At 44.7% G+C, this 142224-nt stretch overlaps 4 protein-coding genes across 10 annotated transcripts; 1 reads left to right on the top strand and 3 right to left on the bottom strand.

Moving 5' to 3' along the window:
- Nucleotides 1-2210: 2210 nt before the first annotated feature.
- Nucleotides 2211-8697, top strand: GRN (granulin precursor). 2 transcript variants are annotated; one of them, XM_066263454.1, is made up of 14 exons: nt 2237-2293; nt 3749-3900; nt 4747-4891; nt 5011-5133; nt 5241-5325; nt 5815-5927; nt 6022-6157; nt 6251-6345; nt 6576-6702; nt 6955-7052; nt 7143-7388; nt 7606-7836; nt 7923-8153; nt 8249-8697. In XM_066263454.1, exons 3-14 carry the CDS (start codon nt 4754-4756, stop codon nt 8384-8386), a joined length of 1761 nt encoding a protein of 586 aa, XP_066119551.1. In that variant the 5' UTR covers nt 2237-2293; nt 3749-3900; nt 4747-4753; the 3' UTR covers nt 8387-8697. The 2 variants fall into 2 exon arrangements, with proteins under 2 accessions (XP_066119550.1, XP_066119551.1); XM_066263453.1 differs by lacking the exon at nt 3749-3900 and having other exon boundaries at nt 2211-2293.
- Nucleotides 8698-8810: 113 nt separating this feature from the next.
- FAM171A2 (family with sequence similarity 171 member A2) lies at nt 8811-18468 on the bottom strand. 3 transcript variants are annotated; one of them, XM_066263452.1, is made up of 9 exons: nt 18200-18435; nt 17340-17374; nt 14667-14894; nt 14345-14437; nt 12092-12250; nt 11835-12014; nt 11625-11741; nt 11374-11500; nt 8811-10790 (listed from the first exon to the last, which is right to left on the bottom strand). In XM_066263452.1, exons 3-9 carry the CDS (start codon nt 14809-14811, stop codon nt 9308-9310), a joined length of 2304 nt encoding a protein of 767 aa, XP_066119549.1. In that variant the 5' UTR covers nt 14812-14894; nt 17340-17374; nt 18200-18435; the 3' UTR covers nt 8811-9307. The 3 variants fall into 3 exon arrangements, with proteins under 3 accessions (XP_066119549.1, XP_066119547.1, XP_066119548.1); XM_066263450.1 differs by lacking the exon at nt 17340-17374 and having other exon boundaries at nt 18200-18468; XM_066263451.1 differs by lacking the exon at nt 17340-17374 and having other exon boundaries at nt 11374-11479; nt 18200-18468.
- Nucleotides 18469-22809: 4341 nt separating this feature from the next.
- ITGA2B (integrin subunit alpha 2b) lies at nt 22810-38528 on the bottom strand. The gene is made up of 30 exons (XM_066263449.1): nt 38288-38528; nt 35985-36106; nt 35799-35896; nt 35518-35686; nt 35226-35275; nt 35104-35149; nt 34881-35009; nt 34498-34545; nt 34316-34359; nt 34117-34173; nt 33926-33978; nt 33526-33737; nt 30070-30252; nt 29776-29821; nt 29589-29693; nt 29451-29506; nt 29206-29357; nt 28935-29060; nt 28491-28558; nt 28191-28338; nt 27228-27320; nt 26875-26954; nt 26528-26608; nt 26308-26404; nt 26053-26205; nt 25845-25970; nt 24709-24822; nt 24311-24412; nt 23983-24099; nt 22810-23041 (listed from the first exon to the last, which is right to left on the bottom strand). Exons 1-30 carry the CDS (start codon nt 38473-38475, stop codon nt 22982-22984), a joined length of 3123 nt encoding a protein of 1040 aa, XP_066119546.1. The 5' UTR covers nt 38476-38528; the 3' UTR covers nt 22810-22981.
- A 6776-nt stretch (nt 38529-45304) lies between these two features.
- Nucleotides 45305-137251, bottom strand: GPATCH8 (G-patch domain containing 8). 4 transcript variants are annotated; one of them, XM_066263445.1, is made up of 10 exons: nt 137165-137251; nt 110652-110726; nt 101551-101623; nt 82162-82229; nt 81069-81155; nt 71254-71397; nt 67461-67497; nt 57221-57270; nt 55940-56070; nt 45305-51425 (listed from the first exon to the last, which is right to left on the bottom strand). In XM_066263445.1, the coding sequence occupies exons 1-10, from the start codon at nt 137207-137209 to the stop codon at nt 47549-47551; spliced, it is 4587 nt and encodes a 1528-aa protein (XP_066119542.1). In that variant the 5' UTR covers nt 137210-137251; the 3' UTR covers nt 45305-47548. The 4 variants fall into 4 exon arrangements, with proteins under 4 accessions (XP_066119542.1, XP_066119544.1, XP_066119545.1 ...); XM_066263447.1 differs by lacking the exon at nt 137165-137251 and adding an exon at nt 104478-104495 and having other exon boundaries at nt 110652-110727; XM_066263448.1 differs by lacking the exon at nt 137165-137251 and adding an exon at nt 84159-84203 and having other exon boundaries at nt 110652-110705.
- Between the last annotated feature and the right edge of the window lie 4973 nt (nt 137252-142224).

Here is a 142224-nt window from a genome sequence, read left to right as displayed (position 1 = left end):
GAGGGGTATGTGCCTTCCCAAGCAGATGTGGCAGTGTTCGAAGCAGATTATTTTTTAAATTTAAACATAAAGAAAAAAAAAAAATGAGAGGATTTCTCAACCTCAACACTACTGACATTGGGGGCAGAATAATTTTTGCTGGGGGCATCTGTCCTGTGCTTTGTAGGATATTTACAAGCATCCTGGCCTCTGCCCACTAGATGCCAATAGCATTTCCACCCAGTTGTGACAACCCAGAATGTCTCCATACACTGCCAAATGTCCCTGGTGGGCAAATTATCCCTTTAAGAATTTTGTGATACAGCCCTGCCCAGACAGCTCTGTTGGCTAGAATGTAGTCCTGAAGTGTAGTTTGCCAGTTCAATCCCTGCTCAGAACATATACAGAAACATATCTATGTTCCCTCTCCCTTTCTCTCTAAAATTAATAAATAAGAAAAACAATTAAAAAAAAGAATTTTGTGATACAATCATCCCTCAGTATCAGTGCTGGAATTGGTTTCAGAACCCCCCACAGATACCAAAATTCATGGATGCTCAAAGCCCTTATATTAAACGGTGTAGTGTTTGTATGTAATCTATGCACAGCCTCCTATATACTTGAAATCATCTCTGATTACTTATAATACCTAATACAATGTAAATGCCATGTAAACAGTTGTTACACTGTATTGTTTAGAGAATAATAAGAAAAAGTCTGTATATGTTTGCAACCATTATAGGCCAAACTATATAGTACATGTCAGCAACAATGTAACATTTTTTCAAATATTTTTGATCTGCAGTTGGTTGAACACATGAAATATGGAACTGACATGCTGGGTGGATTTGTTTCAGTCACTCTGGTTTTCTTTTTTTTTCTTCTGATTCTGTGTAGTTGTGATTAATAGGTTCCTTTATTGATTTTCCTAACATTTTATTGAAATTGTGTATGTGTGTGTGCATGTGCATGCTTCATCGATAGAAGCAAAAGCTGTATGTACCCTCTTGCCTCAGGACACACAGGAAGGTAAATATGCACAAATGTCACCAGTGTGCTGTCTAGTCCCAATCCTCAGGAGAAGCCTTCTCCACTGTCTGGACCCTCACTAGTTCCAGGCACAGCACCACTGCCACACAGTTCCTCAATCCTGCCACTCCCTCCTTACCCAGACTTGGATTTGTCCCCTACCCCCGACTCACCTTCGGCGCAAGTTCTTTGCTTAAGCTGAAGCTGTCTCCACTCCTTCCTCCATTCCAGCCCCAGGCTTTCTCTGGGCCTCTCCTCCCTCCTGGTGCATCTTTCATCACCCCTCTCTTCCTAGGCCAGGCTCTTTGGCACTGAACAGCCCGGCTAGTATTGTTGGCTACTCTGTCCTGTGTAGTACATTTTTCTACCTTCACCAGCCATGTCAATTCCTGGGAGGCAATGCCATCTGAAACTACAAAGCCACTTCTACTATGCACCCATCCCCCTGCCTGGCCTTGTACCAGGCACCCAGCAACAGCTCCGTAAGTCCCATTACATTGAACTTGGCATTCAATCCTTGCCCAAGGCTGCCTTTTCTATCTGGTTTCCTAATGCTCTTTCCAACACCTCCTGTCTAACCACTTATACAACTTCTCCCACCTGCGTTAAAATCCTCCCAGACTCAGCTCAAAAAGGTAAACCTAAGGTGCAATTAAATCTCTTCTTCCCGCCTAGAGCTAACTCTACTACCTTTTCCCTGCACCCAACCATGCACTTGGCACACAATCATGTACCTTAAATTAGATGGAATCTGGTCTTTCTTCCTTCGCCACCCATCCCGATGTGAGTGAGCAGCTTGAGGAAAAGGCTTGAGGACTGTTTATCCCTGCCCTCACAACTCTCCTTCAATCCCAAAGTTTAATCTGAGTTTGTTGAATAGGAAAAAAAACACCCCAAAACCCAAGACGCTCTTGAAGGCGCACTCTAAGGGGCAGATCCTTTGCCTGTCAATGTCTCCAGACAGCCGCAGCCGCACCTCCGGCAAACTACCACGCGCCCGCAGGAGGCAAGGAGCAAGCCCCGGCATCCATCACATGATTCTCCAATCACATGATCCTTAGAAATGGGGGGGTAGGGAGAGAGACTCAGGGAGGGAGGAGAGTAAATTGAATAGAAACCTACAGCATTCCAGATGGCCCCGCCTCTACGTCAAGTAGCCAACCGGAGCGCGACAGCCCGTACACCTGGCCAATAGAAACTGAGGTGGGTGGGCCATCGCGCTGCCAGGCCCAGGTCAGAGAGCTGCAGGGTAGCTGCTATTCAGCGATCGTACAGCCGGACGCAGGTAAGGGGGTCAGCAGCACAGATCTCTCGCTTTCTCCATCTGAAGGCCCCGGCCATGGGGCTGTGGGGACATGAGGTTGCTCCGGGGGTTTATTTAGGAGGCAAGAGAGGACTCGCTTAGAGAATCTTCTTCAGGGTTTGCGATGCACTGGATAGAGTTTTATGAAGGGTGGGAATAAACAGAATGGCAGTGACCCCCATTAGAAGGGGCACTCTGCGTCTACCTTCTAGCGTCCCCGGAAGCTGCAGCCCTTTCCCCCAAAGCAGGGACCAACCACTCTGTTTTTGATCCGGCTCCGCCCCCCGCCTGGTGGTGGTTGTGGTGGTAGGTAGGTAGGAGAGGTGCCCGTCCTGGTTCCAGAGCTGAGAGGGCTGGAGGTGGGACTTGAGACCCTGGCCTCTTCAAAGGACTTGGGAATGGTTGTGTCTGGCTGTCCCTTACTTCCTCTCTTGCAGGGTGGGACAAGCAAACTTCCGCCTCTCCTGGCCACTCTTTTTTTCCTGCTCACTGGCCTCGCAGTTGGGTTGGTTCGCATTTTAGGAATCTTTTGCTCCCGACACTCATAGTTGGGGGGGGGGTGCCACCTAGTGGAAGATGACAGAGCTGGGGTCTTAACGAGGCTCCTGTCCACCCTCTCTGTTATGGCAGTGTGGATGGGGTGGAGTGAGAGAGGGCCCCCCCTCAAAACCCTCCTGAGCAATTGGGCCCCACCACCCCATCCCTGGTCCTGAGTGTATATGTGCTTGCATGCATACTCATAGAGGCGTACACTATGTTTCCTCACCTCAGGATACCCAAGAAGGAAAATAAACATAAATAAATCACTAGGATGCAAACAACCTGAGATCTGTACAGTCAGGCACCCCTCTGGCCTCAGCCAAGCAGTGGGTGGGGCCAGCTCTGGCTGCCTTGCCTGGGAGCTGTGGGTGTGGAGGAAAGAGTGATAAGGGGCTGAGGCCTTCTTCATCCTTACCTGGCTAGGAGATGGTCTCCTGGGAATGCCCTTTGAGGTGTGGAGGGGACACTGAGACAGGGAGCAACTCTGAGTCCCTCACAATAACTGATGGCAATTCTAGGACTAGGACCCAAGTGCAGTATCCAGGCAGCTTCTGTTCTCCGGGTTTCTGTCCTGCCTTGTCCACCTGCCCAGGAAATGCTTCTGTCCCCCTCCTCTGCTTGGACCCTCCTGGGGTCTGTGGTCTTTTCCCAGGCACTGTCTGTGGAATGAACCCAGGTACAATATGCTCTGGAGCCATCAAAGCCTGTATCTCTATGACTTGATACATACTATGGGTGTGTTACTCAAAGCTCTCTGAGCCTCAGTTTCCTCCTTTGAAAAGTAAGGGTAGTAATTACTACTTTGAATAGTGGTTGCAAAGAAGAAAGAAAATAATGTAGGCTGTTGAATCTGGCTCCCAAGAGGCTCAGCAAACATTACTGTTTTTGCCCTTCTAGGCAGGGTAACATCCCCTGGGCCTGCCCCATTGAGCTAGTGGGGTCAGCTGATCTTGAGGGGAAAGCTGTTTAGGAAGTAAGAGGCAGCGCATTACCCCCTCTTGGACCGGATTGAGGCTGGTTCCCTGTGCTGACTCCAGAGCTGCAGCGGGGTAGGCTCTTGTGGTTTCTCTTATGTGCACTGGGTTTTGGCTCCCAGATAGCGAGAGAGAGGCAGGGGTAAGTGGGTGGTGTCTGGGGAGTCTGAACGGTACTGGTGGTGTTGGAGGCCCTTAGAACACAGTGTCTCAAAGGCTGACCTAGCCCATGTGTCCCTTCCCCTTGGTGAGGAGGGGACAGTCAGTGAGCAGGTGGTGGCTTGCCTCTAGGGAGGGCAGCCCAGACTCCACTGACCACTTTACTTCCCTTTTCTCAACTTTCTCAACCCTGTGGTTTCCCGTGTCGTCATGTGACATACCTTCTCCCACCAACAGGCCTTAGCAGTGTGCAGGTGTGAGCACAGATCAAGCGAGGAGGCAGTAGCGGGGCTAGCTGGGGAAGTGGAACCCTGGCTTTTCTTCAGAGGAGGACCCCCTCCTTGCCCTCCAGCCACGCCCTCCCATGGCTACTGATGCCTCCCCCACGCCCCAGAGGTGGCCCCTGTTTCCACAGATCAGACCCACAAAACCCACAAATCTTCTTCCTCTCACATGACCACATCTCTGCCCACTCACCCACAGAGACTCAGGTTGGGACACAGATTCACACACACTCCTGCCAGCATTCATGTTCATGGGTGTAGCTCATGGGTGTATACATGTTAGTGTACATGTGACACACACACCCAGGACACATGTAGGAAGCTGAATCTCAGGCCCTCATCCTGCTTCCTCTTTGGAGGAGTTGTGTGGGGGGCTCCGGTAGTCCCGGACCCGGGCCTGGGCCTGGGGGAGACTGGCCCTAGAATCAGGGTGGCATGGACTTGAGCTAGTTGCCAAATGCCTCTTAATATTTTGCAGGTAGACCATGTGGCCCCTGGTGAGCTTGGTGGCCTTAGTGACAGGGCTGGTGGCTGGAACGCAGTGCCCAGATGGTCAGCTTTGCCCTGTGGCCTGCTGCTTGGACCCAGGAGGAGCCACCTACAGCTGCTGCAATCCCATTCCAGTGAGTGCCCTCAGCCCTGGCAGGAGCTGGCAGCTGAGATGTACCAAGGGTCATCTTGGATGGGCCAGAGGAAGGGGCCAAACTCTGTACCTTTGATTTATCCTCTCCTCTCTCCCTAGGACAAGCCCACAGTGCTGAGCAGGCATCTGGGAAGACCCTGCCAAATCGATGCCCACTGTTCTCCTGGCTACTCCTGCCTCCTCACTGTCTCAGGGACCTCAAGCTGCTGCCCATTCCCAGAGGTGAGGGTACCATTAGCTCAATGGAGGGGTCTGTGTTTACATGTTTCCTGCACTCCTCCACCACCAGGTAAAAGGGCCTAGTCAATGCAGGTGTTTCTGTTCCACAGGCCGTGTCATGTGCGGATGGCCGCCACTGCTGCCCACGGGGCTTCCACTGCAGTGTCGACGGGCAGTCCTGTTTCCGAAGATCAGGTGCAATAAGGGTGGAGGTGGAGGGCACGCAGATGGGCAGCATGTGGAGCTTGAGCACCCAGGAGTCTAGCTGGCTGGGAGTAATCAAAGCTAGACCCTGATCCCTGCTCTCGTGCCCTCATTCATGTGGCATCTATACTAAGCAGCCCTCCTGCTGTGGACAGAGGGGCAGCACTGGGGTTAGGAGGGTAGGAGAGAATACACGACCCCTGGCCTGGGGCCAGGCATTGCCAGGGTGGAGAGGGGCCAAGCTGGGTTGCTTTAATGCCAACCCAGTCAACGGATTCCCCTGGCCTGTGCCATATTGCCTAGGCAAGTCCTGGCTTTGGGAGAAAGGTTTAAGAGTGCCTGAGAGAACACAGCCCTAGTGCCAGCCCCCCACTCTTCTGTCACTGGGTCTGCAGGGCCTGCTGCCCGCAGCTCCTTGAGTGATTGGGGCAATGACCTTCTCTGACTGGGTGGTGGAATCTTGGGTCATCCTATCAACAGATACCAACTCCCCGGGCGCTGTCCAGTGCCCTGACAGCCAGTTCGAGTGCCCTAACTCCTCCACATGCTGCGCTACGCTTGATGGCTCCTGGGGATGTTGCCCCATGCCCCAGGTACGGGTTTGGGAAGATGGCGGGTGGGGGAGCAGCAGAGGCAAAGTGAGGGGCTGGAGGGGGCAAAGACAGAGTAAGGGCCCTCTCTTCTCAGGCTTCTTGCTGTGAAGACAAGGTACACTGCTGCCCCTATGGTACCTCCTGTGATCTGGTTCATGCCCGCTGCCTCACGGCCACGGGCACTCACCCCTTGGCAAAGAAGATCCCCGCCCGAAGGACTGATAGAGCAGGTGAGGAGGTGGGAGAACATTGGGGTTGGGGTTGGGAGTGAGGAGAGGTCTTGCCTGGCTTCTAGCGGCCCCTCACTCCTCTCTCCCCTCCAGGGGTCATGTGCCCAGATGGACAGTCCGAGTGCCCGGATGGTTCTACCTGCTGTGAGCTGACTAGTGGGAAGTATGGCTGCTGCCCAATGCCTAATGTGAGTGAGGGGCCACAGCCAGCTGGGCTACTTTCCCACACCCACCTAACCTGGACACCTACCTCGAAGGGACTCCAGGGGAGTGAGACAGGCTGACCTGTTGCTGGGAGTCTGGCTGCTGAGGACTTATGCTACCCCCTAGTGGGGTATTGGGGCAGTGCCAGCTGTCAGCCTGCTCTCTGCTCAGTGGAGACTGGAAGTCACAAAGACACACCCCTGCTTCCACCCAGGCCATCTGCTGCTCCGACCACCTGCACTGCTGCCCTCAGGACACCGTGTGTGACCTGGTCCTGAGTAAGTGCCTTTCAAAGGAGAACGCTACTATGGACCTTCTCACCAAGCTGCCAGCACACACAGGTACCAGAAGCAGGCCACAGCCTACTGCCCCTACATGCTGAGGAGGAGCCCCCCGCCCCGGGCTATTCCAGGAACACATGGGGGCCGGGCAGGTACAGCCCCCTTTTCTCCACATTGAGCTTCACCTTAGGATCACTGCCAGGGGTGGCCCTCCATGCTCAACATCTGGTTCCACCTTTGGAGCAGGCAAAGGGTAGGCACCCCAGAGGGTCCCCAGTGCCACTGCTGACCTGTCCTCTTTGCCTAACTCAGTGCAGGAGGTAAAATGTGACATGGAGATGAGCTGCCCAGATGATTACACCTGCTGCCGCCTAGCGACGGGGGCATGGGGCTGCTGCCCTTTTGACCAGGTACCCAGGCGTGGTAGGTGGGCTGGGCTGAGCAGAGGGTGGCAGCCAGCTAGGCCCCTGTGCCTACTGTCCCCTCTCTATCCATCCTAGGCTGTGTGCTGTGAGGACCATGTACACTGCTGCCCAGCTGGGTTTAAGTGTGACTCACAGAAGGGTACCTGTGAACAGGAAGCCCATCAGCTGCCCTGGATGGAGCAGTCCCCAGCTCACCTCAGCCTGCCAGACCCCCAGGCCATGGAGAGTGATGTCCCCTGTGATAATGTCACCAGCTGCCCCTCCTCTAGTACCTGCTGTCAACTCACGTCTGGAGAGTGGGGTTGCTGTCCCGTCCCAGAGGTGCATGGGTAGGGTGATATCATGGGGGGGAGCAGTGCTTTGGCCTGGGCAGGTGGCCAGACTCTTGTTACCTTGCTCTTCCGCTCTTTGCCTAGCCCAGTGGCATACCAGCTCTCAGATTTTATTCCCAGCTGGGGAGTAGGTAGGGACTCTGCTCCATCCACATGGTGTAGCTTCCTAGACCAACCAGCCTTTCTGCCCCCCCCCCCCCCCACAGGCTGTCTGCTGCCCGGACCACCTGTACTGTTGCCCCCAGGGCTACACGTGCTTGACTGAGGGGCAGTGTCAAAAGGGAAACAAGGTGGTGGCTGGACTGGAGAAGATGCCTGCCCATCAGACTTCCTTGTCCCAACCCAAAGACCTGGGCTGTGACAACACTAGCTGCCCAGTTGGGCAGACCTGCTGCCCAAGCCTGAGTAAGGGCTGGGCCTGCTGCCAGTTACCCCATGTGAGTGCCCACCTGCCTACCCCTGGAGAGGGGAGCTGATTCCCAGGGGAGAGGGGGACAAGAGCATAATGCCACTGTCACCCCAGGCCGTGTGCTGTGAGGACCGCCAGCATTGTTGCCCGACTGGGTACACCTGCAATGTGAAGGCCCGAACCTGTGAGAAGGAGGTGGATTCTGCCCACCATGCTGCCCGGCTGACCCTCCGCCCTCATGTGGGTGTGGGGAATGTGGAGTGTGGGGAAGGGCACTTCTGTCATGACAACCAGACTTGCTGCCGAGATAGGCAGGAGAGTTGGGCCTGCTGTCCGTATCGCCAGGTCGGTGCCACCCCCTTCCCTGGGGCTGGGTGTGGGCCTGGGCCTGGGCCAGGTCCTGTTTCGTCTAACTCTCATATCCTCCTCTGACCATCCAGGGCACCTGTTGCGCAGATAAGCGTCACTGCTGTCCTACTGGCTTCCGCTGTGGGGCCAAGGGCACCAAGTGTTTACGCAGGAAACCCCTGCGCTGGGACATTCCTTTGAGGAACCCAGGCCCAAGACAGCTGCTGTGAGGAAGAACTGAGGACCGAGGACACATAGCACTTGGGACCCTGCTCAGAGAGTACCCACTGCTCAGGCCTCCTAGCACCACTCCCTCACCAAATTTTCCTAGATTCCCCCCATTCTGAGTCCCCTGTCACTGAGGTGGGGCCTCAATCTAAGGCCTTCCCTATCAGATGGGGGGTTGTGGCAAAAGCCACATTACAAGCTGCCATCCCCTCCCCCAATTTCTGTGGACCCTGTGGCCAGGTGCTCTTCCCTACCCACAGGTGTGTATGTGTGTGTGTATGTGTGTGTGCTGCAATAAAGTTTGTACACTTTCTTAACAGTGTCTGATTTGGCTACCCTGCCTGCCCTCCCCACGGGACCCCTGAGCAAGAGCCCCATCCAGTACCCACATTCCCACAACTCCAGAGACACAGTTAATTTCACCAGTTTTATATTTGCTGCTGCCCACAGTGATTCCCATCACATTAACCTGTTCCCCAGAGCCGCCCCAGCCACCAGCCCTGTGACTTGATAACCCAAAGGCAGGCTAGGCAGCAAGCAGCACCCCTCCCCTCCCAGGGGTCCACAGAATGCCCCTCCCTTTCTGGCCCTCACACTAGCAGCTGAGGCCTGGTTGCCCTTCCTGCTTTCCCACAATAGAACTTTCTATGTACAGCCACGTTTATACAGGCACTGCTTCCCCCCACCCAGCCCTTCTCCCCAGCACCTCCCAATGGGGGTTTGGACCCCTCCCACCGCCCTCTTGGAGGCGGACATGGGGTCCCTTCCAAGACATTACCCAGCACATGCCACAGGACAGTTCTGCAGGCCCCTGGACACCTTTCAAAGCCTAGGGCTAAAAGCTAGTGCCCGGCAACCCCCTGGGGCGCGCACCCTGGGCATGGGCCCAGGCGGATGGGGCGGTGCCAGGCCCGGAAGAGGCCCTATTTGACGTTGAATACCATCAGCGGCCGCTCCTCCCGCCGCTGCCAAGGGCTCTTCTTGTCCCCGGCCTCATCACCCACCTCAACCCCCAGTTCGTCCTCTGGGCTGGTGAGCGAGTCGCGACGCAGCTCGCTGGCGCTGCTGCGGGAACTGTCCCCACGGCTGCGGCCTCGACCCCGTGGTACCGTGGCCGCCCGGCCCTCGGGCGCCACCACTTCGTCCAGCAGCGGTGTAAGCGAGTTGTCCTCAGGGGAGCAGAGGCCCGTGCGGCTCTCGCTGCTGCTCGGCTCCGTGTCCTCGCTGAGAGCCAGGCGCGGGGGCGCGGGCGGGGGCGGCGGCGGCGGCGGCGGGGCGGCCGTCGGGGCGCGCTCCCGCTCTTCGCGTAAGGGCCGCCGGCGCGCAGGCCGCGCCTCGTGCACGTCGACGCCCGAGTCCAGGCTGGCATCGGTGCTCCGGCCGCTGCCGCCGCCGCCGCCCGCCTGCAGGTCGATGTAGGAGTGGCGCACCTGCGAGTTGGAGCGCCCGTCCAGGGACACGAACCAGGCGCGAGGGTGCGGCTTCACGCCCAGTTCGAGCAGCTTCTTCTCGGTCAGCGCCTGCAGCTCCCCGTTGAGCTGTGCCATCGTGGACTCGTTGAACAGCACCGGGATGGTGACCGAACCGCTGACCGGCGCTGAGCGCCCGCCACCCCAGCTCTCGCCGCCGCCGCCCCCGCTGCCGTCGCCTCCCGCGCCCGAGTGGCCCTGCATCAGCGGGCGCTGGGGGTCAGGCTGCGGAAAAGGGCGCGCTGGGCCGGGGGTCGTGCCCTCTGGCGGGATAGGCTCATCGGATGCCCCCGCGGCTCCCGTCTCGCCGCCCAGGCGCACGTAGTGCGCGGGGATCACGAGGGTTGGCATGACGTTGCGGTAGACACTGTCCTTGAGGTGGTCGATGGAGCCGCAGAAGATGAGCTGCCCGGCCTGGCTGAGCGACGGCGGCCGTGCCAGCTGGTCCACCGACTGAGAGAGCAAGAAGTCGGGGGTCTTGCTCTCGGCCGCCCCCTTGTGGCCCAGGTAGTGCTCGAAGGGCGGCGGCGGTGAGGGCGGCTCGGGCAGGAAGGCAGTGGCCCCAGAGGGCCCCCGCCGGTACTCCTCTAGGCCTGGCTCCAGCCCACAAGGCCCCTCAATGGAGCGGGCGCCCTTCAGCCCAGCGCCCTCGCCCCCGCGGGCACCGGCAGGCTCTGTGGCTGGACGGCAGGCAGAACGCGGCTTCACACGGAAGAAGTCATCCCGGGACGCGGCCAAGTCGCGGGAGCTGGAGAAGGCGGAGTGGAGGGGGCCTGGAGGTGGAGCCTCGGGGTCCCCCGACGGGGCGGGCTCCAGGGGTCCCCCACAGATGAGGTGTAACTGGGACATCGAGGTGGCCTGGTCTCGTTTGTTGCCGTCAGAGGGAACGGAGAGCTGCAGTTTGCGGTGCTGTTGCCTCGGCTTCAGGCAGCGCCTCCTGGAGAGGAGGAGGCAGACAGGGACCCTTAGGAAAGGGTAAAGCCAGAGCAGTTTCCTGACCCTCACAGGTTCAGGAGGAGGTATTGACACAGTTGGAGGGGTCAGGACAATGCCTGCGGCTCAAAAAACAAAACAAACAAAAACCTCTTGGGAGAGGTTTTGTAAAGAGCTTGCATGTGGGAGGTCCAGCCAGCGCATTGGCTGTGCAGGCTGGGTCCCGTCTGGGGTAAATTGCACGCTTCGCATGTAGGAGGTGCAGTGAGAACTTGGGGAGCATGCCTAAGCCAACCAGGGCTTGAGGACCCCTGGATGCGAGCTGGGCTGGTAGGAGCAGCTGCAGGTTGTCTCACGAGGGGCACGGCCTGCAGGTTCTGCCTCCTCTCTCCCACTTTTCTCAAGCCACCAGTCTTTCAGTTTTTGCCAAGTCAATGTGCATATGCCCTGATTTCTTGTAAGCACCTTGAGGATCAGGCTCTACTTTCTTGCATTTTGGGGGCCTGAATGCCCAACACAAAGCCAGGCCTAGAGCAGGCCTCCGTCTGCATGGGATGAGAGAAGGTGGGGATCTGGGCAGCACTCACCGGCAATAGTAGATGAGCAGACACAGCAGAATGAGCACCAGCAGGGCCAGGGCTGCCAGGATGGTGAGCAGGAAGATGGTATGGTAGGTGCCGATATCCTGGATGCCTGATGTGATGGTGACAAGCCCTGTGCCAGGTAAGGGCTTAGTGTTCCAGGTGTGGATGCCCTTCCTGCCTTTTGGAAGGAGTCCACACTCCCAGCCTACCTTCTCCCACTACCCGGTCATCCCGTCCCACACACACACTCTCACCAGCTGTGGGGGAGGCCATGGCAGCTGCCCAGTACCCCAGCTGAGGGGAGACGAAGGTCCAGTAGAGCTGCCGACCTTCCTTCCGGATCACACCGGTGCCATTGCGTACCCACAACCCTGGGAGAGGCAGTGGTTGCATCAGACTCAATGTCCTGCCATCTAAGTCTCTATGCCCAAACTCCAGCCCAGGCAACCTCCTGAGGCACTCACCACTCTTGGGGTCAAAACGCCAGGCTGGAATGCTGGTGCCCACAGCAAGGGCACGAGGCTCTGAGGGCACAGGCAGGGACAGATGAATGGGGCCTGAGAGTGGCACCTCTGTTCCATTGCCTGTCAGCAGGTGCACGCTGACTGCAGCCAGGGGCATCAGCTCCAGCCAGGAACCATTTCCTGGGGAAAAGGGACACAGGGCTGAGGGCTGAATCCTTGGTGGGGGGCATCCCTTCCACGCCTGGCACCCAGCATACCTGAGCTGGAGGCCTCAGTGCCCAGGAAGGCAGGGAAAGCCCTCATTTCCTGCTGGGTGCTGGCAGGTGTAAGTGAGGCCCAGAGCTGGCTGTACGAGGAGCTGACAGGCAGGCGGGCAGCCCGCCGCTGAAACTGCACCCAGGGCTGGGAGCGGGTACCTGGATGGAGAGAGGAGGGGCTGCAGTGGCCTGGCCAGGAACAAGGTTGCCCAGGAACTGGAGAAGGAAGCAAGTCTCTAAGGAGAGGGGGAGCCATTGGGTCAGGTTACTTGGAGACTAGTGAGGACAGTGACTTGGGGGAGAACTGGGCAGTCACAAGATGTTAATTTGGAAGGGACACGGACCAGAAATCTCCTAGTCCTGGGTGTGTGACCCTGAGCAAGTTACTTGCTCTCTGAAACAGTTTCCTTACTAATCTATGAAGTGATGAGGTTCAGGTCCTCGAACAAGTACTGTCTACTGTGTGATAGGCACTGTGTTAGGTGCTGGGGTTAGAAAAATGAGTAAGATACAATTCATAATTCCCTGGCTTCAAGATCACAGTCTAATGTGGTATGGTCTATCAGGGTGTCCATTAGAACTTTCTTCTGTGATAGATAGAAATGTTCTATATCTGTCATGCCCATTACGGTACCCACCAGACACACATGGCTATTAAATACTTAAAATGTGGCTAGTGTAGTGTGACTGAGGAAATAGATTTATTTTGAATTTTTAATGAATTTTAAATTTATTTAAAATTAAATAGCTAAATGTGGCTAGTAGCTACTGTTACAGCTTAGGCTATGTGTGCGCTTGTGTGTGTATCTGCCTGTCTTGGGGTGGAGACAACATAAAACAGAATTCTGATACAATATGGTAATAGCTAACATTTGTTAAGCTTTGATATACTAGGTACTATTCTAAGCCAGTTACCTATATTAAAACCCCTGTAATCGGCTCAACAGTCCTGACATAGGTACTTTTATCATCAATCCCATTTTATAGATGCAGAAATGGAGGTGGGAGAAGTTCAGTAACTTGCCCAAGATCCTGGTCCTGGAGCCTGACTGAAGCCCAGACAGTCTGGTGTCTGGAGACATTCTGCCACCCATCATTCCATCCTGCCTCGTTGTTACAATAGCAGGATGCAAAGGCAGTTTTGCCCTCTCAGCTTGGGAAGGCCCTTTGGCACCTTGCAGGGTAAGTAAGAACCAGGAATGCAAGTGGAGAGGGACTTCTAGGAGGAAGGTTCAGGATCAGAGAGATGATGATGAGCAAATAAGTAATTTGGAGACAAGGGCTCAAGCTAAAAATATAAATTGAGGAGGGGCTTCTCTTACTCTATAACCTACTGTGGCTCCCTAGTACTACCTAGGTGGAGTCTCCCCTTCGCCAAGTTTCATCAGCCAGTCTGCACCAGGTGCCCCTCCTGCACAGCCAGACCAGGAGCATTTCCTGAAAAATTCCTATCCCCCTCTGCCCCTGTATCTGGAAGACGCCCCCAGGCTGTCCTCTCCAGTGAAGGTGTCTTTGCTCCCTCTTCAACTCCCAAGCCCATGTAGTTCCACAGCTCCCTTCACCAAAATTTCTCATCCTGCAGCACTCACAGGATAGGGTTTTCTCAATATTGTATGCAGCTGCCCTCTTACTCCACTGCCCCGCCTGCTCTATAATTACTTCAGGGATTGTGTGTCTTCCTGCTTGTCTGTGAACTCCACAAGGCGGGAAGCATGTCTTTTTTTCCTTACCCTTGTTCCCAGCATCAGACACAGTGCCTGGCACAGCCTAGGTGCTGCGGTAAGTCTTAATTGGATGAGACTGAGAGCTTGGGTACACCAGGGCCACTATAAGATTGCCCCAGACCTTGCACTCCATCGGGGTTCAATACCTTGGAATAACCCTCTCATGGTGTTCTAACATGGCCAGGCTCCCAGTAGGATGAGAAGACCCCCTAAAGGTAAAGGTGGCAGGGAGTGGGGATTCTAATGGTAGGAGTAGAGGGAGAATAGAAACCACGAGAAGCCCCAGTAACAATAAACATTTATTGACCACCTTCTTTACTATTTTCTGCATGCTTGATAATATTTGATCCTTGCCTCAATTTGATGATGCGGATACTATCAATATCCACATCTTATAGATGAACAATCTGAGGCTCGGAGGCTAAGTGACTTGCCAAAGGGTACCCAGCTAGTATGGCAGAGCAGAGCTCTCTATACCCAGGTCGGGGGGAGGAAGAGGAGCTGGGAGGTGGGTAGAGGGGAGCCTTACCAGGAGAACCCAAGAGGATGTGCACCAGGTCCTCATAGAGGATGAGGGTGGCCGGCCGCTCAGGGAGCAGGTAGAGGCTGACTGACGCATACACTGTGGGAGGGGTGGCCTGTCAGCTCCAGAGAAAGCCCTTGCCCACCCCCAGATAGGGCACTCCCTCCATCCGAAACCTAGTGACTTCATCCTCCTTCAGTCCCCTCTGCATACCCCAGCCCAGGCAGCAGCTGCTGGAAAGCCTACCCCCTCCACCCCGGAGCACTATTTTGGGAAGGGGTTGATGGGGTCAGCTGCTGTTCCCCCCTCCACCTGCCCCTGCACTCACAGGGCAGCTTGTCAACACGCCAGGGCACGGAGTTGGTGAGGAAGCCAGGGCGGGCAGCAGTGACCAGCACCCAGGTGCCCAAGCGGTAACTGAGGGGCAGTGTGGCCACGCCTTCTGAGTCTGTGGTGCCAGTGGCTAGCAGCATTCGATTTCCAAACACATCCACCGAGGCCCGGGCCAAAGGCACCAGCTCCCCGCTCACATACACCTGCACCTTGATCAGGATCTCTGTGGGCAAGATGGGGTGAGGAGAGTGAGGAGGAGGGAGAGGGGAAGAGAGAAGTAGGGGGAGCTCCAAGATCAACGGAGGGGGCTGTGGGTTGGGAGCAACTCTGGGGCCAGGGCTAGACAAGATATAAAAGCCAGCATTTACAGAGCCCTCAATTAAACTTCATTTCACATCAGCCTAGAGGTAGGTGGTACTATTACCATATTTCATCAAGACATTTTCCACATTTTTACATTTCTGAACTCAGGCTATGCCTATGATGATGTCATAATTATAATTGGCAGCATTTTTTCCCCTTTCTTACTGGTGCATGAAATAATGATGCATTTCCAGTCGATGATGCATTTGACTTGATAAAACATGCTCTTAGACCATTTTACAGATAAAGAAATTGAGGCTCAAAGAATTTATATACTGGCAGTGCAGTTAAGTGAGAGATCTAGGATCTAAACCTGGAAATCGACCTCTAAACCCAAATTCTTTTTTTTTTTAGACCCAACTTCTTAACCACTGGACCTTATGGGGCTGATGTCAGAGAGGAGAGGGAAGGGAGGCCTGAGAAAGAATGAGTAAGTGGAGGGAGAACCAGGGGCTACAAGTGGAGAGGAGAGAAGTCAAGGTTCAGCCATTTGAAAGAAAGGATGGGGCACTAGGTCAGAGTTTGGGTTCTCAGGAAAAAACTAAGAAGGGGAAACTAGGGAATTGGTCATTCCCATCATTCATCCTTTTCCCAGAATACTTTGCACAAACCTGTTTCTCTTCAGATTTAGGGATTCACCCCAACCTGGAAGCCCAAACAAGTACCTCCTGACCCCTCCTCCTCACATGTGTACTGCTGGCCCCCTCCCAGCTGGTCAGCTACAGGCAGTCACCATGGCAACGCCCTCATTCCTCCCAAGAGATGGGCAGGGAGCTGAGGCCCTGGTAAGGGAAAGAGACCTGGGGGGAGGGGGCAGTGACCCAGGCCCAAAGGAAACTGGTGTGAAGGGGACTGGGAAGGGGAGTCCAAGTCCTTTGCTTTCCTACTTTGCCCCTAGCCCATGGATGGTCTAGCTGGCATGGGCCTGTAGGTGTCCTGATCTCAGATGGGGTGATGAGAGGGAGGAACCCAGGCCTAGAGTTGTTCTCATGGATTCCCCAGAAGCCTCTTTGATCCAGAGCACCATCTACCCCTTCCCACGAGAGCATGTCTCTTTCCTACCTTGCTGCTAATAATGGGGAGGAGGTGTCATACTTGGAAAGGTACAGAAACCTGAGTGTGGGCCCCAGGAGTCAGGTGGGGAGTGGGCTGGGTGCTGGACACAAAACTAAAGGAGTCTAGGTACAGAGGCAAGAGCCAAAGCTTAGGGGGCTGAGGGTCGCAGGGCATGGGAAGGTCAGGGTGCCTAAAGGGTGAAGCCTAACACTTAACAGTGACAGGTGTCTTATCTCAGGCTTCCAACCCCAGGGCCAGCGCCATGCCTGCCCCTGGCACCCCATCCAGCTGTTCCTGAACCCACCACCCTCTCCTCTCCCAGGCCAAAGCCCAACTCTGCAGGGTGGATGCACACATTTGACTCTTTCCTGCTTTCTGGTACTGCCAGGAACTGGCAGCCTTCCCTCCAAGCCCCGGTAGGAATTCTGAGAAGCTAGAGGAGCCTGGCTACTCCCTACCCTCACCCCAGGCTAGGAGCAGCTGGGAAGAGGGAACCCAGGAGTGTGCATTGTGGTTATTTGAGGAAATGTATTGGGTTGAAAGGCCAGGTCCACAGAAAAGGAAAGAGCCCAGGGAACAAAACAGGGGTGAGCAGGTAAGGCCTAAAGGAGGCATCAGTGCCAAACTGAGGGTGAGGGGGCAGGTGCCTAGTAGATAGCCTTTCCCCTTCCCCTCAACTGGGCTTCCAGCCAGCAGTCTGGGAGAGCCTTGATCCTGGCTCTATTCCAGCTAATTCCCTGGGTCCCCTCCCCTCGGGTGGCAGGACTTGAGAAAGGCTTTCTGAGAAACTAGGGCCCATTGGTAGCCATCAAAGCTCCTCTTGTCCCCCAGAGTACCGGGAAGACTGAGGCCAGAGGAGATCCTTCCCCATTCCCCAAAACCTGACATTCCATCCAGTATCCGCTTCTCCTGGCTTCAGTCCTGCCTCATTCCAGGAGGAAATCCGACCCCCTCCCTTCATCCGGACCTACTTCCCTCATCCAGATGCCCCCACCCTGCTTTTCCTGCCAGCTCCTTGGTGGGAAGGCAAGGAGTGGAGAGCACCCGTCAGGTTCTGACAGGGAGGGGGCCCAGAGGTGGGAGAGGGGAGAGCAGCAGCAAGGGTGATGGGGGCAGGAGGCTAGAAGAGGGTGCAGGGCTGGAGTGAGTGGAGTACCCTCAGAACCCAAGCTATAGAGGGAGTCATGGTCTAGCTCTCCCACCCTCTCCCGCAGCAGGAGCGGACCCCACCCCCACCTCACACACCCACCTGGGCCTGGTGAGGCGCTGGGAGGGTCTCCTCCACTGCGATGGAAAGGTGAGATGAGGAGGGGGTGATCTGGGAGCGGACTGGGGACAGGAGTGGCCGGAGGCCTGCTGGACGGGACCCAGGCACCTGCCCTCCCAGCCGGCACTGCCCACAGCCAGCTAGCCTGCTCAGCATGGCTCCACCATCAAAGCCCTGCCATGCGCTTTAAGCTGGGAATCACAATGTACCCCGTTTTCAGAGCCACCCCCGACTGCAGCCCCTTCTCCTTCATGGGCTGAGCAGCGTTTCTTTGGTGCACCCCAAAATCCGAACCTGGGGGTCCGGCTACGGGTTGTCAGGCTCTAAGGCGAAGAACCCCATTCGAACAGTCAAGCCGCCTACAGCCTCACCCACTCCCCCTTCTCCCCTCCCCCCATCGAACCTAGCTCTAGGCGCCCAGCCCCCGTTCGGGCCCAGGGTGGCAGCCGATGTCTACGCCCCCACCCAGCCGGGGTCTGGAGCGAGGAACCCGCAGGGGGCTGCGGAGGGGGCGCCCGCCCCAGTCCGCCCCTGGGCGGGTGTCTTCGGTAGACAATGGCTCAGGCAGCAGCGCCTTGCTGACCAGGAGGGAGAAAAACAAGGCAGGAGGGGGGCGGCGGCGCAGAGCCTGGGGACCCCCGCCCTCCCTATTGTGTCTTCCCGAGACCCTCTCCCCGGTGGTCCTCCTCTCCCCGGTAAGCGCCGAACCCAGGTCGTCTGTCTCCCCCACCCAAATCCAGGGAATAGAATAGCCCCCAATTCACGAGCGCCGCCGAGAGGGGGCTGGCGGGCGGGGTTCCGATGGGGGTGGGGGGCGTCGGGCCCTCTTGGAAGAGACTCACCCTGCGGGCTGGGGGACTCCGGGGGCGACTTGCCGGGAGCCCGGGAGGCGCCGCCGAGCAGCAGTCCCAACAGCGGTAGTAGCCGCGCAAGGACGCTGGGGCCACTCGGCGGCGGCATCGCGGGGCTCGGCCCGGCCCTAGCGGCCCATGGCGCCCGCCCGGCCCCGCTCGGCCGCCCCGCTCAGCCCCAGCTCTGCGCCGCGCCGCGCCGTTCCGGCTCCCGCTCTGGCTGCGGCGGCAGCTCAGCGCGATTGTCTCCGCCCGGAGCCGCCGCCAGCTCCCCCTGCAGGCGGCGCCCCACCCTGCGGGCCTCCGGGCACCGCCCCCTCACCGCCTCTTCACCATCCCGCTCCGCCCGCCACCCGCGGGCCCCGTCTGAGCTCAGCCCACCCTGCGGCCACCATCCTGAGGCTCCCAGACCCAGAGCTGCAAGGGAGTGTAGGGAACACGGTCCAATCGCAAGGGTACTTGGGAGCTCCAGGGTCCCCGAAATTTGGTGCAAAAAATTTTGGGGGGGTCGGGTGGGAGAGAATGAATAGCTATTGCTTGCAACACACTCAAAGAGGTTGGTACCGTCATGAATGTCTCCAAAAGTTAAGAACTGCCCTGCATTACTGCTCTCCTCTCTCCACACATTAGTTCAATGCTGGGGAGATAAGGGGCAGTGCCTTGGTAATGTCCTGGTTCTTGTCTAGTTCCTGCCTCTTACTAAGCCGTGAGCAAGTTACTTAGCCTTCCTTTATTTATTTATTTTTGTTGTTGTTGAGAGAGAGAGAGAGAGAGAGAGAGACTGGAGAAGTGAGACGCATCAACTCGTAGTACTGTAGTTGCTTTCCGTATGTGCCTTGACCAGGCAAGCCCAAGTTTTCGAACCTGCGACCTCAGCGTTCCAGGTCAACGGCTTTATCCACTGCGCCACCACAGGTCAGGCAGCTTTCCTTTAAAGTGAAAATTGTAATCTCTACCTCGTGGGCTTGTTGTAAAGATTAAGTGAGAAAATTATGTAAAGGGTCTAGAACATGCCTGAGCAGGTGCTAAGATCCATTGATGGGCTATCGCAATGATTAGGAAGTTGTAGAGGTAGAAACAGCCTGTTTCTCCCACTGGGAATCACTGCTTGGTCCCACCAGTTCTGGTTCATGAATGACAGTCTGAGGCTTTTCCTTCTTCCTCAGCCACTGAACCCCACATTTGAAGATAGCTATTGGCCTGCCCTCTAGCCCCAGCCAAGCTCTCTTTCCTTCCAGTGTCTGGGTGGCCAAATCCTCATCTCATCTGGTATCCCTCTCCAGGTTCTTTCTGATTTGTTACCTTTTCTTTCTCAAAATGTGGTGTCCTGGAGGGGGTTGGATACCTATGGCAAGGACTTAAGGAACGCGGGCTTCTCTCCTGGTTGGGTCCTCTGAAGTAAGAGGATCTTGTTTTGAGATTGTGGACAAAACCACCAATTTCTTTTTCTTTCTTTCTTTCTTTCTTTCTTTCTTTCTTTCTTTCTTTCTTTCTTTCTTTTCTTTCTTTCTTTCTTCTTTCTTTCTCTCCTTTCTTTCTCTCTCTCTCTCTCTCTCCTTCCTTCCTTCCTTCCGTCCTTCCTTCCTTCCCTCCCTATTTTCCTATTTTTTCTCCCTTCCCTTCCCTTTCCTCCTCTCCCCTCCCCTTCCCTCCCCTTCCCTCTTCTTTCTTTCCTTCTATCCTTTCCTCCTCTGTCTCATAAATTTCCATCTAACCAGATTTCCCAGTCCTGTTCTTATATAACCAAAATTTTGGAACCTCAACACAGGATTTAGCACTCATCCCTGATGAATTTCATCTTGTTGGTTACAACCCAATTTTACAATCTGTCCAGGCTGCCTTGAATCTGCTTCAGTCACCCATAATATTGGAGCTCTCTTTCAGCTAGCAGCCATCTGCAGGGTGAAGGGACTCATGACAGGTCAAGCAGCCCAGGGCTGGGATGGAGCTTTGGAACACCCTCATAGAGATTTATCACCATTTTTCAGTTTTCGGGTGGTGGTGCAGTGGATAGCATGTTGGCCTGGGATGCTGAGGACCCAGGTTTGAAATCCTGAGGTTGCTGGCTTGAGCACAGGCTCACCACTTGAACGTGGGGTCACCAGCTTGAGCATGGGACCATAATCATGACCTCATGGTTGCTGGCTTGAGCAAGGGGTCACTGGCTCTGCTGGATCCACCCCTGCCATGCCCCGTCAAGGCACGTATGAAAAAGCAATCAATGAACAATTAAGGTGCTACAACTATGAGTTGATGCTTCTCATCTCTTTCCCTTCCTATCGATCTGTCCCTGTCTGTCTCTCTCTCTACAAAAAAAAAAAAAAAAAGTTCAGTTTTCAGTCCAAATCTCTATCATCTAGCTCACATTTCTGTCTTGTGTATAAGAACAAATGCCAAATGCTTTGCTGGAGCAAGATAAAATGGAGCAAGATAAATTGTCTGGGACCATCCAATTGCAATGGCAGAGCGGGGGGGGGGGGATTTGGCTGGTATTCAAGAATCACAGGTTAATCTTTTCCTAAATATTTACAGTCACCCAACTAAGAACCTGTTCTGGAACTTGCCATGCATGGATGTCAAATTGTTCTGTTTTGTTCAGAATTGACCTTCTCCCCTTTGGGTAGCAGCTCTTGTGAGGTAAGCCAGTCATAATGGCTTCCCCCAACACTTAGCATCAAGTCCAAAGTCATCCCCTTGGCCACAAGTGCTGCCTGTCTGCCCCCACCCTGACTTCACCTCCTGGACTCCTCATCTGCCTCCAGCTGACGGACCCGCTTGCTTTTGCTGGAACATACAAAGGCCTGCTCCCACTTCAGGGCCTTTACGCTGGCTGCTTTTTCTGCCCAGAACACTTTATTTCCCTACAGCTGCCTGGCTCATTCATTCATTTCTTTGCTCACCCCATCAGAGGCCTTTCCTGACCACTCTGCCTAAGATGTCAGCCTGTTCCCAACACCCACATAATTCCATCACTAGCTCCTTACCTTTTTTATGCCCATCACTAACCACCACTAATAGACATTTATTTATTTTTGTACTCTTTACCCTGGTTGGATGTAAGTTCCATGGAGGCAGGGACTTTTTTTGTTGTTGTTTTCTGTTCCATCCAAGCATTGGAATGGTACCAGGGACATGGTAAATGCTCAATAAATATTTATTGAACACAGGAACCACCAAATCTCTCAGGACCCCCCCCCCCCCCACTGCCACTATCTTCTCACTCCAATCTCAGTGGGGAGAGAATTGTCTTCCACCTTAGTCCTGCTGGGAGCTCCCTGCCTGGTGCCCTCTGTCCTAACTGAAGACTCTTCTCCTTGGTGAGAAGGAATAGAAGGAACAGTCGCACCTCGCTAACACTGCCTTCCTCAGGATGAGGGCTTAGTTGGCCTCCCTCTGAACACAGCTTTAAAGGCCTTTTTTTTTTTTTTTTTAAAGTGAGAGAAGGGGAGATAGTGAGACTGACTCCCGAATGCGCTCCAACCAGGATCCACTTGGCAACCCCACATGGGATTGATGCTCAGACCAACCAAGCCACTGGCTGTGAGAGGGGAAGAGGGAGAAGGGAGAGGTGGAGAGGAAGAGAAGCAGATGGTCACTTCTCATGTGTGCCCTACCCAGGGATCGAACCTGGGACATTCATACACCGGCCAATGCTCTATCCACCGGTTGGCCTTGAACCAACTGGTTGAGTCTTTTTTTATTTTTCTTTTTTTACAGAGACAGAGAGTGAGTTAGAGAGAGGGATAGACAGGGACAGACAGACAGGAACAGAGAGAGATGAGAAGCATCAATCATTAGTTTTTCATTGCGCGTTGCAACACCTTAGTTGTTCATTGATTGCTTTCTCATATGTGCCTTGACCACAGGCCTTCAGCGGACTGAATAACCCCTTGCTGGAGCCAGCAACCTTGGGTTCAAGCTGGTAGGATTTTTGCTCAAACCAGATGAGCCCACGCTCAAGCTGGCGACCTTGGGGTCTCGAACCTGGGTCCTCTGCATCCCAGTCCGACGCTCTATCCACTGCACCACTGCCTGGTCAGGCTCTTTTTTTCTTTAATGGGAGTGGGGAGAATGTGTTTTCTTTTCTTTTTTTTTCTTTTTTCTTTTATTTTATTTATTCATTTTTAGAGAGGAGAGAGAGAGGGAGAGAAAGACAGAGAGAGAAGGGGGGAGGAGCTGTAAGCATCAACTCCCATATGTGCCTTGACCAGGCAAGCCCAGGGTTTCGAACCGGCGACCTCAGCATTTCCAGGTCGACGCTTTATCCACTGCGCCACTACAGGTCAGGCTGTGTTCTTTTCTTGATGTTTATCTCTTCAAAACCATAAAAAAATACTGTTTAAAGCTGCCCACCAGGGACCCTGCCTTCTTCTCTGCCCCCCCACAAGCCATCCTCAGACAATTCTCCCTCCTCTAGTCTCACCTAGAGGCTCTGTCCCCTTTCTCCCTTGTCTATCCACCCCCACTTTCTACTCCCTGACATTCCCCAAAGACAGTAATTTGCACACTGAACTCTGGCAGAGATGGTCTCTGCTCACATTCCCACCAGCCCCAGATCCCCACTCCTCCTCTGACCCAAGTGGAAGCAGCTCTCTGGGGGTTGGGGCTCAACCTTTTTATTTGGCAGCAGGAAAGGGGGTAGTCCAGCTCTGATGGAAGGGGGAGGACACCAGGAGGCCTCTATGGAACAGCTCCAACCCATGGGTGACCAGCGTTGGGGCAGAGCGAGCATCACACCCAGCCTTCCTGCTGGGAGAGGGCATGGCTGCACCATCACTCCTCCTCCTCTTCTTCTTCCTCTAGGGGTGGCCGATTCCGCTTGAAAAAGCCAACCTGGGGGTGCACAGGGGCCAGGGACAGGTTACAAAGATCCTTAGGCCCAGAGCAGCATTGGAAGAAGTAATTATGCTAGAAACCAGCCAGCCATGAGGTCTTCTCCTGGACCAGCGCAAAACACGGACCCCACTCTGTGCACAAATAAAGGCCTTTCCCCAGATAGAAATAATACATGCAAAAAAAAAAAATGGTTTGCTTTTCCTTCCCTGAATTTTCCTTTCTTTTTTTAAAAAAATACTTTATTTATTTTAGAGAAGAGAGAACGAGAAAGAGGGAGGAGAGGGGAGGAGCAGGAAGCATCAACCCCCATATGTGTCTTGACCAAGCAAACCCAGGGTTTCCAACGGCAACCTCAGCGTTCCAGGTTAATGCTTATATCCACTGCACCACTAGGCCTTCCCTGAATTTTTCTTAACTACTGATGGTTATCTCTCTATATGACTCAAGTGCATGATAATACATATTTGACTATTTTAAGTCTAATATGGGGCTTCTCCTAAACGCACAATGCTTCCCAGGGCTTGGGCACCTGAGCGAATGTGAGACCAGCCCACTTGTTCTCCAGGCACAAAGGAGAAAGTGACCCACCAGGGGCTCATACAGAGTAGGGAGCAGGGCTGGATCAGACCTGGGTCTCCCGCCCCCATCAGTCCCAGCAAAAGCAGAGCAGGGAGGAGGTGAACTCTGTCCTCTACACCAGCAAGGGAGTTCCTGAAAGCGGGGCTCAGTCCCTGTGACTCTTCCTTTCAGGGGTCTAAAGGACTTAGAATTCCAGGTGCCACCTCTTCCAGTGGTCTGTACCTAGAAGAGGTCCTCTGGAGAATGAGTCTAGCAGTAGAGTTGTAAATCAAATGCGCTCCAGGTCACTGACTTGGGCCATGTCTTTCCCTACCTCCCTGTGAGAGTGGGCAGGACCCCACCCTCCCTTCAGGCCTCACCTTCCACATGGCCAGGACCAGGAGTGTAAGCGACAGCAGGCCACCCAGCACGCCTACCAGCACCCACCAGATCGGAATGTCCCTTTCCTCTGTGGCCCGAAGCAGCTGTGTCTGGACCTGAGGACAAACCCGTGCATGCCCTCAGTAACCTTCACACTTGTCTTTCCCCAAAACTCAAACTTGTGGAGTGGTGACACCCAGTCAAGCCACCTACCTGTCTCACCCTTCAGACCCAGGGAGGCCCCGCCCCCATCCTGCTGGACACAGACATAAATGACCAGTGGGTCAGGCAGGACTCATCTCTTTGACAACATTCTTCCATACTCACCAGAGCTTCCCCACTGGGCAGGCTTAGGGCGGGCACCGCGTAGGGAAGGGAGGAGACATTGAACCAAGCATGCGACTGCAGCACAAATTGATCCAGTGGCCTCTGGATGGGGGTAGGGGGGTGGGAAACCATTCACACAGGGCCTATTGGTCGCAAGGGTCCCAGCCCCAGACTCTCCTTTGGGGAGCCTGCTCCTGGCCTAATCCCGTCCCCTCCAAAGTAAACTCCCCCCACCTAATAAAGAATTAGTTAATTAAAAAAGAAAAACAAAACAAAACACTAAATCTGGCCTTCCCTCTCTTCCCGCTCGCCAAAGCCCCGCCTCTCCCCCCAGCACACTCTGGCCTCGCCTCCAGAAGGCCCCGCCCCCGGGTCCTGCCCATTACGTCACGCCCCACCTGGCGGAGACTGGGCAGCCACAGGAAGGCCTGCACAGTGACCATGGCCCGCTGCCCGCGCGCCATCTCCCGCAGCTCACACTGTACTACAGTACAGGGCGCCGAGTCGCAGCTCTGAGGGGATACGTTATTAGTGCCCAACACTTCGTGACCCATCACCCCCTCACCCCAAGGACCCAACAGAGAGAAAGACTGGGGGAAGACACGGGAGGGAGGGTGTCAGTAAGGGAGCTTCGGTCTCCCCCTCAGAAAGGGCCTCAGATCTAAGCTTCAGACGTTATCCTTAAACGAGGTTGTTCGCACACTCCCAGACATCCAGGGAGGAGGCTGGAAGAAGTGGCCCATCATACAATGTTCAATATCCAGGATTTTTGAAACCCTGCTTTGGCATTTATTCCTTAATGTACTGGGAACCTTAAAAAATGCAAGTGCTGGCCTGACCTGTAGTGGCACAGTGGATAAAGTGTCGACCTGGAAATGCTGAGGTCGCCGGTTCGAAACCCTGGGCTTGCCTGGTCAAGGCACATATGGGAGTTGATGCTTCCAGCTCCTCCCCTCTGTCTCTCCTCTCTCTCTCTCTCTCTCTGTCTCTCCCTCTCCTCTCTAAAATGAATAAAAAAAAAAAAAAAATGCAAGTGCTTGCCTGACCAGGCGGTGGCGCAGTGGATAGAGCATCGGACTGGGATGCAGAGGACCCAGGTCCCCAGCTCTAGCGCGGGCTCATCTGGTTTGAGCAAAGCTCACCAGCTTGGACCCAAGGCTGCTGGCTCGAGCAAGGGGTTACTCGGTCTGCTGTAGCCCCACGGTCAAGGCACATATGAGAAAGCAATCAATGAACACCTAAGGTGTCGCAATGCGCAATGAAAAACTAATGATTGATGCTTTTCATCTCTCCATTCCTGTCTGTCTGTCCCTCTCTATCCCTCTCTGTCTCAGTAAAAAAAAAAAAAAAAAAAGCAAGTGTTCCCCCACCCCACCCCAGACGCAAGACCAGCACAATCCTTTATACTCACTTGGCCCAAAGTGACAACCAGAGGCCCACATCACTCTTTTGGCCCCTCTCCCTGCCTCCCATCGTCTCTGCCCCTTGGGCCCCAGGGAGGAGATTCCATCTAGAGACCACAGAGCCCGCTCACCACAAGAACTGGATCCTGAAGCCTTGATGGCTGCTTGGGCCCTGACAGGAACGCCTGCCTGCGCTCCCGCTTGTGATGGGATGGGTAAACGGCGGACGGGGTGGGGGTGGGCAGCCCCCAGTGCAGCTGGGGAGGCAGAGAAGCTGTCAGGTTCCACCCTCTGCCCACCCCCCTGCTCTCCCAGGGTGGCCCACACCCAGGCTCTCACCTTGAGGGGGTTGGGAGAGGGCTGTGGGGAGCACTGAAGCCCCCCCTGAAGCTGTATATCCAGGATGTAGAGCAGGTCAGAGGGCTGGGACTGGCCAGGGAGGTGGAGGCTGAGGTGGAGGCCACTTACAGTACCAGGGCCATTGTTGTGGAGCTGGTGGGGGCGGGGGTGGCAGGATATTAGGTGGCTCAGCACCTGGCCTGTAGCTCCTGGGACCCTTCTACCCCGGCATGGGCTGCAGAGGCTCCACCCTACCTCATAGGTGTGCTCCACTTTAGGGCCCCAGCTGTCCGAGCTGTTCTCCCTGTCGCTTTCTTCTGCGGCCACCACCAGGAAGGCTGGAAAGGAGCTCCTGCAGGGGCCGGAGCCCCCAAGTTAAGCTTGATCCTCTGACTGGCCTGTGGGAGTTCCCCCAGGACCCCTTGAACCTTAGGGCTCTGCCTGACATCTCCCTTGTCCACCCCCAGCCTCTCACCCTCGAAGCTCCACGTGGGCCTCAGCCCGGACTGGCACGTCCAGCAGCACAGTCTCACTGTTTGGATTCTGGCTGTTCTTGCTGGAGGGGAGAGGAGGGGATGAGAAGAAGGTCAGGGACACCAGCCCCAGCCCAGTGAACATCGACTTTCTGGGGGCCGGGCCAGACTTTCAGAATGCTCAGGAGGAGCTACTCCACACACAGCGTGCCACACAATAGCCTGACCTGAGAAAGGGCTTCTTCCTGAGCTCCAAAGCTCAGAGAGTCTGAAGAGCCAGCCTCCCAGAGGACCCTTCTGCGTGGAAGGCACCTGAATGTGTTTGTGTCAGGGGCTCCCAGCCCAGTACCTCCGGATCTGCAGCCAGAACGACACATGCTCCCCAGCCTCTTCCAGGTTCTCCACACTCACCAACATGGTGACCCCTATCTGAGAGACCAAGAGGGCCAAAGTCACTGTCCAAGTGCCCACTCTGGACACTGAATGTGGCCTCCAGTCCTCATCCTCTAAGGTCACCATTATTATCTTTGTTTTACTCAGAAGCCCACCCAGAGAGGGAGTCACTCACCCAGGAACACATATGTAGGGAGTGTGAGGACCAGGATTCCAGCCCAGGGCTGACTCCCAACCCAGCCTCTAAACCCCAGCTGACCCTTAGACCCTGGTAGAGGAGGCCTAACACACAAGACTCAGCGGCCTCACCCGGGCATTCCTCTTCATGGGGTTGCCCAGCTCACACAGCACCAACTTGGTCTCATTCTCCTTCTTCTGGTTACAGATAAGCCTCTCAAAGCCCTTTGAGGAGGTAGTTTCAAAAAAGAAGATGGTTACAGCCTGACCTGTGGTGGTAGAGTGGATGGAGCATCAACCTGGAACATGGAGGTTGCCAGTTCGAAACCCTGGGCTTGCCTGGTCAAGGCACATATGAGAAGCAACTATGAGCTGATGGTTACAGAGCAGCCCATGTGTATTTAAATTCCTTGGAAAGTCTGGAAAAGACTTCTGTGCCAGGGTGGGATGAAGGCTTCTTGCGGTGAGAATTCAAGGGACTGTCACTCTAACACCTTATTATATTTTACTTTATTTTATTTTTATTTATTATTATTATTTTTTACAGAGACAGAATCAGAGGGAGGGACAGACAGACAGGAAGGGAGAGAGATGAGAAGCATCAATTCCTTGTTGTGGCACTCTAGTTGTTCATTGATTGCTTCTCCTATGTGCCTTGACAGGGAAGCAGGAGGCTCCAGCTGAGCCAGTGACCTCTTGCTCAAGCCAGCAACCTTGGACTCAAGCCAGCGACCTTGGGCTTCAAGCCAGCCACTCTGGGGTCATGTCTATGATCCCGTGCTCAAGCCAGCGACCCTGCGCTCAAGCTGGATGAACCCACGCTCAAGAGGGCAAACTCGAGGTTTCAAACCTGGGTCCTCAGCATCCCAGGCCAACACTCTATCCACTGCACCACCACCTGGTCAGGCAGACAATCCACCAAATATTAACAAAGATTTCTGTTAACAGTTAGTCCCTGAGCATTTTTGACTTGGGTTTTATAATAAAGTTCTTGAATTTTGGGCCATTAGCAAGTACTCTTCTTCCAAAAAAGAAGCACAGCTTTTACAGCAAAGCATAAGAGAAGTGCAGGCACTCAGGTTGGGGGGACCTCACCTCGATGTTGCTGAGGGCCCGCATGTAGTGGGCACCCGGGGGCAGGTGCACGACCAGCTCAGCCTCGTAGGCTCCCTCCCCCTCATTGGCTGCGTCCATCTTTAGCTCCAACACATTGTCGGCTCCAATCAGGAGTGGAGAGCCCTGCCTGTGGAGAGGATAGAGGAAGAGACCAAGTCTAGGCCCAGGGCCTGGCAGGAGGAAAGGGGCTGAGGACAGCATATTGGTGTATGGCACCCCAGGTGGGGAAGCGGTGTCATCGGCTGACTGGGCAGGGGAGGGTAGAGGGGGAGGTCTCACACGCTGGCAGTGAGTTGAAGCTGGGGCACACACAGGTCATCTTCCCCACAGTCCAGGATGATGCGGGTCTACAGGGACACATCAGGGTATGTGGGTAAGGTAGGGGCATGTGAAGTTTGGGAATTAGAAGACCTGAGAATGAAAGGGCTGTGGAGATACCAGGGATTTGGCGTTTGCAGCTGGGTTTAGCAAATGTCATGGTTTAGACGGTGACATTAGGGTTCATAGATTTATATCTGAGGTTAGAGGTGATATTGACATTTGAGGTTTATATTAGTGCTTAGGGGACACTGAAGTTTGGGGGTTTTCATTACGGTATAGTGACACCAGAGATTAGAGGTGTCAAAAAGGTTTTGGGGTTCATATTATGACTTGTACACTAACTCTAGCCCTGACTTTCTGGCAGGGTTCCTTCACCCCCTTGCTTGCCCTGCACCCCCTCACCTGCTCCTGGACATGGGTGTCTCCATGCAGCACAAGAGCAGGGGCTAGTCCGTCCTTCTCAGGCTGCAGGGATACATCGATGCTGAGCACGATGGGGCTCAGCTTGTCCCGGAAGTCAGCTTCGTCCTAGGGAGTGGACAAGAATCAGGCCATTCTGCTACTATGCACCCTGCCATTGATCACCCCTGGACTCACGGCACCCAGCCCACACCCCAGGGCTGGATGAAGAAGCTTGCACACCCAGCCCTGCCCATCTCCACCCTGGACGTACACGGAGGAAGGCTGTGGTGCTGTGGCAAATGGGGCTGTGCCTCCCCCCCAGGTCTAGGTGCAGGGTGGTGCCCGCCTGTTGAGAATTCAGTAGAAGCACCCGCCGGCCCTGGCGAGGCTTCTGCCGGTCCAGCTGCAGCTCAGCATTTAGGCCTGACAGGGCAAGCAAGGAGGGTCAGGATCTCCCGGGCCAGCCTCCAGGGGAGCCCAGGCTCACCTCCCTCCAGTCCCCACCATGTCACTCACGCAGAGTCTGAGGAATATTGTGCCCAGTGGCTTCTACACACATCTGGATGTTAAAGCTGCAAAGATATGAGGGAGGCTCAGGGGTTAGGGTCCCTGAGGTCCCAGATCCGGTCAGGCCCATGCCTTCTGACTCCTCACCAGCTCACTGGAGTCTTGGTGTGGGGCAGGACACAATCCTTCACAGCAGGATTCAGCGAATCTTGTACCAGCAGCTGGACAGTGGCCATTACCACCGGCTGAGCTCTGGTGGGATGGGGGAGGCTTGCCATTGTGGCCCCTCCTGGCCTGGTCTCCTCCCCATCTCACCCCTGGAGCTAGTGCTCACCTGTATACAACCACCTTGTCAGCCCCGTATGCTCCCACCAATAGATCTATAGATATTGGGAGGTGTTTGGAATTGGTAATTAGAGAGTGCATGAGGTCCTCACCTTCCCAGGGGTTCCCAAACCACTTTTCCAGTTGGAGGTGTGATCTGGCCCTCCCTGGCATCCCACCCCAACAGACAGGTCAGAGCTCTCAGTGGTGCACCAGGTCAGGCACAGCCCCTGGCTGTGCCTCTTAGCATCTCCAGGTAATACTCTAGAGCCCCTCTTGTTTAGCTAGAAGCAGCCCAGGTCACCTGGGTATCCATTGTCATCAATGTCTGTGGCACCTCGCAGGGAGAAGCCAAAAGCAGAGCCGGTGGGGAAGGGGCTGTCCAGGACCTGGGAAGGTCGGGAACTAAGCCCCTCACTCTGACCCAGGAACACCTGCACTTGGCCCCGACCACTGGGGCCCCCGTAGGGGGCAGCCACTGCAACATCTGGAAGGAACAACAGAAAGAAAGTGGCTCTTTGTTTTCTAATCTTTCTAGGTGGCCCTGTAAAACTTTCAGGAGCTCCTATGCTGGGCAGACCCCAGGGGACCAGGAAATGGATGCAAAGGTCTGGGTCAAGGAAGCAGCAGCAGTCTTTGAGGAGTTTACAACTGGGTCAGAAAGAGACCCATTAAGTAGGGTTATACTAAAAACAGTAACAGCCCTCACTATCTGATTACATTTGACCGTAAAAATTAAGCATCATTATTCCAAATTTATTTTATTTATATGTTTAAAGTTTTTAAATTTGATTTTAGAGAGAGAAGGACGGTGAGAGAGCAAGAGAAAGAGAGAGAGATTTGTTGTTCCACTTATTTATGCATTCATTGGTTGATTCTGTGTGTGTGTGTGTGTGTGTGTGTGTGTGTGTGTGTGACAGAGACAGACAGAGAGGGACAGATAGGAACAAACAGGGAGGGAGAGAGATGAGAAGCATTAATTCTTTGTTGCAGCACCCTAGCTGTTCATTGATTGCTTTCTCATATGTGCCTTGACCATGGAGCTACAGCAGACTGAGTGACCCTTTGCTCAAGCCAGCGACCATGGGCTCAGCTGGTAAGCCTCGCTTAAACCATATGAGCCCGCCCTCTAGCCGTGACCTCTGGGTTTCAAACTTGGGTCCTCCTCGTCTCAGTCCCATGCTCTATCCACTGCGCCACCATCTGCTCAGGCTCATTGTTTGATTTTTGTATGTGCCCTGACGGGAGATTGAATCTGCAACCTTGGCATATGGGGATGATGCTCTAATTAACTGAGCTAATTAGCCAGGGCTCATTATTCCCATTTTCTCAAGAAAACTGAGTCCCAGAAGATTAAGTAACCAAGACATATTAAATACTGCCCCCGCCACCCCCTTATCACTAATAACTTTTAAGATCACTCTTGAAAATTTATGCCCTGGTCAGATGGCTTGGTGTCCCAAAGCGCCGAGGTTGTAGGTTTGATCCCTGGTCAGGCACATACAAGAATAGATCAATATTTCTGTCTGTCTCTCTCCCTTCCTCTGTCTCTAAAATCAATCAATAAATTCTTTTAAAAAAGAAAATTTGTTATTCATCATAATCTTATTAATTTGTAAGAATTTGCTGCATGTGATTAGAATCAAGATCTTTGATCTATATGTTGCAACTATTTTTCTTTGGCTTCTGTGTATTTTTTTTTTCTTTTAAAAACCTTTATTGATTTTTCTGAGTGAGTTACCCAGAATTTATCCAAATCAACCACTCTGACCATAATTGTGTCCCCAGCCTCTGGGCCTCCACTCTCTCCTGACGTTTGGTTTCCTCATCTCTTCACGACCAGTCAGTCAGCCCTGCCATATCCTCAGCCTACTTGTCCTACTGCCAGTTTGCGGCAAGCCTGGCCAGACCTCACCAGGCTAGCTAGCACCATGAGTACCTGACCTCCAGTCTTCACTAGGCGCCGCCCAGCAGTCTTGTGGGGTGGGGCTGGGTTTGCTCAGCTCTGTCTTCCAGTCTGCTCAGCACTATTGCAAACATTCACCATTCTGTCAAGCTTGCAGGCCTTCACTTTCTCCACAAAAAGAAGCAGCCCAACTGTTTTGTTATAATTCTATACCCACTTTTCCTCCTTTTTCCTATCTGACCTTGGAATCGGCATCCCTCCTTTACCCTGCCTCTGGGCTTAGCTTCTGCCCCCACCTTGCATCCCCAAAGCATCAAAGGGACCCTTCATCTCACTCCCCGCCCCTAACTTCCCAACAAGATCTTTTTTCTTACATTCAACTTATGTCATATTCTTTGAAATTAAAATGACCTTCCCTTGACCCTCATCTCTCAGTAATCATCTTTTCTCTTTCACAAGCCGGTTGGAAGAGCCATCTATATTGGCTGCGTCCAAGTCTTCACTTCCATTCATATCTTGCCCCGTGGCATCTGGCTTCTGTCCCTATCCAGCCCTGAATTGGCTCTTTTTTTTTTTTTTTTTGGCAGAGACAGAGAGAGGGACAGAGAGACAGGAAGGGAGAGAGATGAGAAACTTCAATTCTTCATTGTGACACCTTAGTTGTTCATTGATTGCTTTCTCATATGTGCCTTGACTGTGGGGCTACAGCAGACCGAGTGACCTCTTGCTCCAGCCAGCGACCTTAGGCTAAAGCTGGTGAGCTTTGCTCAAACCAGATGAGCCCACGCTCAAGCTGGCAACCTCGGAGTCTCGAACTTGGGTCGTCTGCATCCCAGTCCGATGCTCTATCCACTGCGCCACCGCCTGGTCAGGCCTGACTTGGTTCTTGTTGCTGTCACCAATGACCTCCTTCTTGTTAAAGACCATGGATACTTGTTTAGCCCCATCTAATTGTCCCTTTCTGAAACATCTGGAGCCACTGACCTCCTTCCTTCTGTCTAGAGCATTCTTCCTTTGAGTTTGTGCCATCAGATCTCCTGTTTTCTCTCCTATTCCTGTGGACAGTCCTCTGACCCCTTTCCAGATTTGTTCCTCTGGGAGTCCCCTAATGCTTTTGCTCCTCAGGGCTCTGTCCTGGGCCTCTCCTCACTTTATATCCCTTATCTAGCCTCCCCTCTTCCACTCAGACCTCTCTGACATACCTCCCTAATGTCAGAAAGTCATTCAATCATTCAATATCAAACAGATCCAGAGCTGAACTTCTAATATCCCCGTGTTGCCTCCCCAGACCAGCCGCCTAGCCTGAGTTCCAGGCAGTGCAGGGCGCCACCACCCGCCCAACTCCTCCGTCACCCACCCAGCTCTTCTTCCTGGACCAATGCAAACAAATTGGTTTCCTTTAACTCTCTCTGTTTAAAGCTCATCCTGGATCCGCCTGACCAGGTGGTGGCGCAGTGAATAGAGCATCAGACGGGGATGCGGAGGATCCAGGTTCAAGATCCCGAGGTCACCAGCTTGAGCATGGGTTTATCTGGTTTGAGCAAGGCCCACCAGCTTGAGCCCAAGGTCGCTGGTTCGAGCTAGGGGTTACTTGGTCTGCTGGAGCCCCCTGGTCAAGGCACATATGAGAAAGTAATCAGTGAACAACTAAGGAGCTGCAACGAAGAATTGATGCTTCTCATCTCTCTCCCTTCCTGTTTGTTGGTCCCTATCTGTCCCTCTCTCTGACTCCCTGTCTCTGTTAAAAAAAAAAAAAAAGCTCCTCCCGTATCCTGCTGTCCTCAGGTCAAATCCATGGTCTTTATTGTGGCTGTTAACCCCTCTGCAGCAGGTGGGGTTCCCCTCCCCCCTTACCATTGTAGCCATCCCGGTTGAGGTCGCCCAGAGGCGCGATGGCTGAGCCAAATCGCCCGTAGAGTTGTGTGCCAGTCAGCAGGAGGCTGGGGCTGCCCAGCGCGTGGGAGCCGCGAGGCTGCAGGAACAAGTACACACGCCCCACCTCGGCCAGCTTGCGGTCAGCGCGGCTCTCCATGAACAGCGGCGCGCCCACCAGCAGGTCGTGCCTCCTGCAGGCCGGATGCGCGGTTACGTGGGCTGGGCTGGCGGGGTGCTGCGTCCCAAGGCTACATCTAGCCATTCAGGCCCTCCCGCTCCCTTCGACGGTCAACGGGAGCGGGGGCTAGTAAAGGACACAGTCCACGCCTCTGGTAACTGGGGACTCAACTAGGCAGGGTTAGGGCGCTCCCTTCCTCACCCGTCCCCGTTGACATCAGTGACGGCCACTGAGTGCCCGAAATACGAAGCCACCTGCAGGAAGACAAGGCACACCTTAATTCCCGCCCCGAGAACCCCCACCCGCTCTTAGACACCGCCCCCTACACCCAGCGGAATATTCCAGGGTCCCAATCCCCAGCCTCTACCATCCCCATAGGAACCGGCTGGTACCTGCTCTCCATGCAGCCGGTGCAGCCGAGTCCGGAAGTTCGAGTGCAAAATTTCCACCTGCGCGGACAACGCGCATGAGCGCGTCCTTCTTGCTCCCCAAAGGCAGGCTCCCGCCCCGGGTGGAAAGGAGGGGTTGGTCAGAGTCAGGAGTAGGGCCAGGGACTTCAGGATGCCGAACGGCGGGGGAGGTGGTACTTACGGCTCCCAAGGTCCAGCTCCAGGTGGGGGCACCGAAAACATACTCTGGGGGGAGCCGGGCCCAGAGAATGAGTCTCCTCGAACACCCCTGCCTCCTGCCCATCATTCTGCACCCAGAGGCGATTTCGGTGCAGGTCTTGGAGGTGCTCCTTCCCAACCCCTGCCTCTAAATGGATATCTTGCCTGTAGTGTTGAGATTCCCGTCGAACTCGCCAACGGCCACCGAATATCCTGAAGACAGAGCGCGAATTAGTCTTTCTGTGAGGGCGAAGCGGGGAGGGGCAGAGGGCGAAGGAGGAGGGGACTCAGATATCACCCGGGTTAAACCCTGCATTATGCAGATGGCAAAACGAACGCCATCGAGAGGCCAAGACCTGCGGGAAAGGAGAGGGTGGAGCATGTGGGAGTTGGTCAGTCTGCCGGGAAAGGTGCGGGAGCAGAGGATGGCGGCGCCCTGAGCCCTGGGGCTGGCCAGGGGCAGCGGGCACGGGGCCGCTCCGGCAGGAGGCGGTGGTGGACGGTGTGATAGCGTGCTGGGGTGTCTCTTAGAGAGGACCTAGGGTTACCCCTGTAGCTGTCGAAGTACTCTGGATTGCTGGAGTCGAAGGTCAGGCGTTGGCTGCGCACGTGCCAGAGGAGTGTGCCCGGGCGGTAATTGGAGAAGATATCTGCTATTGGTGCCCGCGCCAGGAGACCTGGGTGCGAGGGGCAGTTGGTGTGGAGGCCCAGACTCCTTGGATCTCCCCAGGCCGACAAAGAGTGGAGGGAGATGTACTGATGGGCACGTACCTACGAAGAAATAGCCGCCAGGGGCCCCAAGCACCAGCTCTCCGGCCTGAAAAGGAAGCCCTGGAGGTGAGACAGAGCCCTGTCTGGGAGCCGCCCTCACCACGCTTGGACTCGCTACTTGCCTGAGTGACTGCAGAGCTGAAGCCCACTTCGCAGTAGCGCTTGTCTTCCACTAGAGGAGGCAAGAGGGAGGGTCAGCGAAGGGGCGGGTCAGAAAGCGCGCACTGAGCCGGTGGCGCGGCATTGGATCAGCGCCGTAGCGGGGTGGAGGTGGGGGTTGAGGGGGTTGCAAGGAACCGGGCAGTAGGGCTGCGGGGTCCGAAGCAGGGTCAGAGGGCGCTGGGAGAAGGTTCAGAATAAAGGTTGAGCTAGTGGCCGCAAGTGTGGGGGGCCAAAACGGAGAGCGGAGCTCACAATACATATTTTTCGCGTAATCCGGGCTCATGGTGTTGGCCCGACAAGGTGAGAACTCGGCGCGATGGCGGGTGTTCTGGAGCTTAGCCAAGAAGCAGCCACCTACGGGCGTCTTCTCAGCCTCTGTGGACTCTTCTAGGACGTTCCAGTGCTGCCAGGGGGCGCAGGCCTGAAGGAGGGCACAGGACAGTGGGGAAGAAGCAGGACTCGGGTTTCCATCCACCCTCCCCCAACATGTCCCTATCCCCCAGCTACTTCCTGTCCCATCCGGTGGTGCCCACCACAACGTTGTCACTCCAGCTGACGACCGACGCCCCCAGTCCTTGCCCGGCCTTGAAGGTTTGGAAAGTCTGGTAGCCTACTTTTCGGGTCTCATCATCTGGAGGGCACAAGAAGAGCTGGGGCGTTGAAGTCCGGCTTCCGCGCTCCCTGTAGCCCCTCCCTTTCCCTCTTTGCCTGGAACTCACTAAGGTCGAAGGGCAGAGAGGAGCACTGGCTGCCATTAGCCTTCCAGGGACACAGGAACACGCCGCCCGTTTCCTCTTGACTGCGGCCCAGGGTCCGGGGGGCGCCCACCAGGATGGCCAAGCTGCGTCGGAAAGCTGCGTGACCACGCGCGGATTCCGGGGTACCCTATGCCCCAGTGCCTACGCTGGGAGCACCACCCTGAAGGGCAGTGTGCTTTGGGGCACACTAGATCATATTTCCTCGAAGACTCTTTAATGACCATAGAGGCCACCGCCTTTTCATTTTATGGCCCGTGAAACCTACGTCTAGTGAGGGTAAAATAACATGCTCAAAAAAACCCTAGCGAGCCTGACCTGTGGTGGCACAGCGGATAAAGCGTCGACCTGGAAATGCTGAGGTCGCTGGTTTGAAACCCTGGGCTTGCCTAGTCAAGGCACATATGGGAGTTGATGCTTCCAGCTCCTCCCCCCCCTTCTCTCTCTCTGTCTCTCCTCTCTCTCTCTCTCTCTCTCTCTCTCTCTCTCTCTCTCTCCCCCTCTCCTCTCTAAAAATGAATAAATAATAATAATTTAAAAATTAAAAAAAAACCCTAACGAGTTAAGAGGAAGGCTGGAACTATAATCGTTTAGTTTGATATAAATAGGAGGGGTTTGATACTCTTACTGAAAAAGACCTTCTAAGCTCTGTACTCATCTACACTCCCTATCCTCCCCTCCCCCAAAGCCAGGGTTTACATGATTCCTAGCACGTTAAAACTGTTACCAGATACCTTCTTGAGAGTTAATTTTAATGAAGAATTAGGGAAGCTAGTGGGCACTGCTAAAGTGGGGGATAAGGTGCTTATATTGCTGAGGACCCTAGAAGATCTAGGTTCAAACCACAGCTCTGCCATCTGTAAGTTGGGGACAATACCTATTACTCAATGCCATCAGGATAAGTAAATGAAGTAAACACGTGAGGGACATTCAGCATGGCACCAGCCGAGTAATTCATAACAAGTGCTCAAAAAATGCCATATGTATATATAGCCTGACCAGGCAGTGGCGCAGTGGATAGAGCGTGGGACTGGGACGTGGAAGACCCAGGTTCCAAACCCCAAGATTGCCAGCTTGAGCGGGTTCTCATCTGACTAGAGCACAGGTTCATCAGCTTGAGCGCGGGGTCGCTGGCTTGAGCATGACATCATAGACATGACCCCATGGTTGCTGGCTTGAGCCTAAAAATTGCTGGCTTGGGCACATATGAGAAAGCAATCTATGAACAACTAAGGTGTCACAACAAAGAATTGATGCTTCTCATCTCTCTCCCTTCCTGTCTGTCCCTATCTGTCTCTCTCTCTCTCTCTCTCTCTCTGTCACACACAAAAAATGCCATAATATATATATATATATATATATATATATATATATATATATATATATATTTAGCATACAAGGTGTTTGTTAAGTAATGCTCATGAGGAGGGGAAAAAAGCAAGAGTGGCTAGAGGAATCAAGCTGAGATTCAAGTCCAGTGACAGCTGTGGGCTACACAAACACCCCGGGAACCCTGGAGTGAGGGTTCTTCAGAACTTCCCAGCTGAGGTGAGAGGGTCAGACCTACACCTCTCCTCCGTCCACACTCCTCATAGATCAATCAGTTGTAGGTCACATTGGGAAGTGGACTTGACTTTGGGGGATGTGGCTGTCTTCAGCAGAGGAAATTCATTCACCACGGGGTTGATACTTGAATGCTCCCTGCCACTGCTGCTTCCCAAAGCTGGGTAGCATAGTGTCTACCACAGTATGTAACTAGCTCAGCGTAGTTACTATAAAGAGGAGCCAGAACTCTAATCTGGGCAGTCTGATCTCACAGCCTGATTAATCCTAACCACTAATGCTCTATTACTTCTTTTCAAATATCTATAACTTTGGTGGGGATAAGGGGAATGGAGTAGAAAACCAAGGTGAGTAATTTTATAGTTTTGTAAGTCAATTTAAGACATGCAGTCCTCTCTGTATTTTGAGGGGATGAGAGTGGAGTGGGATGATACAACTGATCTATGGGGGAAAAAAAGGTATCAACTTTTGTTTTGCCTTTGTTTTTGCTGTAGTTTCAGTGACCATCTTCCTATCGGTTCCCCTCTCTGATCCTCTCACCTGAGCAGGCCCCTTCCCAGTATTCCTAACAAGAACTCAGCCCAAACAGACACTAGAAGTCACTCTGCTCAACCACTATCACAAACAGGGAACTTGAGGTCCACAGAAGCAGTAATGGTGGCAGAATCCTCTTTCCCAACACCCAAACTTCCCTTAGGGCTCACCTCCCACGGCTGTCCTTGTAGAATTCCAAAGCAAACCCAAAGTGGCTGCCATTGGGGCCTGTGTAGAAGGTGGGCCTCAGTGGGTCCAGGTTCAAGGCCCAGGTTGCAGGAGCAGTACCAGGTCCCAAGAGCATCCGCATCCAATCCAGAAGCCAGAGGGCCTGTAGTGGGCACAAAGCTCTGGCCATCTTCCTTCTCCCACAGCCTCCTTGGCAGGAATGGGCTAACTCCTTCCTCTTCTTTTTAGTTCACACCACAGGAAGTCTTTTCTTATCAAACTTGAACCCACTTACTGAGCAGTAGGCAGAACAAAAGGCCATGGTCCCTAGACCCTTATGGCTTCTAGGATTGCCAGGAAGGGAAGGGGGTGAGGCCGTCCTGGAGGTGGATGCTTATGGCTGAAAGCCATGACTCCTCCCTTTTCCTGAGAGTAGTTGATCACCACTTCTTGTTGGTTCTGTCTCTCAACTACGGCTCTTGAATCTTCACAGCCTTTCCACTACCACCATGCTAGTGTAAGCCATCCTAGCTTTCTGCTTGGGTTAGTTAAAACCGTGAACTACCTGGTCCGTACACCTCCACTCTAGCCCGTGGTTCTATAGCTCCTCTTCTTCCCACACAGCTGCCTGCACCACTGTGGTACACTGTGACTCAGTCAGAGGTGGGGGAAGGAGTGAGGAAGCTGCTGTCTCCTGATAAGACCTGGGCTGCTGTATCCTTTTGGATAAGGCACCTATCCACTTCCTCCTTTTAAGGACCTTGGGCAGCTTCAGTCAGTCATATTGGCACAGCAGCTTCCGTATTCTTCCTCTATCAGAGGCCACGTCTTGATGTGGTCACAGCAGTGCAGGCAGGGCTGGGGAAGGCGTGGTGAATGGATCTTGGTTGAAGGAGAAAGGAGGTGGGAACAGAGTGAAGTTAGTTCAGGGTATTCTGGCTCTTGGATTTTGCAATTATGCACCAGCAGTTCAGTTGAAAGCAGCCCTCACTCCATCTTGGGTGAGAGTTCTTTTCCAATCATCAAGAATTGGTTCTAGTGGGTTCATTGCCAAGGGGAAGCCTCCGCTGACTCTCCAGGCTGGCATCCTGGAGTTAACACACCGTTTAGTCATAGCCTGTTCACTGGATTGTGCCCATGAATCCCTGGAGATAAAGGTTCCTTTCTGCAGCCTCGGGCCTAGCCGAGAGCCCAACACGTAATAGGTATTGCTGAAAGACCAAATAGAAATGTGCACGGAGCATGGAAGATGCAAACATAGGGTCCCATAGCGGAAAGAGAAGGAATAGTTTTAAGCAGAAAGGCAAGGTGATTTTCTATGATGAGAGGAGTGCCAAGTCTTACTGACACTGCATGCCTTCCCCCAAAAACAGGTTCTCAGGAAGGAAATTCGAGATCTGCAAGGGGCACAGGAACATAGCCACATCTTCCTTTTGCTTTATATTTTCTGATCAAGCTTAACCATCTTATCCTGCCCAAACTCTGTGCCATCCTGGACTCCTTCAGCTCCTCCCTTCCCCTAATTCACCACCTCAGCACAGAGCTCAAAACCCTACCCCTTAGCCTGACCAGGCGGTGGCGCAGTGAATAGAGCGTCGGACTGGGATGCGGAGGACCCAGGTTCGAGACCCCGAGGTCACCAGCTTGAGCGCGGGCTCATCTGGTTTGAGCAAAAAGCTCGCCAACTTGGACCCAAGGTCGCTGGCTCGAGCAAGGGGTTACTCGGTCTGCTGAAGGCTGGCGGTCAAGGCACATATGAGAAAGCAATCAATGAACAACTAAGGTGTTGCAACGAGAAACTGATGATTGATACTTCTCATCTCTCTCTGTTCCTGTCTGTCCCTATCTATCCCTCTGACTCTCTGTCCCTGTAAAAAAAAAAAAAAAAAAAAAAATCCTACCCTTTATTAGGTTAGAAGCTCTTTGTACTGTAGCCCAAGACTTCTTCACTGCTGATTTCCGAGTGCCAGGATCTGTATGTAGTGCATCTATTAGAATACTTAACTCAGTCTTTTTTTTATATAATTTTTTAACATTTCATGTGCTTTTATTTATTTATTTTTAATTATTTTTATTTATTTATTTATTCATTTTAGAGAAGATAGAGAGATATAGAGAAAGAGAGAGAAGCGGGGAGGAGCAGGAAGCATCAACTCCCATATGTGCCTTGACCAGGCAAGCCCAGGGTTCTGAACCAGCGACCTCAGCATTCCAGATCAACGCTTGATCCACTGCGCCACCACAGGTCAGTCTTATACTTACCTCCCACCTTCCCATTGTCAACCGTGGTATTGTAATTACTTGGCATATACTATGTAGCCCCAAATTAACTCACATTTCACTGAAGATTTTAATAAGTGCTTATTCTGTTCAAGGGTCTTTAAAAAAGTTAGTCCAGAGGGAGTTAAAACATGAAAATGTAACTGCAGCAAATAGTAAAGGACGCCTTGAAAAGGGTAGATATTATGTCTAGCTGAAATCATTTATATCATGTACTTCTCGTAACAGCCCTATTAAATAGGTACCATTGTGCCCATCTCATAAATGCCAAAACTGGCAGTTTTTAGGTAAACTGACTAAGTTTACATAGTCAATGGGTGGATTTAGACAAGTTTGTGCTTAATGTTACTAACCATTACACTATGTTGCCTTTTCTCAGAGAATGAAGGGGTTTTACACACTCTGTTTAAGCAAAGAAAGGCAGAAGAACACCAAGGTCAATTACAGGGAAGGGCAAGTGGTCGACTCAGGATAGAGTGGACTGGTGCATGTAGAATGGAAGGCTGAGGTCAAATAACGGGAGGTCCTTGGATGCCTTATATGGAATGTGAACTTTAATCTTTAATGTCAGAGAATAAGAGATACATTGATTTATTGTGCTTTAAGTTGGACAATTACACTGGCTGCCTGTGGCTAGAAGGAACTGGAAAAGGCAGGACTTAGTGGGAAGATCAGATGGAGAGCAACTGCAATCTTCTTGGTTAAAGGTGATGAGGCCTAAAACAGGATACTGGTGGCAGAAGAGAGGCAGCAATGATCCCAGAATCAGTAACTGGGTGTGGTGGACAGGTGTCAAGTAATTTGAAGCTTTGGTGCCTTGTTGGCTGGTAGGACAGTGGTACCAGCAACTAAAATTAGGAACAGGTGGCCCTGGCCAGATAAGCTCCATTGTGAGCGTCGACCTGAAGCAGAGGTTGCTGGTTCGATCCTTGGTCAGGGTACATATAGGAACAGATCTCTGTCTCTATCTCCTTCCTCCTCCCTCCCTGGCAATAAATCAATAAATTAAAAGAGAAAAAAAAAAACCCTTCCTTTAAAAATTTTTAAAATTGGGAACAGATGGAACATGAGATTTGGGAAGAGGAGTTCGGTATTCCATAAGGATTGTCTCTGTGCCTTCCTTTGGGGTCAGAGCTGGGTTAATCTCCCTCTGACAGTAGGCAGAGGGGTGCTGCTGCTGCTCCCACTTTTCCATCTGACCCGCCGCCCGAGTGCTAAAATCCCTCCATGGATTCAAAGTTCTGTTAAGGCTTAAGTCAACAATTATTAGATTTCTACCATGTGCCTGGCACTGAGCTGGGTGATGTGTACATAAAGAAAAATCTTTCATCATCTTTGGTTTCCTTTCTATATCTTTTTTTTCTTGATAGAGACAGAGACAGACACAGACAGAAAGGGAGAGAGATGAGAAGCATCAATCCTTTGTTGTGGCACCTTAGTTGTTCATTGGTTGCTTTCTCATATGTGCCTCGACAGAGGGGAAGAGGGCTACAGCAAAGCAAGTGACCCCTTGCTCAAGTCAGCAACCGTGGGGTTCAAGCCAGAGACCTTTGGGCTCAAGCCAGCGACCCTGCACTCAAGCTGGTGAGCCCGGGTTCTAGCTGGATAAGACTGCGCTCAAGCCGGCGACCTTGGGGTTTCGAACCTGGGTTCTCTGCGTCCCAGTCTGATGCTTTAGCCACTGAGTCAGTGCCTGGTCAGGCCATAATATCTTTCTTGAACATATATAATCAACATGTTGACTATGTGTTCACCTCCGTAAAACACTCTAAAGAAAAAAAAGGAAGAATAAGAATCCATCCCTGTTCTCTTGGAACTTCTAATTTTATTGGGAAGCAGTGAATACAAATGAACTGCACTCAGATTCTGAAAAGCCAGTAAGCTTATCTGGGACAGGGAATTACATCCTAGAGTCAGGGAAGTCAGCCAGTAAATGCAAAAATTCAGACATGAATTGATAAGGGGGAGGTGATGGTGTCTCTGGCAAATAATGGAAATGCTTGACAAGGCCTGGATAAGTCATGGAGGGTGTGGGAGTATGTCTATGCTGCAAGCCCAGGCAGCTAAGACAGGCATTGCACACACCTTCACAAAGCACACTAAGGGCCAGTCTGCTGGTTTAATTGGCACCTTGCCTGCTCAGAAACTTTTTTTTAAAGATTTATTTTTTGAAAGGATAGAAAGGCAGGGTGTGAAGCGGGAAGTATCAGTTCATAGTAGTTGCTTCTCCTAAGTGCCTTGACCAGGCAAGCCAAGGATTTTGTGGCCTCAGCATTTCAGGTTGACATTTTCTCCACTGTGCTACCACAGGTCAGGCAAATTACTTTTCATTTTTTTTTTTTTTTTTTTTTTTTTACAAAGGCAGAGATAGACAGGGACAGACAGACAGGAATGGAGAGAGATGAGAAGCATCAATCATCAGTTTCTCGTTGCGCATTGCGACTTCTTAGTTGTTCATTGATTGCTTTCTCACATGTGCCTTGACCGTGGGCCTTCAGCAGACCGAGTAACCCCCTGCTGGAGCCAGCGACCATGGGTCCAAGCTGGTGAGCTCTTTGCTCAAGCCAGATGAGTCGGTGCTCAAGCTGGCGACCTCGGGGTCTCGAACCTGGGTCCTTCCGCATCCCAGTCTGACGCTCTATCCACTGCGCCACCACCTGGTCAGGCCTCATTTTTTTTTTTCTGAAGCTGGAAACGGGGAGAGACAGTCAAACAGACTCCCGCATGCGCCTGACTGGGATCCACCCGGCACGCCCACCAGGGGCGACGCTCTGCCCACCAGGGGGCGATGCTCTGCCCCTCCGGGGAGTCGCTCTGCCGCGACCAGAGCCACTCTAGCGCCTGGGGCAGAGGCCAAGGAGCCATCCCCAGCGCCCAGGCCATCTTTGCTCCAATGGAGCCTTGGCTGCAGGAGGGGAAGAGAGAGACAGAGAGGAAGGGGGGGGGGGTGGAGAAGCAAATGGGCGCTTCTCCTATGTGCCCTGGCCGGGAATCGAACCCGGGTCCCCCGCACGCCAGGCTGACGCTCTACAGCTGAGCCAACCAGCCAGGGCTACTTTTCATTTTTTAACATCCTTTCTTTCTGGGTAGGAATTTTGCTATTTTAGGAAAATAGCAGATCTGAGCATCCAACCAAGGTTCAAGCTGAACAGCTTCTTTTTAGGCACGGTAAGAACACCGCTGTTACACATAGGAAAGAAACAGACATTGTATTACTCCTTCCTGAAAGGCTGAGGAAGAGTCAGGGAGGTCAGCCAGTAAATGTAAATATTCAGACATGAACTGATAAGGGGGAGGTGAAGGTGTCTCTGGCAAGAACGGAAATGCTTGACAAGGCATCACTACAAATCTAGTTAACTTTGACGCTAAACTTTACCTTTTGTGATTTAAAAATAAATTAAAAAATATTTTATTTATTGATTTTACGGGGGGGGGAGGATGAGAATTATCAAATCATAGTTGCCTCACTGTAGTTGTTCATTGATTGCTTGTTATGTGCCTTGACCAGGAAATTTCAGGGTTTCGAATGGTGACCTCAGTATTCCAGGTCAACACTCTATCCACTGTGTCACCACAGGTCAGGCTGTGATTTTTTTGATACAGTAGATAGAGGCCTTTTATCAGCTCAGTATCAAGAATGTTTCCTTTTACTAGGTAGCTCTCAAGCATTGTACTGGTATTAAAAGATTGAGAATAGTTCAGGACTGGTTCTGGTATACAGAACTACATCTGGAGGGCAAAGGCCAGGCAGACGACTCTTGTCATCCCATTGCTCTGAAGTTCATCCAAAATCCTAAAATCAAATGCAGAAATTTCAAACCTATTTATTTAATGAGCACCTGCATGCCATACATTCTACTACACATAGATTACATATCTAAAATGAAGGAAGACATAGAAAATCCTATGGGAGTGGAAAGGAAGTGTACATCCCAAGGTACCTAAGACTGAGAAACTTTTCTGTATTTCCTCCTACACCATCATCTTTCCCCTCTACTTGGGCAGCCTGAGTTCTGAGCACAATTCCAATCATCAAAAACAACGGCTTCAGGCCTGGACCATTTGCCTCAGTGGGAGAGTGCTGGCTTGGCATGTAGATGTCTTGGGTTGGATTCCTGGTCAGGTCAGGCCACAAGAAGTGACCATCTGTTTCTCTACCTCTCCCTCTCTTCCCCTCCTGCAGCCATCACTCAACTGGTTTGAGCGCACTGACCGCAGGCGCTGAGGATGGCTTCATGGAGCCTCCACCTTAGGTGCTAAAACTAAGCTTGGTTGCTGAGCAATGCAGCAACAGCCCCAGATGGGTATAGCATCACCACCAGAGGAGGGTTCCTGGCTGGATCCCAGTTGGGGTGCATGCGGGAGTCTATCTCTCCTCCTCTCACTTAAAAAAGAAAAATAAATTAAAAAATAAACAAAACAACTAGTTCATGCCTGGCCTGTGGTGGTGCAGTGGATATCATGTCGACTTGGAATGCTGAGTTTGCCAGTTTAAAACGTTGGGCCTGCCTGGTCAAGGCACATATGACAAGCAACCAATGCATAACTAAAGTGAAGCCACTATGAGTTGATCCTTCTGACTACCCCCCCCCCATAAAATTAGTAAAATCTTAAAAAAAGAAAAAAATGTGTTCACAAGAGTCTATTTCTTGATCGCTTCAAACAAATGTTATTTATAACCCACAATTCCATCCCTTTCCAACCTGAATGGATGGAGGAACAATCACAACAGACTCTGCTAAGTTTCCACAAATCATTGGTTTATTAGAAAGTTCCTTTCCCTAATTTTACAGCATATATATATATATATAGATATATAGATATATCTATCATATGTGATAAATTTAAATACAATCTGTTCTGTTACACTTGTAAGGAAGGATAGGCTATTTTCTCCTTTTTCTTTAAGTTTTAAAATCACTATTCTAGAAGTTAAAGAAAACTGCCCCTAGGAAGGTAAAGGCAGCCAGAGTATGGCTCAAACTACAACTAATGGGAAGCAGCACAAAAATGTTAATACTGTATTGTTTAAATTACTTACATGGGCCGAAAGCAGAGAAAAATGAGTCCCTTCACTTCAAAGACATGATTTCATTTTTCCAGTGCTAGTCATCAAAATGTGATGCTTCTGAATCACACAGGAGCACTGAACAGGTAGGAAACTCAGTCAGAGCCTTGTTTGTCTAGCATTTGCTTCTCCTAAGTTCAAAACCTTTTCATTTTGGTAATTTGAAAAGAAAGGCAGAACACGGAGCCTTGGCCCAGGTAACTAGGATTTGTTTTTCTTATCAGGTGACCACCCAACCAATTCTAGCCACATGCCAAACAGGGAACTGCTAACTATATCACACCAAAGATGAGACCAGCAGCATAAACACCTTTGGGTCAGTGTGTTAATTAAGTCGGAGCCTGAGTGAAAGGCAAGAGGAAGAGGAATTGAGATGGTACTTCCTCTCATAGGTGTCATGGTGTCCCAGAAGAGAAAAAAGGAACCTTTACTACTTAAATTAAGCTGAGGCAAAGGCGTAAAGACTATGAAGCAAAAGAATTTGCAGTATCTAGAAACGTGCTTACCTCCCCCCAAAAGGGGAAGAAAACTGTCTCAACTCTATCATTTCCCAGTCTACTTCAACTTGTTTCTAGCCAACCCAAAAGGCACATAAAAAAAAAAAGTCAGAGGAGCCTAAGTACTAAGAAGGCAAATGGACTGCCTGAAACAAGGCACCCAGGAAATTCCCAATCGCTCTGGATCTGTCTTCAAATAACGCTTTTCAACATCTTCCTTCTCTGTGGGGCCCATCTGTTTCTCTGTAAAAATCAGCAAAGCATAGGAAGGAGACTGTCATAAGTGAGTATCCGTCTGACACTCCCAGCTGAGCTGATTGATGCCCATTAGTTCAAAAAACCTGGTGCTGGATTAATGCAAATGACTGAACACTTTGTCCCAGCAAAAATGTTAAATAATGTTCCCTTTTTTTGTCTTAACATTTTTATAGTTCATAACTTCAAAAAATACATGAGCTTGATAAAATATACATGCTTAGTCATTTTTGCATCTAGCAGAAAACAAATACTTTATTTTTTGTTTCCATTTCATAACCTTTAGTTTCTTAATTCAACTAGGGCAAACATATTTACACAAAGCCACCAGAACAAGGATCACTTAAAGAGCTGGATGTAAAAAATATTATTGCAGTATACTACAAATACGGAACCTTTTTTATGAGCTACAAAAAGCAGCATTTACGTTTATAGAGTTCAGTGCAATTTTTTTACATTAGAAAATCCTATAAATTAAGAAGGAAACATCAACATGACAGAAGAAAATACACCCTTCAGACATACGAGTTCCTCTCTGGGGAAGCACACGAGCAACTCTGTTCCACATAACTTGTAATCATGATAGGATCTTCTTTTCTGGGATATGCTGATGTCTCTTCTGGGATGAGGGACACGAGGACAACAGTGCCAAATGTGTGGCTATGTGGGAAGTGGACTGAAAACAGCTCGAGTGGCATCTGATTCTAGGTCAGATTCCCTTTCCACCTCACCCGAGAATACAGTCACCAAGGGAAGGTCCAAGACACTGGGAAGGCAGGACAAGATGGACAAACTGCCAGCCAGAGAGGAGGAAAATGTTTTAAAATTTATAGAAGAGCAGAGGTTAAAAAGTAGAGGGAAGAAGGGAGTATCTAAACTTGACCATGTGGAGATGTTGCTGCAGAGGGGTGGGTAGCACTTACTGGTGTTCCCTAGCTTAGAAACACGAGGGGGAAGGACAGAAGGAAAGGGGGGAAATCCCTGATAGTGAACCCAAAGCAAATCTCAAATCTAACACCACCCCTGCAAGCCAAAACTCGATTCTTTGGCTATCAGACACTGCCCGTACCAGCTTCTACTTGCTGGTATTAATGGCTCAACACCCCCAAGGGAAGACTATGTGTCCACCATCCCTGGCCCTACCTGGACCCTCATACCCCAACTCATGTACCATGGCTGGGGGGATGCTGCAGGTCCTGACCTGAGAAGATGGGGTGAAGCAGTGGGTGAAGGTGGAGGGCAGTGGCCGCTGCTGCAGCAGGCCGTGGGGCAAGCAGGGTAGGGTAAAGGGCAGCATGTGGAACAGGGTGGAAGGTGAAGGGTCCGGGATGGATGGCTGAGGCAGGAATGATGTGGATGGGATGGCTAGCGAGAAAGGTGGCAGGATGGCCAGGGATGATTGAGTGAGTAAGGTGGGACAAGGAAATGGGGGTCAAGTGGGGCTGGGGAATATGATGTACTTGAGCAAGTGGCTGGGGGTGAGGGTGTGGGTGAATGCCAATAGCGGCAGCAGCTGCTGCGGCATGATGTTGTAGGATGGCATGCTGAACAGTTGTGATGGAGGTGGCAGAGGCTGTGGCCGGCTGCTGAATGTGGATGGGCTGCAGGGCTGGAGTGGCTGGGGCCAGGGCAGCAGAGGCTGGAAAGGCCTTTACTTGCTTGGCCAGAAGCTGCTGCTGGATGTGTTGCTGTGCGGCCTGTTGGAGCTTGCTGTACTTCTCCATCTCCTCGGGGGTGAAGGTGATGGGCTGGCTCTCCAGGGGGGCCAGGGAAGCATCCTCGGCCCCATCAGCTGACTCAATACTAGGCTCCCCACTGGGAGGTGCATAACTGGGGAAGTGCTCAAGTTCTGGCACTATAGGCAACAAACTAGATTCCACAGGGCCTGGCTGACTGCCACTATCTAAGGATTCTAGGGTGTCCCCATCACTGGGGTCAGGGAGGTAGTTATGGGAGATGGCTGGGTCCCCAGGATAGCAATCAGAGTGCACTGGGGTGCCTAGTGGAGCCACAGGGTGATCAGCAGTAGCTTCTTCAGACTTTGGCTCTTCTGGAGGTGGGTCTGATAAAGGGCCAGCTGTTTCCTCTGAGGGGTACTGATGTCCAAATGGGGTATCACTATTCCCTGGAGGTGCTTCTTCTGTCTCTGACTGTTCTTGCTCATCTCCCCTTTCTAAGCCAGACTCTTCACATTTCTTGGTGTTGGGCTTTCGGGTAGCTGGAAGCTTCCCTATCAGTGGAAGGACAGGCTTATTGCCAAGAGAAGGGGGGAGCTTGGGCCCAAAGTAACCTTGTGGGGGGTCCTTGAGCTTGAGCCCAGCTTTATTAGGGGTGGCCAGCACCTCCTCACTCACACTGGGTTTCCTCTCTACTTTCCTCGACTGGATCTTCTCCAGTAGCAGTTTGGCAGTGACAAAGTTCTTATCTTCAGGGCTGCAGTCACCCTCTGACCCCCTTCCTGTGCCAACGTTGCTATTCTGAGAGGGTGGGCCTGTCCCTTTACCGTCATCTCTGCCATCTTCCTTCTTCTCAGGACCTTCTCCCCGGCCTGCTCGAAAATAATGAGGAGACTGGGAGCGGTAGATTTTAGAGCGAATGAAGTCTCGACGGCCAGAACGCCTCTCCTCAGGGCTCTCGTGACCCCACGATCCCTTCCTGGAGCCTGATCTCTGGGAAGGGCTTCTGGTGCTGCGGCTGCGGTCCCGGCTATAGCTCCGGCTCCGATGCCAGCTGTGGGCTGTGGTACTACGGCTTCTCCGTTTGCTCCGACTGCGGCTACAACTACTGCTGCGGCTGCGGCCCCGGGATCTTGAGCGCTCTCTGGTATGACTCCGAGACCGGCTTCGGGACTGGCTGCAACTAAGGCTATAGTCATCATCAGAAGATGAATACTTGTGCCGTTTGGACCGGTGCTTAGAACTGGTATAGTCTGAGTCAGAGTCATGGGAGCGCTTTGAGTGCCTTCGTGATCGGTCACTATAGTCACTATAACTGTCATCAGAGTAACTGCGCTGTCTACTATAGCAGCTCTGGTCTGAAGAAGCATCTGAGCTACTTGAATAAGAACGTCGGGAAGAACGGTGTGAGGAGTGGCGCCGGCCAGACCGTGAGCGGCTATGGGAATGCTCACTGCCTGAGTCTTCCTCCTCCTCCTCCTCCTCACTGTACTGGGATGGAGACTTCTGGTGCAGCCGGCGTGATGAAACATCATCACTATCCTCATCACCACTACTGGGTTGACTCCGATGGCTAGACCGGCTGCTCTGTTTGGTGCTAGCTCTTCGCTGGCAGGATGAAGTTGGAGGTTCACCTTTGTGTTTCCTCCCACCATGATCCTGGGAGCTGCCACCACCTCCACCTTCATCCTTCTTGCCACTATTCCCTTCTTCACTTGGGAGGGATCTTCGTTGAGAGTCATCTTGCGCTCGCCGCCGTCTTCTTGGTGGTGCAGGGCTACCACTCCCAGGGGGTTCTGGTTTGGGCCCCCGTTCAGAATCCGCCGGGGCTGACTTATTCTTCTTCCGTTTTCGTTTTTTGCGCTTCTTAGATTTCTCGCCAGACTCAACCTTGGAGCTTTTCTCTTCTGGGTCAGCCTTGTGTTTCCGTTTGTGTTTGCTGGATTTTTTGTGTTTCTTTTTCTTTTTGTGTCGATGGGACTTCCCAGATCGTTCTTTCTTGCTAGGAAGGTTTCTCCCTGTGTCTTCCGTTTCTGATTCATGGCTGCCGCCAGGCTCCTGCTTACTGAGGCTGCGACAGGCAGATCCGGAAGCAGGTGCATCCATCCTGTCTCCTGAGGACTGTTCTATGTTTTCTCCACCTTCCTTGCTTTTATTTGGCTCACTAGGATCAAGGCCTTGGACGTGGTCCTTTGAGGAGCCTCCTATGTCCTTTGGTTTTCCTGTCCCTTTAGCTCTGGCATCTTTATTCCTTGAAAGTTTAAAGTCAAAGTATAAAGGGTTACAACTGTATGAAATGGAGGGTTCTGCCTTGGTGAAAACCAATAGCTCTGATGGCCATTGGAGGGCAGTGCTTTCATCTTTGCTTAAAACTGGAAAGAAGGGACCAGTAGGATGTTTGGGTCCCTCATGGCTTTCTTTCCCTGCTGGGGTGGTCTGAGAGGTTTCCTTAGAAGGGTTAGACTCACACATTTGGATCTCTGAAGCCTGACTCTGACTCTCTAAATTCTGCTCAGTTATATCCCCCCCTGAGGCCTTCTTTGTTTCAGCCTTGCTTCCAGGTTCTGAGGGCTCAGCTATACTGGTTTCTGCCTGCTGCTCGGATATATCACTAACTGTCTTTTCTGCTCCTTGGTTTGCTGCCACCCTGATGAAACCTTTAGGCTTGGGAGAATTGCTTTTTTTGCTCTCTAGGGCATTTTTTTGGTGTGTACTATTATCGGCTTCCATTTGTTCACTGGCTCTCATAAAAAGTAGAAAGGGAAAACTGGGTTTTACTTTGCAGTGTGCTGGTGGGATGTAGTGGTAATACTCTGGCTCTGTAGCTCCAGTTCCTTCTTCTCGCTTCATTCTTTTTAACTTAGATAATGTTGAGGCAAGGGACCCTCCATCCTGAGGGTCTTCGTCCTCTTTTTTACCATCGAGATTACTACTACCATCAGATTCTCCTACCTTCTGCAGTCCTTGGTCAGAACCCTTCTCATCAGCTTTTGTTCCATCTTCAGGGGTCCCTTCCTCTGCGTGGTCCTTGAAAACTGATGCTATTGATTCAAGTTTGACAGGAGCCTTCTTGGCAAAAGAAAACGACACTCCCAATTTTTGCAACGGTGTACCCAGATTATTCTTAATACCAAAGCTAACAGCTTGGGGGACTAACCCAGAAGCCTGTGCCAGTCCAGTGGTATTACTGGTTTGTACTGCAGTGAAAGGTCCTCCTTTATCTGTGCCGAGTTCAGATGCTAGTCCACACGTGGCTGTGGCACTTACGCCACTATTTGTAGCCGATTCATCTTTATCATCATCTCCACCTTCTTCATCTACAGCCACCGTGGTCGGTCTGAACATAGGACCACTTCCAGGTGCACTACACAATGGTTTAGAAAAAAGAAAAAATAGGTTTAGCAGTATATTTCATACTTTTTATAAAATACTTTATGTTTTATCATTCTTTACAGGTACGTCTGAAAGACAAGGAGTAGTAATTATTCCCTAGCTTTGTGCTAATACAGGACACTGCCCTAGTGAGGTTAGGTAAAGTCTCACATTGTTAATCTATCAAGCCACATTTTCAAAATCAGACAGTTATTGCTATTTCTTCCTAAGGTGTCTAAAATTAAAATACTTTTTATCACTACCATCTGCTACAGCCTACCCATCCTGTACCCATGTTCATTTCTTATTGTATTATTTTACCTATCAGTATGCTATTAAATGTATGGCTGAATATCTACTCACAAAGGTTCTATTTAGCTTTAAAAAACCCAACAACCCTAATTTCCTCTGCTTTCAAATTTCATTTTTAAATATGTACATATTCTCTGAGTTAAAGTCAGAAACCTCCACTGTGCTACTCTATGGCAACCTGTGACTAGTATGTCTGTTTTAGAAAATAGGGCCTGTGCCTTTCTCCTGGGCAAGCCACCCAAGCATTTGCTTTGGTTTTATGATTCTGTATTTTTTTTTTTTTTGTATTTTTCTGAAGCTGGAAACGGGAGGCAGTCTGACAGACTCCCGCATGCGCCCAACCGTGATCCACCTGGCACGCCCACCAGGGGGCGATGCTCTGCCCATCCAGGACGTCGCTCTGCTGCGACCAGAGACACTCTAGCGCCCAGGGCAGAGGCCATGGAGCCATCCCCAGCGCCCAGGCCATCCCTCGCTCCAATGGAGCCTCGGCTGTGGGAGGAGAAGAGAGAGACAGAGAGGAAGGAGAGGGGGAGGGGTAGAGAAGCAGATGGGCACCTCTCCTGTGTGCCCTGGCTGGGAATCGAACCCGGGACTTCTGCACGCCAGGCTGACGCTCTACCACTGAGCCAACCAGCCAGGGCCTGGTTTTATGATTCTTTATGGGCATGATACTACCAAAGACTGTCTCAGCTCTGAATACAGGAACACTGAGGAGCCTCAAAGCCAGTTAAACTTCTGTTATGTCTGAAATTTTTATAGAATGTGAACTTCAAAGGTATCTCTCAAGCCAAACTGAAGAAAGAAGAGAATTAGATATTTGAATAAAATATTTGTTATCTGAACCTAGCTACTAGTAGTCTTAAACTCAGGAATCAAATATATTTGGATAATGTGGTATCTCTTGCTATCTGAACTCTTGCTACTGGAAGATGAAAACCCAACAGATCAGGATAGCAACAGACATCATGTGCCATGAAACCTACCCCACAGCAAAGAAACCCTGAAACTGAATAAAAAGGGGATTTCTCTTGATCTTTTGCTTAGTCTTTGCCATGTTATTTCAGTATTACTTACTGTGGGGTCATGCATTACCCTTACTTAGGACAATGCAATACCTGATGAGCATTTAAAACATTTTATTCTCCCAAAGGATTACTTGGTCCTCTTTTAGCTGTTTGTTTATGAAACTAAGGACTAAATAAAAGTCACCTTTGAAGAAAAACATGTATTAAAATATGTCCTGAACTAGCCTGGCCAGGCAATGGTACAGTGGATAGAGTGTCGGAGTGGGATGCAGAAGACCCAAGTTTGAAACCCCGAGGTCGCTGGCTTGAGCAAGAGGTCACTCACTCTGCTGGAGCCCCCTGGATAAGGCACATATGAACAAGCAATCAACAAACAACTAAGATGCTGCAATGAAAAATTGATGCTTCTCATCTCTCTCCCTTCCTGTCTGTCAGTCCCTATCTGTCCCTCTCTCTGTCACAAAAAAATAAAATTAAAATTAAAAAAAAAAAAAAAATGTCTTGAACAAGAAAGTAGCCTGTTACATACTTTTAAAAGAAGGTACCCTTGCAACACTCCCAAGAAGAATGTTTTCACTAAATAAAGAGCTGCCAAAGAAAGAATCTAGAGACAGTTTTACTCACTGGAGCTCATAAGTCAATACTGTTTCAAAACTTACACGATATGTGACCTCTTCCTTCCTTCTGCCTCCAAAACGCGAGAAGTAAATAAGTAAAAAAGGATCCAGAGACATAAATAAATCTAGTAAGTCCAGAAACTGGGAAACTGGCCCTGACTGGGCTAGACATTTAATAGGCACAATCAGTTTGTTCTCTAACTGTAATCAGTTCCCTCCTTTGGGCCTGGCCAGTCATTAAAAACAAACAAACATGGGGGCACAGTCCCTCTCTGATTAGGGCATATATCCCATGAAATCCTCAAATGCTCAAAGATGGGTTCCCCAAAGTATAGTTGCTTAGAAATTTAGCCCTAGGTGGAATTTATTCCACCTAAGGCAAAATACCAGCTCCAATTTGTTTTGTTTTGTTTGAGAGAAAGTGTGGTGGGGAAGAGAAAGTGTGGTGGGGAAGGAGCGAGAAGCATCAATTTATAGTAGCTGCTTCTTGTACGTGCCTTGACCAGGAAAGCCCGGGGTTTTGAACGGGTGACCTCAGCATTCCAGGTCGATGCTTTACCCACTATGCCATCACAGGTCAGGAACCAGCACCAAATTGTTAATCAAGAACATGAAGAACATTAAAAAGAACATTCAATAAGACAGGCATCTTAGAGCAATATTTCAGAGTGTTTAGTACTTAATTGGTAGCTATAACACTTGAATCTGTACCCCAGTACTTTTTAGGTTTAAGACAGAATATTGTAATATATGTGATTTTCTATATAAGAACAATGTTAGAGAAAGAAACAATTATAGCTGTGTAATTTATTGAGCATCTTCTATGTGCTAAGCATACTTATAAGCACTTTTAAAGTAATAACTTAATCACTCCTCACAACTATACGAAGTAGACTCCTATTACCATCTCTATCTTATATAGGAAACTGAGGCACAGAGGTTAGATAATTTAAGGTCACACAGACTGTAGAATACAGCCTCAGAATAGCATATTCTTTTTTTTTTTTTCCTGAAGCTGGAAACAGGGAGAGACAGTCAGACAGACCGGGATCCACCCGGCACGCCCACCATGGGGCAACGCTTTGCCCACCAGGGGGCGATGCTCTGCCCATCCTGGGCGTCGCCATGTTGCGACCAGAGCCACTCTAGCGCCTGGGGCAGAGGTCACAGAGCCATCCCCAGCGCCTGGGCCATCTTTTGCTCCAGTGGAGCCTTGGCTGTGGGAGGGGAAGAGAGAGACAGAGAGGAAGGCGTGGCGAAGGGGTGGAGAAGCAAATGGGCGCTTCTCCTGTGTGCCCTGGCCGGGAATCGAACCCGGGTCCTCCACACGCTAGGCCAACGCTCTACCGCTGAGCCAACCGGCCAGGGCCGCATATTCTTAATAAGTATGTTATACTCCAAGTGTAGATATGCTTTTAGGTTGAAAGAAGGATATATTAAAAACTTAAGAATTAACCCTGGCCGGATGGCTCAGTGGTAGGGTGTTTGGATGTCCCAGGTTTGATTATCAGTCAGGGCACACAGGAGAAGTGACCATCTGCTTCTTCACCCTTCCCTTCCCTCTTCTCTCTTTTTCTCTCTTCTCCTCCTACAGCCATGACTCAAATGGTTTGAGCACATCGACATCAGTGCTGAGGATGCTTCCATGGAGCCTCCACCTTAGGCACTAAAAATAGTTCAGTTGTAGTCATGGCTTGTTGGCTGAATGGTAGGGTCGGTCCAGCGTGTGGATGTCCCAGGTTCGATTCCCAGTCAGGGCACACAGGAGAAACAACCATCTGCTTCTTCACCCCTTCCCCTTTTCTCTTTCTCTCCCCTTCCCACAGCCATGGCTTGAATGGCTTGAGTGAGTTGGCCTTGGGTGCTGGGGATGGCTCCATGGCCTCTGCCTCAGGTGCCAAAAAAAGGCTCGGGTTGCAACGGCCCCAGACGGGCAGAGTATTGCCCCCTAGTAGGCTTGCTGGGTGGATCCTGGTCAGGGCACATGCGGGAATCTGTCTCTCTGCCTCCCCTCTTCTCACTAAAAAAACCACAACAAAACAAAACAGAAACCCTTAGCTGTGAGCATGGCCCCAGATGAGTGCTGCCAGGCAGAGCCCGCGTGGGGCGCATGCGGGAGTCTATCTCTCATCCTTTCTCTTAGAAAAACAAAACAAAACAAAAAACTTAAGGATCACAATTTTCTTTCTTTTTTTTTTTAGTGCAAGACAGACAAACATGAAGGGAGAGAGATGAGAAGCATCAACTCGTAGTTGTGGCACTTTTTTTTGGAGGTTGTTCATTGACTGCTTCTCTTATGCGCCTTGATGGGGGGGCTCCAGCCAAGACAATGACCCCTTGCTCAAGCCAGAGACCTTGGGCTTCAAGTCAGTGACCCCGCACTCAGGCTGGAGACCTCTGGGTTTGGAACCTGGGATCTTAATGTCCCAGGTCAATGCTCTATCTACTGCGCCACCACCAGTCAAGCAAGGATCATACTTCTTAAATTATAATCTTAAATCTCAAGGATTATAATTATCTGTAGATCCTTTGAGAGAAAATATCCTCACCATTCAGCTTGTTTTCTTTGCTCTGCCAACTCATGGAGCCGCCGAAGGGCTTTTTCCTGTTTCTTCTCATCTTTGCGGGATCTTGAAGAAACGTTTCGAGCAAACTCTCTCTGCTTGAGATCTTTCAATCTCTGGGATAACAAAAGAAGGGAACAGAGGATAGGTGATTTAGAATAACTTGGGGATCCTGAAAGCAAGGCCTTTAAAATTTACCCTCAATCAATGGTTATAGTACTAGTTTAAAATACATTGTTATATTCTCTTCTGGTACTTGAAAACACAATGCTAATTACATACTTTGGGTAAAACACTTGGTGTATCTGCATTTCTAACTAGGACAGCATACCATTTGCTTTATTGGGCAAACTAAAATGATGTCAGAAGCAACAAGCAAAATTTAGAACACTAGGAGGAAAGAAAAATGACTATTTGATCATCTGCTCTTCAAGGATGAAAAACTGGACAAACAGAACATGAGATAAATTGTAATAACACAGCCAAAGAGAACAGAAAGGGGTTAAGCCAGTACAGAAAATTACCCAGGTATAAGATCTTAAAAAGCAATGTACAGCTTACATGGGGAGGTTATTTGAATCAGAACAAATAAAAAGCATACTTTTACTTTACCATATAAAGGTGCTATTATTTCTTTTCAGCATGAACACTTTTCCTGTTACTATCAAACAAACCATTTTCCAATGCTAGCATGTTCAGAGCTCACCAGTCCGACCACGTATCAACTGGTCAGCCTGCTGAAATTAGTAAAATGTGTAGCTTTTCATTGCTTCATAGCCCTAAGAGAAACATCCAGGGGATGAGGAGGGGAAAATAGAGATAAGTCAAATAATTTATTACTTAAAATCCTAATAAAATAATGGGTCTTTTATTCTCAGAAGCTATTATACAATTTTCCTTAAAACAAAAGAAAAATAACCAAAAAGAACAGTGCTATGATACACTGGTGACAGAATCCAGACAGATCTGCAATGAAGACAGAACTAAAATTATTTTCAACACACTAGATAATATAAAAAACAAACAAATCAAACCAAAACACATACATTAGCCTATGCTTTTACAACACCTTTAGGAAAAAGATTTTGACCCAATATAAAGTGGACATTGCTTTGTGGAAAGGCATGATGTTCAACAGACAGAGGAATTTTCTTATCTAATATATATGAAATGTGTTTCGAATATTTTTGAATTGGAAGGGGAAAAGGATAGAAAGACACACACAAAGAAAGATGTACAGCTAAAGACACTAGTAGAAAAACTCACTCTTGTGATCTGGGCTCCCAAATTAGAAGGATTTGCTTTCAATAGATCAGCTGAAAATGTCACATCACAAAGAAAAAAAAGTAAAAATAAAACAAGAGTAGAAGAGAAAAAAAATTAAGCAAGCATTACTTCACAAGCTCTCTTAGTGAATCTGCAATTATACTGAACAATCAAGGACAAAGCCATCAACTACAAAAGGGTTGGGGAGAAGGGAAGCACCTGTACAACACATATATGTGCACACACACATAGACTGACAGTAGTAATCCCTTCTAGATAAATGGAAATACTGCCTTTTCGGGGAAAAATGGTTATTGAACTTTAGGAAAGACTACTGCTGTCTAAAAGCAGTTATTTTCATTTACCTTTATTTTGGGGACACTCAAGTAACCAACAGCTGGCAAAATTGTTTTACTGAGGTTTGCTGCCAAGAATTACGAGTTTTATAAAAATCACTTTCAGATGAGCTATTTTAAATAAATATGAATTCCAATGAGAAAGAGCTTGTTAGGACTATTATATGATTACTCTAGGACACAAACCTAGTTTTGTTTTTTTTCCCTATTAACAAGCAATCAACAGATTGTCTAGTCAAGATTTAAATATAGTATTTTCACATCTGCTGTCTTCTCTCAGCCACTCAATAAGCCTAGAAAATTTCCCCGTGTCCAGTCATTTCCTTCCCTCTTAGAAATATTTCATTACTTCTAGGTGTTATTTCCCAAACTATAGTACATGAAGAAAATGAGCATTTTATTAGTCTGTAGTCTCCAGGGTAAGTCAGACAGAGATTAAGCTTTCCAATCATTCAGCAAGCCACCTGGTACGACCCCGGAGTTGAAGGGGATAGAACTCAGTACACATCATCCTGCAGACCCTCTATCTCAAATTCCTACCACAACATAATTGGAGCTAAGGTAGGAAGAAAATGAGACGATGTCAATAAAACAAATCCAAATTGTAGCCCCTTCTATGCAAAGCTATTCTGGTACGACATAGGGTGTAACAAATACTCCTATCACCTTTACTAACTTTGTAGTTAAAATTGAGAATGCCAGAATTTTAACCCAAACCTGAGAGACAGAGCTTGGCAACTGCCTCAAACCCAAAATAAATATATTTACGGTCTCCTTCAGATAGCACATTCTAATGATGAAAAACAATTCCTAACTCAGAGTCTCTCCTTTCTACTCAAGGTAAAACTGAATTCCCCTCACAAAGTCTCTACTGATCTCTCATAAGCAGGCATGATTTTGCTTCTTTCTGTACTGTCTTATTAGCACTTTGTGACAACATTCATCTAAGAACTATCATATTTTGCTCTGACTATACTTATTTCTGAAAGCAGAAAGGCTACACTATGCATAAACTTTCAGAGTCAGAAAACTTGAGTTCAAATCCATTTAATTACTAACAAAGTGGTTTTTACCTCTTTGAACTCCAGTTCCCTCATTAGAAAAAGAGGGATATCTAGCAATAGATTTATGAGATTGTCAAAGTAAATGTAAAGCACTTAAGAGTAGCAGAACTGTTCAGTTCTGCTCCCCTCCTTTATTTGGGGCAAGGACTAGGATTACCTTTATAATCAACACTGCAGTATATGGAACAATACTAAATTTACAAAAGATGTTAGTGGTTGGTGAAGAATTTAGCTTAAATGTTGGATTCTTGACTTTTCCCCATATAGTTTTTACCATTTATAGAAATATTTGATTATGAAATATTTTCATATCTCTACTAAGGACATATTCAAGTATATAATATGGTTTTCCTAGCTATTACTTTTAAGTTATAAGGAGTTACATTCTTTAGAGCAGTGGTCCCCAACCTTTTTTGAGCAACGGACCGGTTTAATGTCAGAAAATATTTTCACGGACCAGACTTTAGGGTGGGACGGACAAATGTATCACGTGACTGAGACAAGCGTCAAGAGTGAGTCTTAGCCCTGGCCGGTTGGCTCAGTGGTAGAGCATTGGCCTGGCGTGCAGAAGTCCGGGGTTTGATTCCCGGCCAGGTCACACAGGAGAAGGGCCCATCTGCTTCTCTACCCCTCCCCCTCTCCTTCCTCTCTGTCTCTCTCTTCCCCTCCCGCAGCGAGGCTCCATTGGAGCAAAGATGGCCTGGGCGCTGGGGATGGCTCCTTGGCCTCCGCCCAGGTGCTAGAGTGGCTCTGGTCTCGACAGAGCGACGCCCCGGAGGGGCAGAGCATCGCCCCCTGGTGGGCGTGCCGGGTGGATCCCGGTCGGGCGCATATGGGAGTCTGTCTGACTGTCTCTCCCCGTTTCCAGCTTCAGAAAAATACAAAGAAAAAAAAACAAAAACAACAAAAAACCCCACCTTTTTTTGTTATCTTTTGGTGCTACTCTTCTCTATCAAAACAAAATTTGATGCTAGACATTTGCTTGGTGAGTATACTTCATTAGGAATAAATCTTTCTCAAGTATTTTATATCTATTATCTCAATTTAAAATATAAAAACTGTTGTTTTCACGTGAAAAACTCCAGGCATCAGAAAATATGCAGAGGCCCTGGCCAGTTGGCTCAGCGGTAGAGCGTTGGCCTAGCGTGTGGAGGACCCGGGTTCGATTCCCGGCCAGGGCACACAGGAGAAGCGCCCATTTGCTTCTCCACCCCTCCGCCGCGCCTTCCTCTCTGTCTCTCTCTTCCCCTCCCGCAGCCAAGGCTCCATTGGAGCAAAGATGGCCCGGGCGCTGGGGATGGCTCTGTGGCCTCCACCCCAGGCGCTAGAGTGGCTCTGGTCGCAACATGGCGACGCCCAGGATGGGCAGAGCATCGCCCCCTGGTGGGCAGAGCGTCGCCCCATGGTGGGCGTGCCGGGTGGATCCTGGTCGGGCGCATGCGGGAGTCTGTCTGACTGTCTCTCCCTGTTTCCAGCTTCAGAAATATAAAAAAAAAAAAAAAAAAAAAAGAAAATATGCAGAGAATATTTCCTATTGCCACTAAATAAATCCTGTTTTAATATTTAATCAACTCTAAAGAGAAAAACCTCATTTTTCCTCTTTAGTGTTAAAATCTTACCCATGGTTTCTTTCTCTACTAGACAGCAATCCCACTCTCCAGCCACAAGGACATCCTTTGTAACTAACCCTGCAATATACACACCTATGGCACAAGAGATGCTCAATAAACATTTACCAAACTGGTTTCATTTTTAAAATGAGTTGTTGGGAGAGGGAACACACACACATTTTTATGTATTATTTTTTGGTTATGAACAAAGATGAGAAGTAGTGAGTAAAGGAGGGATGGTTGTATGCACTTCAATCTCATTTTTGGACTTGGTATATATATCTGGCCTTTTCTGAACCTTAACTACTTCCTCTCTCCATTAACAATCTGCATACTCCAAATCCATGGCCTCATCTCCCCATTATTTTTCTGCTTTGCTCTTATAATATAACAGTAATATGGATTTCCTCTCCCAAACTGGAGTAACCATACTGTGGTTGTTACCTGGCCAGGTTACTTCAATTAAAGTCTGTTTTTGATGCTTCTGGATGAGACCATCCAGGACATCAGCATGCCACGGTGAGGGAGGAAAAAGACCAGGAGAGAACACGAAGTCTCAGCATTGAAGTACTCAGAGAAGAAAGGTTGTAGCTGAATGATTAAGGAAGTCCAAGTAATAAATGTAAATTCTTTCTTTTAGCATATGCCTATCAGTAAGTAATAAAAATTAATTTTATTCAGTAACAAAACAAAATGGTAACAACAAAAAACTAAACACTAATGCTGATTAGAAATACTGAAAATAAATCAGAGGAAAAAGAGACGTATACATTCTTTTTGTTGGGTGTAACTAGTCATTTCTGAGAATACCTTTTTAAAATTTTATTTTTATTTTTTAATTTTTTAGAGAGACAGAGAGAGAGAGTCAGAGAGAAGGATAGATAGGGACAGACAGACAGGAATGAAGAGAGAAAGATGAGAAGCATCAATTTATCAGTTTTTCGCTGTGACACCTTAGTTGTTCATTGATTGCTTTCTCATATATGCCTTGACTGTGGGCCTTCAGCAGACCGAGTAATCCCTTGCTTGAGCCAGGGACCTTGGGTCCAAGCTGGTGAGCTTTGCTCAAACCAGATGAGCCCGTGCTCAAGCTGGCGACCTTGGGGTCTCAAACCTGGGTCTTCCGCATGACAATCCAACGCTCTATCCACTGCGCCACCGCCTGGTCAGGCCTGACAATACCTTTTATGTGCAATTATTTTGTAACAATGACAATATCATTTGGCAAATATCAAATTAATTAGTCCTAAAACCACTGTGTAACATAAGTGGGATATAAAACTGAGACTTACGGACATATATAAAAGTGAAGTGGTTACCAGGGGGAAGAGAATGTAGGGGAGGGGGAAGGAAACTTGAGTGAATGGGGGTGGGTGGGAAGCAAGGTGTAAAGAGGGACAAATATGAGGCGACAGAAAATTATTTGACTTTGGGTGATGGGTATACAACATAATCAACAGTTCAAATGCTATAGAAACGTTCACCTAAAACCTATATACTCTCCTTGATCAATGTCACCGTTAGTTAATTTTCTAAATAAAATTTAAAAAAAATCACTGTGTAATGCTTGCTTTGTTATGTTCAGGAATTCAACAGAAGACCTTAAAAGTATAGTATATTCTTTTAATACCAGGTGTGCCTGCTTTGAGTTTATTTCCTCACACACACATGCATGCACATGTGGAGTCACTATCGCCATCAAAATTAAAGCTGGAAAATGAGGTTTAAAAATTTTTTTTTATAAAAATATAATTCACTTACCATAAAATCCACCCGTTTAAAGTGTAAAATTTGGTGGGCATAGTACATTCAGAGTTATGCAACCATCACCATCTAATGTTAGAACATTTCTATTACCCTCAAAGAAACCCCATACCCATTAGCAGTCACTTCCCACTGCCCCTTTCCACCCAGTCCCCAGACACCTAACCTACGTTCCCTATAGATTTGCTTATTCTAGACTTCTTGTATAAATTAAATCATACAATATGGGGGATCTTTGTGACTGGCTTCTTTCATTCAGCATAATATTTTCAAGATTTGTGCACAGTGTATTTACCAGTAAGTCAGTTCTTTTTACTGAGGAATAATACTCCATTGTAGCTTCACCTGTAGTGGTGCAGTGGATAAAAGTTGACCTGGAACGCTGAGGTCCCGGTTTGAAACCCCAGGCTTGCCCGGTCAAGGCATGTACAAGAGGCAACTATAAATTGATGCTTTCTGCTCCTCCCCCTCCCTTTATTTCTCCCCCACTAAAAAATCAATAAATAAAATCTTTAAGAAGGAAAATTCCATTGTAGGGATATATCTCTTTGTTTACCCATTCATCAGTTGATAGATATTTAGGCTGTTTCCACTTTCTGGCTATTACAAACATGCAGCTATGGACAATCTTATACCAGTTTTTGTGTGGGCATGTATTTCATTTCTATTGGGTATACACTGGTCATATGGTAACTCTCTATTTAATAATTTGAAGAACTGCCAGACTGTTCTTCAGAGGGGCTGCATCATTTTACAACCCCATTAGCAATGTAGGAGAGTTCTAATTTCCCCACAGTCTCTCCAACACCTGTTAATTGTGTCTTTTTAATATTTATTTATTTATTTACTTACTTATTTATTGACAGAGACAGAGAGAGTCACAGATAGGGACAGACAGGACGGGAGAGAGATGAGAAGCATCAGCTCTTCGTTACGGCACCTTAGTCGTTCATTGATTGCTTTCTTGTATATGCCTTGACTGGGGGGTGGTGTTACAGCAGAGCGAGGACTCCTTACTCAAGCCAGTGACCTTGGAGCTTATGCCAGCGACCATGGGGTCATGTTTATGATCCTACACTCAAGCCTGCGGCATTGTGGTTTCAAACCTGGGTCCTTCGTGTCCCAGTCTGATGCTCTATCCACTGAGCCATCGCCTGGTCAGGCTGTTATTGTCTTTAAAAATATATATATATTTTTTGGGAGAGTAGAGAAAGGGAGAAGAAGAAAGGGGGGGGGAGGGAGAAGGGCGAGGGAGGAACAAGAAGCATCAACTTTCCCCTACGTGCCTTGACCAGACAAGCCCGGGGTTCTGAACCAGCAACCTCAGTATTTCAGGTTGACTCTTTATCCAATGTGACACCACAGGTCAGGCAATATATCTTTTAAATTTTAGCCATTTAGCCACCATAGTATGTGTGAAATGGTATGCCACTGTGGATTTGTGGATAACAGGTTTCAAATCTAGGTCATATCTAGAAGTAAAGATTTGCCCTCTAAGTTACATTTAAAGGATCATAGTTCATAATAGCTGCTTGGGCACAAAGCAAATGGAACAGCCATTCTAGTTCAGAGTTCTTTTCAGCACTGTCACTCACCAACTTACTATTCCTTAAGTTGCTTTAATTTTTCAGACTACAATAGAACATACAGCCTCAGCTAGAATCTCCACCACAGTGCAACACTGTGATGAATATAAGTGTATAGCAGGTCCTTGAATAATGTTTCATTATAAAGTTGATGAGAAGAAAAAATCAAAAAGATTGATTCCTGGCAGGGGCCTGTGTAGTTTGCACATTTCCCTCATGTCTGCATGGGGTTTTCTCTGGGTACTCTGGTTTCCTCCCACACCCCTTAGAAGCACTGGCATGTCTATACACTGTCCCAGTCTGAGTGAGGGTGTGTGTGGGTGCACCCTGTGATGGAAGGGTATTACTCTTTTTGTATTTTTCCGAAGTTAGAAGTGGAGAGGCACAGAGACAGACTCCTGCATGTGCCCGATAGGGATCCACCCGACATTCCCACCAGGGGGGCGATGCTCTGCCCATCTGGGGCGTTGCTCTGTTGTGGCTGGAGCCATTCTAGTGTCTGAGGTGGAGGCCATAGAGCCATCCTCAGTGCCAGGGCCAACCTTGCTCTAACGGAGCCTTGGCTGTGGGAAGGGAAGAGAGAGATAGAGAAGAAAGAGAGAGGGAAGGGTGGAGAAGCAGATAGGCACTTCTCCTGTGTGCCCCGACCAGGAATCGAACCCGGGAATTCCACAAGCCGGGCCAATGCTCTACCGCTGAGGCAACCGGACAGGGCGGGTATTACTCTTTTAAAAAATGTATGTATAGCTCATATTATTTCAATGTTTAAAATTAGAAGTGTTTTGGGTCTTTAATTAGAAGTGTGGTGATGTTTTTGTGACCAGAAATATGCTGTAGGAACTTAGTTTCTTTATATCAGTTAGCCTGTGGTAAAATTGGTTTTGTTATATATTGTTTTGCTTAAAGCTGCAGTTTCTAAGAACCCACTAACAGTGTTAAGCCAGGACTTACTGTATAGGGGCAGAAGACAGCTTGAAAACTGAAGAACATAAATAAGGTAAAATCCTTTTTACTCAGATTTGGATTGTGTACCACGATGAAGTACAGAGTTAGAAATATATGGTAAAAGATTACAGGGCTTATCAGCAATCTTAGCTCCCAAAAGGTCTGTTTAGGGTTACCTCTGCTCAAAGAAGCAGACAGTTTCCCTAAACAGACACAATTTTACAAGGTTAACGAGGTTGTGATAGCTGGGTGTAAGTCTATTCCCAACAAAAGCAGAGCTGGTGAGTAGGTAAAAGTTAACAGGTAAAGAGCCTCAAATCATGTTCAATTTTTGGAAGCAAAAACAGCCCCAAAGAAAAGGCACCCATAGTGGCACAAAGTATTACTGAACTTGAAAATGGCATCTCTCTGCTACAGGTTATTTAAACCACAATACCCTAAGTTTTTAAAATGTATACTTCTCTTTATAATTGATTTTCAAAGCATAATCTCTTCAGAAATGAATTGTGCTATTTAAGTCAACATTTATTTAGGTTTGTGATTCGTAAGTACTTTATAATTTTCTTAACCTATTTTACATCTTTACAATAATTCATGGTTTTCTAAGAATAAACAGCTTATAAAGACCGAAAATACAGAGCACCTATGAAACATTTTCATTGTCATATAATCTTAGTGGTCTCGCTTCTCAGAAGAGTCATTTGCTTTTTATTTAAGCCCTAAAATAATCTTCTCTCACTTAAAAAAAAAATTATTTAGGTCTGTGTTTCCCCCACTGAATATCAAAATAGCATTGAAAAAGGACTCCAGACAACATTTCTTTAAATCTACAGTGGCCTGCCAGAGGTCCAACAGGTTTTGATGTGCTTATTGTTCCTGATGTCAAATGTGCCAAACACACAGAGGATCAAATATGGTAAAAGATCTTGGTAGGCAAAAATCCAACCAGTAAACAACGAAACTTCAAGTGTAAAGTGACCATGCCAAACATCAATGAAATTCATTAAAGATCCTTCCTCTATCACCATGGAATTTCTCAGAAATATTTAAAGGCCATGGCAAGGTAGTTCAGTTGGTTAGAGCATCATCCTACCAAAGCTGCAGGTCTAATCTCCCGTCAGGGCATATACAAGAATCAACCAATGAATGTATAAGTAAATGAAACAACAAATCGACCTCTCTCTCTAAAAATCAATAGAAAAACTTAAGTCAGAACTTATTTCATTTTTGAGAAACGAGAAAAATGAAAATTTCTGTTCCTTAGATACTGAAATAGTCAACTAAAACTAAGCAATGCTATCAAAAAGTAACTAACAGTTTAGCCAAAGTTAATTAAGTCATATAGTAATTACTACTCTGTGTAATTTAGAATAAAGACGTTACTGATGGTTGCTACAGGCTTAATCTGTTTTAGTTATTTAAAGCTCCAGAAACCGCTGCTTTTACAGTTAAAAGAGACCCTGGTATTAAATGAGACTTTGGTCTTTCCAAAAAATGTAAAAAAGAACACAGGTTTTCATACTGAAGCTATTTTAGAAGAAAGAAGAGGCAGTCTGAAAGCATCCTTTCTTCTGACCAATATATTGATTCTGTAAGTTAAGAGAATTGCTCAAAGCTCCTTTAACGGTACCAGATTTTAGTAACTGGATCAGACTACCACAGATGACTTTGAAATCACAAGGACACTGGATCCAACACTAAGTTAGCTTTTAAATGTACTATACTAATTCCCCAGTGTCAATTAAAACCTGTGGGACTTTATGTCAAGAGGAGGCAAAGGTATAACATTAGATCACAAACTCAAATGTTTAGAGGAGTTTGGCAGGAAATGTTAATGAGTCACACAGGTTGATGACAAAGAAAAGACAAAGTGGAAACCACAGCTAATTAAAAGTGTTAGTGCATATGTATGCCTTTCTGAAGAGATGAGCAACTACTTAGCTTTAGCCAACTGTTGTGTGTTGAAGTGAACACTTAGTGTTCTCAGATATTTTTTAAGATAAGCCAAATTCTGAATTATACAAAATCTCATTTTTAAAAATTAGGAACCAACTGAAATTAAAATGGAAAAAACTAACAGCAGAAAGGCCAAAGTACATCTCTGGGACATTCTGTGGTCTTGGTTTATGTACTAGAGGCTAGTGAGGAGAGCCTTAGTGGCACAAACAAGAGAGTAAGATTGGAAAAATCCTGAAGTGCTGCTACAAATTTACCTCTGGGAAAAAAAAGTTCTTTGAAGTTTGAAATTTAGGACCTCTGAGAAGCTAAAGAAAATGGTTTCCATTGTCATATCAATTAGCATACATGTTTTTAAAAAAGATACGCAAAATAATTAGAGGCAGGGAGGTAGAGACGGAAAACTATTTAGTTTCAAAGTCAACTTTAACTTATAACTAAGTCAACAAAGGCAGAAGATGGATACTAATGCTTATTGAACACTAAGGTATATAAAAAATCAACAATATAAAAAGGAATCATTGGGTTTTCTCTTGAGGAATGGAAAGGCATTCACTTGAAGATCTCAAAATGTAATAAAAATGATTACTTTAAAATATGGGTTGAACCACTGAAAAAAGAAAAAATGTCTAATTAACTTTTTCATCTTTGAGGATCAAGCTAGGTTTTAATAATTGTATATTAATGACTCGCTTCACAAAATATCTTAGAAAATCTGAGGAAAAACTAGGAACAGTGAAAGGTAAAAAAAAAAAAAAATCACCACAAACGAGGGTGACTCCATAGTCCCTTCTTGAGAGATTATTTGTGCTTAATGAAGATAAGGGCACGTTTAGAATCCTGATGATACTAGTAGTTTACCATTAACGTAACACAGTATTTCTCCGAAAAATTTAATGGTGAAAATTTGAATGAAGATGCAAACTAGGGATTACTAACATAGGGTTGAATGTACTTACCTATTATCTCAGATTCATAATAATCCTGTGTGCCTTCCTGGAAGACAAGACAGGGTGTCTTTATGATTTTAAAGCATAAATTTGGAAAATGGTAGGTCCATTTGGATGGTAAGTGCATGTCACTCAAAGGGGAATAAAAAATAGGACCTACCTCCTCTTAGGGGTTATTCAGCTGTGTTGTACCATGGTCAATTAAAGGCTTCTTAGAAATTTTAAGTGCAGGGAAGAGTGTAACTATACAAAATTTAGTGTTGTGCATTTTCTGTTTATATATTTATATTATTCTGTTTCAAGATTCTACCATTTGCACTAAAAGAACAGTATAAAGAAAGATGAGGCCCTGGCAGTTTTCTCAGTGGTAGAGTGTTGGCCCAGTATGTGGATGTCCCGGGTTGGATTACTGGTCAGGGAGAGTATACAGGAGAGGCTCCCATCTGCTTCTCCACCCCCTCTTCTCCTACCCTCCTGCAGCATAGCTCGATTGGAGCCTCAGCCCCCGGCACTGAGGATGGCTCCACGGCCTCAGATTTGGGTGCTAAAAAATGACTCTCTGGTTGCAATGGTACAAGGGCCCCAAATGGGCAGAGCATCGCCCCCTAGTGGATTTGATGGGTGGATCCCGGAGAGGGTGCATATGGGAGTCTGTCTCTGCCTCCCCTCCTCTCACTAAATTTAAAAAAAAAAAAGTGAAAAAGTCTACATTTCAACCAAATAAAAAATATGCCACCAAAACCAAAATAACAAATTCATAATACATCTGTTCTTTTTTTAATACCCAAGATGGGCTTTTGATCAAGGTGGAAAAATAAGCTAACATGCATTCACATTAATTATACCAGGTAAAAAAAATTTTCCCACACCTGAATCAGAGATATATTCTGTATTAGTAGATAAAGTAATTCATGAATTCTCTATCAGAAATCCTTAATTTTACATTTTCATTTTGTGATAATATAAGAGTAATAAACAAATATTTGAGATCTAGATGAGCACTTTTTACAAAATAACTGGGGAGTTAAAATGATAGTGATTTGTCTGTATGAAGTAAAGGCCAAATGATACCACAATACTATATATATATATTTGAAAGTTTTCATGAAAAATTATTTGACTTTGGGTGATGGGCACAAAACATAATCAACAGTTCAAATACTATAGAAATGTTTATCTGAAACCTATGTATGCTTATTGATTGATGTCAACCCACTGAATTTAATTTTTTAAATAAAAATAAATAAAAGAAAGTTTTCAGTTGTCCTAATAGAGCAGGGCTTCTCAACCTCAGCACTAATGACTGACATTTTGGGCCAGATAATTCTTGGTTACAAGGAGCTTTCCTGTGCATTTTCAGATGTTTACCAGCACTCTTGGCCTCTACCCACTAGATGTCAGCAGCCCCTTCCCCCAGTTGTGATAACCAAAAATGTCTCCAGACTTTGCCAAGTATCCTCTGGGGGACAAAATCTTCCCAACTGGAGAACTACCGCAAGGAAAAGTGGTAAGAGAACTGAGTCAAATCAAAGTGCACAGAGAATAAATATGTCAAATTCAAATGAAGCAGAGTTGTACCAATTTCTACTTTTTTTTTAGGTTGAAAGAAATCATTAAAACATTATCATCTATCTTATTAATGTTGTCAATGTGAATTGTATTAGTTCTATATTTAATAGTAAATGTTTCACTTTGATAGAAAAAAACAGCAAGTGTACACATTACTCAAATTTGAATTACACATTTCCTGGTTTATTCTTTTCTAAATAAACTTTACTCAGAGCCCTGGCTGATGGCACAGTGCAGATATAGAATATAGTTCTGCTGAAGGTCACCAGTTCAATCTGGGAGTCACTGGCTCGATCCCAAGGGCACTGGTTTGAGCCCTGATCAGGACACATATGAGAAGCAATCAGTGGGTGCACAACTAAGTGGAACAAGAAGTTGCTGCTGCTCCCTCCAACCTCCCTGCCTCTCTCAAAAAACAAAGAAACAAACCAAATCACTTTACTCAAGAGACTTCTTGTCAACTAAAAACATAAACTTTCTAAATGTTCTTCTGGTCCCTAGAGTTTCTTCAGGAGTCTTTTTAACTAATTACAGAGCGCTTAACTGAAGAAATTCTCAAGAGCCCAAAAAGGGTGGTTATGTACTTAGATGTAAAATGTCTTTGTTAACGCCATTAAAAAATAACCCGGAAGTCTGAATTATATATACACTGAAAAACTTAAAACGTTGTGAATAAGTATTATTCTCTGCTACATTCTTCTTTCTTGGCAGATGATTCTTTGAAGGAGTAAGGTACTACCAATATATCTTGTTCATATATATGCTCTCTTAATTTCTCTCGTTCAAATCAGAAAGAGTTCATAATATATTAAAATAATGTCCTAAGTTGTGTAAAAAGTTGGAAAGCTGTCTTAAATAAAACTCTTACTAGAGAAAGAATCTTAAATTGGTTAGGTATGGTTAAATGTGGAAGAGACTGTTGCATAAAATATAATACCACAGGCCCTGGCCGGTTGGCTCGGTGGTGGAGCGTCGGCCTGGCGTGCGGGGGGCCCGGGTTCGATTCCCGGCCAGGGCACATAGGAGAGGCGCCCATTTGCTTCTCCCCACCCTCTTCCTCTCTGTCTCTCTCTTCCCCTCCCGCAGCCGAGGCTCCATTGGAGCGGGGATGGCCTGGGCGCTGGGGTGGCTCTGGTTGCGGCAGGGCGACGCCCCGGAGGGGCAGAGCATCGCCCCCTGGTGGGCAGAGCGTCACCCCTGGTGGGCGCGCCGGGTGGATCCCGGTCGGGCGCATGCGGGAGTCTGACTGTCTCTCTCCATTTCCAGCTTCAGAAAAAAAAAAAAAAAAAAAAAAAAACCTAAAAAAAAATAAAAAATATATATATATATAATACCACAATCAGCTTGAAACTTACCCGTTAGTAAAAGTAAGGCTTAGTCAAAGCCTGCTTTTCACCTGTGCTTTGAAGTTTTTGGTTGGTTGAAAAATAAAGCAACGGTTATAAAAAAAAATGTTGGTTTAAGGGTCCAGCATAAGAAGGCATTCCAGCAATGCCCATAAATCTTACAAGTTTAACAAACATAACTATGTACTCCTAACAAGTTCTGCTAAAGTCACCCAAGATCAAATGGCTCAAAATTCTCTAATAAGATAAAATTGTGCTATAGATTTATTTATAGGTTATTTTCCTCCTTCTAAAAACCACTCAGGGAAATTATTGCAGCCTTCTTTAAGCCAGTAACTAGTTAGATACAAGTTTTTTTTCTAAATCAAAGATTGCAAAGAATGTATAAATCATTTTTCAGCAAGCTCTTCAACATGTAGCATCAGAATTTTTTGTTAAAGTTAAGGTAGCATATAATTTAATTTTCCTTCTCGAGATTTAGGAAAGAGTAGCTAATAAAGCATGCACTATTCTATACAGAAGATGAAACGATCAGTCTGAATAACTGTTCAAAGTTCGACATGTCTAGAAAGGAGGATAAAGAAAAACAAAGCTCCCAGTGATTCTCAGTTGAATTACCAAATCAAATACTAATTTATAAACCACTCAAACCAAAAATTTTATGCAATGTTTATGAAGCTCACAATTCTTCATTCTACATAAAGGTTGGGAGGGGGAGTCCTATGTCAGGACTTCTGTCACTGAAAAAGAAATCAAGTCAGTCAGATGATTTCTTATCAAGACTGGCAGATACAAGAAACCAAAGACACCAAGTTTTTTGAGTCCATTCAAAATTCAAAGTTTAAACAACAAATAATCTTACTTTTTAGTAAACAACTATTCCTCACCTGCTTGTGTGCGTGATCATATGAGTTAATATGGTTGTCAAATTCCTGATGTTTCTGGTATTGTTTATCACAGAGTTCACAGTAAAAGTTGGCTCTGAGGTCTTCCAATGCTTTGGCGATTGCCTTCTCTTTGTCAACATAATCCTGTTAAGAACCACAAAATACAAACAGAAGATGAACTTTGTAAAATTTTAAGTGTAAATAAGTAGTCTTACCTGAAGAGAGAAAAAAGGGCTTTTGATAAAATTTAGTGATATAGGCCCTGGCTGGTGGCTCAGTGGATAGAGCGTCAGCCTGGCATATGAACGTTCCGGGTTCAATTCTGGTCAGGGCACACAGAAGTGACCATCTGCTTCTCCCTCTTCCCCTCCCGCAGTCAGTGGCTCCACCGGTTCAAGTGTAGTCTCAGACATTGAGGATAGCTTGGACTGGTGGCCCCAGCATCAGCCTCAGATGCTAAAAATAGCTCAGTACTGGAGCATCAGCCCCAAATGGGTTGTAGGGGGCAGAGATCCCATCTGGGCATATGTGGGAGTCTGTCTATCTTCCCACCTCTCACTTAAAAAAAATGTTTAGTGGTACAAGTAAAAGCCAGGTGCCCTAACTGGGATCTACTTGGCGATTGCTATCTGGGACCAATGCTCAAATCAACTGAGCTATCTTCACTGCCTGAAGCTGATGCTCAGACCAGCCAAGCTATCCTTAGTGCCCAGGGCCAATGCTGGAACCAGTCAAGCCACTGGCTGCAAGAGGGGGAGAGAAAAAAAAGGGGAGAGGGAGGGAAAGAGAAGCACACGGTCACTTCTTATAGGTGCCCTGACCCAGGATTGAACCCAGGACATCTGCATGCTGGGTGGATGTTCTATCCACTGGGAACTAAGATATTCTGGCAGCTCCTACACTTACCCTTGGCTTAAAGAAACCCAAACAGTCATATATATCAAATGTAATTTTTTTATTTTTTTTTTGGTGACAGAGATAGAGAGAGAGAGACAGATAGGGACAGACAGGAAAGGAGAGAGAAGTATCAATTCTTTGTTGTGACTCCTTAGTTGTTCATTGATTACTTTCTTACTGCCTTGACTGGGGGGTGGGGGGGCTTCAGAAGACCAAGTGACCCCTTGCTCAAGCTAGTGATCTTGGGCTCAAGCCAGTGACCTTGGACTTCAAGCCAGAGACCTTTGGGGCTCAAGCCAATGACCCCGCACTCAAGTCGGCAACCTTGGGATTTCGAAACTGGGTCCTTTGTGTCCCAGTCCGACACTCTATCCATTGTGCCACAGCCTGGTCATGCTCAAATATAACTTCTATTGCACTGAAGGAACCATGCAAGGAAAAGTAAATCCTCAAGACACATTTCTTTCCTGTCCTCTCTCTCTCTCCACTTTTTGCTGCACTGTGTATATTTCTTGAGATGCATTATAATTTAATATTCTCCCATGTATAATCTGCTATTAAAGCCTTTCATTGAGTTTTTACACTATCTCTTGCCCTGTACTCATAATCTCAATCCTTTTTCTTTATATATATTAAATTTGCTTCTGATATTGTACTTTTTCTCTATCCCTGGGTATTTGATCAATTCATGTGACTTTAAAATCATCAGTATGCTAGACACTTCCCAAATTTTTATCTCTTGCTGATATCAATTCCTCTCTTATAGCCCAAAATGGAATATTTTGGTGGTTATCTTTATTGGAAATGATAAATTTCCACAGATAATGACATGACAATCAAAATTGCAAACCACACAAAGAAACAAACCACTGTGAGAAAGTCAGGAGAAGCAACAAATGATAAAAACATACTATTACAGATAATAGAAAATTTGAAAGGAATTATAAAATAAGAACATTTAGAGTGTTTAAAAATAAAAATAGCAGAAATAGTAACCAAAAGGTAAAAGAGCATTATTTAAAAAAAAAAAAAAAAGTAAAACAAGTCAAACTGGAAAAAAAAGAGCTATTTAAAGAATTTTAAAAAGGCGTTTGGCAAACCATGTCAACCCAATAAATTAATTATTTTTTGGGGGGGAGGAGCACAGATGAACAGACAGAAAGGGAGAAAGGTGAAAAGCATCAATTCTTCATTTTGGCACCTTAACTGTTCATTGATTGCTTTCTCATATGTGCCTTAAGAGGGGGGTTCCAGCCGAGTCAGTGATCCCTTGCTCTAGCCAGTAATCTTGGGCACAGCCAGATGAACCTGTGCTCAAATCAGTGACCTCAGAGGTTTTGAACCTGGGTCCTTTGCATCCCAGGCTGACGCTTTATCCACTGCGCCACAGCCTGGTCAGGCTAAGTTAAAAATTATAATAATAATCAAAAGGCATTGATTTTTTAAAAAGTTATTGATATGTAATAAAACAGTATTTAAGTGTTAAATGTAGAATTCAGGTGGTAGGTATATGGGTATTCACTGTATAGTTCTAATTTTTCTGTGTGCTCAACAATTTTCATAATAAAATGTTGGGGATATATTACTAAAATGAAAAATGAAAAAATGATAAGTACAGCTAGAAGAGAGAGCCCTCTCTATACTATATTATTTTTAAAAAAATATTTGTTTGTTTTAGAGACGGAAGATTCCCTCAGAATCTTTCATTGAAAAGTTCACTCTTACCCTGGCGGGTTGGGTAAGTGGTAGAGGGTCTGCTGTCCTGTGGAAGTCCCAGGCACACAGGAAAAGTAACCATCTGCTTCTCCACGCATTTCTTCCCCTCCTTGTTCCCCTTCCACAGCCAGATAGATAGGTTGGAGCACTAGGCCCGGGTGCCAAGGATAGCTCAGTTGGTCCGAGGGCATCAAGTCTCAGGTGGAGTTGCCAGGTGGATTCCAGTTGGGGGGTATGGGGGAGTCTGTCTCATTATCTCCCTTCCTCTCACTTAACCCTTATCTGCAATACCATCTTTGTTTACCAAGTGGCCAAATACATAAGGGGTCTGTGCCTGGGCTCTCCTTTGTGTTCCACTGATCTACCCTTGTGTCAACAGCATACTGTCTTTCTTACCACAACTTATAATAAATTTTGAAAGCTGGTAAAGAAAATCTTTCTATCTTATGCTTTGAGACTGTTTTGACTATTCTTAGCCCTTTACACTTTCATACAAATTTTGGAATCAGCTTGTAAAATTCCATATAAAATCCTGTTGGGATTCTGACTTGGTTGTATTAAATATGATATATAGAAAATTTGGGTCTGACCTGTGGTGGCACAGTAGATAAAGCATCGACCTGGAAAGCTGAGGTTCCCGGTTCGAAACCCTAGGCTTGCCCGGTCAAGGCACATACGGAAGTTGATGCTTCCTGCTCCTCCCCCCTTGTGTCTCCCTTCTCTTTCTCTCTCCCCTCTCAAATTAATAAATAAAATCTTTAAAAAATATATAGAAAAACTGGGGGGAAAATAGTTTTTTTAATATGTTTTATTGATTTTAGAGAGGAAGGGGGTAGGGGGTGGGAGGGAGAGAGCAGGAGGGAGGGAGAGAGGAAGAGAGAGGGAGAGAGCAGGAGGGAGGGAGAGAGGAAGAGAGAGGGAGAGAGAGAAACATCAATTTGTTCCTGTACATTCCCTGACTGAGGATTGAACCAGTACCCTCTGCATGTTGGGATGAAGCTCTAGCCATCGAAACTATGTGCCCAGGGCAAAAACAGACTTCTTTATAATACTAAGTACTCTAATTCATGAACAAATTATTAAAAATTGCATTTTTTATTCATTGCTCTTTAATATCTCAATAATGTTTTAGAGTTAAGTCTTCCACATCTGTATATCTAAGTCGTTGATATACAGACACATAAACAAATTTATTATTTTATATACAGCATCCTGGATAAACTGTTAATTTGTGTAACTTATCTGTATATTCTTTTAGATATCTATATATATAATCATACCTGCAAATAAAACAATTTTGTCTCTTCCTTTCATCTCTTATATCTTTATTTATTTATTTCTAACTACCTTACTGTGCTGCTTAGGACCTCCAGCACAATATTTAATAAAAAATAATGACAGCTTGGCCCTGGCCGGATGGCTCAGCAGTAGAGCTTGGCCTGGCGTGTGGAAGTCCCAGGTTCGATTCCTGGTCAGGACACAAAGGAGAAGCGCCCATCTGCTTCTTCAACCTTCCTCCTCTCCTTCCTCTCTGTCTCTCTCTTTTCCTCCCGCAGCCAAGGCTCCATTGGCGCAAAGTTGGCCCGGGAGCTGAGGATGGCTCCATGGCCTCTGTCTCAGGAGCTAGCTAGAATGGCTCTGCCCGCAGTGGAGCACCACCCCAAATGGGCAGAGCATCACTCTCTAGTGGGCATGCCAGATGGATCCCAGTTGGGCGCATGCAGGAGTCTGCCTCCCTGCTTCTAACTTTGAAAAATACAACAACAATAATAATAATGACAGCAGACATCTTTATCACATCTCTTCACCTCAAAAGGAGAACTTTCAACTTTTTAATATTAAATATAATATCTCCTACATAGTTTCTATAGGCATTCTATCTGGTTAAAGTCTTTTCTTTATCAAGTTGGACAAAACTAATCATTATGAATGAATGCTGCATTTTAAATAATGCTTTTATATTTTTTGCATCTATTAAGACAAATCATATTTTTCCCTTTAATCTCTTAATGTTGCTGATTGTATAAATTGATTTCTAACATGAAGCAATCTTGCATTCCTGAGATAACTTGGTCATGATATATCTTAAATTCCCCTGTTTGCTAGTGTCTTTTTTTTTTTTTTTTTTTAAACATTCTTTTTCTTAATTTTTTATTTTTTTTATTCATTTTAGAGAGGAGAGGGAGAGAGAGAGAGAGAGAGAGAGAGACGAGAGGAGGAGCTGGAAGCATCAACTCCCATATGCGCCTTGACCAGGCAAGCCCAGGGTTTCGAACCGGCAACCTCAGCATTTCCAGGTTGACGCTTTATCCACTGCGCCACCACAGGTCAGGCCATGTCTTTTTTTTTTTTTTTTTTTTTTAATTTTTTTATTTTTTATTTTATTTATTCATTTTAGAGGAGAAAGAAAGAGACAGAGAGGAGAGAGAGACAAGGGGGAGGAGCTGGAAGCATCAACTCCCATATGTGCCTTGACCAGGCAAGCCCAGGCTTTCGAACCGGCGACCTCAGCATTTCCAGGCCAACGCTTTATCCACTGCGCCACCACAGGTTAGGCTTTTTTTTAATTTTTTAAAAAGATTTATTTATTTATTTATTATAGAGAGGGGAAAGAGAGAAAGAAAGAGAGAGAGAGAGAGAGAAAGAGAAGGGGGGAGGAGCAGGAAGCATCAACTCCCATATGTGCCTTGACCAGGCAAGTCCAGGGTTTTGAACCGGCAACCTCAGCGTTTCCAGGTTGACACTTTAGCCACTGCGCCACCACAGGTCAGGCCTGCTAATGTCTTAAGATGTACATTTGTATTATAAGTCAGTGTCATATAATTATTCTTTGCATACTATCCTTATCAGGATTTAGCATCATGGTGGTATTAGTTTCTCAGCAAATGAGCTCAGAGTTTTTCCTTCTTTTCAATACTCTGAAAAATCAGAAAGTTGCTGGTAAGGTGTAAAGTTATTCCTTTTAGGAATTTTAACAGAACTCAACAGTGAAATTATTGGGCTTTATGAAAAAAAATTTTAAAGCACACATTCAATTTATATAATAGTTTAAAGATTATTGCCCTGGCTGAATAGCTCAGTTGGTTAAAGCATCATCCTGATATGCCAAGGTTGTGGGTTCAGTTCCTGATCAGGGCACATATGAGTCAACCAATGGATGCATAAATGAGTGGAACAATAAATCAATGTTTCTCTCCCTCTCCTTCCTCTCTTTAGTATCAATCATAAAATTTTAAGAAAGTTATAAGATTATCAAAGTTTTCTATTTCTTTTTTTAAAGATTTTATTTATTCATTTTACAGAGAGAGGAGGGGAAGCGAGCAGTATCAACTCATAGTTGCTACACTTTAGTTGTTCACTATTTGCTTGCTGTATGTGCCTTGACTGGGCAAGCACAGGGCTTCAAACCAGCAACCTCAGTGTTCCAGTTCACTGCTCTATCCACTGTGCCACCACAGGTCAGGCTGAAGTTTTTTATTTCTTTCTGAATCTATTTTAACAATTTATAAAGAAAATGTTTCACTTAAACCTAGTTTTACATTTAGTGGCATGAAGTTATGTTTTAGTGTCTGCTACATCTGAAAATATCATCCTTTTTTCATTATTGATACTGATTTTCTATGTTTTTTCTTAATTTCACCACAAGTACATTAAAGAACTAAGTTTTGGCTTTGTTGTATGTTTGTTTTCTGTTTTGTTCATTTCTATTCATTCTTTAGTTTATTTTGCTATTCTTTTTCCTGAATTTATCTCCCGCTGCTCTTTTTTCCTAACATAAGCATTAAGAATATGTATTTGCTACCAAACACCACATTGCTTTAGCTTATACTGTAAGTTTTGATATGTAGTGTTTATATCTTTCAGTCTAAAATATTTTCCAATTATCACTTTGTTTTATTCTTTCACTGACAGGTTATATAAAAATGTATTTCTTAATTTACAAACAGGAATTTTTCTATTTTAACTTTTGTGGTTTGATAACTTGATTTCAGTTTTTGAAATTTGTTGATACTTTATGACACAATATATAATAAAATTTTCTTTTGTTCTTTTTAGCTGGAGTTTGTTTATTGTGTTATTCAAATCTTCTAAATATCTATGCTGATATTTTCCCTCTACTACTTTTATCATTCACTAATCAAGTATATTAAAATCTCCCACAACTGTGGTGATTATAACATTTCTCCTTGTAGTTCTGTCAGTTTTTGCTTTACATATGTTTTATGGTAGAACACATTAAAAAAACATAAATCCCTGCCCTGGCCAGATAGCTTTGTTGGTCAGAGAATCATCCTGAAGCACAGAGGTTGTTGGTTCGGTCCCTGGTTAGGGCACATAAAGGAACAGATCGATGTTCCTGCCTCTCTCTCTCCCTCTTCCCTTTCCTCTCTAAAATCAATAAAATAAATATAATAAATAAATAAATCCCTTTCTCTCTTCTCATTTTAAGTATCGTGAGAAAATAAGTTTACACACACACACGGTGTCCGTAAAGTCATGGTGCACTTTTGACTGGTCACAGGAAAGCAACAAAAGACGATAGAAATGTGAAATCTGCACCAAATAAAAGGAAAACCCTCCCAGTTTCTGTAGGATGATGTGGCAGCATGTGCGCATGCGCAGATGATGACGAAACACCATGTATACAGTGGAGCAGCCCACGGCCATGCCAGTCAAGATGTGGGTGGTACACAGGAAAGTTCAGTGTGTTCTGTGGCTCGCTAAATTCAAACCCGTGACCAAAGTGCAACGTGAATATCGGCATGTTTATAACAAAGTGCCACCACGTAGGAATAACATTACTCGGTGGGATAAGCAGTTGAAGGAAACCGGCAGTTTGGTGGAGAAACCCCGTTCTGGTAGGCCATCAGTTAGTGACGAGTCTGTAGAGGCTATACGGGATAGCTAGCTAAGGAGCCCTAAAAAAACTGTGCGTGAGCCCACATTGAACTGCACTGAATAGGTATGAAACTGGGAGAGTTTTCCTTTTATTTGGTGCAGATTTCACATTTCTATTGTCTTTTGTTGCTTTCCTGTCTGTGACTGGTCAAAAGTGCACCATGACTTTACGGACACACTGTAGTTGCGTTCCTTTATTTGTGCATTAATTGCTTCTCATATGTGCCTTGACATGGGGGTGTGTGTGCCTCAAGCCAAGTCAGTGACCCCTTGCTGAAGCCAGTAACCTCAGGGTTTCAAACCTGGGTCAACACTATTTACTGTGCCAACAATGGTCAGGCTGTTTACTATTCTTTTTTTTTTTTTTTTTTTTTTAAAAAAAAAAAAGCTGGAAACAGGGAGAGACAGTCAGACAGACTCCCACATGCGCCCGACTGGGATCCACCCGGCACGCCCACCAGGGGCGATGCTCTGCCCACCAGGGGGCGATGCTCTGCCCATCCTGGGCATCGCCATGTTGCAACCAGAGCCACTCCAGCGCCTGAGGCAGAGGCCACAGAGCCATCCCCAGCGCCCGGGCCATCCTTGCTCCAATGGAGCCCTGGCTGCGGGAGGGGAAGAGAGAGACAGAGAGGAAAGCGCGGTGGAGGGGTGGAGAAGCAAATGGGCGCTTCTCCTGTGTGCCCTGGCTGGGAATCGAACCCGGGTCCTCCGCACGCTAGGCCAACGCTCTACCGCTGAGCCAACCAGCCAGGGCTTGTTTACTATTCTTAAAACACCCCATTCATTAAAAAACAAAAAAGTTTACCAATAGGTATCAAACTCTCAAAGGACTTTTTTTAATTGTTACTTTTTTTTTTTAATTGTTACTTTTTTTTTTTTTTTTTGAGAGAGAGAGAGAGAGAGACAGAAAGAGGAATAGAGGGACAGATAGGGACAGAAAGGCAGGAAGGGAGAGAGATGAGAAGCATCAATTCTTTGTTGTGGCACTTTTGTAGTTCATTAATTGCTTTCTCATATGTGCTATGATCCAGGGGCTGCAGAAGAGCGAGTGACCCCTGGTTCAAGCCAGTGACCATAGGATATCTATGATCCCACCCTCAAGCCAGATGAGCCTGCGCTCAAGCCGGTGACCTCAGGGTTTTGAACCTGGGTCCTCTGCGTCCTAGTACAATGCTCTATCCACTGCGCCACTGCCTGGTCAGGCTAACTGTTACTTTTTAAAAAATATTTTATTTATTGGTTTTACGGAGGGGGGGGGACAGTGGGGAGCAGCGAGAAGTAAAATTGCTTCAGTTTCGTTGTTCATTGCTAGCTTGTTGCTTGTGTGTGTACCCTGACTAGGCAAGCCCAGGGTTTCAAACTGGTGACAACTTCAGCATTCCAGGTTGACAGTCTAACCCCTGCACCACCACAGGTCAAGCCAAAGAACTCTTAAGTTAACAATTTTTACCGCTATTAATACCTACTGTGTACCAGGCATTGTGTTTTCAAGCACTAATGCAATCTTCCCAACAAATGTATAAAGTGGGTATTATTATCTCTATAATTTTATTTTTAATTTGATTTTAGAAGGAGAGGGAGGGAGGGAGGAACAAGAGAAGAAGGGAGAGAGGGAGGGAGAACGAGAGACAAAGAAACATTGATTTGTTGTTCCACTTATTTATGTATTCATTGGCTGATTCTTGCATGTGCCCTGACCTGATATTGAACCCACAATCCTGGCGTATGGGGACAACACTCTAACCAACTGTACCACCCAGCAAGGCTCTACAGTTTTTGTTTTTTTTGTTTGTTTGTTTTTTACAGAGACAGAGAGAGAGCCAGAGAGAGGAATAGACAGGGACAAACAAAAACGGAGAGATGAGAAGCATCATTAGTTTTCTGTTGCACGTTGCAACACCTTAGTTGTTCATAGATTGCTTTCTCATATGTGCCTTGACCGTGGGCCTTCAACAGACAGAGTAACCCCTTGCTCGAGCCAGCGACCTTGGGTCCAAGCTGGTGAGCTTTTGCTCAAACCAGACGAGCCTGCACTCAAGCTAGCGACGTTGGGGTCTCGAACCTGGGTCCTCTGCATCCTAGTCCGACGCTCTATCCACTGCGCCACCGCCTGGTCAGGCCAAGGCTCTACAGTTTTTACAGAGGCAATAAATAGGAAAGTTCAGAAACTTGAGTACTACTTCTTGAGATCTAATCACCACCAAATGTCAAACAAATGCTGCTAACAGAGGTCCTTTTCACTGAAACTTATTTCGTTCAGTGTGAGCACCCCACAGGCAAAAAAGGCTTCATTTAAGTACCTTGTACTTCTGTCTCAATTCTTCCGTGTCTTCTTTTTCCACTTCTAGGACACGGCGCCGTTCGGTAGCATCTTCGGCATAATCGAGCTTAACAAAAATAGGTACAATTAGTCTTAATTCCTAAAATGTCCCCAATTAGCTAATAAAAGTCATCTGCACACCTGCAGTACTGTATGAAAATAAAATACTCTGTATTTTGCTCAGCAATCTTGTTTTATTGTCAACCGACAAAGAAAATGGCAAGCGGAAAAGTTCATTAATCCTCTCATGCTGGTGTTTCTAAAAGGCATATTAAAAAAAAAATGGTAACAAACTTTAATTCAATGTTCAATGCCAAAGAGTTAGGGGTAAACAGAGAAAGTATTTTAGGCAATGAAAAGCTATCACAGATAACAGCTGTACACATCTCTATAGGGACAAAGCTTCGATGACAGCAAATATTTTAAGAGTTAAGCAACAGTGCCTACTGAAACAAGCACCAGGGTCTGAGTTTAAGTCTCATCTTGCCCTTTGGCATAACCCTTTGCAAACCATTCAATTTATTTATGCCTCAGTTAAAATAGGGTTATAACTTGCCACCTATCTGCCTCAAAGGCAGTATTAAATAAAAAAATATATATATATTTAAATTTCCAAAGAAAAATATTAAAACTATATTCTATTTAATAAATGTATTCTTGCACTGGCATGAGTTTAGAATCAATATAATTTTATTTATTTATTTATTTATTTTGGTGACAGAGTCAGACAGAGGGACAGATAGGGACAGACAGGAAGAAAGAAAGATGAGAAGCACCAATTCTTCATTGTGACACTTTAGTTGTTCATTGATTGTTTTCTCATATGTGCCTTGACTGGTGGGCTACACCAGATCAAGTGACTCCTTGCTTGAGCTAGCGACCTTGGGCTCAAGCTGGTGAGCCTTGCTCAAACCAAATGAGCCTGTGCTCAAGCTGGCGACCGTGGGGTCTCGAACCTGGGTCTTCCACGTCCTAGTTCGACACTCTATCCACTGCGCCACCACCTGGTCAGGCTAGAATCAATATAATTTTAAATGTCCCATAAAACAAGTGAGTTAATGAGATCAATTTACCTCCATTTCCATGCGACCCATGCCCATGACATCATACTTGACAACAATCGGAATGGGATCTGTTCTCCCTGTAACAGGAACACATAATCAAGGTAAGATGCGAAGCTAAACCAACAGCTCACTTTACACATTGGGTTTGGGTGGTTAGAGATCTTGCCTTGGAGTGCAGAGACCAGAAAGCTACAGTGAACCAAACACAAGCCATTCTCACAGCTTACAACCAAACCTACCTCTTCCAGTTTAAGCCCAACTAACCACCTTAATTATCCTTCCAGTGAGAATAATTCCAGATTACTATGGCAAAATTAAATAAGTAATGCAGAAAACACTTCTAAGCAATGGCACCAGCAGGTTTAAAATAACTTTTCATCAAGAATCACTTCACTCTTAATGTCCACTGATATCCTCCCATACACACTTTTAAAACCAGTAATAAATATCTCAACTGACAAGCTTAAATAAAAAAACAGGGAAACTCTATTAATTTTATATGCTTTACAGTTAAGTGGGGCTACGAAAAGTTTAAATAAAAAGCAACAGTTGCCTTTAAGAACTAAGAATAGTGTTTCTTTTAAACTGGTGCTCTGAGGCCCCATTTTCCAGAGTGCATTTAACACTGGCTGCGGTAATCAGTAAGCTGTGAAAAGGACTAGGTGCGAAGAAAATTGACTTTAAACTAATCGATCTATGCTGGAGATTTTTAAAAAATGTATATTTAATCCACTCATAACCAGCCAAACAAAGCAAAATGGGGCAGACAAGCACTTTACTACCACAGCTGTTTTACATCACAACTTGCGCTGTTTATTGTGATGTAAGCCCACTGAAAAGAGGACTTACCTTATCCGTTGTACACCTTTAGTGAAAAAACACAATGTTTACTTCCCTCATCGTTTCACTCAGGCTGGTGTAAACAATTGTTTTTTATTTTTTGTTTTTGTTATACACACATATATATTATACCTTTGGGCTAAAAGTTAAGGCTAAATCAGAGGTATTACCAAAACCAAATTTAAAAAGAATTAAGGCTATGATCATGACTAAGTTTGGTCCTGGAGAAAAAAAAAGAAACTGTTTTCAAAGTGACTGGCAACCACTTGCATCTAGTTGCTTTGTATTTGTGGGATAATGTACTTTTATCTTAAAAAAAAAAAAATCAGAAGTTTGCTTATCACCAATATCCCATTATTTTTTAAACAATAAGGAGATAATTAGGAGTAATTATTACAGCGGAAAAAAGTTTAAATAAAGAACCTCTCATGCCAGAAAAAAGAAAAAGTTCTAAAATACAGCCTTTTTTGGGGATACAACATAACAACTGCCAGTTAACAAAATGAAAAGGCATTACAACCTTAGGCCCAACGGTATAATAAATAAGCAGTGACTGCAATTTTTAGCAAAAGGACCAAATTAAGACAGGTTATAAAAATGACTTCCTAGATGTAATATCACTTTCATAACGTCTCAATCAGGGATTTACTGGTAAAAACAAATGGTCCAATAAAAGAATTGAAAAAAAAAAAAGACAAAGGAATTTAGTTTTTTTTGTTGTTTTGTATCATTTTTGGTCTGTCAGAATTTGTTATACAAAAATCAAGAAAGTTTTGGTATAAATTCATTACCTCTGTAAACCCCTGTTTATAAACTGCATTAGTACTTTTGCCTTCTAAGACAGTCAAAGTTTGTTTTAATTTATTTATATATTGCAGTAGCAAGTGCTAGTGCCCATTACATTGTGGGAAAATCAAGTTTTTGACAGAATTAGAATTTAATGTTTTAACTGATTTTTTTTTTGCAGTTCTAACACAAACAAATACATCCCTTCTTAACATTACCCTTTAATGAACGAGGATCAGACAAGTTGCATAAGGAAAGGAAAGGAAAGGAAAATGAAAAAGACCAAGCAGAAGGATGAAGGCTACAACAGAGAAAGTAAGCCTAACATATTGGTGCACTGATGACAAAAGGAGTAATTCAGTCTGAAAATAAAAAATTACCACTGCTAAGTTTACCATCACCACAACAAGTCCAGGATCATAATGCTGTAAAAAAGAAACACCATTTGTTAGGCAGAAACCATTAGGGTATGAAACAGGCCTTCTAGCAGGCAGACAGGATGGGGTAAAGTAACAACTGAGCTTTGTCCCTCCCCCAAGTTCAGCCGGGGACAGAGGAAGGGCACTTTGAGCAACAGCAGTTATTTTCATACTGGTTGGACCAGGGTGTAAGATTTTTGTACTGCTACTTGAGATCATAAACCTCCACTTTAATAGTGTAGGGGTTGGGAGGTGTTAATTCAAAATAAAAGAACTAGCTCTAGATTCCAATCTCTTATTTAACTTTGCATCTGCTAAATCAGTATTTAGGGTATAAGGTGGGACTTTTTCTTAAAGAAATAACATCAAAGATCAACTGTACAGGATCAAGTCATTTGCTTCACTAAAAGAACTCCAAAAAGATTAGAGTGGCAGGAGGGGAGTCATCAAGACCTTCCTAAAATATATACGTGTGTATATATAGTAAGTAAAAGGTATGGAAAATAACTTTTAGTGACTAGAAAACTATGAGTGTTTGAATTGTTTGTTATGAATGAGTAAAGCTCTTGAATTAGCTTTCCGTAGAACTTTCTTGTCTTTTAATGAAGTCTTCTTCCTAGGTCCTTTAACATCTTTCTGCATATAACAAAGCCAAGCTTTGAAAGAGACCAGGAACTACAGAGAAAGTGGCATCAAAAGGGCTGTCACATATAAGTTGGTCCCCTCAGAGGTAACTCACAGAAAATAAACAGTTTGGCTTTCAAAAGAACCTGAGAGTGCAATTACTGCCCAGGCCAAGTAGTAATTTCTTTCCATTATCAAAGAGATTCCAGACCAAGGAATAATTTCAGTGGGAAAAGACACTGGACAATACATACAGGAAAAAGTTATAGCATTAAAAAAAAAAAATCCCTCCCTGGCTGGTTGGCTCAGTGGTAGAGCGTTAGCCCTGTGTGTGGATGTCTCAGGTTCGATTCTTAGGGCACACAGGAGAAGTGACCATCTGCTTCTCCCCCCACACACTTCTCTTTCTCTCTTGCTCTCCCACAGCCATGACTCAGTTGGAGCAAGCTGGCCCTAGGTTCTGAGGATGGCTCCATGGCCTCAACTCAGGGACTATATAATATAGCTCAGTTGCCAAGTAATGGAGCAATGGCCCCAGATAGGCAGAGCATCGACCCATGAAGGGCTTTCCAGGTCAATCCCAGTTGGGGCACATATGGAAGTCTGTCTCCCTACCTCCCCACTTCTCATTAAGAAAAAAAAAATCCCTTCAATGTATTAATTTGCAATCAACAACAAATCCTATCATAAAGAACATCACTCTGGAACACCCGAGTAACAACCTACAGTGATAAAAATTCAAAATGTAGGTAGCAACAGAACGTTTCTTAATATGATATTCTCTAGAAAACTTAACTTCTTTAAAAAATAAATTTAACTCTGCCTGACCAGGCGGTGGCGCAGTGGATAGCACGTCGAACTGGGATGTGGAGGACCCAGGTTCGAGACCCCGAGGTCGCCAACTTGAGCACAGACTCATCTGGTTTGAGCAAAGCTCACCAGCTTGAGCCCAAGGTCGCTGGCTCGAGCAAGGGGTCACTCAGTCTGCTGTAGCCACCACTGCCCCGCTAGGGCACATATGAGAAAGCAATCAACGAACAACTAAGGTGCTGAAACAAAGAATTGATGCTTCTCACCTCTCTCCCTTCCTGTCTGTCCTCTCTCTAAATAAACAAATAAATAAAATTTAAAAAGAAAATAAAATTTTTAAATAAATAAATAAAATTTGACTCTAACCAGGTTCCCTATTTCTTGGTTTCTTTTAAAGAGGGAAAATATTTCTTAAAATCCATTAAATTAAGACCTTTTTAGCCTGACCAGGCAGTGGCACAGTGATAGAGCATTGAACTGGGATGCAGAGGACCCAGGTTCGAGACCCCAAGGTCGCCAGCTTGAGAGCGGGTTCATCTGGTTTGAGCAAAAGCTCACCAGCTTAGACCCAAGGTCGCTGGCTTGAGCAAGGGGTTACTCAGTCTGCTGTAGCCCCATGGTCAAGGCACATATGAGAAAGCAACAATGAACAACTAAAGTGCCGCAACGAAAAAAACTGATGCTTCTCATCTCTCTCCCTTCCTGTCTGTCCATCCCTATCTATCCCTCTCTCTGTGTCAAAAAATAAAGTTTGTGATTGTCTAACAACTGTGCTATACTTCTGAAAAATATACAAATTAAAAATTTTTTAAATTTATTTCACCCCAAAGAAGGCAACTTCAACCAAAACACTAAATACTTTCCTAAAAAGAATTTGTCATCCCTGGCTGGTTTGCTCAGTGGACAGAGCATCAGCCTGGTATATGGACATCCTGGGTTTGATCCCTGGTCAGGGCTCACAGGAGAAGCAATAATCTCTTTCCTTTCCTCTCCTGCTTTTCTCTTTCTTCCCCTCCCTCAGTCAGTAGCTGATTGGAGTGATAGTAACAGATGCTGAGAATAGCTTGCCTGGAGGGTCAGCCTTAGGCACTAAAAGTAGTTTGGTTGATTTGAGCATCTGCCCCAGACAGGGAGGGATTGCCAGGTACATGCAGGAGTCTATCTCTCTCTCTCTTCTTCTCACTTAAAAAAATATATTGTCCTCCTCAGCCAAAGATCTGTAGATACTATGACTATTATCTACCCAACAAGAAAAAAAACAAAAAAAACCTGACAAATATAGAATATACCAGTACTAAAGTCATGTGATAAGGGAAAAAACTTTAAATATACACATATCAAATTATGTTATACAGGCCCTGGCCGGTTGGCTCAGTGGTAGAGCGTCGGCCTGGCGTGCGGGGGACCCAGGTTCAATTCCCGGCCAGGGCACATAGGAGAAGCGCCCATTTGCTTCTCCACCTCCCCCTCCTTCTTCTCTGTCTCTCTCTTCCCCTCCCGCAGCCAAAGCTCCATTGGAGCAAAGATGGCCCGGGCGTTGGGGATGGCTCCTTGGCCTCTGCCCCAGGCGCTAGAGTGGCTCTGGTCGCGGCAGAGCGATGCCCAGGAGGGGCAGAGCATCGCCCCCTGGTGGGCGTGCCGGGTGGATCCCGGTCGGTCGGTCGCATGCGGGAGTCTGTCTGACTGTCTCTCCCCGTTTCCAGCTTCAGGGAAAAAAAAAAAAATTATGTTATACACCAAAGCTAATATAATGTTGCATGTTAATTACTGAAAAAAAAACCCCTTTCACTGACCAACTAGAATTGTACTTTCTATATTTTAAATAAAAGGCAGTTTTACTTCTACAATGACAAAAATGTTAAAATGTTTATATATGCATCTCCGACTAAAATGTAATGGTATTCTGACTTATCATCACTGGAGAATAAGGCCAAATATAAAAATCCATGTCAATAGGTACCCTGTTTCTGAGAACAATGCCCCACGAATTAAAACAGTTCAGCCTCTATACCAATCTATAAAAAATGGCCCAAAGAACTAGACTGTAGAGAAATATCTTTTTTGAGGAACACTATTTTTTTTTTCTTTTTTTTTTTCATTTTTCCGAAGCTAGAAACAGGGAGGCAGTCAGACAGACTCCTGCATGCGCCCGACCAGGATCCACCCGGCATGCCCACGGGGTGGGGGTGCTCTGCCCCTCTGGGGCGTCGCTCTGTTGCATCCAGAGCCATCCTAGTGCCTGAGGCAGAGGCCACAGAGCCATCCTCAGCTCCTGGGCCATCTTTGCTCCAATGGAGCCTCAGCTGCGGGAGGGGAAGAGAGAGACAGAGAGGAAGGAGAGGAGGAGGGGTGGAGAAGCAGATGGGCGCTTCTCCTGTGTGCCCTGGCCGGGAATCGAACTCGGGACTCCTGCACGCCAGGCCGACACTCTACCACTGAGCCAACCGGCCAAGGCCAACAAATATTTATTAAAAATATTTGAGTTGGTACTGTGTATCAGGCACTATTGGAAGGCACTGGGGTTATGGCAGTGATCAAAACAAAACTATATTCCATGAATTATCTATAATTAGAAAAATAATTTTACCACTTTAAGCTTCTGGCATGAGGAGGAAAAAAACAAAATATTTGTGGAGCCAATGCATATATGGCTGAAAAGCTTAAAAATGTTTGAAATTGTCCTTTAAAGATGTTTAGCCTGCCAGGCGGTGGTGCAGTGGATAGAGCATCGGACTGGGATGTGGAAGACCCAGGTTCAAGACCCCGAGGTCGCCAGCTTGAGCACGGGCTCATCTGGTTTGAGCAAAAGCCCACCAGCCTGGACCAAGATCGCTGGCTCAAGCAAGTGGTTACTCAGTCTACTGAAGGCCCGCGGTCAAGGCACATATGAGAAAGCAATCAATGAACAACTAAGGTGTCGCAACGAGAAACTGATGATTGATGCTTCTCATCTCAGCCTGACCAGGTGGTGGCGCAGTGGATAGAGCGTCGGACTGGGATGCGGAAGGACCCAGGTTCGAGACCCCGAGGTTGCCAGCTTGAGCGCGGGCTCATCTGGCTTGAGCAAAGAGCTCACCAGCTTGGACCCAAGGTCGCTGGCTCCAGCAGGGGGTTACTCGGTCTGCTGAAGGCCCACGGTCAAGGCACATGTGAGAAAGCAATCGAGAAACTGATGATTGATGCTTCTCATCTCTCTCCGTTTTCCTGTCTGTCTGTCCCTATCTATCCCTCTCTCTGTCTCTGTAAAAAAAAAAAGTCTAAAGTTGTTTTTAAAGACTAACTCTAATAAAGCAAAAGTAAATATAAGCCACTAAGTAAAAAAAAAAAAAAAAAAAATCCACTTCCAAAAGGCCATTAAACTGATAAAGGCCAAGGATCTAATCTAACATCTTTAAATCTACTTATTACTTTAAAAGCAGCTCAAATAAATATGTGAAAATCAAGACTATAAATTTAAGATAATGACTATTATCTGATTTGCAAAACTATCAAAAACAGGACTCTATAGTAAAGTATATGTCAGTGCACTTAAATATAATTTCGCTTATTAAAATGGTGATTACACCCAATTTTGAGAAACACTGAGTAAAAAATGGCACATCTACCAGTACTGTTTTTCAACATTTTTATGTATTGATTTTGAGAGAAAAAGAGAGGAAAGAAGTGAGTAGAGGAAGGGAGGGGGAAGAGAGAGAGGAGAAAGAGATGAGAGACAGAGAGAGAGAGAGAGACATCAATTTGTTGTTCCACCCATTTATGCATTCACTGGTTGATTTTTTTTTTTTTTTTTTTTGTATTTTTCTGAAGCTGGAAACGGGGAGAGACAGACAGACAGACTCCCGCATGCGCCCGACGGGGATCCACCCAGCACGCCAACCAGGGGGTGACGCTCCACCCACCAGGGGGCGATGCTCTGCCCCTCCAGGGCATCACTCTGTCACGACCAGAGCCACTCTAGCGCCCGGGGCAGAGGCCAAGGAGCCATCCCCAGTGCCTGGGCCATCTCTGCTCCAATGGAGCCTCGCTACGGGAGGGGAAGAGAGAGACAGAGAAGAAGGAGAGGGGGAGGGGTGGAGAAGCAGATGGGCGCTTCTCCTGTGTGCCTTAGCCGGGAATCGAACCCGGGACTTCCGCACGCCAGGCCGACGCTCTACCACTGAACCAACCGGCCAGGACAGTAACTACATTCTTGCCTTGCCTGTTTAGTGATCTATATAACAAGCAGATTAATTTGATTTTCAAACATAGATGTTTTCTAAGGGCATAGTTTAACTGTGACCTAAAAAAATCTCTAGCCTTTTATCTGTCCAAAGTATCAGAGCTGGCTTTCTAGGATCAAGTAGCTCAATTTTAATCATATACTCTAATTAAGCCAGGAAAGGATAACTTATACAGGGATGACAGGAGATAATCAAGCCTTAAGAGAGGGAATAGAATTCAGGAGCACTTCCACTTTTTTTTTTAAGTGAGAAAGACAGACAGACAGGGACAGAGAGACAGGAAGGGAGAGAGATGAGAAGCATCAATTCATAGCTGCGGCACCTTAGGTGTTCATTGATTACTTTCTCATGTGTGCTTTGACAGGGAGGCTCCAGCCAAGCCAGTGACCTTTGGGCTCAAGCCAGTGACCCTGTGCTCAAGCTGGCGACCTTGGGGTTTTGAATCTGGGTGCTCAGCGTCTTAGGCCAACACTCTATCCACTGTGCTATATACCACCTGGTCAGGCAGGAGCAATTTCACTTTTAAAAAATCACCTAAATAAACTATACTTTTACTCCAGATAAGACTGTTTTGGCTAAAAATTATATCAACTCACTGAAGTCTATCTCATGTTAACCATTATGTTAAGATCAATTTATTTTTTAAATGGAAAAAAAATTAATAAATGCAATTTCAGGGTAAATAATCTGAAACATGAGATTTAAAGGAAAAGGAAAACAATATTAGAACAAACAAACAAAAAAACCCACGAAAAGTTGGGAAACACTTTTGTGCCCTTAGTTTTACTTGTCTGTATCCTAAATAACTGACAGAAAATCTAGGATAGAGTGGTATTTAATTAAAGAGCATTTGTTGACTCAAGAGAATGAACATGTTCACAATGGGTCTCAAACCCATTTGGGTATAAATACAGGATGGGGCAAACCAGGATTACAGTTGTTCATAAGGAAAATAATAAAATAATATATAATAATACAAAAATAAATTCTGTGTAAATCAACTTGTACCCTACCTGTAATTTTAGTTATCCTGGTGCTTTCTGCTTAATGCCACAGATATTGATGACTTATAATTGTCTAATTAAGGAATTATTTATCAAATAGGACATATGGCTATATTTACACAGGTCTCCATATCTCAAAAACTATGCAAGCTATTATAAAGAAATATTTGAGTCCTGAAATTGCAGTTCATTAGAGGCTTGTTTAATTTGTTTTATCCACCATCACTCTTTAGCAGGCAAGGAGAGCAGGCATCAAATGTTTAAGACTTAATGGTTTCTAAGGTTCACTTTAATTCTTAAGTTTGCAGAGTAAAAAATAGTTGAGTAGAAAATATTTGAGGGAGTTATGCCAATTGTAGCCAGTTCTGTGGTACTGTAATAATCCAACAAGCCTTAGAGTTGTATTCTCTCTCTCTCTCTCTTTTTTTTTTGTGGGAGACAAGGAGGGGGACAAACAGGGACAGACAGACAAGAAGGGAGACAGATGAGAAGCATCAATTTTTCGTTGTGGCACCTTAGTTGTTCATTGATTACTTTCTCATATGTGCTTTGACCAGGGGCTACAGCAGAGCCAATGACCCATTACTCAAGCCAGTGACCTCTGGCTTCAAATCACTGACCTTTCGGGTCAAGCTAGCAACCTCAGGGCTATGAACCTGGGTCCTCAGCATCTAGGCCAATGCTTTATCCACTGCGCCACTGCCTGGTTAGGCTAGAGTTGTATTCTCTTACTACTGGGTTAAGTTTTCCGTAACAACACTGGGAACTTTTTATCATTCCAGGATCACTCTATAACCCAAAAAAACCTTTTCAGCTTAATTTAAACTGCTCCTCCTTTACTTTCCACAAAAACCTTCTCTCCAATTCATTTTTAATTACTTTTTCTATATATTTCTAGGGGGTCCCTTAAAAAGCTGGGATAAATAATTTTAACTCTACAGTAAGAGATAATCTCAACACTTGTATGACTTTTGACAATCAGAGCCCAAGTCTCATCAGCTTTCCCTGCAAAATGGAGGTATTATACTCACTTTCAAGATGTGCCATTCAGATCAAATAAGATAACACACAGTTTCTGACCAGGTGGCTCAGAGAATAGAGTGCCATCCTATACCCCCATCAGGGCACATATAAGAAATGATTGAGTGTATAACTAAATGAAGCAACTAAGTGGAACAATGAGTTGATGCTTTTCTCTTTCTCTCTCTCTCTCTCCCCTGCCCTTCTCTCTCATATCATGAAAAACAACAACAAAACACAAAACAAAAACCACACCAGATGCTTTGTAAACCATAAATTATTATATAGGATGTTGTTAAATTCTAACCTAGTCATCTCCTTAAGGCTTCAGAAAATTAAATAATCAATTTGTTTTTCCTTTTATTTCCAAATCTAGTACTTTTGAAAATAAATATCTTAAAATGAAAGATAACTCTAAAACAGAAGCTGTGATCATGTCTAATGTTTTACATAAAATTTGGTGATAAGGAAACAACCTATTGACAGATGGAGGAAGTTATATATTATCCAGAATCAATAACCAAAGTATTATACAAAAATCCTTCCCATATATATAATTTGATTAACAAAGTAAGTAACTATTGAGTTTGAAAAGCAATGTTACACAAATATTAAATTCAAGCCAGGAAAATTAACTTTAAAAAGCAAAATTTTAGCAAGATCTTTTCCAAATTAAACATATAGTACAAATCCTCTAAGAAAATAAATTTAGCATAGACCAAAAAAAAATTAATTAAATATTGTTAAAATGCTTACTATTTCTTTTAAAGATTTTATTGGCCCTAGCCGGTTGTTCAATGGACAGTGTTGGCCTGGCATATGGACCTCCAGGGTTTGATTCCCAGTTAGGGCACACAGGAGAAGCGACCACCTGCTTATCTCCCCCACCCGCTACCCCTTCTCTCCCTCTTCCCATCCCACAGCCAGTAGCTCCATTGGTTTGAGCTTCAGCCCCAGGTGCTGACGATAGCTCCGTTGGTCCTAGAGCATCAGCCTAAGATGCTAAAAATAGCTTAGTTGATTCAAGCAATGGGGGTTGCTGGATGGATTCTGGTTGGGCACATGCAGGAGTCTGTCTCACTATCTCCCCTCGTCTCACTAAAAAAAAAAAAAAAAAAAGAAAGAAAGAAAAAAAGGAAGATTTTATTAGTGATTTTAGAGAGGAGACAGAGAGAGAGAGAGAGGGAGAGAGAGAGAATAAGACAGGAGGGAGGACCAGAAAGCATTAACTAGTAGTTGCTTCTCATATGTGCCTTGACTGGGCAAGCCTGGGGCTTCAAACCAGCGACCTCAGCATGCCAGATGGATGCCCCATCCACTGCATCACCACAGGTAGTATTAAGTGTGGTATCTCAAATTTGTAACGGGTGAAGTCCACGTGGAATGTCACTGTATATTTAGAAAACAGGTTGAAATTTCTTGAAAATTCTCTTATTTCCTCTGAACTCTGATAAGAGCCCAGAGATCTTAGGCCATCTGTTTTCCACTTCTATAATCTATGATTCCAAGTAGCTTTGAAAGCACTTTTGTTGATTTGCAACTCCTACACCAAAGTCTATGTTCTTTGCTCCTTCCTTCTGAGCTCCCACTGGATTTTCTGTCATTTGGTAGCTCGACTTTGTTATCAAATGCTGCTGACAACGCCTTCACACCCTATATACCAAGTACTTTTACACAAAAATAAATGAGAATTCCTACTCTCAAGGAACTTAAAACAATTTTTTCACATTAAATATTCAGATTGATCACATGCTTAATTCTAAACATCATGGTCTCTGTAGCCTCAATAAACCTTCAAGGGTCTACAGTAGTTAAAAGGTAAGACCTGGGAGACTAGAAAGTAATCCTGAAGGACAGGAATGATGTCTTATCTACTCTGTCCATGGCTTATGATATTTATAGCTGACACATCTAGAATATATTATTAGCTCAGTAAGTATTTGTTGGTTGCCTTATTGAGTGAACCTTAAAGAGAGGATGAGATATGAAATAATATCAGACCTCATTCTAATTTTTTTAGCTTTTGGAATATTTTAATAAACATGAAGGAAGAATAAAAGCCGAATAATAAGGGAAATTCAAATACAAAAATAAACCCATCTTACAAAGTACAATTTTCTATCCTGCCACAGATAATTTTGTTCCTGAGTCAACATGCCTATACCCCAATCTATCCAGTGACAAGATATCTGCACTGTAGCCCCAATAACTGGCACTCTTTGTAAAAACCTGTATGGGTTAAAATAATTCTAAATGTTAACAACAAAAAAAATCCTTAAGAGATCAGGCTTAAATGTAAAAGATGTTAGAGCTCTAAAATCAAATAAAAAGGAGAACTGAAAGTTAACAGGAAGCTAGTAAACACAAAGAACTTTCAACGTCATGCGCCTAGAAATTCTATGCAGTGTGACTAATCTGTGCAAAACTAAGGTGGCATTATCCTTTTCACTAGAGCAACAGGGCTTTCTTCAGCGGTTATTAAAGCAAAAGTTGGGTACAATGAAAAAAATTGTCATGAGTTATCTCAGTATGTCATAAATGTGGCTATATTCTAGGTCAAGTCATGTGGGTATTACAGAGTTATGTAAAAGAAACCAGCACAATGCCTATACACTGTTGAATCTGACGTTAAAAAATAAAGAGCCATTTATAAGACAATTAAACTCGGCCCTTAACGTTACAACAGAATAAAGGTTCCATTCATTTGGATGAGTGAAGACACTGTACTAGCCACTAAAAAAAATGGTCTTTGTACAACAATGTAAATTTAACTCTACTAAAATGTACACTTAAAAACGGTTAGGATGGTATTTTTACATTATATGCTTTTCATCACAACTAAAAAAAATAAGAGGGGTGTTTTTCTTGTATTTTATTGATTTTAAAATTTTAATTGATTTTTAGAAAAAGAGAGACAGAGAGGGAGGGAGGGAGATGGATAAAACCTAATTCCTCTTTTCAAAGAGCTCAAAAGTTTAAAGAGAACCAAAATTCTAAAGTATTCTTAAAATATTAATTTTACATCACCCCAAAATAGTTGAGTATACATTTAACTCCCCTGTCTTAGATTCACTCCCTGTCTTTGGTGCGGGTTCTAGTTATACTTTTAAAGTCTCTAATGCTTACAGTGAAAAATTCTGGGAATCAAGTAGATTAGCTAGCCCCTAAGAAATGCCCTCAAATTCTAATTCCTATGTATCTGAACTAAGAGAGTACATTAACAATGTTCCTAGGCATCTCTGAATAGGAAAAAGATGTTTCAAATAGCAGAGAGAGATCAAATCCAGTCTCCAGACTTTGTTCTGAGCAACAGTCTCCATTCAATTCAATCCAACACTTAGATGCAAACCGGGACAAATTCTATCAAGAAGTCTTCTATTTCACTTCTGATGACCCTACCTCTCTTCTGGACTATTACAAAATCTACAGTCTGTGCTATACAATTATTCTCTATGGTATTTTTTATATTGTTTACAATGAGAATTTGTGTCCCTGGGAAAACAAATTTAATAGTAATCAAATCTATCTCCTCCAAAAATAGGTTGTTATTGCTTATTAATAAACATTAATTGTAAATATATTTATTAAACATCTTCTTTGTGTCACCACTGAATAGAATTTGTTGGAAGCATAATTTAAAACGCAGCCTGACCAGTGGTGGCACAGTGGATAGAGCATAGACCTGGAATGCTGAGATTGCGGTTCAAAACTTTGGGCTTGCCCAGTCAAGGCACATTCGGGAGTTGAAGCTTCTTGCTCCTCCTCTCTGTCTCTCTCCCCCCCTTTTTTTTTTTTACAGAGACAGAGAGTCAGATAGGGACAGAGAGGCAGGAACAGATCAATCATCAGTTTTTCGTTGTGACACCTTAGTTGTTCATTGATTGCTTTCTCATATGTGCCTTGACTGTGGACCTTCAGCAGACCAAGTAACCCCTTGCTCGAGCCAGCGATCTTGGGTCCAAGCTGGTGAGCTTTGCTCAAACCAGATGAGCCCACGCTCAAGCTGGCGACCTTGAGATCTCGAACCTGGGTCCTCCGCATCCCAGTCCAATGCTCTATCCACTGCGCCACTGCCTGGTCAGGCTCTCTCTCTTAAGTAAATTAAAATTAAAAAGCAAATGTTTTGGTCCTGGCCAGTTAGCTCAGTTGGTTAAGAGAGTTTCTCCCTTAGCAGTGGCCAATTGGCTCAGTGAAGGGAGCGTTGGCTGGGCATATGGACCTCCCAGGTTCAATTCCTGGTCAGAGTACACAGGAGAAGGGACCATCTGCTTCTCTCCCACTCCCTCTCCCCATTTTCTCCCTTTCCCTCTTGCAGCCAATGATTCAAGTAGTTCAAGCAGGGGCCCCAGATGCTGAGGATGGCTCTGTTGGTTCTACAGCATCAGCCTAGGTGCTAAAATTAGCTCAACTGATTCAAGCATTGGCCCAAGACCGGGGGTGGGGGGGCTGTTGCCAGGTAGATCCCAGTTGGAGCACATACAGGAATCTATTTCACTGTATCCCTTCCTCTCACTTAAAAAAAAAAAAAAAAAGAGCATCACCCTGAAACCACATGGTTGAAGTTGGATCCCAACCAGGACACACACAAGAAGCAGCCAGTGAATACATGACTGAGTGGAACAACATGTGAATGCTTTTCTTCTTCTTCCTCTCTCTCTCTCTCTCTACCCCTTCCTTTCTCTCTCTAAAAATAAAAGATTAAGGTCTAGCTGGATAGCTCAGTTGGAGTATTGTCCAGAGCATGGAGGTTGCTAGTTTGATTCCCCAGACAGGGTACATGCAGGAACAGCTCGATTCCTCCTGTCTCTCTCCCTGCCTTCCTCAAAACAAACAAACAAACAAACAAACAAAGTCACCTGCTTGAATGAAGCCCAAGGTCACTAGCTTTAGCCCAAGGTCATTGGTTTGAGCAAGGGGTCACTGGCTTGGCTAGAGTCCCCCCCAGTCAAAGTACATATGAGAAGCAATCAATGAACAACTGAAGTGACACTACTACAAGTTGATGGTTCTCATCTTTCTCTCTCTCAAAATCAATCAATCAATCAATAGCAAAGGTTTTAAAGACTGAAACATCCCGCTTTATACCCCGTGTATAACCTGTTTTTCACATTTTGGTAGCTATTTTCATAAAATTTTTCTTTTTAAGATTTTTTAAAATAAAATAAATTTCCTATAAACCACATTTTACTTCGTTTTTTGTTTGTTTTTTTAATTTTTCTGAAGTTGGAAATGGAATGGCAGTCAGACTCCCACATGCGCCCGACCGGGATCCATCCGGCATGCCCACCAGGGGGCGATGCTCTGCCCATCTGGGGCGCTGCTCCGTTGCATCCAGAGCCATTCTAGCGCCTGAGGCAGAGGCCACAGAGCCAGCCTCAGCGCCCGGGCCATCTTTGCTCCAATGGAGCCTTGGCTGCAGGAGGGGAAGAGAGAGACAGAGAGGAAGAAGAGGGGGAGGGGTGGAGAAGCAGATGGGCGCTTCTCCTGTGTGTCCTGGCCGGGAATTGAACCCGGGACTCCTGCATCTGCATGCCAGGCTGACGGGCCTACTTCGTGTTCTTTTGATGTTTACATTTGGCCCTACTTTAAAACACCAGTGCTAAAGAAAGAAAAAAGAAAAGAAAGAAAAGAAAAAAAAGAAAGAAAGAACGCACCAGTGCTTCAATATGGAAGAAAGAGGAGATTCCATTATCTACTACTAGCAAAGTTGTGATTTAGCTGCTTGCTTCCGTCTTTCCACTTCTTAAATCATTCAAGAAATAAATTGAAATTCTACATGTTCAATTCTCTATGAAGCCCCACTATAAAACTTCACAATTATGGTATCATTATACTGCATTATTTACTTATTACATTTTTCTCTCTCTTAAACATGAGCCTCTGGAAGGCAGAGACTATATATTCATCCTTGAACTCTTAAGACTTAGTACAGATCTGGCACATTCTATGGATTCAATAAATGTATGCAGAATAAAAAACTTTTGAAAAGCAACAACAGAGGTATATGTAAATGCATAGCAATTAGTATCATTTAGGAGTTTATAGTCTAATGAAGGTTACAGGACACATAAATATACATTATACAAGGTAGAATATTAAAAATGCCACAAGAGAGAAACAAAGTACAAGAAAAAAGAAGGCAGGAAATTACAGTATTTTCTTCTTCCTTAGAGACTAATTATCAACTATCTGTAAAAATGAGACCAAGGTTCTTACCACTCAATCTAGCCTCAAGTTTCTAGTGAATAGATACAAATCTATATTAACCATGAAGAATATATATGATCACAAAAGTGTCCTAAGGTAAAAATAACACATCCAAAGCTATCTCCAATTTTTGAGGTCAGAATAACTACTGTGTATCTCAATATTGTAGTATCTGCATTTCTCACCACCATCACACCTTTCTAGCAGACAGATTTTATATCCATTATAGCATATTAATTATAGCTTAGGTTTTGGCACCATTATTCTACACCTTATTTGTTTTAAGATTGTGGGCAGTGTATTGCTCAGCATGTCAATTTCATTATCTGTAAAAAAGGAATGATACCTACCACAAGAGGACTTCAGTTAAATAATCCATGTACAATACTCAGTTAACACTTAAATAAATCCTTATTACAATGGATTAACACAAACCCAGGGAACAAAGGTTTGCTAGTTAGACACATGCATAAACTGACTGTACTCTTTGCTTCATAGTTGATTTGTGCTATCATCCTTTATATGTATTTATACCTTCCTTTCCATTTCCATTGCTATCACTCTATTCTAGACCCTGAACTCAAACCCAAGCAACTTTCTGAAAGGTTTTCCATCTTCATCTTCAGACATACTTTGACCAAACTATTGTAGTATTTAACTTCTACTGTAAATGCCCTGGTTGGTATAATTGAAAGAATAGATCACAAATCAGAGATTTGGGGCTGGTTTCAGCACTATCACTAATATATTTTGAAATCTAAATTTCTTCATCTATAAATGAATTTTGATTAAGTTATCTTCAATGTCTCTTTCTCTTTTTTTTTTTAGCGAGAGAGACAGACAGACCAACTGACAGGGACAGACAGACAGGGAGAGAGAGAGATGAGCATTAACTTGTTGTGGCACCTTAGTTGTTCACTGATTGCTTTCTCATACATGCCTTGACCAAGGGGGCTCCAGTTGAGCCAATGTCTTGTTCAAGCAAGGAACCTTGGGCTCAAGCCAGTAACAATAGATATGAAATCCACGCTGAAGCCGGTAACCCTATGCTCAAGCTGGTGAGCCCACACTCAAGCCAGATGAGTCTGTGCTCAACTCTCGGGACTTTGAACCTGGGTCTTCAGAGTCCCAGGCCAATGCTCTATTCACTGTGCTACCACCTGGTCAGGCTCAATGTCTCTTGCTATAAAAGTCTATGCCTCTCTTCTGATCAAAAACTGACCTTGGTTGACAAAGTTTTGAATTGGAGCAGCCTTGAAGCCTTCCATATAGAGTTGTGGTAGTTAGCATGGGCTTTGGAGACAGAAAGGCCAAATTTTGAATTCTCTTTTTAAATTTTTTTTTTTTTTTACCGATTGATTTTAGAGAGACAGAGAGGGAAAGGGGAAGGATGGGAGGGAAGCATCCATTTATTGTTCCACTTTTGTTGTGCACTCTCTGGTCGCTTCCCACATATGCCCTGACCAGGGATTGAACCCACAAGCTTGGCGTTTTGGAACGACACTCTAATTGACTAAGCCAACCAAACAGGCAGGGCCAAAATTTGAATTCTGAAATTGTCATTTACTGGTTGCTTATTCTTGAGCAATTTACTAAACTTCTCTAAACCTCAGTTTCTTATTCTGCAAAATGGAAACAACAGTAGTTATCTCACTGAATTACCGTAAGAATTAAACATGTATTAAGTGCTTAGCACATAGTAAACACTTAATAAGTACTAGATCAGTGCCTATTCGAACCAATTTCCCTTTATGTTTCCAAACTACTCCTCGAGACCTAGAACTCAGATCAACTGTGCCCCCCCTTCACCTATTACGTTCAACATTTAAAAAATATTTTGGGAAGTTCTGCTAAAAAAATTAAAAGTATAAAATCCACTGCCCTATGGGCATTCTCTGATCTAGCCAATCATGCCTACCTTTTGGCAAATGTAATCACCTTGTATTTGGTAATACTTACTACTCCCTCCTTAAAGTTTTATTGTAAAATCTCACCAGTCATCACTCCTCTGATCACTCCTTTGAGCCCCGTAACATACACACGAATGCGCGCGCACACATACACACACACGTTAAGACTTCCCATTCAAATTATGGAAATTTATTTCCAAAATGCAAATAATTGGTCAACAACAGAACACCTTTCCCCAAAGATCCCTTTATACACAAGACCATTTATGACCAGGTGTACAATGATTTTTATAATTTCTGAGGTAGTGTTCACATCTGCAAAGAATAAACAGTAGCTCTTAAATGTGAGGGAGCAAAAAAAGTGAATCAAGTTGGCTGGTTTCCAACTAGCAAGAAGTAGGAAGCAGAAATACTATATAGTTATTTTGCTTTTATCCAAATGATTAGTATAGTTAAAAGAAAATAAATGCTCCAAATTGGAAGGAAAGAAGTAACAGTCATTTTTTGCAGATGACATGATACTGTATATAGAGAATCTTAAAGAAAAAAAAAAAGGCCCTGGCCAGTTGGCTCAGTGGTAGAGCGTTAGCCTGGCGTGCGGAAGCCCCCAGTTCGATTCCCGGCCAGGGCACACAGGAGAGGTGCCCATCTGCTTCTCCACCCCTCCCCCTCTCCTTCCTCTCTGTCTCTCTCTCCCCCTCCCGCAGCCGAGGCTCCATTGGAGCAAAGGATGGCCTAGGCGCTGGGGATGGCTCCTTGGCTCTGCCCCAGGCGCTAGAGTGGCTCTGGTCGCGACAGGGCAACGCCCCAGATAGGCGGAGCATTGCCCCCTGGTGGGCGTGCCGGGTGGATCCCGGTCGGGCGCATGCGGGAGTCTGTCTGCCTCCCTGTTTCCAGCTTCAGAAAAATAAATAAATAAATAAATAAAATAAATAAAAAGAAAAAATAATAAATGTATTGGAAACTTGAAGCCACATATTTTCCACAGACTGAGCTGAACTCTGAGAAATGGCCTTTCTGCTCAAAGCACCATGGGAAACCTCTGCTTCCATTTTATGTTTCATATAAAATGGATTAATTTTTCTGTCTACTACTACACAGAATGATTTGCAGAGAAAAAGAGCCAAGGTAATACCAGCTTCAGGGAGAGTGGGGGCGGGGCAGGGGGAAGTGCACAAAAATTAAACTCTGCAGTTGAACAGTTCTTTATAATACTGAAGCCACAATACAATACCACTAAATGATACAAAGCACACCCTGCTACTATGTAGTTCTTTATTCCATCCACCATCATCACCAAAAAAATTGAAAACAGGTTGAGGCATACATAATATGTTTGACTGGAAAGTATTTGTATCATTGCCACTTCCTCTTATAAATTATTAGTGTAATAGTGACTTAGAATAATACAGTTGTAGGAAGAAGAGACTATTCTAGGGGGGAGCACAAGGGGAAAAACCCAAACATGTTTTTAAAAAGGACAACAAATATATTCAGACACAAGATCTGCATTAGAAACATTTTTTCTTTCCTTCTTTTCGTTCATTTAAAAACTTACCCTGAAGAGATTTTCCCAATCCCTGGCCCAGCTTCCACCCATGTTTCTGGAGTAAGCGATGTCCAATATTATCCTGACAGACAGAACAGAGAGACAAACCAAAAATATTCCAATAATATATTCTTCCCTTCCTAGTGACATTTAAACAGGTGATGAGCAAGAAATAAGTCTACATATATGCATGCAAAAAGGTGCTAATAGTAGGGTAGATGTGCCCAATAAGGGGACATTAATGTAAAAAGAAATGCTGGCTAGTATTTTATATGGAAAGAATATAGAAAATAAGGGTCCTTTCTGATGGTGTGCTGGGCAACTTTTGTATATAACATTTTAAAAAGGAGAAAAGGGGGAAGGTGAAGGGGAAGGGGAAGAGGGAAGAATACATTTATGAAGTTCAAAACTAACATTAAAAATGCATAAAATCAAGGTACTTATACAATCATATCCACCACCTAGACAGCACCACTTTAAGATTTTACTTTAAAGAAAATCTACATTGTGTTTAGTTATTTTGTTTATGTGTCAGGCTTTCATGATACAAAGTAAGTTGTAAGTGTAAGACTGCCCCACCACTAGAAATGAAAACACAATCAGAGCAAAATCCAGGCTAGACTTGATTGGTTTTTTATATATATATATATAAAATATATAAATATTTAACTAGCATGCAGCCAATATTAAACTGAAAAAAACAGTGAGGTTAGTAAAACAAGAAATTAAACTGATTAAACAGAAAAATAAAATGAGCTCAAGCACAGACTGAGTGATGCATTTCAACATGTAATCTAACAAAAATGCTAAAATGTTAGAATGAAACAGGCCTAGCAATAAGTTAACAGTAAAGAACCATTAGTGCATGTAGGGGGGAAAAAAACCAATATACATAATGTCTCATCTTCTTAGGATCACACTGGGAAAGGTATTTCAATGTAAATTGTATAAAATGACACTAGAAACAACAATTAAATGCCAGCTTTTGTGTAAGGAGTCAAGATCTTAGAAACCTCTGTACATCTTTGTCCAATTCTTTACTTTTTATAAATACTAACCAGTATAGGGACAAAGCCAAAATAACCACTAACTGTATCAGATAAAATGAAGATACTTATCCAAAAGAAAAACATTTAAAAATTGTAAACACAAAGTGTTCTATAAGTATTAAAATGTAATTTATAGTATTAATCTGGTATCATCATTTGAAAATAATCTCATATTCCCTGAAATCAATTTATAAAGCTAACAAACCATAAATCTGTATAAAACTCAAACACCTCATATGAAACTACTTTTTCTCTTTTAGCTCCCTGACAATGATAAAATGCTCTTTGGAGTTTTAGAGGAAAGAAAAAATTTATTTTACTGTTACCTTCTCTGACAGAAAGTTAGGAGAGGAAGACTAAGCCTCCCCGATGCTCTGCTTTTTTATTTTAAAGAACAATTTCCGGCCCTGGCCGGTTGGCTCAGCGGTAGAGCGTCGGCCTAGCGTGCGGAGGACCCGGGTTCGATTTCCGGCCAGGGCACACAGGAGAAGCGTCCATTTGCTTCTCCACCCCTCCGCCGCGCTTTCCTCTCTGTCTCTCTCTTCCCCTCCCGCAGCCAAGGCTCCACTGGAGCAAAGATGGCCCGGGCGCTGGGGATGGCTCTGTGGCCTCTGCCTCAGGCGCTAGAGTGGCTCTGGTCGCAGCATGGCGATGCCCAGGATGGGCAGAGCATCGCCCCCTGGGGGGCAGAGCACCGCCCCTGGTGGGCGTGCCGGGTGGATCCCGGTCGGGCGCATGCGGGAGTCTGTCTGACTGTCTCTCCCTGTTTCCAGCTTCAGAAAAATGAAAAAAAAAAAAAAAAAGAAAAAAAAAAGAACAATTTCCGCCTGACCTGTGGTGGCACAGTGGATAAAGCGTCGACCTAGAAATGCTGAGGTCGCCGGTTTGAAACCCTGGGCTTGCCTGGTCAAGGCACATACGGGAGTTGATGCTTCCAGCTCCTCCCCCCTGTCTCTCTCTCTCCCTTTCTCTCTCCTCTCTAAAATGAATAAATAAAATAAAATTAAAAAAAAAAAAAAAAAGAACAATTTCCTTCTACAAGTTTATGAAAGCACACAAGTGGAAAACTGGGCTGATCACTTCATTGATGGGGTTCACTGATGGGGAAAAAAGAGATCAGGAGACTTTAAAAAACAAAAATAAAGGAAAAGATAGCAAAACCTTGTTTCTAAAACAAAAAAACACTTAAGCACACACAAAATCATTATGGTACACAAAAGGTCACTAAAAATTTTTTGCTAGAAACTGCAAGAATTAGAAAATGCTATGGGGTCAGGTGTAATCCCAGGTGATGACTTTCATGTTATTAAACATCACAAATACTTAACCTAACACTGCTGCCGCTTCTTCCCCTCTGTACTCACAAATGAATTGTCAGAAAAAGCATCTCCTTAACCAGTCCTGAGTACCTAAGTATTTATAAATAACTTCATTGTGAAAATAAATAAACAACAGTTAAGTCTTAATACAAGCAATGTTAGCAAAAAATGAAAAGGTAAAGAGGCCTGTATTATATACTACTATAAAAATAAACTTACCTGTATACAAAGTCCTTATTTTATATCCTAACTCCTACAACTGAATAATTAAAGGACAATGAAAACAGAATGACTCTAAGATTATGTAGTTGATTAAATTATTGTTTAATCTTTTAGTAGGCTAATGTTATAACTGTACTTGGCACAGAGATTTAGGGTATTAAACCATGCTGACAAAAATTGCTGCCCCCTTTTTTTACGCTGAAGAATATTCAATCTTTGGCTAAGTGGAGATGAGACATTATGCTGACTGTGTTATATTATGAATGCACTAAAATAAACAGACAGATGAAGCAGTATGCTATTTCCAAAAGCAGTGCAAGTGGAGTGAAAGCATTTCCATACGAACCTGGCTTTAAAAACTGGGCTGTCAAAAGAACAGTTAAATGTAACACAAAGTAAGAAACTGTCCGTTCACTAATGGTCGATTTTTTTTTTTGTCTTTTTTCAATTCACTGCTTGCAATTAATGTATTTTCTAAAGAGTGAAAGCATAAGTAAATTCACGAGTCAAGACCAGCTGAGAGGTTCAAGAGCAGCGTGTTGTGACTGACAACAGTGAAAGGAAAAGCAAATGTTAAAGGGAGAGGGAGAAAAAAGAAAAATTTAGGGTTATACACATTAGCACCACTTTTACAAAACCACTCAAGATGGCTGTCACCCTCTCAAAAAGTAAAAAATAAAAAAAGCTATTGATACAAAATGGTAGTGGCCTTTCTCTTCTAAAACTTCAGGTGAAAAACTATTCCTTAATTAAATCTACTTTCCCAAGTGTGAATAGGGAATTAAATGTCAGGAACTATATTAAAATTATTAACATACCACTCTGTGTCTTTGTGATTATAACAAAGGCAACAGAAAGAACAGACATATATCCCAGAACCTCTTAGATTCACCCACCTCCTAGAGTAAGTGAGTAACTAACAGAGAAAATGTGGACCCTTCCTATCATTCCAAACTACCTGGCTTTTGGAGGAAAAAAGGCAGCTCTGTGACTCTGCAGAAAGGGCTAGTATTCAGTATGGTCCCTTTTCCTACCAAAAAAAAGAAAAAAAAGTTTTATAAACACTTGTTAAAAATCCAGTAGGCTTAAGGATGATGGGCAACACAAGGAAGGCACACCAATATACATTATACAAAATAAAATAAAGCAGACTTCTCTACCTCTGAAATGATCAAAATATTCATTGAACTTTCACTGTCAAAGAACAAGGAATTCAACTGCCAATCTGTGAAAAAAATTAATCCACTCTCTGTGTTTAGGACTGTGATTTTACCAATTATACTCATGGATTTATTTATAGAGCAAACAGGTGATCTAGATATAACAAGAGCAATGAGCGCTAATTAACTTCTAAAATAGTAATAATTACTATTTCAATCACTGTAATAATGACTAAAATATCTTTTAGTTTCTAATTTTTAAATAGAATATATAATTTGGGGTTTATCATCTCATAGAATCAAAAATAAATACTTTTCTTTTTTAACACAGTCTGGTTTATGACTAACAAAGGGGCATGATATTAGAATTTAACTGCACCTAGAAGAACTACAGGGAAACACTAGTTTAAAAATAATTAATAAAGCAACTGAATTTTGCCCAAGAGTGGTAGACAGAAAGTTGGTTTTCTACAAGCTACTAGTTACTCTCTATGTTCATGACTCCAAAATGGTAGCAGGGTGGCATCTTCTTGTTTAGGTGTGAAGTTCTTAATTCTGGTTAAACCATGAAGCTGAGCTAAAACTTAAACTATTTTTACCTAGATTACCTCAGTTAGATTTTAAAACTTTTTTTCTAGTTTGAAAACTCAATGTATAATTAAAATGTTATTTTTATCCTTTGTTCCCTCTAATATATGAGGGTATAATTTTTAGTAAGATCTTTGAAAGAAGCGGTAGAGCGTCGGCCTAGCGTGCGGAGGACCCGGGTTCGATTCCCGGCCAGGGCACATAGGAGAAGCGCCCATTTGCTTCTCCACCCCTCCGCCGCGCCTTCCTCTCTGTCTCTCCCTTCCCCTCCCGCAGCCAAGGCTCCATTGGAGCAAGGATGGCCCGGGCGCTGGGGATGGCTCTGTGGCCTCTGCCCCAGGCGCTAGAGTGGCTCTGGTCGCAACATGGCGACGCCCAGGATGGGCAGAGCATCGCCCCCTGGTGGGCAGAGCGTGGCCCCGTGGTGGGCGTGCCGGGTGGATCCCGGTCGGGCGCATGCGGGAGTCTGTCTGACTGTCTCTCCCTGTTTCCAGCTTCAGAAAAATGCAAAATAAATAAATAAATAAATAAATAAATAAAAGATCTTTGAAAGAAAGTATATTATAAACAACTACCAATATGCTGAAAACACAACACCAGCAAAAAGAAAACAACAAAAAAAATCCTCAACATTTCTATTTATTAAATATCTGGTAGAAAACTCCCAGGAAACTGCTCTGCTGCATAAAGCTGTACCATTCAGAGTAACAACAATTATTTTGGAAATAGTGCCACCAATCTGTATACTAGGAGTCTGCCAAAACACAGTCTGGTTTTTAATTAAATTTATATTATTGTATGGGGCTCATTCAAAGTTTTTATAGCAAGAAATAGAATATCAATCATGTATCAAGAGAAACTATACTACAATTCTGTCAATGACTGAATGAATATTAACTCCACATTGAATTTTCTTTTAGTTGACAGCCACATCAATTTATACCATTTGGTCTATATTCAACAGTGATAAAAATGGTTAAGTCTCTTGAGTGGGTTGTAAGCTTTGCTGATTGTGTATTAAAGACTCTATAAGCAAAAACCAAATGCTACTAAGGTGAACCCATGCAAACAAGTTGTAAAGATTCCCAAAACAAAAAATCTATAGCTCACTACAGATGACACAATGAAGACTAAAGAGAAAAGCCATATAGTAATGCTACACCATTCAGCTCCAAGAAGCACATTATTCATAGTGCAGTCCACATATGGTCACTGCTAAATGTCAAATCAACAGTCGTACACAGTTACAGTTTGGAACTAGTGGAGTCCACAGATCTGAACAGATACATAACAGGACAAAACCCAATTATACATAGACTGCTAAATCCCTACTGAGCAAAGTAAACATCAGCGTCTGGAGTTTGAAACCTTAAACTGATTTTTAAAATCTGCTTGGTCAACCTGACAACAACTATAAAGATAGGATTTTAATCAGTCAGGATGAACAAAGACCAACTAATGTGGTAGTTTTACTTCCAACTGCAACAAGGACAACATATATATATTTTAAGTCTATGATGCAGACATTTTGCTTTATGTATAGCTTATAACCACTCTCCTATCTGATTTCTCATTTTTCTTTCTAAGGTAAAGGTTATAAAGGACCATATATACTAAAATACCAATCAATTCTTAGAATTATGACAGATTCATAGACTGGGCTATCTATGGCTTTAAGATTAAGTTTTGCTTCTAAATATTTTATCTTTTAAGTATGTGGAGATCATAATTATTATGGCTGGGATCTAAAAATCTCGTAAAGCAGTAACTTAAAATTCAAGTTTTAAAACGGTTTTTGTAATAAGGGTAAAATGTTAGCAACTCTCCACTTTCTCTTTAATTTATACAATCAAATAGTCTAGTGATTCTTTCATAATTGTCTTAGAACAGTGTTTTATTCTTGACCAGAAATTTTATTTAAAGATATCTGGTTGGTTAAAATATAACTTTATAACATGGATTATGAAATATTTTATAAATGCTAGATTTTTAAGTGTTTTCAATATTTCCTAATTGAAATAAAAATACTTATATTATCTCAGGAACAAGTCTAAGCTTCAAAAGTTTACTAAAAGCACAATATATTAGTGCATCTTTTTATCTTATTTCCCATCTTGCTGGTTAGCAACAAATTTACCCTATTACAAAACAAAAGGACCTTAATCCTATACTCACAATAACCCTTCAAACAGGCATATTCTTGGCACAAACCTGTGCAGAGACTTCCACGGTTACCAGCTGCTGCAGATTACCTTTGTTAAATAAAAAAAAATGACTAGACCTTTAGCTCCTGCAATGATCTGTAGACTCCCAAAGCTGCATATTTCCAGCCACTTTCGAGTTGCATGCTGTAGCAAAACAGTCAGCACCTCTCAATAGATATTGCTGCAGAGAAAGATTTTAATTCAGCAGATACTCTGTGAGTTAGAAGCAACTGTTTCCCCCTAAAAACAAGACAGCTCAATATAGCCAGCCAGTCGTAAAACTATTATACACATGCTTGGTGGGCATTCCTTAGGTTATAGGGCGATTCTTTTCTTTTGGGGGGGATGGAGTCGACACTACACTACCCACTTTAATGCCAATCATTTAAAGAGTGTCTTTAAAAACTTTAAATTTATTCCTAAATAATTTAATAACAGAAATAAAATCTCCCATTCTTGTGTCCCACCTCTATCAAATATAATGTAGGCTATGAAGTTCCTCCTCCTATCTAAACTACCACAGCACAAATAATGCATATATTTATGTATTTTGGGAGTAAATTTATATTAGGAGTATAATTTATTAACATGTATCACTTAACATACACTTATTTATTAAAAAATTAAATGTCCAGTCTGAGTGCTATATCATTTGCTATTTTAAGTGAAGACAATACTATTTATTCATTAATAAATAAATAAGGCATTTATCAATTCCACTCCTACTCACTGACATTACTCAACAATGATTATTCAGTCAGACTGTCTTCTGATAATGTTCTATGACATATGCTGGAAAAAATCCTGGACTGTGTGAGAGGAAAAGGGGCATTAGTCTCACATGCCACAGGAATAAATGTTGCAAAACCCTTAATATTAGCCCTAAGAGAAGGCTTAAAAATGTTATATATCATTTAATTTAGTAATTTTTTAAAAATCTTTGTTGAATATAGTGATCATACATACTAAGCTATAATTGAGTCGTTAAATTTCCTGCTACGGTAAAGTCAGAATACCCACAGAATTATAGCTTGTATAAGAACATTATTCAACCATGTACCTTGTAAAAGATGGTACTTGGGCCTTGTTTCTGACAGTTATGTTTGTAAACTTTGGCTCAAAGAAACATTTAAATTAAAATAAAAAAATAAAATTATATTCAAGTATAAGATTGATATAGCTAGCCTACAGATTTCACTGTAAAATTCTGCTTTGTGATAATTGCCAAATTGATACAGAACAAGGCAAAAACTTCAGTGATTTCTTTGACTAAGCAAAATGGGCTTGGCATTTTATCCTTAAGTCAAAACACAAGTCTGGGCTTCCAGTACAGTATCAGATGTGAATTCTCCCTCTGCAGCATTATCACATGCGTCATCAATTACTGCCATGCCTAAGTCTAGCATCATGCCAGCACGTTAAGACAGAAGGTACTATATGCAGTGTTCACTGGACCAGAAGAACAGAAATAAGAGGAAAGGTGGGGGAGAAAGAAACCCTAGAGAAGAAATTAAAAAAAGGCAGACCGTGCAATACAAACCAGATCATGGCTGCTTAGCTAATATGGGCCAACTGCTGTGGAAGAAAAATGTCGAACACCCCAAGTTGTGTAAATTTCTGTAAACATCTAAATGCACACACAAACACACAACACCAACCTAATTAGGAACATAAATATATGTTGATCCTTTACTATGTTACAGTTGTGAAAGTAAAAGCTGAAGTTAAAATAGCTGTATTCTTTAAATTGCCTTATTTTCCTGAGGAAGGGGAAGCTAGTTTCTAAAAGGGAGAGGGGATGTCTTGATTGTTATAAAAATAAAGATTCCCTCTTTGATCATTTTTCACTCAAGCTGAAATAACTCACTGAAACCCTATTAAATATGTACACTTAAGCACAAATATTAAATACTGACAATACTTACAAGTTTAGACATTTTAACAATGGACTGCGTAATTTGAAAATAAAGGGCTTCTCAAAATGAAAACAATGTTCAAAAATTAAGATTTAAAAGAAAATAAGAATCAGAAAAAATATATAAATTTCCTTGTATTGCTTTGTATCGATATCCAACACTAAACTATGTAAAGAGAATCAACTTTTGATAAAATCCAGACATCTCTTAAGCTACAGAAACCAAAATTATGATGTTTTACAAGAGTCTGGTAAATAAAATGTGTTAGTTCTTAACTAATACTAATGGAACATTATATAACTGTGTTGTCCAGGAGAGGTGAAGCTTTTAAAGGATCAAAATACATTTTACTCCTTTATCCAATTTATAAAACACTAAACTTTTAACTTGCTATCTTTAACAGAGTATCAGTATGGGCCAAAATGATATTGTTCATCAAAATTCTAAATTACTTCTAGATTTTTCAGACTGATATCCCAACATATTAAATATTAGATTATATCCCAAATTCTATTTGATTACTGATAAGTATACAAGAAAACAACAGCTCTAGACTGTACTGTTATTAGTAAGTTTAACTTCATTCACATCAAGTGTCACACAAACACTACCTAACTACCTGTGACCCAAAATTAAACATTGATCATCTTACCGATTCAATAGGCTTGTCAAGGGATGCTTGTTCAATTTCCAAATGTCCTTCTTCATACTGATCAAAGTGATTACCCTGAAAAAATAAGAGTAAGGTTATTATTTCAAAAGCAATCAAATGAGGGGTTATTTTCCTTAATGTTTATTTTTATTGATTTTAGAGAGAAGAGAGAGACAGTGAAAGATAGCAACATCAATCTGTTCCTGAACGTGCCCTGACCGAGGACCGAACCAGCAATCTCTGTGCTTCTGGAGGATGCCCTAACCAACAGAGCTATCAGGCCAAGACACGAGGGATTATTTAAAATTTCTTTTCTTTCTTTCTTCCTTTTTTTAAGTGAGAGGAGGGGAGATAGTGATACAGACTCTCGCATGAGCCCTGACTTGGATCCACCTGGCAACCCAACTAGGGCTGGTGCTCAAATCAACTGAGCTATTTTTTAGCACCTGAGGCTGACACTAGAACCAACTGAGCTATCCTCAGCACACCGGGCCAATGCTTGAACCAATAGAGCCACTGGCTGCAAGAGGAGAAGGTTGGGAAATAGGGGGAGAGAGAGAGAAGCAGATGGTTGCTTCTCTTGTGTGCCCTCATTGGGAATCAAACCTGGGATATCCAAAAAGCTGGGTCACCAATGCTCTATCCACTGACCCAGCCGGCCAGGGCCCATTTTAAATTTGTTATTGTTTTGTAGTAGACAACCAAAACTGTGCCACAAATTCAGACTTAAAAAAAAAATCTGGCCCTGGCCGGTTGGCTCAGCGGTGGAGCGTCGGCCTGGCATGCGGGGGACCCGGGTTCAATTCCCCGCCAGGGCACATAAGAGAGGTGCCCATTTGCTTCTCCAACCCCCCCCCCCCCTTCCTCTCTGTCTCTCTCTTCCCCTCCCGCAGCCGGGGCTCCATTGGAGCAGAGATGGCCTGGGTGCTGGGGATGTCTCCTTGGCCTCTGCCCCAGGTGCTGGAGTGGCTCTGGTCTCGCAGGAGCGACGCCCCGGAGGGGCAGAGCATCGCCCCCCTGGTGGGCGGAGCATCGCCCCTGGTGGGCGTGCTGGGAGGATTCCGCTCGGGTGCATGCGGGAGTCTGTCTGTCTCTCCCCGTTTCCAGCTTCAGGAAAAAAGAAAAAAAAAGAAAAAAAAATCTAAACAACTTATTAGGAGTCTAGTAATATGAACTCTCCTTTCTACGACAAGCACTGACATTGCTAAAATACTAATCATTTGGGATATCAGCTTTCTTAGAATGCCTTTATTAGGAAGACCACAGTAATTTAAAAATAAAGGGCCACTGGCCGGTTGGCTCAGCGGTAGAGCGTCGGCCTGGCGTGCGGGGGACCTGGGTTTGATTCCCGGCCAGGGCACACAGGAGAAGCGCCCATTTGCTTCTCCACCCCTCCCTTCCTCTCTGTCTCTCTCTTCCCCTCCTGCAGCCAAGGCTCCATTGGAGCAAAGATGGCCCGGGCGCTGGGGATGGCTCCTTGGCCTCTGCCCCAGGCGCTAGAGTGGCTCTGGTTGCAGCAGAGCGAAGCCCCTGGTGGATCCCGGTCGGGCGCATGCGGGAGTCTGTCTGACTGTCTCTCCCTGTTTCCAGCTTCAGAAAAATAAATAAATAAATAAATAAAGGGCCAAATCATGTTTTACTTTCATAAACAATCTTGTACTGAAAAAATGTCACAATAATAGAATACAAATAAAGTCTATATTATAATACTGTTCAGTATTGATAACACTGCTTGTAACTGAAACTGCTAAAATATTCAATTTTAAATCATCAACACTTAGCTCCCAAGATTCAAGGAATTCAAAAACACAATCTCTTGACACAGTATCCTAAATGCAGCTATTCCTTAATCTTCTATGGGCCAAATTTTTTTCATGACTATAAAGAAATTTATGTAATGTAAAATCAACAAATATCAACCTATAAATACAAATTAACGATGAATTCAGCAGTTACAATGATTTTATTATAATGAATATATTTTGTAACTTTGAAGTAACAACGGTTTACAATGTTAGTTAGCACTTGAGTGTATAAAAGCTTAAGTATGGAATTCCATAAACATAGATATACATTGCATTTCAAACACTTTATTTTTGGAACCCGTGTACCACAGCTTTTTGCAGTATCCCCTCTTATCTGAAAAAAAAATGGCCAATGTGCTATCTCATCTTTTCACATATCTTTCACTGTTTGCATTTGGTCTCCTTTTCTTCTTCTCTTCTAATTGTTTATCTACCAAAATTGAAATAGGACATCCTCCTTTCCTACTAATTCCTTTACACTCTTGACATAAACAAGATGCAATATCAGTTTTAAATTCCAACAAAGTGGCCCTGGCCAGCTGGCTCAGTGATAGAGCGTTGACCTGGAGTATGGATATCCCAGGCTCAATTCCCAATCAGGACACACATAAGCAACAATCTGCTTCTGTTCACTCCCACACACACTTCTCTTCCCACAGTCATGCCTCAACTGATTCAAGTGCAATGGTCCAGGGCACTGAGGATGGCTCCCTCGAGCCTCTGCCTCAGGTGCTAAAAATAGCTCAGTTGTGAACATCAGCCTAATGGGCAGAACACTGGCACCTAATGGACGTTGCAGGTAGATCCTAATCAAGTTGCATGCAGGAGTCTGTTTCTCTGTCTCCCCTTCTCTCATTTAACTAAAAAACAAACAAACAAGAAATTCAAAATTTCAATGAAGTATATTGATGCGTGTGGCTTATATATAGTATGTAATGAACAATCTCTCTTATATAACAGCCAAGCATATCACAAATACACCAAACTCTACCATTATATCTCACTGTTGTGACTTGAAAGTCACAAAGCTATATCATATGAAAATAACAAAATGATTGTTGAAATACAAACAAGAGATTACTGACATACAAACAAAGAGCTATTATGTAGGTTTTTTCTTGTTTATCACACACTTACAGAAGAAAAAATAATAACAACTGCACAAGATGGTTCCTATGGCTTCTATCTGCAGACAACTTGCAAAAGCATGTACTTTGCTATCTCAGGTTAGAGCTGATAACCACTACCAAGAATGTGACTGTTGCTAAGAAGATATAACAAGACATATATGCAACCTTGTGGTAAAAAATTAAATACTGTAAATTAATAAAATACTGATATACTAGTATGTGACTTGAAAGTTACACGAGCCCATAAAGGGTTAAATGATTTGTCAAGGAGATAACCATGCCTTTATAACACCATATTGACCATAATCTGGCAAGCTATTACTGCAACTAGAATAAAATCAAAATAATCCAATTGAAGATAGGTACAGACAACTAGAAGTTTTCTCTCATCATGTTTTTTTTTCCTTCTGATCTCCCTGCTCCATTAATTTGGCTTTATATCAGAATATCAATTTTCTGGTTCCCTTTTCTTTTTTTTTTAGCGAGAGAGAGAGAGGGAGGGAGGGAGAGAGAAGAGAAGCATCAACTCGTAGTTGTGGCACTCTTAGTTGTTCACTGATTGCTCCTCATACATGCCTTGACCAAGGTGCTCCAGCCGAGTCAAAGACCTTGGGCTCAAGCCAGAAACCTTGGGCTTCAAGCCAGCAACCATGGGGAGTTGTTGCAGGACCCCACACTCAAGTCAGTGACCTCGGGGTTTCAACTGGGGTCCTCAGCGTCCCAGGTCAACACTCTATCCACTGCGCCACCGCCTGGTTAAGGTCTGGTTCCCTTCTTAATACAAAGTAAAGGGCATGAGAATTGGTGAGTCCTAAATTGACCTAAGTCAAAAGACTAGACTTCGCCCTGGGCAGTTGGCTCAGTAGTAGTGTTGACCCCCGGTCAGGGCACATATGAGAAGTGACCATCTACTTCTCATCTGCTCTGTTCTCCAAACTCTCCTCTATCCCCACTCACAGCCAGTGGCTCGACTGGTTCCAGCGTTGCCCTGAGCGCTGAGGATAGCTCAGGTGGTTCGAGCATCAGCCCCAGATGCGGGTTGCCGATTGGATCCCAGTCAGGGTGCATGCAGGGAAGTCTATCTGCCCTCCTCTCACTTAAAAAAAAAACAAAAACAAAAAAGACTAGACTTCAGTCTATCCTAAATCAATTCAGCATGTGGAGTGGTGTGACAATTTCAATGTTAACCTAACAAAAAAGATACTTTGCTTTTCCAAGGTAAACTTTTAGTTGAATAAACGTTTACCCTAGAGAGCTCTAACACAATACATCACATTGTATCATAAATAGGTTTACTTGTTTCTCTCAACAAGAATTGAGTCTTGCCCTGGCCGGTTGGCTCAGCGGTAGAGCGTCGGCCTAGCGTGCGGAGGACCCGGGTTCGATTCCCGGCCAGGGCACACAGGAGAAGCGCCCATTTGCTTCTCCACGCCTCCGCCGCGCTTTCCTCTCTGTCTCTCTCTTCCCCTCCCGCAGCCAAGGCTCCATTGGAGCAAAGATGGCCCGGGCGCTGGGGATGGCTCTGTGGCCTCTGCCTCAGGCGCTAGAGTGGCTCTGGTCACCAACATGGCGACGCCCAGGATGGGCAGAGCATCACCCCCTGGTGGGCAGAGCGTGGCCCCATGGTGGGCGTGCCGGGTGGATCCCGGTCAGGCGCCTGCGGGAGTCTGTCTGACTGTCTCTCCCTGTTTCCAGCTTCAGAAAAATGAAAAAAAAAAAAAAAAAAAAAAGAATTGAGTCTTGTTTACCTCTTACAACCCCCAAAATTTAATACAGTGGCTAAACTTTACAGAACAATTAGGTGCTAAAATTGTGCGGTAGTGATGAAAAAATTCTGGAACTAGACAGTGATGGTGATAATGGTCCTAAAACACTGTTAGTGTACTTATTATTTTTTCTTAAGTTAGAAGCAGGGAGGCAGAGAAACAGACTCTCGCATGTGCCCTGACCGGGATCCACCCAGCAAGCCCCCAACAGGGTGATGTTCTGCCCATCTGGGGCTGCTGCTCCATTGCTCGGCAACCGAGCTATTTTTTTTTTTAGCCCCTGAGGTGAGGGCACAGAGCCATCCTCAGTGCCCAGGGCCAACTTGCTCTAACTGAGCTGTGACTGTGGGGAAGAGAGATAATTAGAGAGAGAAAAGAGAAAGGGAGGAGTGGAGAAGCAGATGGTCGCTTCTCCTTTGTACCCTGACCAGAATCGAACCTGGGACATCCACATGCAGGGCTGACAGTCTACTGCTAAGCCAACTGGCCAGGACCACAAACCAATATTTAAAAACTATAAAAACTTATTTATATTGTTTACTGTTTTAAAATATACCCTTTAAACATCAAGAACCACAACACCCAGTCACAAAGAATAAGAAACACCTACCAACAAAAAAAGCACTTTTCATACAAGAAAAAAATGATCACATCTTCATCTCAGTTCCTTAAACCAGTTATCATCAATTCTAAGTCCTGGTTTTATTGCTAAGTTGCTGTATGACCTCATATAAATCATATATTTCTCATTCATTGTATATTCATTTATAAAACAAAGATTTTGAAGTAGACACTCTTTTATATTTCTTGGTCTAAAATTCCATGAATTTGAAGATTTAAACTGAATTAAATTTACACTACTGAAAATGGCTTAATACCAAAACATCTTAATACAAAAACATAAATACCATCAATTGCCACAAAAGCAGAATGTTAACCACAGTGGGAATAATCCTTGGTAGAGAAGCATGGAACATTTTTTCAGCTACCACCAAAATAAATGTAACCTCATCCAATGACATGAAAACCAAGTAAAAGCAAACAAGGTTACTTTGGGTTTGGTGACTATTAGATCAACAAAAGGCATAATTTATTAAAGAAATAATTGATAAACTGACTTTATTAAAACTTAAAAACTTCTTTTAAAGACACTGTTAAGAGAATGAGAAGATAAGTCACAGATTGAAATAAAATATTTGCAAGACATATCTGATAAAGGACTATTATTCAAAATATACAAAGAATTCTTAAAATTAAACAAAAACCCAATTAAAAATTGCAGGCAAGATCGGGCCCTGGGCCCTGGCCGGTTGGCTCAGCGGTAGAGCATTGGCCCGACATGTGGAAGTTTTGGCTTCAATTCCTGGTCAGGGCACACAGAAGAAGCACCCATCTGCTTCTTCCCCCTTCCCCCTCATCTTCCTCTCTATCTCTCTTTTCCCTTCCTGAAGTCAAGGCTCCAGTTGGAGCAAAGTTGGCCCGGGTGCTGAGGACGGCTCCATGGCCTCTGCCTCAGGCATTAGAATGGCTCCAGCCGCAATGGAGCGACGCCCCAGATGGGCAGAGCATCCAATATTTGTTTATCCTGGTCAAGTGCATGCAGGAGTCTGTCTGAGTGCCTCCCTGCTTCTAACTTCGGGGAAAAAAAAAAAAAGGATCTGGCCCTGGCCAGTTGGTTCAGTGGTAGAATGTCAGCCCTGTATGCAGATGTCCTGGGTTCAATCCCAGGCAGGGCACACATGAGAAGTGACCATCTGCTTCTCCACCCTTCCCTCTCCTCTCTCTCTCGACTCCTCCTGCAGCCATGGCTCAACTGATTTGAGCACATCATTCCAGGGCACTGAGGATAGCTCTGTGAGCCTCCAACACAGGCACTAAGAGTAGCTCGGTTGCAGGTACTGCCCCAGAAGGGCAGAGCATCGGCCCCAGACGGGGTTGCCGGGTCGATCCCAGAAGTATTTATTTCGCTTAATTACCATAAAAGCACGCCTGGACTTTATATATTTTTTCTTTAATATTTGACTTAATTATTATAACATATTTCTCAGAAATTTGTATATAATGCACCTACAATTATTTGTAGGATTTCATTTATTTATTTATATATATATTTTTACAGAGACAGAGAGAGTCAGAGAGAGGGATAGATAGGGACAGATAGGAACGGAGAGATGAGAAGCATCAATCATTAGTTTTTCATTGCAACACCTTAGTTGTTCACTGATTGCTTCCTCATATGTGCCTTGACCGTGGGCCTTCAGCAGACCGAGTAACCCCTTGCTCGAGCCAGCAACCTTGGGTCCAAGTTGGCAAGCTTTCTGCTCAAACCAGATGAGCCTGTGCTCAAGCTGGCGACCTCAGGGTCTCGAACCTGGGTCCTCTGCATCCCAGTCCGATGCTATATCCACTGTGCCACCGCCTGGTCAGGCTATTTGTAGGATTTTAAATGTGCTCCAACTTCAAAAAGTTTGAGAACCACAGGCTTAGTTGGTTAGAGCATCATCCAGTCCTGACACACCAAGACTGCAGGTTCAATCCCAGGCCAGCGTACATATAAGAATCAACCAATGAATGCATAAATAAATGGAACAATATATTGATGTTTCTCTTTCCCCTAAAATAAATAAATAACAATATAGTTTAAAAAGGAGAGAAGCTGGCCATTAAAGTGGTCAAGGAAGATGAAACTGTTTCTTTAATCAAAAAAACTAAGCATCCTTGGTTTTTCTTGAACCAGATCATTTAAAGCAAATCTCTTTTCCTTTATAAACATTGTTAAATTTCAGGTACACACTCCTAATGTTAGAAGGCTTTTATATCAAATAAATAAGTGTACCTAATAATGTCACAAACACAAACATACAAGTCAGCCTGACCAGGCAGTGGAGCAGTGAACAGGGCATCAGCATGGGGCGCAGAGGAAGCAGGTTTGAAACCTCAAGATCACTGGCTTTAGCATGGGTTCATCAGGCTTGAGTGTGGGGTCACCAGCTTGAGTATGGGGCCACTGGTTTGAGTGTGGGATCATAGACCTGACCCCATGGTTGCTGGCTTGAAGCCTACTGGCTTGAGCAAGGAGTCACTGGCTTGGCAGGAGCCCCCAACCTCACCCCCAGCCCCGGTCAAGGCACGTATGAGAAAGCAATCAATGAATAAATAACTAAGGTGCTGCAACTATGAGCTGATGCTTCTCATTTCTCTCTCTTCCTGTCTGTCTGTCCGCTGTCTGTCTCTCTCTCTTACACACACACACACACAACACACACACACACACAAATTAAAAAGTACAAGTTAAAGTGTTTTCTTTAAAAAATTAAACAAATATACTGGGGGTCCTCGGGTTATGACACAGTTCTGTTCCTACCATAGTGACATAATCAGAATTTTGGTGTAATTCAAAACATACCCTAGCCTAAGTCACTTACCTATCCTAACATAGTTGTAAAATCATAATCTAGAACATAAAAGCACAACTAAGCCACAGAAAAAGAATACTGCATATTCTTCCACTGCACGCAACCAAAGTAGTCAACGCTAATGGTGTAAGCTGAAACACTCATGTCTCAACTATTTTACATTTTTATGGGAGTGAGCATCATAAACTCAAAACATTATATGTCAAGGCTGTTGTAACCCGAGGAACCCCTGTACAATAAAAATTAGACACAGGGTCAAACTGTGCTATATAGAATAGTGGTTTTCAACCTTCTTATATTTGGGACCTGGTGAAAATAAGAGAATTATTTCAGGGACTGCTAAGGAAGGCAGAAATCATCCTAAGCATAAGCAAATTCAACTAAGATCATTGGGTCTATCATCTTTATACAACAGCAGTGTGGCTAACTCTTTTGCTGATCGGAACAAAATTTCTGGCAGACCGAACCAGTGGTTGAAAAACACTGCTATCAGCCCTGACAATCTCTATAACTTTATAAAACAATGATTTTTAAAAATCCCCAAACCCTATACAGTGTGAGTCCAGTTGGCTGACCCAAAAAAAGTATAATTTTGATTTGCTCACACTGGATGGCTGTTATGTTGGTTGTCATTTTTTTTTTTTTTCATTTTTCTGAAGCTGGAAACAGGGAGAGACAGTCAGACAGACTCCCGCAGGCGCCTGACCGGGATCCACCCGGCACGCCCACCAGGGGCAACGCTCTGCCCATCCTGGGCGTCGCCATGTTGCGACCAGAGCCACTCTAGCGCCTGGGGCAGAGACCACAGAGCCATCCCCAGCGCCCGGGCCATCTTTGCTCCAATGGAGCCTTGGCTGCGGGAGGGGAAGAGAGAGACAGAGAGGGAAAGCGTGGCGGAGGGGTGGAGAAGCAAATGGGCGCTTCTCCTGTGTGCCCTGGCCGGGAATCGAACCCGGGTCCTCCGCACACTAGGCCGACGCTCTACCGCTGAGCCAACCGGCCAGGGCCTGTCATTTTTTAATTTGACAATCTAAGGGAAAAAGAGCTCAGTGCCCCTGACTAAACAGTTAGGTATTACATGTTTTAACAATTTTTGCACAGCCTGACCAGGCGGTGGTGCAGTGGATAGTGTCAGACTGGGATGCTGAGGACTCAGGTTCAAAACCCCAAAGTCACTGACTTGAGCGTGGGGTCTCACGCTTGAGCATGGTGTCTCATGCTTGAGCATGGTATCATAAACATGATCCCATGGTCGCTGGCTTGAAGCCCAAGGTCACTGGCTCGGCTAGAGTCCCCTGGTCAAGGCACATAAGAGAAGGCAATCAATGAACAACTAAGGTGCCAAAACTATGAGTTGATGCTTCTCATCTCTCTCTTCCTGTCTGTCCCTCTCTTTCTCTCTCAAAAAATAAAAATAAAAAAAATTCTTGTGCACATCACCGACCTATGGTAAAATTGGTTTCATTATACACTGTTTCACTTAAAGTCCCAGAACCTATAGATGGCATTCAGTGAGGACTCACTCTGTAGGATTTGAGGATGTTTAAAAATCATTATTGTTTTACAAATAAGTTATAGAGATTGTCACAAATTCACAAAGGGCTCTGATTATTGGTCTCATATTCCTACCACTGTATTATACTATACAAAATCTAAACGTCAAAATAGTAATAATAATAATAATAATAACCTTCCTTCCATAATTCTGAAATAATATTCTCTACAGAAAGCAGAATTAGTCAAAAACTTCTAGCTATCACAAAGAACATGGACTGAGGAACTATAGTATTACAGATTAAAGACAAAGAATCACTAAATGTAATGAATGTGGAATCCTACATGGAATCCTGGAACAGAAAAAGGGTATCAGAGGAAAAACTGGTAAAATTCAAATAAGATCTATATTGCATCAACCTTAACTTCCTAGTTTTGATAATTATGGTTATTGTACAGATATTATAGTAGGAAAAGTTAAGTGGTATATTACAACTCTCTACATTATTTTATTTTTATTTAAAATTTATTTATTTATGAATTTAGAGAGAGAAGGGAGAGACAGGAACACTGGTCTGTTCCTGTATGTGTCCTGAACGAGGACTGAACCGGCAACCTCTGTGCGTCGGAGCAACGTTCTAACCAACTGAGTCATCTGGCCAGAGCTCTATACTATTTTTACAACCATGCTATAAATATAAATCTAGTTTAAAACAAAAAACAAAAACCTCTTAGTTACGTGATAATCTCAAAGTGCTGAAAAATGTGTTTGCATGCTACCTTTTGAAAAGGAAGAGTCAAGAATAATTGTATATATAGAGTTTGCTTAAAGGCTTTTAATCACTGTAAAAAAAATAGAAGACTGGATAAAGAAGATGGGGCACATATACACCATGGTATACTATTCAGCTAGAAGAAATGATGACATCGGATCACTTACAGCAGAATGGTGGAATCTTGATAACATTATGTGGAGTGAAATAAGTGAATCAGAAAAAAACAAGAACTGCAGGATTCCATACATTGGTGGGACATAAAAACGAGACTAAGAGACATGGACAGGCGTGGGGTGGTTATGGGGGGGTGGGGGGGTGGGGGGAGGGGAGGAGGGAGGAGGGAGGAGGGAGGAAGGAGGAGAGGGAGGGGAGGGGTACAAAGAAAACTGGATAGAGGGTGTCGGAGGACGATCTCTCTTTGGGTGATGGGTATGCAACAGAACTAAATGACAAGATAACCTGGAAATGTTTTCTTTGAATATATGTACCCTGATTTATTGATGTCACCCCATTAAAATAAATAATAAAAAAGAATACTTGTATATGTATTACATATCTCTGAAAGAACAAACGTAATTAGAAATAGTGGGGGTTTTTTTGTGAGACAGGGACAGACAGGAAGGGAGAAAGATGATGGACAGGGGGTGGGGGGCTCCAGCCAAGCCAGTGACCCCTTGCTCAAGCCAGTGAGATTGGTGTTTAAGCTAGCGACCATAGGGTCATGTCTATGATCCCATGCTCAAGCCAGCGACCTCAGGGTTTTGAACCTAGGTCGTCAGGGTCCCGGCCCAAAGCTCTATCCACTGTGCCACCACCTGGTCAGGCAAGTAGTGCTTGATTTTGAGAAGGTTAACATTTGTCCCCTTTGAATGCTATACTAGAAAAGCAAAAATAAGAGGAAAGAAGAAATATAAAATGTGACTTCAAACCCCCAGGGTACAAAGTGTAGAAGTAGTGGTGGGAGTGATAAATATTTTATTTCTTGCCTCTCCCTATCTCCCAAAGTTTTTTAAGTCATTCTGATGAACTGAGACTTAATAAGATCATTCCTTCCAAAAATAGTCAGTATAGTATCTGATTATCTAAAGGCCTCAACAGGGATTTGAAGAGAAGTACTTTTTTATTTCCTGCTTCACCCTGCTTTCAAAACCTCATTTCAATCTCTGATCTCCCATTAGAACTAGGATGATCATATAAATAATGTATCACACAAATCAGGGCACTTTGAGAGTAAAAGGGAGTATTAATAGTAATTATGCCAGGACAAAAGGCAAAAACTGGAACATATGGTCATTTTAGAGAAAATTCAGATTCCATGTTAGAACATTCCTAATATTTAGGGGTTTTTTTTAACGTTTAATTATTGATTTTAGCAAGAGAAGGGGGAGACAGGAACATCGATCTGTCCCTGCATGTGCTCTGACTAGGGATCGAACCAGCAACCTATCTGGCCAGGGCCTAAAATTTAGTTTTAATTGATGACTGTTTGGAACACTTTTTCTTCTTTTTTTTTTTTTCCGTATTTTTCTGAAGCTGCAAACGGGGAGGCAGTCAGACAGACTACCGCATGCGCCCGACCAGGATCCACCCGGCACGCCCACCAGGGGGCGATGTTCTGCCCATCCGGGGCGTCGCTCTGTTGTGACCAGAGCCACTCTAGCACCTGAGGCAGAGGCCATGGAGCCATCCCCAGCGCCCGGGGCCATCTTTGCTCCAATGGAGCATTGGCTGCGGGAGGGGAAGAGAGAGACAGAGAGGAAGGAGAGGGGGAGGGGTGGAGAGGCAGATGGGCGCTTCTCCTGTGTGCCCTGGCCGGGAATCGAACCCCGGGACTTCCGCACACCAGGCCAACGCTCTACCACTGAGCCAGCTGGCCAGGGCCGGAACACTTTTTCTATTGTCTAAATCAACTCTTTTCTTTCACCTGTTTTCAGAACCGAAACACAGCTTTTTCATTTATATGGATCAGAAATTTAAGTTCAAAGAGATCAGACTAGAAGCAATTTCACTTTTCTAAAAAAATGTGTTGAAGATTTTTAAATGCACATATATGTATATACATACACCCAGGTAAATTTCCTTCAACTGCCTCTTCTCTTAAAAAAAAAAAGCTTCAATTCCTAATAGGTCTAATTACAAAAGAATAGAACCTGCCTGACCAGGCAGTGGCGCAGTGGATAGAGCGTCAGACTGGGATGCAGCAAACCCAGGTTTGAGACCCGAGGTCCCTGGCTTGAGCACGGGCTCATCTGGTTTGAGCAAAGCTCACCTCAAGCAAGGGGTTACTTGGTTGGCTGAAGGCCCGCGGTCAAGGCACATATGAGAGAGCAATCAGTGAACAACTAAGGTGTCGCAACAAAAAACTGATGATTGATGCTTCTCATCTCTCTCCATTCCTGTCTGTCTGCCCTATCTGTCTCTCTCTCTCTGTCACTGTAAAAATAAATAAATTAAAAAAAAAAAAAAAGAATAGAACCTGGCTGACTTGCATGTTATTAAAATACACAGTAGTTTGCCTGACCAGGCGGTGGTGCAGTGGATAGAGCGTTGGACTGGGATGCCGAGGACCCAGGTTCGAGACCTCAAGGTCGCTAGCTTGAGCAAAAATAAAAAATGCTCACCAGCTTAGACCCAAGGTCGCTGGCTCAAGCAAGGGGTTACTCAGTCTGCTGAAGGCCCGCGGTCAGGGCACATATGAGAAGGCAATCAATGAACAACTGAGGTGTCACAACGAAAAACAAACAAACTGATGATTGATGCTTCTCATCTCTCTCCGTTCCTGTCTATCTGTCCCTATCTATCCCTCTCTCTCTTCCTGGAAAAAAAAATACACAGTAGTTCTAGTTTCTTACAGGTCAAGGATTCTGCTTCCAAGCACAAGACAAATGTGGAAACTTTTGTATTACAAATTTAGCTATGGTGATCATTTAAATATAGACAGAAATTGCCCTAAATTTATCAATGTAGTGTTAATATGGGAATCCACATAATCCCACAGCTGTGCCTTTTCCAGTGATTAACTGTATTGTAATTAATTGGAAAAATTAGAACTAGAGAAGAGAAAATTATTGGGACAATTCTTCAAAGATCAAAATCAACAGCCCACATTCTCAAATAACAAAACACTATTTAAGATTCTAAAAAAGGTGACATTCTCTTCCATCTTCCTATGATTATTAAAATTTAATACAAGTTCTTTTAAAATTTAATGAAAAATTATTATTCATAGACAGTGGATCTAAGGTTTCTGATAAAGTAATCAATTATTAACATGAGGATTATACACATTGAAGTTTTATTATTTTTATTTTATTTTTGTGAAAGAACGGGATAGACAGGGACGAACAGGCAGACAGGAAGGGAGAGAGATGAGAAGCATCAACTCATAGTTGAGGCACCTTTGTTCACTGACTGCCTTCTCAACTGTGCCCTGATGGGGGGGGACCTCCAGATGAGCTACTGACCCTGAGCTCAAGCTGGTGACTTTGGGGTTTTGAACCTGGGTCCTCATCATGCTAGGCCTATGCTGTATCCACTGTGCCACTACCTGGTTGGCCACACTTAAGTTTTAAATCCTATCGAACTTTTCCCACTTAGATTAAGTATGAACCTAGTTTAAATCCATTTTATCTTTGGCAATATACTGTACCACTCATCTTAGCCCATTCTTTTCGCACCTGGCTCTGACTATTGAACTGTATATTATAGATGTTCCTGTCTCTCTCTGCACCAAATCTCTACAACTGATATTTATTTTTTGTACTGTATTTACAATTATTCCTTTAGAGATAGTCTAATGTCACTAAGTGGATCTATTAATCATAGTCCTACCTCACAACTCAAGTAACATACAGTACTTGATTATAATTTGGACTTTCTAAATTCAAAACATATGATGCTGATCTCACTTGCCATGGACAAAAAATAAAAAAGGTATGTTTAGCTGATAGAGCCATCCTGGATAGTTTCCATCTATGAACAAAATCAGTCCTCCACTACCACCAAATAAGTGAGAGACTTCATCTTCATCTCTGTCCTCTTCTCTTATACTCATTCCAAATAAACTAATTGTAGTATTATCCTAAACAATTCAGAAAAACATCTCTGGAGGCAAAACCTATCCAAATAGAAATGGACATTCTAGGGGATTATTAGTGTCATTTTATTTGTATAGTTAAATTTTATTTCAATTTAGAAAGTGGACAGGAACACCATTGTGATCAATTCCTCAAAAACCCTAACCCTTCACTATTGTTTTCATAATCATATAGTCTGATTTACAACGATTTCCAGTATATTATAAAAACCAAAGATCTCTGAAGTCAGAGACACCAGAAATCATCATTGCCATCTGTCCGCTGTATAACCTTGGGCAAATTACCAAACCTCTAGGCTTAGGCCTGCTTCCCCAGCCGTAAAATCCAGATGATTACTCTACAGTATTACAGCACAGGTTGTGAAGTTTAAAGAGGTACAAAGTAATGAATTATTATTTTAAAGCATAGTTGAGACCAGTCAATAACCCAGAAGAATAAATTCAGCTATTAAATTTAATTACATGTAAATTGATAGGAAAAATAATTGGCTGCTAGCAAGCTCAGCAAATAAGAACTTGAAAACACATTACATTGGGTCATAGATATGAGCATATCACACACTGGTCTAAAAATACATGCACACCTGTTTGACATACCAAATTTTCTGGATAATTTGACTAGGACTGGGTTCCAAAAAAACACTATACTTGAAAAATTAAAATTTTAAAAGCCTCACATAAGCAATCAATCCTTTTCAGAAATGAATGCAAAATAGAGCACACAATTCTTGAGGCATTCCGAAAGGTAGGGAGAGGCCCTGGCCAGCTGGCTCAGTGGTATGAGTGTCAGCCCAGTGTGTGGAACTCCTGGGTTCGATTCCCGGCCAGGGCATAGAGAAGAAGCGCCCATTTGCTTCTCCACTCCTCCCCATCTCCTTTCTCTCTTCCCCTCCTGCAGCCAAAGCTGCATTGGAGCAAAGCTGGCCTGGGCACTGAAGATGGCTCCATGGCCTCCACCTCAGGCACTAGAATGGCTCCAGTTGCAACAAAGCAATGCCCCAGATGGGCAGAACATCGCCCCCTGGTGGGCATGCCAGGTGGATCCCAGTCGGGTGCATGCAGGAGTCTGTCCTCTGTCTCCCTGCTTCTCACTTCAGAAAAATACATTTAAAAAAAAAAAAGAGACAAAAGGTAGGGAGAGCCCTGACAAGATAGCTTGGTTGGTTCGAGCTTCACCCTCAGGTATAGAGATTACCAGTTTGATTCCCGGTCAGGGCACAATACAGGAACAGATTGATGTACCTGTACATGTCTCTGGTCTCTCTCTCTCTCTGTCCTTTCCTCTCTCTCTCTCTAAAAATCAATAATAATAATTTTTTAAAAAAACATAGACAACAGTTAAGAATTCCTCTGGGACCCATAGTAATGCCTATTATTCATTTTACCACTGGCTGATATGATAGATCTCTGTGCAGACATTTAACAGAACTTTTGCACAAGTCCACAGAAAAACAAGCGTATGTATCACACAAAAGGAAATTCACAACTAAAAGATGATTGCTGTAATTAAATACAATATATAATAAAGTGAGATTATAACTATCTATTACACAATCTCCATACTTGAAATATCCTCTAGGACAGCGGTTCTCAACCTGTGGGTCGCAACCCCCGCCGGGGTCGCGACCCACAGGTTGAGAACCGCTGCTCTAGGATATCAAAGAAATGGTTCAACCTAGATAAAACTACAGCAGGAAGCTGAGTCTCCAGTCTGGACGTTTTCCTCAGCCTATACAGAGTCTACATGCTTTCCATTATTTAACCATTAATTCAAATAACTGAACAACTTCTAGATGCCAGACCCTAACTCAATGCTGGAAATAAATAAATAAATAAATAAATAAATAAATAAATGAGAGACTCTCACTCAAGGAGTCCTAAGTCCAGTAAGATAAGACACTGTACATTATAAGAAGAAAGTACATAGTAGGAAAGGTAAAACAGCACAGTTGTAAAAGGCTGAGACTGGTCGAAACTACCTGAAAGCTATTTTTTCAACTAACTCTGTGAGCGGGGTTAAGTTTTTCATTTGTAAAATGGAATAGGATCTACCTTACCAGGGGGTTACATGAGATACTAGTGCAGGGGTCCCCAAACGTTTTACACAGGGGGCCAGTTCACTGTCCCTCAGACCATTGGAGGGCTGGACTATAAAAAAAACTGAACAGGCCCTGGGCGGTTGGCTCAGTGGTAGAGCATCAGCCTGGCGTGGAGTCCCGGGTTCGATTCCCGGCCAGGGCACACAGGAGAAGCGCCCGTCTGCTTCTCCACCCCTCCCCCTCTCCTTCCTCTCTGTCTCTCTCTTCCCCTCCCGCAGCCAAGGCTCCATTGGAGCAAAGATGGCCTGGGCGCTGGGGATGGCTCTGTGGCCTCTGCCTCAGGCGCTAGAGTGGCTCTGGTCACGACATAGCTATGCCCTGGTTGGGCAGAGCATCGCCCCCTGGTGGGCGTGCCAGGTGGATCCCGGTCGCGTGCGGGAGTCTGTCTGTCTCTCCCCGTTTCCAGCTTCAGAAAAATGCAAAAAAAAACCCCAAAAACCGAACAAATCCCTATGCACATTGCACATATCTTATTTTAAAGTAAAAAAAACAAAATGGGAACAAATACAATATTTAAAATAAAGAATAAGTATATTTAAATCAACAAACTGACCAGTATTTCAATGGTTAACTATGCTCCTCTCACTGACCACCAATGAAAGAGGTGCCCCTTCCAGAAGTGCGTGGGGGCCGGATAAATGGCCTCAGGGAGGCACAGTTTGGGGATCCCTGTACTAGTGCATAACACAGCTAGTAAAAGAGTAATCACCCTACATTGTTAGCTAGTAAAAGTGTTACCATTAGTAAAAGGACTACTACTAAAATATGGCTGAAGTGCTATAGGAGCACAGAAAATGAAGCAACTAACTCTGCCTGGGAAAGGTGTTAGCGATAACAAATTGAGTCTTAGAAAATGAGTAGTAGGGGCCCTGGCCAGTTGGCTCTGCATTAGAACGTTGGCCCAGCATATGGACATGCCAGGTTCAATTCCCAGTCAGGGCACAGGAAAAGCGACCATCTGCTTCTCCACCCTTCCCTTCTCCCTTCTCTCTATCTCTCTCTTTCTCTCCTGCAGCCATGGCTCAGTTGGAGCAAGTTGGCCCCAGGTGCTAAGGATGGCTCCATGGCTGCAAAAACAAAATAATGAAAGAACCTAGCTGATCCAGACAACAACAAAACCTTCAGGATGGCAGGACGAGGGGAAAAAATATATACCTGTTACAAGGCATCAGATGCTTAAGATCCTTATAAGCCAAGTTAGTAAGTTTAGATCTTATATATTGAGACAATCAGGAACCATAGAAAAAGTCATCACATCTTAGGAGAACTGGCTACTTTTTTACGGGAACAAATGAACAAAATAGACTGATTTTGTCTTCTATTCTTATCCTTTTACGATGTGATGCTAACACAAAAAATGTTTGGAAAATGGAATTGTCTAGTACACCTATACACAGTAAAAAGGCCTGAAAGAGTACGCAATAAACAATCAATTAAATTTTAATACTACGATGTTTCTGAAAAAAATATATATAACATTTAGTGATAAGCACATCAACTATGCCCTACCAGTTAGGTAACTGGTGAAAAATACTGCCTTGTATTAAAGAGAAGGCATACCAGCACTCTTCTCCTTGAAGAGAGGCCAATGTATATACACCACAGCAGAAAAAACACTACAAAAGAAATCAGAAGATTAAAGTTCAAAATCCAACTCCATACTAGGTAAAATAATTTATCTGGACCTCAGCTTCTTCTAGAAGAGTTACTACCTATTTTTATTTACTTCACTGAATTACTAGAAGAATTAGACAAGAACATACATAAGGGTGCTTATTAAATCACAACAGTGGCCCTAGCCGGTTGGCTCAGTGGTAGAGCGTCGGCCTGGCATGCAGAAGTCCCGGGTTCGATTCCCGGCTAGGGCACACAGGAGAAGCGCCCATCTGCTTCTCCACCCCTCCCCCTCTCCTTCCTCTCTGTCTCTCTCTTCCCCTCCCGCAGCCTAGGCTCCATTGGAGCAAAGATGGCCCGGGCGTTGGGGATGGCTCCTTGGCCTCTGCCCCAGGCGCTAGAGTGGCTCTGGTCGTGACAGAGCGAGGCCCGGAAGGGGCAGAGCATCGCCCCTGGTGGGCGTGCCGGGTGGATCCCAGTCGAGCGCATGCGGGAGTCTGTCTGACTGTCTCTCCCCGTTTCCAGCTTCAGAGAAAAAAAAAAAAATCACAACAGTATATGATATGTTACCATTCTAATATTCAAGGTTAGATGATTTAACCATACCTTGGTGCCTGTTTCTTAACTTCCTTTCCTCTAATGATCTTGCCCATTCTACCTCGGCCATTTCACTCTTATGGTCGTTAAGAATATTCTCAACCCTCCCATAATCTCTATTTCAAACACTGTCCTCTCCAACCACAACCTTCTATCTTTTCAGTTCATTTCCTCTAATACCTTCACCTCAATTCTTAAATCCCATCAGAATTTACAATCCCATTGGTCCCACTTTTTACTCAGCCCATTATCCCTTAACACAGCTTTAACTCTAAGTAGAGCACACCTAATACAATTGTATCTGAATTAATCTTCCCTGAGGAAAACTGCTTTGAATTCTATCCCCATTTTTAATTTTTTTAGCTTTCTTTTATTGATTTGAGGGAGAAAAAGGGAGGGGAGAGAAATACCAATTTTTTATTCTACTTAGTTGTGTATTCATTGGTTGCTTCTTGTATGTGTCCTGACAGGGGATCTATCCTGCAACCTTGGAGTAATGGGACAACACTCTAACCAACTGAGCTATTAGCCAGAGTCTCCCCCTGCTTAAACGCTTTAAATAGCTAGTACATTCCTGCTTAAAGCATTAAAATAAAACTTAATTTTGTAACCCTACCTTTCACTTTTTCCCTGTGCCCAAAGGTTTATTCATTGTCCTAAAAACCCAATCCTGCTTCGTCCACTTCTTTCTTCGCCTTGGCTATTTTCTCCAACTGAATGCCTCCCATTCTTTTCCTTTGCAAGAATGCACTCCCATCATCTTACAAGACTGGTTTAAATGCTAACTGCTTCAAAAAGGCATGCTCAATCATCTAATTTTCAGGATCCTCTCCTTTCCTTAGAGTTTTACATTTATTGACTATACTATTCATCTGATAATCATGCTGGTCTTATAAGCAATGAACTAAATATTATTATTTTTGTTATCCCTCCATCTGTAACAAAAGCTCCTTAAAGAACATTTCTTAACCAACCTCCCCAAGGCATAGTCAGACATACTTCTTCATACCATTACTATCCAAATAGTTTTATTTAATAATAAATTTTTTAAAGATTTTATTTATTGATTTTACAGAGAGGGGAAGAGAGAGGGGAGTGGCGCAAGAAGTATCAACTCATATTTGCTTCACTTCAGTTCGTTCGCTGATTGCTTGCCGTATGTGCCCTGACCTCTGACCAGGCAAGCCCAGGGTTTAAAGCAGCGACCTCTGCTATCCAGGTCAACGTCTTTCCACTGTGCCACCAAAGGCTAGGCTTATTTAACAGTCTTTTAAAAAATTAGTTTATATTCTAGAAAATAATCTCAAGGTAAATGTATCTATCCCTTGGTATCTCTTATGTAAATGATATACTAAAGTAGTATTAAACCAATTATATTTTCAACCACTTTTGCCCTTCCTTTTAAGATATCTCATATTACTTATAGCATTAAGGGAAATTACTAATACTACAGCATATAATCCACAAATATCAGGTTTAGCTTCTTCTGTAGTCAAGACCAAGAGTATAAAATTCATTTCCTGATTTTTGATATTACCTACAAAAATAGTGAAAAATAAGCTTCCATTCTCTCATCAACTCTGGAAAAATGTTACATGAGATATGAGTACTTACTTTTCTAACAATTATTTAAAATGTCAGCCACAAAATACGATAAATTACTTTTTCTATTTCAACTTTAAACCCGTAGAGCTGTTTTAATTTCACTTCTGTAAAACATAGATAAATTGAATTCCTCTTTGAAATCAATGTAATTGCCACAGAGTGGCAAGGATGACAATAAATAATTGTAAAAGTAGTTTCTTGTTGCTTGAGATTTATTTGACCTCAACATTGTCAGTAAAAATAAGAATTAAGGAAAGTAACAGGAAACTAATGTTTTAGCCCTAATTTTAATTTCTTACTGTCTATAGAACTTACTAAAACATGTGCTATGAACCTATTTAGAATGCCAAAGCAACTTTAGCTACTTTTTCTTCAATACATTCCTAAAGTAGGTATAAAATACTTAATGTATTATTAAATCCCAAAGAAATCATTTAGTATAAGCATGACAATCCAGTATTTTGTCTTTCAGCCTGAGCACATTTAAATTTCTGCACTGACTAGTACAATATGCACTAAGAACATTTGATTTGACTTCCAGAGCTAAATGGACAATTCACTTTTTATAACTGAAAAATCATCACAGCATCTTCTGGTATTCATTGCAATATCAAATCAATGATTTCTTTCACTATTTGTGGTGGTCATTTGTAATTCCTTTTGTAATTACCATGAGTCAGCTTTCACTTAATACTAAATGGCAATACTAATATGAAAAGAGAACTAATGCCAAAAATGCAAACAAGTAAAAGTACCAAGTTATTTCAGGGAAGGAAGGAATTTTAATATAATTCAAGAACTGGATTTCTACCTCAAGCTGGAATACATTTTCATTAATAAAATATGAGAAATTTATTAAATCACAAGAACAAAGATAAAACCTCTACAAAGATTTCAAATCCTCAATTCAAGAAGTCAGGAACTTCTGCAAGTCCTTTTCAGAAAATGCTAATTTTGACCACACCAAAAAAATGTCCTTTTTTTATTTTATCATGTACTCAAATAGAAATTATATGGAAATGTGTATTAGCTATGAAGCAGCACAATCAGGATATGTATGTGTTTGTTTTTTCAAATCGTAGTCACAGATTTTAATCCCGGTTATGTAACTTATCATAAAGGCCTAAAAATGTGATAAGAGAATCTCTCCAGAGTACCCTAATGAGAACTGTGTGACATGTATGGAATAAAAGAAAAGACAACAAAACACCTATTTTTCTATACTACTGATGCACTAGAACGGTCCTGTAATAATCAGCCTAATAGAGAGAATATTTGTTTAGATCTGTTTCTTCTTGGTCATCACATGTGTAGTCCTGATACGCCAAGGCTGAAGATTAGATCCCCAGTCAGGGCACATACAAGAATCAGTTAATGAATGCATAAATAAGTGGAACAACAAATTGATTTTTCTCTTTCTCCCCCTTCCTCTTCCTCTAAAAATCAATGAATAAAAATATTTTGAAATAAAAATATCTGAAGGTCACATTCTGGTATCATACATGAAACACAAGAAGGAATCTTACAAACATATTACATAAAAGTAATACATGACTTGTTTATTGCTATTTACCATTATGATTATTCACATAGATCATAGAAAGTTCTTGGGTAATTTTTATATTTTTTATTATAACCTTTAAGATAACATTTGTTTCTCTCATCACTTTATTACTCACTGTAATCATAATTCTTTTTCATTAGAAATCTAATGCAGCCCTGGCCGGTTGGCTCAGTGGTAGAGCGTTGGCCTGGCGTGCAGAAGTCCCGGTTCGATTCCCGGCCAGGGCACACAGGAGAAGTGCCCATCTGCTTCTCCACCCCTTCCCCTTTCCTTCCTCTCTGTCTCTCTCTTCCCCTCCTGCAGCCAATGCTCCACTGGAGAAAAGATGGCCCGGGCGCTGGGGATGGCTCCTTGGCCTCTGCCCAGGCACTAGAGTGGCTCTGGTCGCGGCAGAGCGTCGCCCCCTGGTGGGCGTGCCCAGAAGGCGCGCCGGGTGGATCCCGGTCGGGCCCATGCGGGGGTCTGTCTGCCTCCCCGTTTCCAGCTTCAGAAAAGTACAAAAAAAAAAAAAAAAGTGCACATGGCAATTAACCAAAGAACAACTCAAGTGAAACACTGTGAGTTGATACATCTCGCTCCACCCCCCCTAAAATTAATAAATAAAATCTTTTTAAAAAATCTAATGCAGAATACATCCAGAACAAGGTGGAATGAGAGGATCTTTTAAATCACCAGCCTGCTAAAGGCACACAAACTGAAGAACATTTCCTTACTAGTATTCAGCTGCATCACCATTAAGCACAACCACTGTTTAACACCTGATAGTTGTACATCACTGTACAAATAAAACTTTCCTTAGTGAACCTATTATTACAAGTGTTAAATACATCTACATCCTAAATGTGAAAATACACCTTAATCTGGCAAATGTAGGCAGAAGTCATGTCATGTTCAGAAATTGAGGACAGATTCTTAAAGGAGTAGTTAAAACTCCTAAAGCTTTTTAAAAAATAAATACATCAGCCTAGATCACAAAAATTAAATACCACTTTAAAAGGCTACACAAAAGAATGTCTAAACTAAAACAACAGTTAACAATATGTCCTTTAAAACAGTGTAACTGATCACTGTCAGAAGCCTCCCTAAAAGCCCTAGGGAGACCAACAAGAAACAAATCTGAACAAAATAAAACAGATTAAAAACTAATTGTAGCCTGACCAGGTGGTGGCGCAGTGAATAGAGCGTCAGACTGGGATGTGGAAGGACCCAGGTTCGAGACCCCGAGGTTGCCAGCTTGAGCGCGGGCTCATCTGGCTTGAGCCAAAAAAAGGCTCACCAGCTTGGACCCAAGGTCGCTGGCTTGAGCAAGGGGTTACTCGGTCTGCTGAAGGCCCACGGTCAAGGCACATATGAGAAAACAATCAATGAACAACTAAGGAGTCCCAATGAAAAACTGATGATTGATGCTTCTCATCTCTCTCCGTTCTTGTCTGTCTGTCCCTATCTATCCCTCTCTCTGACTCTCTCTCTGTCCCTATAAAAATAAATAAATAAATAAAAACTAATTGTATTACCTCTCTAAAAACCCATTTGTTCTGTGTGACCTATAAATTTATATCATCTATAGTCAAGGCCTCAATTAGTTATATAAAATATATAACTGCCAGTAAAGATAACAGTCCTGAGCACAGGTTCAAAAATCAAAAAGCCAGAGTCTGAATCCAGGGTCTGCCACTTACCAGCTCTGTGTACTTGGAAATTATTTAACTCTCTGTGCCTCAGCCGCTTCCTTTGAAAAAGTGAGTAATAGTACCTATCTCATAGGATTATTGTGGAGATTGAAATAATACATGTAAAGCCTGTAAAGTGGTACCTGTTTATTATTAAAGTTATCAAAAACTCTTGAAATCGATATAATCTTATTTAATGTCACCCCAATAAATTTAATAAAAACAAAACAAAACCTCTTAAATGTATGTCCTTGATAATGATTATTCTTTATGTTCATAAGAGCTTCAAGTGGCATACCACAGCTATTCCTCCTCATTATACCAAACATCTCTGAAACTTCAGGTGTTCACAAAACCTAACAGTGAACTCACCTTCGACTCCACAACTAAGTTCAAGAGACAACTTGACGGTGTCTCCAAAATTTGCACTTGATGGTAAATTGGCAAAGAAAATAGTAGCCATGTAGAACTTACCAGAGAAGATGCATGGAAAAATTTCCAGCACTGTAAGATTTGTTTAAAGCAACAGGATCTATGTACTTGGTTTGGGAACCTACTTTGATTTGTTTTCAAGTGTATTCAGTGGCTTCACCTTGTTTATCACTTAAAATCTTAAAAGGAGGCCATATTTATTTTTGAAAAACCTGACCCTGAAAAATTTTGATATACTACTTGCAGGCGCATCCTATTACAATTTCTCTCCAATAACTTAAATCAAAGGACATCATTAATGAAAATCAAGCTATACTTTTTCCTTTAGTAAAACATCCAGAGAAATATCATTTTATTTTTAAATGAAAGCTTTTTAAGAAATATTAGCACAATAATTTACAAAAGTTTTAACGTCTTATAATTGTCTAAAAGCTTTAATTCCCAATACCCTACCCATCCATAGCACTAGAATATCTAACTTTAAAAAAAACCATTTCCCTGGCTGACTCAATACAGCAGGCATTGGTAATTCCAACATAAAAGAAGGAAATAAACTTAAGATATATGTAGTATCTTCAAAGTACTACCAAACTAAACAATAGGTTTTACATAACTCCAAAATATATAACTGGCAGTTACATATTTTATATAACTAATTGAGGCATCAACTATGGAGGATATGAATTTATAGGTCACACAGAACAAATGAGCTTTTAGAGGTGATACAATTAGTTTTTAATGTTTTCTTTGTTCAGATTTGTTTCTAGCTGATCTCCCAGCATCAGAAAACAAAATATAATCTCACTTGAAAAGTAGAGGCTTTCTCAATTTTTTCAGGTGACAGCATCTACTCTGCTATCCAGTTTTCAAAATCTTCTTTCAAGGCCCTGCAAATCCTTTTTTTTCTTTATTTAAAACCTGCTGAAATTCTGTGGTTGACAGCCATTTTCCCTCTAAACTTATTTGTTCATCACATTATCTATTTTGAATTTTACTAGGTCACCTTGAAATTCTCTCCTCTGAAAAGCACTTGGGGGTTTTAGTTATCAACGTCTCTTTAAAAAATTACTAATAGAGCCTACACATCTAGCAGCCTACGTCATTTTATGGTGCTAAAGAACAATCTTTCTCAGGGATCAAACCGCTAATATGAATTGCTTCCAACTTCCCTGGATCTGCATTATATCCTTAAACACCTTGAGATCCTGTATTGTGCTGCAGCTAGCTGTACAGCAGGCGCATGATCACAAGGCTTTCCAATAGCCCCCAGATCCCTTATCGTTGCAAAATTTCTCTCAAGCGTTCTATACACTCGACTATTCAGTGTTGGTTTAACCTGTTTATTTACCAACCCATCCATTTCAGGGAACTCAAACCCTTCAAACTGCTTCTGAATAGTCCCATGTTACTTTGAGAATGATCTATCTGCAGGATAAAAACTTGAGTTCTGAGGTTCATACCCTGACCCAAATTGCTGTTGCCAGGATATGCGGTAGTAATGCAGTGGTTTCTTAAGAGTCTCTGAGGATGTATCTTATCATAGAAATAGCCAATTTCTACTAAATCTCTCGGAACTGCCGAGATTTCGGCGGTAACACTGCTCAATAATGCTCAATAGGAAAGTATTCTAAACAGCCGAAAGATGAGTTATTCTAATTTGCCTCTATTTTTTTCCTCAATAATGCTTGCTATCACAAGGGCATTTTTCTATACGACATTGGCAACTGGAGAGCGAAAAATCAAGCTTTTGGCACTAATCATACGTTTGGAAAGCCCATTATCATTCTGCTGCTTACGATTCTTCCTTAGAGATAAAATGTGGGGCGAGGCTCACATCGACCATAGTCCTATAACTTACTGTTTTCCAACCCCAATTAACGGCCTAATAATAATAACAAAACACGCCCGGAGAAATCTCAATGTTTGACTAACCAAGAAAGCGTATAATAACTAATGCACTCTTTCCCAAGTGAGGAATTTGAAAAGTAGACAATGAAAGGAATTTAATTATTAGAGGAGAACCCCCCCCCAAAAAAAAAAGAGCTGTGAAAGCAAAACCCAGGGGTTCGGAAGTCCCAACACTCGTCCCAAATCCTCTCAACCCAACCCTCTTTTCCCGGGGGAGCCAGCGGTGCGCCTCCACAGGCCGGGCAGACCCAGGAGAGCACAGCCCCTAACAGCGGCCAGGCCGGGGTTCCGAAACCCGGAGCTCACATAGGCTGAGGCCGCAAACCCGGCGACGTGAGGTTTAAGAGATAATAAAATATGGGGTGAGAGGAGATGGGGCCTCGTCTCAAGGCGGGAGGCCCCTGGAAGAATCGCAGGCGGAGAAAAGCGAGCTGGTTCGTAAGCCGGAGCAGAACCTGGGCGGAAAGAGCAGGAGTAGAGGAGAAGGAGGTTTCGGTTGGGCCAGCGCCTTCCTCGGATCCTCGGCGACGCCCGTGTTTACCTGAAAGTCTCGGTCTTCGTTGAAGCGGGAGAAGCGGTCCGCCATTTTGCCGCCTTCTCTCCTCAGAACGACACCCTCCGCTTCGCTCCCTCCCTCCCGCGATACCCGCCCCCTCGGCTCAGCTCCCCAGTTCCCCGCCTCTTCCCACGCCCACCCAGCGCGCGCTGGCGAGGAAGGGTGGGAGCGAGAAGGCGCGGCCTGACCGGAGGCCGGGAGGCGCATGCGCCTTTAAGTCCCAGAGGCGGAATCTTCCCTTTTTATCGCTCGCTCTGCGCACCGCCCAGGGCGACCCGGGCTGCCGCGCGTGCGCAATCACGCCAGCGAACTGCAAGCGCTTCCGGAGAGAAAGGGCGCAGGGGGTATGGTACCTTGCTTCCGGATGTTTTCCACCTGCTCTCTCCCCTAGTGTGTTATCTTTTATTAACGTCCTGCTTCCCTGTGTTCGCAGAAGCCATTACCCTGCTTTCTTCATCCGACAATAGTATAATGTAGTGGCTGAAAGTGCAGATTTTGGAGCCAGATTGTTTAGTTTCGATTCCCGCTTCTCCCTAAGGATTCCAGGGGTAGTCAACCTTTTTATACCTACCGCCCACTTTTGTATCTCTGTTAGTAGTAAAATTTTCTAACCGCCCACTGGTTCCACAGTAATGGTGATTTATAAAATAGGGAAGTAACTTTACTTTATAAAATTTATAAAGCAGAGTTACAGCAAGTTAAAGTATATAATAATAACTTACCAAGTACTTTATGTCGGATTTTCGCTAAGTTTGGCAGAATAAATCTTTATAAAACAACTTACTATAGTTAAATCTATCTTTTTATTTATACTTTGGTTGCTCCGCTACTGCCCACCATGAAAGTGGAAGGCCCACTAGTGGGCGGTAGGAACCAGGTTGACTACCACTGGTAGACGGTGAACAAGACAGGAAAGATAACTTTTTTCATAGGGCTTACATTTCCAGTGAGGACTATCAGATAAATAATAAAATAATTACATAATCCCAGGTATTAACGAGTGCTACGTGAAGAAAAACTGGTGCACTGATAAGAGGGACTTCTGAAATTACCCTTTACTGAGGAATAGCAAGGGACCCACACCTTGGAGCAGAGGAAATGTTAAAACTAAAGGCCCCGGCCCTGGCCGGTTTGCTCAGTGGATAGTGTCTGACGTCCCAGGTTTGATCCCTGGACAGGGCACACGTAAGAGTCGACTATCTGCTTCTTCTCCTCTCCCTCTCCCACATCTCTCTCTCCTCCCCTCTTGCAGCCAGTAGCTCAGTTGGTCTGAGCATTGGCTGCAGGCGCTGAGGATAGCTGGGTTGATTGGAGCATAGGCCCCAGTCAGGGGTTGCAGGGTGAATCAAGGTTGGGGCATATGTAGCAGTCTGTCTCCCTATCTCCCTTCCTCTCATTAAAAAAAAAAAAAAAAAAAAAGCCAGCCTGACCAGGCGGTGGCACAGTGGATAGAGCGTCAGACTGGGATGCGGAGAACCCAGGTTTGAGACCCCGAGGTTGCCAGATTGAGCGCGGGCTCATCTGGTTTGAGCAAAAGCCCACCTGCTTGAACCCAAGGTTGCTGGCTCCAGCAGGGGGTTACTCGGTCTGCTGAAGGCCCGCGGTCAAGGCACATATGAGAAAGCAATCAATGAACAACTAAGGTGTTGCAACGCGCAATGAAAAACTAATGATTTTGGCCCTGGCCGGTTGGCTCAGCGGTAGAGCGTCGGCCTAGCGTGCAGAGGACCCGGGTTCGAATTCCGGCCAGGGCACACAGGAGAAGCGCCCATTTGCTTCTCCACCCCTCCGCCGCGCCTTCCTCTCTGTCTCTCTCTTCCCCTCCCGCAGCCAAGGCTCCATTGGAGCAAAGATGGCCCGGGCGCTGGGGATGGCTCTGTGGCCTCTGCCTCAGGCGCTAGAGTGGCTCTGGTCACAACATGGCGATGCCCAGGATGGGCAGAGCATTGCCCCCTGGTGGGCAGAGCTTCGCCCCTGGTGGGCGTGCCGAGTGGATCCTGGTCGGGCACATGCGGGAGTCTGTCTGACTATCTCTCCCTGTTTCCAGCTTCAGAAAAAAAAAAAAAAAACTAATGATTTTTTTTTTTCAAGGACAGAGAGAGGTAGAGTCAGAGAGAGGGATAGATAAGGACAGACAGACAGGAATGGAGAGAAATGAGAAGCATCAATCATCAGTTTTTCCTTGCGACACCTTAGTTGTTCATTGATTGCTTTCTCATATATGCCTTGACCGCGGGCCTTCAGCAGACTAAGTAACCCCTTGTTGGAGCCAGCGACCTTGGGTCCAAGCTAGCGAGCTTTTTTCTTTTTTTTTTTTTTTTTTTTTTTTTTGCTCAAAGCCAGATGAGCCCGCGCTCAAACTGGCAACCTCGGGGTCTTGAAAAACTAATGATTGATGCTTCTCGTCTCTCTCTGTTCCTGTCTGTCTGTCCCTGTCTATCCCCCCCCCTCTCTCTCTCTGTAAAAAACAAAAAAACAAAAACAAAACAAAACCAGTGACTGCTAAGAACTTGACATTTTCAAGCAATCATTTGAGAGAAGTTATTTCCCAGAGACCAAAGTTGATCCAAATGAACTAAAGCTGTCTGGGCTTCAGTTTCCTTTTTATAAAACAAGGAAATTGAATTTTGTAATCTTTACTGCTATTCCCAGCATTAATTTTGTATGGGTTATGATTAAAATTTTTCTGTTTTGTGACATTCCTGAGGACCCCACCTAGCCCTCTTGCTCCTTTAGCCAAAATATATAAAATATGGGAGGGGTAGCAGGACTTCCCTGCTTTTGGAAAGAGTAGTTGACAGAAATCACACAGTGGAAAATGGCCCTTAACTACCCTAAGAGAGTCAAACACAATGTAATTTTTTCTAGAGGAAGGGTGTGTATCTTCTTATGCCACCCCTTGCCTCACCCAACCCCCAATCCAAGTAGAATAAGGTTCTAAGTAGTGAAAAGAGCTCCCTACCTAAGGAGAGGCAGAACACAGAATTTATACATTGTAAAGAGAATTGAGGGTAAATGTGGCAGATTGAATGACATGGCTACATATGACACAATTACCCATTCTCCCTCTACCAACCTCACTAAAATGATAGTAAAAGGATAAGAAGGGCATAAATTCACATATACAAAGAGACCCAAAGAAGCGACAATAGCAAGCAAAAGATGTTAACATTTTGGAAGCTGGAGAGCATAGATAAATGGAAATGGCTTTAGTAGAATGGAGAAAGCAAAGTTCTAGAGTGGAGAAGCCAGGAAATAAGTTCATGAATGCTGAGGTGTACTAGAAAGGCTCAGAAATTGGAATCACCAGATACCACTGAAGGTCAGGGTACAGATGGAGTGGAAAACAGGAGAATTGGTTACAGGACAGGTTAGAGAGCAGTTAGATTCTAAATCCCTTTCCCAGAAAATTGTGGAGTGTTCTCCTTTTGAAAGGCTAGACCAGAGACACTTTTTAACATAACTGGCACATATGAGGAAGGAGATATCAGCCCTGGACAGTTTACTCCATAGATAGAGCATCAGCCCAGCGTGCAGACATCCTGTGATCTATCCCCAGTCAGGGCACACATGAAGAATGACCATCTGCTTCTCTTCTTCTTCCTCTCCCCCTTCTCTCTCTCTTCTCCTCTCACAGCCAGTGGCTCAATTGGTTTGAGTGTTGGCCTCAGGCACTGAGGATAGCTCGGTTGATTCGAGAATTGGCCCCAGATGGGGGTTGCGGGTCAGGGTGCATACAAGAATCTGTCTCTTTATCTCCCCTCCTCTCACCTTAAAAACAAAAAAAAAGGAGAAGGAGAAGAAGAAGAAGAAAAGGAAATACCATGCTGGAAATGGGAAGGTTTGGTAACAGCCAACATTATGGGGCTTCTTGTAGCAAGAAACCACAGGATTCCTCTCTGGGAAACTGGCTAAGGGGGAAAAACAAGTACCAAAAAATGGGAGTGAGCAGTGGGGTCTCCCCAACATAAAGGTCATGTTCCTGCACAAATAACCCACAGAAGAATCCATCATTCAGGAAGCTCCATCTACACAGAGCTTCCACTCAGCTATTCGTTATGTAAGAATGGATAGCCAAGGATTATCAGACATTTGAAGGAAACCTGTAACAAGGAAGAAAGAGACACTCTACCCCAAGACAAAACACAGAAAAAGGAATTCAGAGGAACCAGAGATAAGGGAATCAGCGAAAGAAATCATCAAAAATTATAATCAGTATTCATGAAGCTATAAGATCACATCAGGGAACAAGGGACCACATCAGGGAGAATGGCATGCCACAAGGAAAATAGGATATTCAGACAGTAAGAAGTACCTTTTGCCTGACCAGGTGGTGGCACAGTGGATAGAGCCTCAGCCCACATGGGGTGCTGAGGACCTAGTTTTGAAATCCCGAGGTCGCTGGCTTGAGCACAGTATGACCCCATTGTCACTTTCTTGAGCCCAAAGGTCACAGAATTGAAGCCCAAGTCACTGGCTTGAGCAAGGGGTCACTGGCTCAGCTGAAGACCCCCTCCCCATCAATGCACGTATGAGAAAGCAATCAATGAACAACTAAGGTGTTGCAACTATGAGTTGATGCTTTTCACCTCTCTGTCTGTCTGTCCCTATCTGTCCCTCTCAATAAATAAATAAATAAAATCTTTTGTCTGACCTGTGGTGGTGCAGTGGATAAAACATCAACCTGGAATGCTGAGGTAACCAGTTCTTTTCGAGTTTGCCTGGTCAAGGCACAAACAAGAAACAACTATGAGTTGATGCTTCCCACTCCTCCCTCTGCCTTTCTCTCTCTAGCTTGTCTTTAAGATCAATAAATAAAATCTTTAAAAAAAACCCACTGACCTGTGGTGGCACAGTGGATCAAGGGTCTATCTGGAATGCTGAGGTTGCGGGTTCGAAGCCCTGAGCTTGCCCGGTCGGGGCACATATGGGAGTTGATGCTTCCTGCTCCTCCCCCCTTCTCTGTCTCTCTTCTCTAAAATGAATAAATAAATAAAAATTTAAAACAAACAAACAAAAACAAACAGTAACTTTTGGGCTCTGGC

The sequence above is a fragment of the Saccopteryx bilineata genome, chromosome 2, assembly GCF_036850765.1.
Source record: "Saccopteryx bilineata isolate mSacBil1 chromosome 2, mSacBil1_pri_phased_curated, whole genome shotgun sequence".
NCBI classification, from domain to species: Eukaryota; Metazoa; Chordata; class Mammalia; order Chiroptera; family Emballonuridae; genus Saccopteryx; species Saccopteryx bilineata.
Note: the sequence above shows the minus strand (reverse complement) of the source record. Positions and strands in the feature narration are given on the sequence as shown.

Excerpts from the sequence above, each read along its gene's own strand:
- ITGA2B (XM_066263449.1), bottom strand. The coding sequence starts at position 38,475 with ATGGCCAGAGCTTTGTGCCCACTACAGGCCCTCTGGCTTCTGGATTGG. Across the intron at positions 33,979-34,116 it reads ACCGGCTGCATGGAGAGCAG|GTGGCTTCGTATTTCGGGCA; the intron begins GTACCAGCCGGT and ends GTCTTCCTGCAG. Across the intron at positions 24,413-24,708 it reads GGCTGCCCAGTCTCCGCCAG|AGGCCACTGGATCAATTTGT; the intron begins GTGGGGCGTGAC and ends ACCCCCATCCAG.
- GRN (XM_066263453.1), top strand. The coding sequence starts at position 4,754 with ATGTGGCCCCTGGTGAGCTTGGTGGCCTTAGTGACAGGGCTGGTGGCT. Across the intron at positions 5,928-6,021 it reads GATGTTGCCCCATGCCCCAG|GCTTCTTGCTGTGAAGACAA; the intron begins GTACGGGTTTGG and ends CTCTCTTCTCAG. Across the intron at positions 8,154-8,248 it reads CCTGCTGTCCGTATCGCCAG|GGCACCTGTTGCGCAGATAA; the intron begins GTCGGTGCCACC and ends CTGACCATCCAG.
- GPATCH8 (XM_066263445.1), bottom strand. The coding sequence starts at position 137,209 with ATGGCGGACCGCTTCTCCCGCTTCAACGAAGACCGAGACTTTCAG. Across the intron at positions 82,230-101,550 it reads ATTGGGAAAATCTCTTCAGG|GGAGAACAGATCCCATTCCG; the intron begins GTAAGTTTTTAA and ends TTCCTGTTACAG. Across the intron at positions 81,156-82,161 it reads TGGGTCGCATGGAAATGGAG|CTCGATTATGCCGAAGATGC; the intron begins GTAAATTGATCT and ends ATTTTTGTTAAG.
- FAM171A2 (XM_066263450.1), bottom strand. The coding sequence starts at position 18,317 with ATGCCGCCGCCGAGTGGCCCCAGCGTCCTTGCGCGGCTACTACCGCTG. Across the intron at positions 12,015-12,091 it reads CACTGAGGCCTCCAGCTCAG|GAAATGGTTCCTGGCTGGAG; the intron begins GTATGCTGGGTG and ends CCTTTTCCCCAG. Across the intron at positions 11,742-11,834 it reads GCGTTTTGACCCCAAGAGTG|GGTTGTGGGTACGCAATGGC; the intron begins GTGAGTGCCTCA and ends TGCCTCTCCCAG.